Raw genomic sequence first — 144,179 nt, forward strand, 5'->3', positions numbered from 1 at the left:
GTGGGTTTTTGTTTGCCCGCCTCTTGAGGATTGACCACAAGTTCTCAATGGGATTAAGATCTGGGGAGTTTCCAGTTCATGGACCCAAAATTTCAACGTTTTGGTCTCCGAGCCACTTAGTTATCACTTTTGCCTTATGGCACAGTGCTCCATCATGCTGGAAAATGCATTGTTCTTCACCAAACTGGTGTTGGATTGTTGGAAGAAGTTGCTGTTGGAGGGTGTTTTGGTACCATTCTTTATTCATGGCTGTGTTTTTGGGCAAAATTGTGAGTGAGCCCACTCCCTTGGATGAGAAGCAACCCCACACATGAATGGTCTCAGGATGCTTTACTGTTGGCATGACACAGGACTGATGGTAGCGCTCACCTTTTCTTCTCCAGACAAGCCTTTTTCCAGATGCCCCAAACAATCGGAAAGTGGCTTCATCGGAGAATATGACCTCAGCAGTCTATTCGTCATACTTTTTGCAGAAGATCAATCTGTCCCTGATGTTTTTTTTGGAGAGAAGTGGCTTCTTTGCTGCCCTTCTTGACACCAGGCCATCTTCCAAAAGTCTTGGCCTCACTGTGTGTGCAGATGCGCTCACACCTGCCTGCTGCCATTCCTGAGCAAGCTCTGCACTGGTGGCACTCCGATCCCGCAGCTGAATCCTCTTTAGGAGACGATCCTGGCGCTTGCTGGACTTTCTTGGACGCCCTGAAGCCTTCTTAACAATGCAGTGGAAAGTTTTTTTCGGGATTAAGTTAATTTTCATGGCAAAGAAGGACTATGCAATTCATCTGATCACTCTTCATTACACTCTGGAGTATATGCAAATTGCTATTATAAAAACTTAAGCAGCAACTTTTCCAATTTCCAATATTTATGTAATTCTCAAAACTTTTGGCCACAACTGTATTCAAAGAAGATCAAACACCCTTAACAAAAAAAAAGTTAAAACAGCAATGTAGGATGATTTTGAAGTTGAGAGAGAAAATGAGATGGGAGTTTTTCAACATTCCCTAACTGTCTTAAACTGGAAAAAGTTCAGGCAGAGCTAGACAGGACAAGCATTTGAGGTTAAAAAGTATATAAATTGTAATTTTAAAAAAATAACCGATCTTTTCGCTAGATAAGACCATTTTTCCTCGGCTGGGATCATTTGCAACTGCATTTGGGATCGTTTGAAGCTGCATTTAAACTGCATTTTGGAAGTTCAAACTCGGGGCACCATAGAAGTCCACTATATGGAGAAAAATTCTGAAATGTTTTCCTCAAAAAACAATTTCTTTACGACTTAAGAAAGAAAGAGATGAATATCTTGGATTACAAATGGGTGAGTACATTATCGGTACATTTTTGAACTTCTTCTTTAAAGAGAGTTGAGGTAAAAATTTAACTTCTGTCATCATTTACTCAACACTCATGTTGTTCCAAACCTGCAAACACAAAAGAGGACATTTTGAAATATGTTGGTAACCAAACAGTTTTAGTTCCCATTGACTTCCATTAAATAAACAAATATGCCGGCTCCTGCGTCAGAAATTTGATCATATCTTTATCAAATTTAGGTTGAACCACTGATGTTAGATGGACTATTTTAACCATGTCCTTACTACCTTTCAGCACCTTGAACATGTCAGTTGTGTTGCTGTCTATGCAGGGTCAGAAAGCTGTTGGATTTCATCAAAATATCTTAATTTATGTTCTAAAGATAAACAAAGGTCTTACAGGTTTGGAACGACATGAGGTCAGTAATAAATGACAGAATTTTCATTTTTGGATGCACACCACCATTGTACTAGAGAGTTGTGGGTGGTTTCCCGAATATTTGTTCAATAGCCCAAGTCAAAATATCCTACCTGCTGTTCAACACTCGCATCTCTCTGCTTCATCTTCATCTTTCAAGCACATTGTCTAAATAGAGTAACAAGAAAGGTAATGAACATAACTCTGCCTAACAAGCTGCGTGGAAACATGAATAACTTCAGTTTGGGCTAGTAATTATGAAACACAGTCCAACGTTACCTTGCGGTTATCCACGGGATGTTAAAATCACAATGTTGACCTTGCTCCGAGAGGAACGTGTGATTAATATACCAGCTCTACTGAAACCAGAGTAGGTCTGCAGCCAGACAGAGTGGGAAGCAATTTGAACACAATGCTTTGAAGAACTGAACCCGATACAGTTGAAGTATAAGGGCACCCTGAGCCTGCATCTGTGGACAAATCAAATCAGAAGTGAGTGACAGGCTGCAGTACTGCAGAAGCAGACCATTATAGTGTCTTGTTACCCTTCAGTCTGATCAGCAGAGCGGGTTAAATGGGCTGCAGTTTCTCCATACTCTCAAAAGCAAACACATCTCAAACCTCCAGGTAGCTGCCGTGTATGAATAAGGCTTTTCGCACAGAGAGGCTGATGGTTATTTAGGGGTAAATGACCATTCCAATGAGCTATCTGTTGATGAATTCTGATGAGCCACAGGCAAAGCCCATCGCATTCGTCTGACCACAGGCTCATAAAAAATCTATATCATTAGCCATTACAGTACTCACAAATAAAAAACGGTTTTGTATGTTTCGGCTTATGCGGTTCTTGAATGCTCAGATGATAGACATTAAGCTCAGTTCTTCTAATGAAATTCGGGAAGCACTGATGAATCGAAGTCTTAAACCACCTTGACCATGACTCCTGAACAAATCTGATTTAAGACATTAGCAATTGTATCGTAGATGTGTGGCATGTGGGAAGTAAGTCTGTGTAGATGTGTAACATGCTGTGGTTTGCCAAGCTGGGGTTTGTGAGGGAACTGCACTAATAATTAAATAAATCATAGCAATGACAATAAATAAACTATTTTAAAATACAAAATCTAATTTTTTGCTTGATGAAAAGATGAAATGTTTTATTGGTTTACCTGCATTAGTAATTGTTCAATCGAGGGTTTGCATCCCATACTCAAATGTAAACAACAGCATGGATTGCACGGTTAATGTCAGGCTTGTGCACAATCCAGAATTGAATTGAGAATGACTCCTAAATTCCAATTCAATTCTTGAATTTGAACTGATGTCAAAAACAGGATCTAGAATTACAATTCGAATTTGAATTAAAGGAAGCAGAATTGCAATTCAATGCAAATTCAAAGAAATTCATATACATAAGTGAAGTGTTTAACAATGAAGCTTTACAATATATGTCAGATATGATTTCATTACGTATTCTATAAATGATATTAGTTTGAACTACTTGTACAGATTACATTAACAGGAAATGTTCCTCCCAGCAATGAATGTTAAAAGCTCTAGTCACAGAACACATAATTAAGTTTGATTTATTGGAATTGGAATTTTGTGGAACAAAATGTATGCAGGGTTGAGGAGTGACTAGTTATGTGTAATGAAATTATGCTATTAAATTACACAATTAATGTAATTGTATGTGAGATTCAACACATTCTTTCTGTTGTATGACTGTGTGGAATGTCTTTGAATTGCCATGAATTTAATTCCACTTCCTGTCATCCCAACTCCAATTCAAATTCAACTTCCTGTGGGTCGGAGTCAATTCAATTCAAATTCCAACTCATGAATTGAATGGCGGCCAATTCTGAAATTCTGAATTGTGCACAAGCCTGGTTAATGTACAACTTAATATGTTGTTCTGCTAATTTATGCTGTCTAAACCACTGAAAAAACGTATGGAAGCTGCTAAATCATATAGAGAAGGACTAGAAGGAGCAATATTTTGACAAAATAAAGTTAATAGGTGGTAAAGACACGTACAAGCAGTATTAATTTAGATATAAGCCTATTTCACCTACCTGACCGGAAATGATAAGAATAAACACGAATGTTGTTAAGATTCTTACCCTGAAATCCTAGTTCCGTTCGGTTCAATGGCATTGTTTACGTTCAGTGCCGCCAAGAAAGGATTCTATAATCCAGCGTCAGCGCCATTTTGGAGAGTTAAACTCTCACGTGTGATTTGTTTCATTCATACTTGACACTGGAGGGCGTATTGGAGTAATAAAACAAATTACTTTCCAGGAAATCCCTTATATGGGCATAGGCAGCTGAATAAAATGCAGAAAGAAATGTTCAGTATTGAGGAAACCTAATGAGAATCAGCACACGATTATAACAGTATATGGTTTATCTGTGTTCTTCAAGCCATCTCTGGTATTTTCATATGAATAATGTAGATTTATATTGCAGTGCTAATCGACATAGCCTTCATCACTGTATAGCACACTATAAAATAAGAATTAGTTAACAGAAGGAAGTTATTTCAAACACTATATATGTCATTATATGTCATTGACACAGCTAAACTAAAAAAAATAGTAAGCATTTTAGTCTCTTCTGTTCAGTGTAATTGTTCCTTTTGTGTGCAATGATGTGATTCATTGGTCAATTTTTTTAAAAGAAATAAATATTAATTTAACTGATAGCATTGTTTACACTACCAGTCAAAAGTTTTTGAACAGTAGGATTTTTAATGTTTTTAAATAAGTCTCTACTGCTCACCAAGCCTGCATTTATTTGATCCAAAGTACAGCAAAAACAGTCAAATTTTGAAATATTTTCTACTATTTAAAATAACTGTTTTCTATTTGAATAGATATATATTCCTGTGATTTCAAAGCTGAATTTTTAGTATTACTCCAGTCATATGATCCTTCAGAAATCATTCTAATATTCTGATTTGCTGCTCAAAAACATTTATTATTATTATTATGTTGAAAACAGCTGAGTAGAATTTTTCCAGGTGTCTTTGATGAATAAAAAGTTCAGAAAAACAGCATTTATCTGAAATATAAATAATAATATTATTAATAATATTATAAATGCCTTTATCACCACTTTTTCAATTTAGAGCATCCTTGCTAAATAAAAATACTAAGTTGTATCATTTCTTTCCCCCCAAAAAAAGAAAGAGTCCCACTGACTCCAAGCTTTTGAATGGTATAGTATATAATACAAAAGCTTTTTATTTCAGATGCTGATCTTTTGATCTTTCAATTAACCAAAGAATCATAAACAAAATGTACTCAACTGTTTTAAATATTGATACTAATAAAAAAATTTGTTTCTTGAACAGTAAATCAGCATATTAGAATGATTTCTGAAAGATTATGTGACACTGAAGACTAGAGTAATGATGCTAATTTTTTTTTAGCTTTGATCACAGGAATAAATTACATTTTAAAATATATTTAAATAGAAAGCAGTTATTTTAAATAGTAAAAATATTTCACAATTGTACTGCTTTTGCTGTATTTTGGATCAAATAAATGCAGGCATAGTTAGAAGAGACTTCTTTAAAAAAACTTTGTGTTCAAAAACTTTTGACTGGTAGTGTATGTATTATTATTATTATTATTTAACTTTTCAAGATATCATTATCGGGAATTTGTGAGGCCACGATGATCGTGTACTGAAAAATCTGATATCATGACAGCTCTATTTTCCATTCAGTTACAATGGGGACAGGGGGTTTTTAAACATCAAAAAGAATGCAAAAGCACCATAAAATCATGATAAAACTGAACAGGTGTCAGTTTATTAACTTACAATACAATATTGTAATGTATTCTGAAACCTACACCTGATGATAATATTTAATGAAAAAAGATGAGGGTCATAACATTGATGTACAATACATTATTACTTACAATCCAACATTTGCTTTTCCATGGAATTAAGAAATATAACAGTGCACCTAACAAAATACTACTATATTTACATATATACAGACATAAAATAGCTAAAAATATTAAGTTAAAACACTAAAAGTGACAAAATCACAGCTTCCTATGACATATGTACAATCATCAAGTGTAAATGTACAGCAAATGGCTATTACATTGTCTCACAATGCATTTAATATTATTAGCAAGCTGAGCAGACATCAATATCCTTTCCAACAAGTTCAAAACCTGCACCTGTAAAACAAATTCTCTAAGACACTCAGGAAACTACTTCAGAGCTTCCTGTCTCTTGAACTTTTAGTGGAACTTCGGCAAAGTGCTAAAATAGTTTTATGTTCTTCAGTCTAAAGCTGCCAGCCACCTTCTACTATTGGAGCTCATTCATCACACAGATGCTGCAGTTTAACCAGTCATATAACGCACTGTGAGGGGGAATGACCTTTCGTAAACGCCTGGCATATTACAGGTGTCTCAAATGTGCCTTAAATTCTCCTCTCCTCACTATACGGAGGAATAGAAGAGGACAGGAGGATGAGAAGACGCTCAGGGAATAGGGTTCAGTCTAAAATACCTCCTCTTCTTCAGCTTCACATCCGTAGTCTGTAAAGAGAAATGTTTTAATGAATTCTGTTGTTTCAGGATAAATGTTGAAAACGGTGAAGAATAGATCAAATTATATTGGTAGACTGCTACTAGGACACTGCTGTGATAAGCAACTATTTGTAGATGCATGACTTGCAGAGGTGAAGCGATAAGAGCAGTTTATCAAGATGATAAACACTTCAAATGCAGTCTGCCACGAATGCTAGAGAGTTACAGCCCACTTAGCATTACGCAATTTGTCAAAATGAAGAGCCAGACCTTGGAACTAATCTAGGAAACTCTTGATCATTGAACACTTGAGCCGTGACTTCATTATCCTTGTCAGCGACTCGGCTACAATCGGCTGTGACATACTGACCGTTTCCTCCTATCAGCTCCATGGCGCTAATGCAAGACTCCTCTGCCTCCGCCTCTTCCTCGTTCTCCTCTTCCTCCTCAGCGGGTTCATCATATGCCACAGGCCCGCTTTCCAACACAGGGGGAGGGGTGGGGGCTGGAAGGGGCTCTGGGGCTGCAGGCGGCAACATGGTGATGCTGGGAGGGACCTGAAAAAAATAATATTTTTGAACAATAAAAGACAACAGACTGTTAGATATAAATCATTGTGCTTATGTTGGTGATGCTGATTCAAATCATAATGTATCTCCATATGTCCATAATGTTAAATACTGAAGTGTAGTAGCTGAGTGTGCATCTAACACATCTTGAATTGTGGTGCTCATGTGGGTAATATAGATTTGAATCTGGCCTGCAACAAGTCCTGATCCTATTTGGCCTATAATATTTTCTACTATACTAATTGACTTAATTAACTTAGCACCATAGTGTAGTGGCTAGCATACTTGCATCTGGCATGTTGAAACATGGTGCTCATGTGGAAAAATGTGGAGTTGAATCTGGCCCGCAACAAGTTCCAACCCCATTATTTGTTTCTCCCAAATAGTTTCCACAATAATGTTAAAAAAAAAACTGATTCCTAGTCAGCACCATAGTGCAGTGACTAAAATATGTGCACCTGGCATAATAAACCATGCTGCTCATATGGGTAATGTAGGTTTGAATCTGGACTGCAACAAGTCTCAATCCTACTGCCTTGCTTTATCCTGAATAATTTTCATATTAATTAGAATGCTATTTTGTAGTTAGCACCATAGTGTAGTGGCTAGCAGGTTTGAATCTGGCCTGCAACAAGTGCCAATCCTGTTTGGCCCATAATATTTTTTACTATACTAATTCTTAGCACCATAGTGTAGTGGCATACTTGCATCTGACATGTTGAAACATGGTGCTCATGTGGGAAATACAGGTTTGAATCTGGCCTGCAACAAGTTCCGAGACCATTTCCTGTTTCTTCCAAATAATTTACACAAATTAAATTTATTAAATTATGCTCCTCTTATAAGAAAAGCAGGTTTGAGGCTAGCCTGCAACAAGTCCTGATCCTGTTTTCCTACTTTACACTGAATAATTTCCTTATTAATTAATGAAGTGTGTAGAATATGTTTATCTGACATGCTGAATCATGGTGCTAATGTGGGAAATGCAGGTTTGAATCTGGCCTGCAACAAGTTCTGAGCCCATTTCTTGTTTCTCCCAAATAATTTCCACAATAATATTCAACAAACTGTTTCTTAGTCAGCATCATACTGTAGTGGCTAAAATATGTGCATCCAACATATTAAATCTGCTTACATGGGTAATGCAGGTTTGAATCTGGCCTGCAACAAGTCCCAATCCTGCTTCCCTACTGTATTCTGAATAATTTCAATATTAATTAAAATTATATTTTTTAGTCAGCACCACAGTGTAGTGGCTAACATATGTACATTTGACATATTGAATCGTGTGAAATGCAGGATTGAATCTGGCCTGCAACAAACCCTGATCCCTTTTCACAAATATTTTCCATAATAATACTCAATATGGATTTTTACTCTGCACCATAGTGCAATGGATATCATTAGTGTATCTAACATGTTGAGTCATGGTGCTCATGTGGGCAATTCAGGCTTGAATCTGGCCTGCAACATATCCAGATGCCTTTTTCACAAATATTTACAATAATAATGCTTAACACTAATTCTTACTCTGCACCATAGTTTAATGGCTAGCATTAGTGCATCTGACATGTTGAGTCATGGTACTCATGTTAGAAACGTAGGCTTGAATCTGGCCTGCAACAAATCCCAATCCCCTTGTCATAAATATGTTTCATTATAATGCTCAATACTGATTCATAATCTGCACGATAGTGTAGTTGCTATCATTAATTTGACATGTTGCTCGTGTGCTCCAGGTTTGACTCGCTTGCAATGTGCACTGATTCCCTTCCCCTTTCTCCCCCTTTCTCCCCTTTTCTCTCCCTCTTCTCTATAATAATTTCCTTTCATTCTCTACTATCTGTCCAATAAAAAGAAAAAAAAAAAAACTAAAAATATTCGTTCTACACAGTCGAGGAAAAAACAGATTAAATCCAAAAGAACGAGCCCAAGTGAATCAGGGCTACATTTCCCAGCAGGCATCTGTGTAAGGAAGTACAGCTCAGGGGAAAGCAGAGGCCTAAATCAATTATCATGTTGTGAAAAACGGAAAAGAAGAGCATGAAAGTCTCAGTGGTAATTATAGCACAGACTTGCCGCTGTACCGTGAGGCCGCTCTTCAGGCAGTGGCAGTTAAGGGAAACAGCAGCAGCGGGGTTCTTGTAATAAGGGTTGCCAAGCTTGGCAAACGCCTAGAAGACACCCTGCAGCTCACCTGTGGGTTACACCCAGAGTGAGTAACCCAGACTGGGATCACAGAGACAAGCAAAGGCCTACTGGCTAGAAAGTCTGGGCTGGGGCATTAATGAGCTCATTAGGAAGAGGAAAATTAAGAAAAAGATAAAAGATAATATTCCAGTACTTATACTTTTACAATTCCTTACGACATCTGAACTAAGATCCCTTATGCATTTCTCAAGCACTGCATGAATGCTCTGCTTGTTCTTGTTTTGTGGGAAAAAGGGCAGAATAACTACTGTTTCTTTGTTAAGAATGACTCTCCTCTGAATCTCACTGAGAAAGGCACAATACATTATATAACACTGATTTATTTCACTGGCTGGCAACCTGGATGAGACAGCGGAGGGCTTCATTGCGAGAGCAAGTTGACCTCTGCAATCATTTTGTGCGTGATTTTTCCCCCACAACAGCTATTTTGTCTATTTGTACATGCACATCAGTATATGGTTGACTTCAGGCCACATTGCTGCTTATTCAAGCCTGACTATTATGAAGACCCAACAAGCATAGAGGCAATCCATCAAATTTTGTGGCTTGGAAAATATCACAAATATTGACTTTCAATTAAATGTATATGCCATATTTACCCTGTATTGTGAAATATGCTGGTTCGCTATTTACTGCCGTGACATTTAGCTATGAAGTATTTGATTATCGTGATGGATTTACCACTGAAGTCAAGTAGGGTTAGTCAAGTGAATTTGATTCGACCTCTGCTAAGCTGATATTCATAAAATATTGTTCATTAGGTCAACAAGAAAACAGACCACAAACAGTTCTGCACTGAGATGCCATTCAGTAATCACATTAGATCTTGGGTTATGAAATGAAGTGCATAGTTCAAAATCAGAAGAGAAAGTTCCTGCCATATTAATGTCCAGGGCAGAAATTGGTTTTGTGTGAATTATTGGCTGAAAATTTTGGATTGTCAAAGGATTAATTTACAAAACTTAATTTTGTATATTGTTGGGCACATTAACATTTGAAACTTTTTTTAGCATAAAAATACATTTTAGTAATGTTCGATTACCACATGAAGTCCAATAACAATTTTCAACCTACCGGTGTGTTTGCTGTCCTCTTCTTCTTAGGAGTGGATGATATTAAGGGGCGGAGTCTGGAGAAAGCAAGACAGAAAGGATAAAATAAGTGTTTAGTGAATCTTCAGTGGCCTCAGCCTTCTTCAGAGCAGCTTACACGTTGGCATAAGAGCTGAAGAGCTCATAACCGGCCTAATTTTCCTTCTAAAAATATGAAAATATGAAGCATATTTCCTGCCCCCTCTTTACTCCCACCCCACAGCAGATTACTGAGGCATATCTAAAGCAATAGATTCACACTGAGACCTGCACTACTGGGGCTAAAGAAGCCCTGTGGTGCTGATGAAATGCTTAGTTTACACTTCCCGGCGACTGGATTTAAACATCAAACACCAGCACTATTTTGGGCTAATATTAAAGAGACCAGTATAAAACATTAATTAGCTTGATGGGGGAAGGGGAGAGGGGAAGAAGGGAACTTTCTGAAATGAGAATGACCTTGATCTGGCTTCATGTTAGTCTGGAGTAAACAGTGAAGAAAGTTATTTGAAGGGATAGATCACTTTAAAATGAAAATTCTGTCATGAATTACTCACCCTCATGTCATTCCAAAGCTTTGTGTATCTTCGGAACACACATTAAGATATTTTTGGTGAAATCTAAGAGCTTTCTGACCCTGCATAGCCAGCCACGCAACTGACACATTCAAGGCCCCGAAAGGTAGTTTAGGACATTGTTAAAATAGTCCATGTGAATTTTTTTGATGACTTTATTCAACAATTCTTTCACTTCCATGTCAGTCTTGAAACCACTGATCACCAGTTGAACCACTGATGTCACATGTGACTATTTTAACATTGTCCTTACTACCTTTCTGGGCCTTGAACATGTCAGTTGTGTTGCTGCCTCCCAGAAAGATCTCGGATTTCATCAAAAATATCTTAATTTGTGTTCCGAAGATGAATAAAGGTCTTATTTAATTATTGACAGAATTTTCATTTTTGGGTGAACTATCCCTTTAATTTAATTATATAATACATTTAATTTCTTTCATAATTAAAACCTGCTCCACATGCAAAAATAAATACATAAATACAGCAAGAGGAAATGATAACAACAATGATTTTAATTCTATTATATATTTAATGTGTATAGATCATTTTACACATAAAATACAACTCAAAGTGGTAGCAATAAATATAATTATTATCATTCTTAATAATTAATAATAACCATTTAAATGTCCATTTTTACCAGATTTTTGAAAATCTGAACGCTTGGAGCTTGTCTCATTTCAATTTGGAAAAGTTTGCAGATTTTTACCTGAATTTTAGTTTTAATTGATCTCATATGGTACTGTTCACATTACAAACAAATAGTGTGTGGTTTGTTGCCCAAAGCTTCACCTGAATATGCCAGAATAACTGTACACAAAACAGCATTATAACTGGGCACTAGGGATGTGACGTTATTATCAATATCGTGGTCCCATGATGGTATGAAACGATAGGTCTTTTGGGCAAAAAGTGTAGTTTTTAAAATATATTCAAACCTCTTATTTAACATAAAAGGTCTTTAAAGTTGTGTTTTGGGCCATTATGCTTTGGCACAGTATCTGTCAAACAAACTAAAACCGATATGGCTTAATCCCTTAATCAGTTCTGTTTTTGCTGTGAATTTCCAAACAAAGCATGCACTTCATTCAGGCAATCAGCTCGTGATCCGGTGTTTTCTGTGCCTCAGAACGGCTCCATTCACTGTAAATGCAGTGAACTTGTTTATTGCATGTGCTGTGAGTTTAGTGCGCATTTGGGAATGCAACAGCCACTTTTTGCTTTTTTCGCGGCAGATGATTACAGCATTTCACTAGATTTGTAGTGAGACACGTTTTTGTAAGCCTGTTTTCACTGAAGCTGGAGTTTTCTGTCAAAATAAAAGCTCTAGTGCAGTTTCCGTCAAAATAAAAGCTTAAAAGTGCAGTATGAATTGCTGACAGTCCAAATTCAAAATATTTCAAAAGTGTAGAAATTAGGAAGGAAGTATTGTCATTTTTCTACTGTAGTGTAATGCAAAAATGATATACCTATGAAATATTAATTGTTTTACAATATATGGCTATTACTATCATATGAACAGCAATAATATAAATTGTTATTATTATATTCTAATTTGTTTGGCTTCCTAAAACACCAGTGTGAATGTAGACTTTTTTCTTAGTTTTTCAAAGTTTTCTTAGTTAAGAACATGGGTTGGAGCTAAAATGTACAAAATGTTTTTTCCAAGTCTTCATTTGTCTTTTTTTTTTGAATGTCAAATCTTGGACTTCATATTGAGATATCACATTGTGGGATTTTGATATCGTTACATCCCCACTGGCCACGCATTTACACAATAATGTGCAAAACAGCACTGACTGCCGATAGAAAGTTGTCTCTAAAAGATTTAGGGTGCTTCACAGTAAATACCACTAAAGATGCAAACCAAAAAAATCCACAAATTTAGGAAAGCTGTGCCAAGACAGACATGAATGGTGGAAACTGTTCATTCTGTTATGTTGCATGTACATTCTGATGTCTTAATTTATTGTATACTTGCAAAAGTATTGTTGAACAGTGCAAAGTCTCAATATTGTCTAAATACACAGAACACCCACACAAACACAAAGTCTCACACAGGCATACAGACACAAAGTAAAGTGCCGAAAAGCTGGGCAGCGACTGCGCCTCCCTGGTGAGATCTCCCCAAGGACTTAGTGAGAGCACTTTCTTGGCCGATAAGCGAAAGTGCTGCTAATTAATCTGCTTAAGGAAGAGAGGAGGACGAGGAGAGAAAGAGTGAGCGAGAGCGAGAAAGTACATGCTGAGAAAGGGGCTTCCTTTGTGGTAACTCATTAGGAGTGGCGGCCTACATTAGCCATCTGCAGCATGCGGGCCAGACAGAGCCCAGTCGAGTCTGTCCTGGCCAGATCTGCTCCATGCACCAGTGTCCTGGCCCTGGCACACATCCTCAACATAACTCCAGCATTAGGATTATCCAACACATTACTGGAAAACACAATCACCCCCGAGCGGCCTCGCAGAGTGAATAGTCTTGGGAAGAGGCGAAGATCTACAACCAGAGTGTGACTAATACACTTACAAATCTGCAGCCATGGAAGTGAAATGGCCTCCAGTTAAATCTAGAGCACATATTGTGTATCGGATGCCTCCGCTTGCAGGGATAGGGAAACGTAGATAATCTTACAATACCAAATGCACAAGCTCAGCTGAAGTCAGTGAGGATGCTGCTGAAAATGAGGCAGGCGGAAGACCTAAGCAGAAGGTTCAGAAAGGTTGTTTTTCCTCCTTCAAGGGGAAATCAAGAAGCCAAAAAAGCACTTTCTTATTTAAAGTTCTCTTTTGCCAGTAAAAAACATCTAGATATCTATAAAACAAGAAATTTGCAGCACCATTTTATTGATGTCCTTACTACCTTTCTGGGCCTTGAACGTGTCAGTTGCGTTGCTGTCTTTGCAGGATCAGAAAGTTCTCAGATTTCATCAAAAATATTTTAATTATCTAAAACATCTAAACTAAATCTTACAGATTTGGAACAACATGAGGGTAAGTAATTAATGATAGAATTTTCATTTTTGGGTGAACTATCCCTTTAAGCAAATTTATATATATATATATATATATATATATATTAGTGGTGGGCCGTTATCGGCGTTAACGTGCTGCGTTAACGTGAGACTCATATCGCGCGATAAAAAAAATATCGCCGTTAATCTATTCTCAAAGTTGGGTTGGGAGCTGGGTCTAAACTACGCAAGATATGATGACTTTCACCTTGATAGTTTAGCGCGGATGACGTATATCTAGTTGAATTGCAATGTAGGGGGCGAGAACGAGTCTTCAACTTCTGTGAAATTACCACATCAAATGAGACGCGCAGACATGGATGCAGTTATGAAGCCGCTTCAGGGCAGGTGCGTGCGTTGCTAGACCCTTTTTACTGGGGCACGTGCCCCAGTGAAAATCTGCTGTGCCTGTGCCCCAGTAAAATCTCAAGTTTGAGTTATAATTTACTTTGATAATCCCGAAATAAAGACATTAAACTATATGCAACAACTGAATTGACGCTTCTAAAAGCAACGCAGTTTATTGGAAGACTATGCACGCAGATAGGCTATCCATACCCGCGCGCCTGTATATTTTACGGGAACGCGCACGTCGTACAGCCTTTTGCGCAGAAGTACTTGGTTACACAAGTTTGTATAGTTAATTGTGTTGTAAATGCAATTGTCAAGCAGTTTGTAATGCATTTTGGAAACAGGAGATGAGCGCCTGGTCTAATGCGCCACCTGGCTTGAGAAACCCGTTCTCAAAGACTTACTTTTAGTCATTATTTGGGTAGCACACATATTCTGAATGCCTTCAGAAGAATTCAAATTAGCCATTTTAATCTAGATTAATCTAGATTAATTTCAAGATTTAATCTAGATTAATCTAGATTAAAAAAATTAATCTATGCCCACCACTAATATATATATATATATATATATATATTTTTTTTTTTTTTTTTTTTTTTTTTTAATGCTTAAATGCTAAAAACAAGGGGAGGAAAAGCTGTTTACCACAAGAGTAAGGAAAACAAAACTAATTCAAGATATGTTCTATGTAAGCAAATCTCTATGTCTTATATGTGATCCTGGACCACAAAACCAGTCATAAGCGTCAATATTTTCAGATTAAAATTTATACATAATCTGAAAGCTGAATAAATAAGCTTTCTATGGCTAGGATTGTTAGGCTGAGATACAACTGCTTGAAAATCTGGAATTTGAGGGTACAAAATTTAATTTGCCTTTAAAGTTGTTCAAATTAAGTTTTTAGCAATGCATATTACTAATCAAAATGTAAGTTTTGATATACTTGTGGTAGGAAATTGACAAAATATCTTCATGGAACACAATCTTTAATTAATAACCTAATGATTTTTGGCATAAAACAAAAATCGATAATTATGACACATACAATGTATTGTTGCCTATTGCTACAAATATACAGTACTTGTGCTACTTAAGACTGGTTTTGTGGTCCAAGGTCATATAATTTTGCTGTGTGGAGTCGACTGAGCTGTAAGTGGGTCCTCAAAACACCACTGTAAAGAGCATCTGCTATAAAGTAAACTAATTACTGTTATTTACCTTGTTTTCAGGTACTAAAAGGGATGTTAGCTGCTTCACTAACTTTCGCCACTGAATTAGACCGCCTCTACAAATTCCTGTCCTCCAAACACAATGTCAGCTAACCTGGCTGCTCAAAATGACTGACAGGTAGAGAACGCCTGAAAGTGTTCAGACTAAAATAGCCGCCTGTGGTAAGATTCATCTCATGTCACTGAGAATATCAGGCAGATTTCGCTAATATCTGTCAGATAGTAGTGTGTGCCCATGTTGCATGTTAGTCTATACAGCAAGATTCACTTTTCTAAATGCCTTTTCAAAGCTGATAACCTGGTATAATAAGAATGGGTGGCAATTTATATGAATATTATATTATTTATATTATATGTGGCCTTAACCACAATTAAATACAGATACAATGCCACATTGTGCTGCGTTTGGCTGTAATTTTCAGTCAAAGGGCAACAAGAGAAGCAATGCACGTCTTCACTGCTTTCCTAGCGATAGGAAGAGGAGAAAAGAATGGGAGGATGCCTGTGGACGAATACAATTTATTAAAGACCAGTGTCTTTGTTCTCTCCAAGTTAGCCCTGATGCCCTTTGAGGCTTTTAGTAGACCACAGCTACTGAAAGAGCTAACAACTGGCAGAGACAAGAAATGCTAGATGCCATCCTGACAGGATGTAAACATGCCAACGCTTGTCATGACGCCGCAGCCAATAAATGAGTTACTCATTGACAATTTTGCTCAATATTCAGGAGCGCTTAGAATCCTTGTGTGGAAAAGCCGATGGTATGGTATTTGGTTCAGGTCTACGCTTATATCCATCACCACCTGTAGGCTCTTTTAGTAGCTGTGGTCATAGAATCAGTATTTTATTTTCTGGGTTGTTTTGTGGTAAAAATAGCAACAGATAGCACTAGTAGCTCACTGAGTGCAACCATTTTAAATCATCAAAATAAAGTCACCCCCACATAGTCCAAAACATGTACAAAGCATTGAGTAAGAGACATAATTTACATTATATTAAGCCATACAAGTCTTAATACGCAAAAAAAAAGCTTGCCACAGCACACAGGCAGACATAATAATTATGAATGTGTTAGGGAACAACAGCAAGGAGACTGCATTAATGTTTTAATTATTTATAATCATTTATTTTATGGATTACACAATCTGAGAGTATTTGTTTGAATTGGTCTATTAAAAGTAGACATTTTACTTTCTATAGATATATTTTTCATGTCTGTAAGGCAAGTATACACTAAGTTTCAGAGTTTCGCGTTTAACTTCACAGAGACTGAGACGGCAGAAAGTGCATCCTGTTAGCTTTAATTATTTTACAAACGCACAATGTTTTGTTGCTATGCTGAGTGCACACAAATAAACATAGAGTCTTTACAGATTCGAAAGATGTATTACTTTTATCTGTATGACCAAAAATGACGGAGTATTTTAAAAGCAAATGATCACACCGGCGCCTCCATCTGTCATGCAGTGAGCGTGCTACTATTCAGCTTCCACACTCCACACAGACACTTGAATAGCGTACATTTTTCTAGGTTAACATTATAATTGAGGTCGATAAATGATAGGTGAATGCTTGGATGTCTTGCCTGATGTACTATATTACCACATAGATGTTAATAGGAAGTTGGATCTGTCCATCCCACTTCCTGTTTGCATCTTTAGTGGTATCACTACACTATCGACAATGCAACTACTTTGTCTACAAAATTTCACTGAAGTTTTGCTAATGTGATCAGGCTATTATGTGAAAAAGATTAGAACACAGTGTTTTCGAAGGCTGTAGCCTATGAAGACAGCAGACAGCCAGGCAGCTTGTCAAGATTTGGATCAGAGCCATTAGCTCTCAATCTGATGCAGATGTCAGACATTCTCGCTCGAACACAGACGTACAGCGGCTCCTGAGTACAGTGAACACTGACCCTCTCATGGCCGCCTCTATAAATCACTGATGCAATTTATGACAGACCGTCTGCTCGTCTCTAAACACATTACAATCAGCCGGCTCGGCACACGGGCGGCACCACAGCCCTTAACCCGGGCTGAATTAACAGCCTAAACTCCAGTGTCAGATGGGCAAAACACTGTAAACACATCCAATTATTCTTCAAGAGCTCTTTTGTGTGTTTAATAGCGGGCATCTGCAGCCCAGAGATGTGAGATCAGTGAGCAGCAGAGAAAAAGAGAGAAAATACGAGATGCTGACAGAGAACAAGACCTTACGTGTATCTCGAGGACAAGCTCTAAATATGACTGTTGAACTCTGGTCTTCTCCGTCTTTGTTTCCACAGCACTGCCCCTTCATGCCCGGCAGGAGCTGACCACATCACAACCCAATCCCCAATAAGCCTCCCGGGTGCCACACTCACATATTACACACATGACTGCGAGTGACACTGAGCTGAACAGCCTCTGGCATGTGACCTGGGCCGCTGGGAACCCGAGGGTCCTGTACGTGTTTGGAGGTTAGATGTCAAAATGGGTGCAGTGTAACCACACATTGAGTATTGTGTGTGCATACTCTGAAAAGTGAAGGGTAAGTGACTGATGATGTCAGTAGGTGTGTGTTTGCACTGTGAGCTAAGTGTGAATTACAGTCCAGTGTGATGCGGTGGCGTTTGCTAATGCACCTTTGCTGGGCAACTGGCCTGCCAAAGACAGGGGTTATGTTAAGGCCACAAACTAAATATGTAAGACACGAGATTATAAACAAAGGTTGATTGAACTTACACAGTTTTTTTATTAAATTAAATCCAGTTTGTGTGTGCTGTGACTCATAATTTCCTTTGAATTAGTGTATCGTGAATACAAATCTGGGTAGAGGCAAGGGTCTTGATTCCCTGAACATTGAGAAACTGATGACTTAAAGGAGAATTTCACTTCCAGAACAAAAATTTACAGATTATTTACTCACCACCTTGTCATTCAAGATGTTCAACTCTTTCTTTCTTCAGTCGTAAAGAAATTATGTTTTTTTTTAAGAAAAACATTTCAGGATTTCTCTCCGTATAGTGGACTTCAATGGTGCCCGTGAGTTTGAACTTCCTAAATGCAGTTTCAGTGCAGCTTTAAAGGGCTCTAAACAATCCCAGCCGAGGAAGAATGGTCTTATTTAGCGTAACGATTAGTCAACGACCTCAAATGCTCGTCTTGTCTCTGTGTAATCTAGGTCCATACAGTTAGGGTATGTCGAAAAACTCATATCATTTTCTCCTCCAACTTCAAAATCGTCCTACATCGCTGTTTTATTTTTATTTTTTTGTAAAGGGCATTTGACTTTCTTTGCACATTAACTTTGTAAACACTGAGTCAGTACTTCTGTAGCAATATAGGATGATTTTGAAGTTGAAGGAGAAAATGAGATGGCAGTTTTTCGACATACCCTAACTGTATTGAACCGGAGTACATGGAGTAAGCATGCACATCGCAGAGCCATTTGAGGTTAAAATTTATATAAATTGTAAGTTCTTTTAGAAAATAACCATTCGATTCGCTAGATAAGGCCCTTCTTCCTCACGTGGGATCATTTAGAGCCCTTTGAAGCTGCATTTAAACTGCTTTTTGGAAGTTCAAATTTGCGTGCACAATAGAAGCCCACAACATACAGTAGAGAACTTTCCTGAAATGTGTTCCTTAAGAAACATGATTTCTTTACAACTGAAGAAAGAAAGACATGAACATCTTGGATGAAAAGGGGGTGAGCAAATTATCTGTAAATTTCTGTTCTGGAAGTGAAATTCTCATTTAAGGGGATAGTTCACCCACAAATGAAAATTCTGTCATTAATTACTCAAGTCATTCCAAACCATAAGACCTTCGTTCATCTTCAGAACACAAATGAAGATATTTTTGATGAAAAACAAGAGCTTTCTGACCTTGCATAGACAGCAATGCAACTGACAGGTTTAAAGCCCAGAAAAGTAGTAAGGACATCATTAAAATAGTCCATGTGACATCAGTGGTTCAACCTTAATTATATGAAAAATGATGACTTTATTCAACACCATAGTGTCAAAACATTATCTTCAGATATACTGTACACAGGAGGTACAACATCAGGTAGCATCTTTGCATTGCCTCCCCCTCACAGGATTTTCACAGGTGCCTGGCAAAAATCGGTACATCTGCAGAAAAGAACTGTGACATCTTAACTGAAAATAAATCACCAGAACCAGATGGACGACCTGCATTATTGAACAGAGTGCTACATTTTGGGTGTCCCTCTTGTGACCCTTAGGAGGAGGTATAAATGGGCCAATCCACAGGTCAGACGGGGATGCCCTCAGGGCTGAATGGGTGAAGCTGGTGAGGACGCCCAGTCCTTATGCCAGGCTTCACACGCCCCCCGGCAGCCCGCTCCCACCCTGGGCCAGATGGTGAATGAGCTGGCTAATGGAGCGAATTCATGCAAGACAAATTTGCCCACTTAACAATCAATCCCAACACTGCTCTGTCATCAATAATTTCCTAGGATCTCCCAGGACTCTTTCAAAGGCAGAATGAAGCACTGATGTAAACACCATCAGGTCTATGAGAGATAAAGCTTTGAATAAACTAGCAAGCAAACAAAAGCTGACACAAATGTTTAGTATGCAGTCCAAAGCAACCACAAATTTAAAACTATAAGCATGCATTATATTACAGTGCTCGCTTGGAAACCATAAACAGCCTACAGTGAAGCTGACAAACTATTTTATTTGGTGGAACATTGTTTATGATTATTAATACAATACATATAAGGGCTCCACACAGATGAGGAATAAGAATCTTATCTAGTGAAACGATAGGTCATTTTCAAAAAAAAAAAAAGACAATTTATATACTTTTTATCCACAAATGTTCATCTTGCACCGGCTCTGCGATGCGTCTACAACTTCACACGTGGTTAGTTCTTCATCTGTGTACTTTGGTTCAAAAAAATAGGGCAAAAACTCCATCTCATTTTCTCCTCCAACTTCCAAATTGTCCAACATCATTGTTCTACCTTTTTTTTGGAAATAGTGATTGACTTTGCATGTTTGTAAACACTTCTGTCTATATCATGCGTGACCTTTCCAATGTCCCATTGGTCATTTCCAAAATGATCAATCGTTTCGCTAGATAAGACTCTTATTCCTTGGCTGTGACCGTGTAGAGAGCTTTGAATATGCATTACAACTGCAATTTGGACCTTCAGCCCATTGACTCCCATTGAAGTACACTATACGTTTTCTTCAAAGACCCTAATTTCTTTTTGACTGAAGAAAGAAAGACAAACATCTTGGATGACATGGGGGTGAGTAAATTATCAGGAAATTTTTAATCTGGAAGTGAACTAATCCTTTAATACAAGTATTTACTGAAAACTGATGGCCACCCTACTTAAGCTAAAATCAATTTAATGCACAGCCTCTCATGGCTTTTTGCTTTAATAACATAGGATAAAAGCTTTGGTACTTCTAGTCTAAATTTACACAGTTGTTTCCTCATCCTCCAGCTACATATATGTAATATTAGCAGCAAAGTATGTATGAATATTTGAGCGGCAAAGCTAACAGTCTATTCACATATGGGTTATATATAACACGTTGAAGGCTGTAGGGCGGAAATCAAACACTTCCACTATTACTGATGTGTTCTTATGGGCTTTGTAGCTAGGCAACAATTTAAACGGCTCTTAGTGTGATCTCATTTTAAAAAAAGAAGAAAAAAAGCTGGCCCAGACTCAGCCATTTCAGAGGGAGCACTTCTGCTCCGCCGGGCCCATATGCCAGTCTGTCAATAATGCATGTCGATGAAATCTGACAGGGGGGAAGTAATATTTCTGTTGAGCCAATATCACACGGCAGCTGGCTTTGTGTAAATAAATCTAAGAGGGGAAAGGAGCGTAATGGGTGGAGGCTCACCACCAGCTTTGGGTGCCACTACGCAGCTGTAATCCCTGCTCTCCAGCTGGGGGTATAAGCGTTTAAGTTGTAGGGGCAGTTGGACAGCAGATTAAGGGGCAGGGCTAAACATAAAATTCAAATATTCATAAATAATTCAAAATTAATTAGCTAAAATATATATTTGTCAGGATTTAGTCTGTTCTGTTCTGTCTTCCCAGTGTTTTTCCCCCTCTGTTTCTAGTCATTATGGTTTAGTCCTTGTCTCCCCCTTCTGGTTTTGTCTGAATTGGTTTAGTCTTGCCCATATTTGTATTTCCCCCTCGTCATCCTGTTATCTCATTTGTAGCCACGCCCCGTTTATAGTGTTTAAAGAGTCTGTGTTTGCTCACTCCCTTTGTCCGTCAATGTATTGTTACTTCCGTCAGTTTTGCTCCATGTTCTTCGTTTTATTTTCTAATAAATATCAGTATTTACTTTACTCCGGTTCCTGCCTGTTCATCTCCACTCCTCAACCCGCTAATTTGTGACAATATTTACCAGGGTTCCAGAATATAACTAAAATGATTACAAAAAAGGGACTACTAAAATTTGTTAACTAAGAGTAATTTGGCTCCTAAATGTTTCATTTAAATGACAAAAATCCAAATGTTCATCATTATATGACTGATAGACTGCAACGGTTTGAGTTAAAAATCTTCGTTTGTGCTCTACTGAAGAAACAAAGTCATCTACATCTTGGATGCCCTGGGGCTCAGCAGATAAACATCACATTTTTATTTTTGGGTGAACTACCCTTTAAGACTAATTAAATATGAATCCTGCATGTTCTGCATGTCTCCCGGCCTGAATGAATGAATGAACGGCAGAGAGGCTCAGTTTTGTTTACTACATGTACTGTAGCGCTTGACGCTCGCAGTGAATTTAGCGTCTACCATCACATTAAATAGGACATAAATACATGAACAACATCTCCAGAACTGCTCTGAAAGAAATCTAAGGGAATTCACGACAACCCGTCAAAATAAAAGTTTGGTTTAAAGACATTGTGCCAGAAATACGCCTATATTATAATTAATAATTTAATTTTTGTTTTTAAAATAATTAAATTTTTTAAGAAATAATCACACAATATTTCTTCCATGTTTAAATTTGAATAGTAAATCAAATATATTTGCCAAAAAATAAGTTGTGCTTAATTTTACTTAATTAAAAGATCAATTCAATCAATGCCTTCATTTGATGCAACAGAGAATTTCTGAGGGGGAAAAACATTTCATAAGGCTATTGTAAGAATAAATAAAAGTTGTTAAATGCATTCAAATAATTAAACATACTAAAAAATGATAAACATAAGGTGAGAAAAAATAAAACATTTAATTGAGCTCTAAACATGTAATTTTTGTTAAACGTTTAATAACTTTTAAGTTTCATGATTTTAATTTTTGATGAATAAAAATTTATTTAACCATTAAAAAGGAGTCCAGAAAAACTAAAATAAAGGCAGAAAAAAAAAACGGACTCCAGAAAAATGAAAAATGAATTTGGGAAAAAATAAAATGGAATTTGAGAAAAAAAAAAAAAACGGATTTCATAGGGCCCTACTTGAGTTTTAAGTTTTAGCAAAACCAGCCTTGAACTGTCCCTTGTTCAGAAAGCAGTCATGAGTAAAATGATTTGCGCAGACATAAACTAATTTAGGTGTATTTTTGGCGCCATGTTACCATCAAAAACAAAACTAATCCACTGCGTTCTCAGTGGCTCTGATGTCGGAAGAAAATGAAGACTCTTATATTCACTTTTACATCCAAATACAAAACACCTGCATTGTTTACGAGACATTGTTGAAGATAAAGCGGTTTGGGTGCTGAGAAAATGGCAGACAGCGGAGAACTGGCGGAGGACAGAAATACACTAATATGGGACAGTCCGTCAGCAGCAATATGACATCACACTGCTAAGAAAATCAAAACGGCTTGATAATTGAGACTGGTTAGGTTTTTCAGGGATGAAAAAAATGTGAATAGATTTTTATCATTGTAGGGAGATACAAACACCATGCAAAAGTGAATTTTGCATCTGATGTCCATGCTCAAAAGCAAAACTTAAACCTTCATTTGAAAAATAGCTTCTAGCAAAATCACAAAAAAATATTCCAACCAAAGGGGTGAAAAAGTGAAGGATAGAAAGCATGTAAACAGACCTAAAACATCAGGCAGCAGGGTTCAAACCAGTGTCTAAACTACTTTACCGCTAGTCTCCAATGACCTATAATAGCCGGACCCACTATTACCCCTTTACGAGTGAACCTCATTCCTCCTCAAAGTGGTTGCACAGCTAGAAAAATGTCAATAATAACCATCAAATATCACTGAACTCATATAAAACAGTGGGGAAGCCTACACAGAGTCTGTCTGAACTGCGAAAGGGAGCAAGCTTCCCCATCCTCTTCCTGAAGGACAAAGCCATTATGCATTCAGCTCCTTCTCTCGGATCTAGCATGATGGAGGAGATACAGAGGAAAGACATGCAATCTGACCCTGGAGGAGACAACAATTAGAGCCCAGTGGTTTCTACACCTCGTGGTGACAAGGCATCTTATCACACTTCCTGCAGGCCACTGAGGAAGGCCCCCAGGGGTCTGACTCGGGGACAAGGCTTCGAGAGAAATAAAGATCCATGGAGGAGAAGAAAGGTGTGATTATCCTACTTATATCTCACCCTCCAACAGTCTAGAGCAACAGAGGGGAGATGGGATTTGTCACTGATTTCACTATTGTGACTTTGTTCAATATTGTGACTGATTTCATCAATACTTCACTTCAGATGGACATATGGCAGCTTGTGACGAAAGTGTGTCAGCCATGTCATATACAGGCACAGAATATGAAAGACTTCTGACTCTAAACTTTTCAACAGTAGTGTATACATTTTGAACAGACACCAAAATGATATATACAATGCATGCACACACAAATGTGCAATACACTAAACTGCCTCCAACACTCATATTATTCACAGTCACCAACCATGGCGCTGCTGAAGCGACTTCTAGATCATTGCCTACCACCAAACAAAACAGTGTGTGGGAGTGAGAACGCCCTGAACCGATCACACACGACGAATTTGACATGCCGTGAAGCCTCCATGGAGCAAGTAGCAATTTTCTTCTCATCAAAGGGACCGCTGCTTAGTAACAGCTTTTGCCCAAAACCTGTAGTGCATTGTGTACGACAAAGCGATCAAAACCTCGCAGTGGCAAGGAAGGTGCACAGGAGGTTCTATCACCTGCAATCACAATAACATCTGTACATACATATCTGCCCCGTGCCACCAGGAGAGAGAAGTTTCCATTAACGGCTTCGAGTCAGTCAGGGATGATGAGTGGGAGAAGACTCCTGCTGACACAGCTTGAGAAGTGTGCTGTGACTGAGTCAACCTCCCTCTGTGACTCTAGTGCAGATGGAAGGGAAGGGTAGGTGAACTCGCAAGGTTTTCGAGATGGCCTCTCGGCATCACCTGCGGATCTCTGGGCTTGTAACATCTGCTGAGGTGAGTGACGGGTGTGGAGGAGAGTCGGCAGGGAGGCCTATAGAGCACAACAGGCATGTTTTGGAGGTAGAAATCTCATTAATTTTTTCCATTTTTCAGTAGTAACATTTTAAGATGAGACATGAGACATGAGGTTAATTGCACATCACTGATATCTAACTGATGTCTATCTCATTTATTAGACTTTAAAAATCAACAATTTATAATTTAAGCGAACTTACAAAAATCTTAACATAAACCCATTATTTTCCTGTGCCCTTCAGCAAGTAGAAAATATACAGAAATTGAATAAAGTTATCAAAAACTAAATACTAAGTTATATATAGATGAATCCTTAAAGCTACAAAAGTTATAAATTTCGGCTTTTGTTCTTTGATTAACAGACATCACAGCAGCTGAGTTATTAGATTATTTGGCTGCTATTACTTTAAGAGCTGCCGCTGCTGAATGTGAAGCGGATCTGACACGCATGCTCGTAGTTTAATTTGCACTTTAATATCAAATGATACAGGCTACAGCATGCTCCGCTGCATTTGTGTGAGTACAGTATAACGACTGACAGGAAAATTTGTTTTTACTGACATGTGACCCTGGACCACAAAACCACTCATAAGGGTCAGTTTTTTAAAATTGAGATGTATATATCATCTGAAAGCTGAATAAATAAGCTTCCCATTGATATTTGGTTTGATGTATGGTTTGTTGTTATTTGGCTGAGATACAACTGAAAATCTGGAATCTGAGGGTGCAAAAAAATCTAAATATTAAGTTTAACTGAAGTTTAAATGAAGTTCTAAGCAATGCATCCTACTAATCAAAAATTAAGTTTTGGTATATTTACGATAGGAAATTTACAAAATATCTTCATGGAACATGATCTTTACTTAATATTCTAAGAATTTTTGCTTAATAGAAAAATCAATAATTTTGACCCATTCAATGTATTTTTGGCTATTGCTACAAACATACCTGCGCTACTTAAGACTACTGAAGGTTTTGTGGTCCAGGGTCACTAAAGTCTGGAGTAATGGATGCTAAAATTCAGCTTTGTGCCACAGGAATAATTTACATTTTAAAATATATTAAAATAGAACAAAGTTATTTTCAATTCTAATATTTTACAATATTACTGGTTTGACTGTATTTTCAACCCCAAACTTTTGAACAATAGTTTACATCTAGCGGTAGAGTACAGATAGGGTTTTTTTATTTTATTTTTATTTTACCAATCACAGAAGTTGATGTTGCTTAAGAACAATGCCCATAAATGCAAAATCAAATCAGTTAATTAACTTGTGATAGACATAAATGCATTTGTGCTTGCTGATTTTGAAATATTTTTTTGTTTCAAAACAGAGCAATTTTTGATCTTTTTTTAATCCCTATTGAGAAAATGAATGGAAAAATGCTTATAGATTCAAGAATGCTAAAAAAAAGAAGGTTTGATGTCATTGATTTCAGCAAAAATGTTCTCAGCAAAATTATCAACTATGCTACTACATGCAGAAGCTACGCTTAAATTTGGGTTGTCTTGTAGATCTATCAACTGTGGATTTCCTTTCCTTATTATTGTGATTTCATCCACTCTAAAATCCAAAGTTATTTCCAGTGACCTCACTATATTAAATGAAACAATCCAGCTGCTTTGTCTCAACCAAACGTGATTCCCATCAGCAGGATGTGGCTCCCATACTCCCACCACCAGACATCCTCTGGACAAACAGATCTCAGCCTACTGATAAATGGCATCCTTGAACAATAGAGCCCTCCATGCTGAGAGACCAGGCCTAAAACCTTTTCACCGAGCGTAGAGGTCGAGAACCAGGCACAAGATGATTCCAAGAGGTCCTTCCTACTGCCTTATCTCACTTAGGCCTATGAGTACAACCACAAGAGATTTTCTGTGACAAAAGTCGACTTTGCTATACAGCCAGACGTTTCCACGCTGGTCCTGGGTCAACGTGACCATGCTAGAAACAAACAAAATGACTCATTCTGCTGCTCTTGTTGCTAGGAGGTGGTAAAGGGTTTTTGGCGACAAGGAGCTCCATTGAGACGGACCGAATGACACACTCTACGTAAGGTTGCCTTGGTTTCCTGGCCTCTAGAATGCTAGTCGATGGGGTCTAACAGTATGGACATTGAAAACCAGCTGTAATAATGAGCGAAAAGCCATACTGCTGGAAGTGGACTAACGTTAGGGTGGAAACAATGACATTTTAGTGTGGGAAACCAAGTCAAGAGAAAGAGAGGATCTGCGAAACACATCAGGGCACCCGGGCTCATTGGCTATTTCCACATGTGCCAGGCAAAATAAATGAGAGTGTACTCAGTGTAGGCCTGGTGAAAAGCACATCTCAAGAACTCATACCATCTGACCTTAAGCTAACATTTACAAATCAATCTCCGCTCACATTGTCACAGAGCTAAAAAAAAAACAGACTGGATCTGGGAGAGAGCAGAAATACATATACTTCTCCTCTCCCAAGTCCCCAGGATCGATGCAGCTCCTCAAATTGTGAGTCTGATTTCAAAGCGGTAGCTGTTACTGTAAAACGAGGATCAGAAACAGGATCAGGCAGCACGCTGGAGCTGGGAGGTGAAGCGTTCTGTCGGGCTGTCACTTTTTCTGAGGTGCGCCGAGAAGAGAGGCATAGACAGGTCATCCTCATGCAACGAGATCAGATTTACACTTCAAAAAGCAAATCCCAGCAGTTTTAAGAACGGTAAGCCTTTGCTAAAAGATGGGTAGAAAAGGAAGAAGGTTTGAAGGAGGAAAGAAATTAAAGAAAAGAAAATGGATGGCAATTATCTTCTTATCTTTTAGGAGTGGTTCCCGTTGCTGTTAGTTTGGAGGTCATGCAGAGGTTCAATCTGGCAGCTGGTGTGTGAGGCTGGTAAAGGGGGAGGGAAGTTACCAATTCTACCTGGTTAGCGGAGCGTCTAGAAGGGGTCTGTTAGCTACTTAAGGCAGTGAAGAAGAGTAACAGAATAGAACCTACAGTTGAGCTCAAAAGTGTACATCCCCCTTTCAGAATCTGCAAAAAGTTTATTATTTTACCAAAATGAGTGGAATCATACTAAATACATGTTACTGTTTATTTAGTACTGACCTGAATAAGACATTTTACATGAAAGATATTTATATAGTCCACTAGAGACAAAAAAAAAACTCTGTTCAAAAGTTTACATTTTTAATACTGTGTTGCTACCTGAATGATCCGCAGCTGTTTTTTGTTTAGTGATAGTTGTTCATGATTGTCCTGAACAGTTAAACTACCTGCTGCTTTTTAGAAAAAAAAACTTCAGATCCCACAAATTCTTTGGTTTTCCAGCATTTTTGTGTATTTGAACCCTTTCCAACAATGACTGTATGATTTTGAGATCCATCTTTTCAAACTGAGGGACTCATATGCAACTATTACAGAAAGTTCAAACGCTCACCGATGCTTTAGAAGGAAACACAATGCATTAAGAGCTGGGGGGTGAAAACTTTTGAACAAAATAGAGATGTGTACGTTTTTCTTATTTTGCCTAAACATCATATTTTTTCATTTAGTACTGCCCTTCAGAGGCTACAAAAGATAGTTACATGTTTCCCAGAAGACAAGATTAGTTAAATTTACCTTGATCTTCAAATTTAGTTCTTAATGTATGGTTTTTCCTTCTGGAGCATCAGTGAGCGTTTGAACCTTCTGTAATAGTTGCATATGAGTCCCTCAGTTGTCCTCAGTGTGAAAAGATGGATCTCAAAATCATACAGTCATTGTTGGAAAGGGTTTAAATACACAAAAATGTTGGAAAACCAAAAAATATGTGGTACCTGATGAATTTTTTGAAGAACCGCAGGCAGTCACTAAAATAAAACAGCTGTGGATCATTCAGGTAAGAACACAGTATTAGGAATCAATGGGTCATTTTTTATAAATTAAACTATTATTTTCTCTTGTGGACTATATGTAAACATATTTTATGTGAAATATCTTATTCAGGTCAGTACTAAATAAAACAATAACATGCATTTTGTATGATCCCTCTTTGTTTTGGTAAAATAATTGACATTTTGCAGATTCTGAAAGGGAGTTTAAACTTTTTATCTCAACTGTATATACAGTATATTCAGGCCCCAAAATTACTAATTTAGCAGCTTATATAAGAAAATATCTTTGAATAAATGTGCTTTGATCAGTTAGATTGAGTTTTCTGACAGAGAGCACTGTATGCATTGTGAACAATGAGCAATCGGGCAATCGTAGACATTTATTTCTGCAGATTTAGTCAATCCCAAAGAGAAAAGTGGCTACTGGTTCTTTTGAACTGTTTATCTCTTAAAGTACTGCGTGAAATGTCTTAGACAGTTGGTACTTGCAAGTCGTGGCAACAAAACTAAAACTCTTTGCCCTCCCATGACAGCTCATTACAAATGTTCCCATGTTTCAACAGGAGTGGGAACAAGCTCTCTCAACTGGAGCTGGAACTAAATTCAAGTTTATCATCCAATTTGTTCCAGTGTCATCAGCCTATGATGATTCAATATTTTCAAACTGGCCACTGCTTTTCTGCCAGCTGATGGGTCAAATTAACAATTAACAAATATAAAATTAACAAATGGAGAAAATGAATTTAAAAATGCCATTTAGAACTTAATGTACTCTTTATTACAAAATTCCTGAAAATTCCTGAAAAAAACTTAGGGGGAGACACTGCAACAGAATTGTGAAAATATATTGTTTTCTGCCTGTTCTAAGTATTTTCTGAATTATGGATTGACAAAAATAAGATACTCAAAATTCCCTCTGAAAAAAACATGTGACTCTAATATGACAAAAAAAAATGTAACAAGAATTTTGAAACTGACTTCATCCAGTGTTTAGATTTCAGTACTAGAAATGTATGCAAATTAGCGCATATTTCATTAAATAATACATCATTTGCATATTTAAACCTAACATTTTAGAAAACTTGTAATACAAAAAATGTTTGCAATAATCAATGCAACTGGGTGTAAGGCGATAACTATTAGTTAATTTTTTACCCTATCAACCTGCAGTGTCTCGCCTTAAGGAAAAGAAATAAAATAGACATAAACTACGTTGAAACTATGTTGAAAACTTATTACATTTTGATTCGTTTTTAGCATTGATAATAAGAAATCAGCTTTACTTAAGAATTATTTCTGGAGTAGTGTTTCTGAAAATTCAGCTTTGCCATCAAAGGAATTAATGACAATTTAAAATATAATTAAATTAAAAACAATTATTTTCAATTGTAAATAAAATGTAATAAACTCTGCACATTAGACACTTCTCTAAAAAAAAAAAAAAAATCAACCTATCAGTCCTATCAACCTCTAAAAATACACTGCATTTCCACCAGACAAAGAGAGTGATAACACTAGTCGACTATGTTTTTATGTCTTCAGAATATCCACTAAATGTATATTTTTTAAAAATCTAAAAGGTATTAAAAGTAATGTAAGAGTTGTATAGTTTGTTTCAAAGAGGCTCATGAATATAAGAAAAGAAAAGGGTCAGTAAATTGTCTTTTCGAAGCTTCAGGATATGAGGTCTCCGACAGCGTTCATATGTCTGATTCATCATCATCTCACCATTCAGTATGAAATTAGTAATTATCATTAACGAAATGGACTGGAGGAAAGACATCACACAATGAGAAATTATCTTTCAACGCCAAAGTGTAGAAGTCATGATCTTGCGCTCCGTCTGTCGTATATTCATTACTTCTCTCACAGGGACGTTTGGAGCCCTGGAGGACTATTAATTGGAGAAGGGGCAGGCTCCCAGCATGCACCACAGGGTGCCAGGTGATGGCAGACAGACAGTCCTGGCACTGAATTGATGACAAGCTTTCTCCTGGTGGAAATGACTGTGAAGGTCAGCCAAAGGAGCAAAGCAAAGACAAAATGTTGGAGGCCGACAAGAAGAAAAATGTAGTCCTTCAAGGGCAAAGAAACTGCGTTTTTGATCATGCTCCTTTGTCTGAGGAACAAAAGAGTCTCCTTGGCACCAGGAGCAGGTCCCTGTTACTACATAAAGACAGACTTAGTGGTTTCTGGGAGCGAAAAAGCTGCACTGTGAGCCAACAGTAACCAAATAAATAAATAAACAAATAACAGATTCGCTCTTCATTAAATCCTCACCTCTTGCCCATGAGGCTTGCAGGTTTCGCGAGGCCAAGATTGCTCTTGTTCGGCTGCTTCTTGCGGCGGGTCAACTTTTTGCGGCCAGAACCATCAGCAGGCACTTCCTCGGCTTGCTGGGTGGTGTTGCTCCCGCTGCCCTTGCTGTTGAGGTCCCGCAAAACATCATAATTGATCTTACTGGAGATCTTTTTCTGCTCCAGCATCTTCTCTATGGCCTCTCCCGCAGTGCTGGCCAGGATCGGTTCCCGCTTCTTGGACGGCTTCTTTGGCTAGACGAATTGGAATACGAGTTGTTAACAGTGAAAAACAAACATTGGAGTCAGTGATGGCTCGTATTTATAGAGAGTCCTTTGGCTTTCTAAGAAACACTTCTGAAGGCTAAAAGCACACTGGTAATTTAACTAACCGACCATTTCTGTTCTTTGGGCAACTGGGTATCATTTAAACAGTGCATTTTCCCCATAAGGCCTTGCTATAATGATGTCAGGCTAACAGCTGTCAACAACAAAGTGACAGAATCCCATTAGTAGCCTGGAAAAGCTATCAAGCCCGTCTGATCTGGTCACCGCTGACCGTGGAACAAGTCTCTTCACAGTCAGCAAGTGGACTACTGTACCTGAAATTGCTATTAGGCTCAAGGCACCTCATTAGAGGTGCAGAGCAGGGCCGGCTAATCCAACCCCGACTGGGAGGCACGGTGCAGATGTCAGAGCAGACAGGTTAAGGAGAGGCGACAGTGAGAGCCCGGGGTGAAACCAGAGGAGCAAGTGAAGTTAAAATGGAAAGTATGCAGTCTCCCAGGACCTGCAGCTGCTGAGTGTCTGAAGACCCCAGCATGTGAGGGAAGCCCACGTCGACACCATAAGAAAAAGGCAGACGTGCTCACACACGACTTACTCACCTTCTCTTTATATGTCCCTTGTTCCTTCTCTTTGGCTATTCTCTCCTCTTTTTCTGAAACAAAGAGAGTACAATGCCTTTATTAAAGGAGTCATATGATGTGGCTTCTTGTTTTCCTTTGTCTTTGGAGTATTCCAAGCTGTTTGTGCATAGATTAGATCTGTAAAGTTTCAAATCTTAAGGCCCATTCACACCAAGCATGATAACAATAACTATAACTATAAAGATATCATTCTAAAAATCGCTTCAAATTTAAGAGAATAGCAACTATAACGATAACGATACAGGGCAACGATATCGTTGGGATCACTTTCAGAAAGATTTTTTTTTTTACAGCTGATGAACGATAAAATACTGACAGCTAATCAGACTTCATTCAAATTTAAAAGGCTTGTGCATTTGAAATAGCAGGCGACATTGTAGAGAAGCAAACAGACATTGCACAGCAAACAGAGAAACATTAAAAAAAATTACCTCAGGAATTCAGCGCTAGTTTGGACAACATTGTCTTGCCTCCTTTGAAGGTGCAGTAGAAAAGAGTCCTTATTGTTTTTATTTCCATTACATTGACTAAACGCTAGATGCACTGTTTAGATGTGCTCGAAACGTGCAACAAAAATAGACAGTTATTGTTCACTAGTGTGGATGCAAATACAGTTATCGTTGCATTTATAGTTATCGTTATCGTTCTTGGTGTGAAGGGGCCTTTAAAGTCTTAAACCCAAAGAGATATTTATTATAAAATGAAAGACTCAGCCACGCCTTCCTAAAACAGCTTGTTTAAACGCGCCCCCACATGTCAACGTCACGGGGTGAGTAGATTAGCATAACACCGCCCAAATGTATATGGAAAGAAAGAAGGCGTAACTTTTACTGACTGTAGTATTGTTGCAGCCGTCATGTTGTGGAGACGCAGTGTGTTTCATTGCGAAAACAAAAGTACTTTGTTTAGCCTTCCAAATGAGGACATAACCAGAAATCAGTGGTTAAGTTATATTTACAACAATGTTCCGGAACAGTACAATGCAAATATTCAAGTGGGTGCTGCACATTTCACGGAGGACTGTTTCCTGAACCTGGGAGAGCAGCTTACAATGCCAGCTGTGCACAAAGGGTTAAGGCTATAAAGTGGGGCAATTCCAATGTTGCAAGGACAGTCTGCGCTTCTGACTGATGGCCTGTAAGTACGTTTTCATATTTAAAGAATTTGCTACTGACTATTCAAAACGTGAGTTTTGAGCAGTGTAGAGTAGTGCTTGTTGTTTCTCGTTCTATGATTGCAAATGCAGACATGGTGTTATGTTTATGTGGTGCAACGCAACTCGTAAAAAGACCTTGTGAGTCATTATAATCTGTTCATATGTCACTACTGGATGCAACAAATGCATCATTTATAATGGGTTTTACTGTTTCTGTTAGTTGCGCTGAGAAACGGCATCACAACATGGTTAGGGGCGTAACATTTCCTTCACATGCTTGAGGTATTCGGCCAATCACAACACATCGGATAGCTAGCCAATTAGAGAACAACTCGTTTTTCATCAACGATGAGTTTTGTAAAAATCCAAGCATTTCAGAAAGGCGGGGCAGAGAGGAGCAACAATAATGTACAGTATGTGGAAAATAATGTTTTTTTTAAACCTCAACCACATAAACACATTGCATTACACCAAATACACAAAATAATGTTCTTTTTAGCAACATCATATGACCCCTTTTAATGGAGTGTTTTTTATAGACAAAAAGCAAATAAAGAACAAACGCTGAGCAGATTAACTTTAGGAGGTCAATCTTTTAGTTATCACCAGTATTTTTCTTTTTTTTTTTTTAAATCAAACTTAATCTCACATGGTTCAATCGTGGGATGGAAGTAGTTCACTGTGCCAGTATTTAAAAAAAAACAAAATCCTTCTTTTCACTGAATTTTTATCTTTCTGGCTGAGCAGTCCTCTGATGTCGGCACAGATCTGGTGTATGAGCTTGTGTTAATAAATGCATTAAGCTTTCCTTCTCCTATTTGCTTACCTTTCTGTTCCCTCAAATACTCCTCGTTCTGTTTCATCCACAGCTCTGTCTTGGCCTCCACCTCTATCTCGTTCAAAATGTACTGCAGAGAAGATAACAGGCCTGATAAGTAATGCTAAGAGGTGATAATTTGTAAATCCGGGATGCAGAACATCAGACAGTTTTTTGAACTACACATGACCTGCTAAAGTTCAACAGAAGTTTCAAGCTCCATTTTCAGAGAGCAACACAGTAATGTGTTAGACTTTTTTTCTCTAAGTTAGTATTTTGTCCACAAAAAAAGACTTACTTGAAAAGCAAAGCTGTGTAAGACTATTATATAAGCACATTTTTAGGCATAAATCCAACAACTTTGTGTGAGATTTATGTCTTATCTTTTTACCAGAAAAAAAGTAGAAAGAAATACTGATTAAAGAGAAAGTTCACCCAAAAATGAAAATTCTATAATTAATTGCCACCCTCATGTCATTCCAAACCTGTTAGACTTTCGTTCATCTTCAGAACACAATTGAAGATATTTTTTATGAAATCAAAGAGCTTTCTGACCCTGAAAAGACAGCAATGCAACTGACACATTTAAGGCCCAAAAAGGTAGTAAGGACATTGTTAAAATAGTCTATGTGACATCAGTGGTTGAACCTTAATTTTATGAAGCTATGAGAATACTTTTTGTGTGCAAAGAAAACAAAAATACCACCTCTATCAACAATTGTCCTTACTACCTTTCTCTCGGATTTCATCAAAATACGATTAACAAAATCTTACGGTTTTGGAACAACATAAGGTTGAATAATTAATGACAGAATTTTCATTTTTGGGTAACCTATCCCTTTAAGAATTTTTTTTTTTTTTTTTTGCAGTCTAAGTGAAATAAATAAATCCATTAATAACAAACTACATACCTTTTCAATCTCTTCTTCATCAATCCCATTAAGGTCTAGTTCCCCATTAACTGATTTATCTTCCACTATAGAAAGAATAAGACACAAAAATAATAAAGTGAGAAAAACATGACAACAAAGGACTGTGATTATGTGATTTTGGGGAAGCAATTCCCATCAGATTGCATGCAGGCTATTCAGGTGGATTTCCCATTTCAGAATAAAACTGAAGAAAACCGTCCTGCTTGATGTCTTGGAGTCTGCAGCTGTCAGAGATGGTACACTACACAGGAAGTACTTTGGTGGCGTTCTCTCAATAATGCACGCACTGCCAGCTCTTTGTTGTGTAATTGCCATTAATAGGCTTAGCGGTGATGCGAAAGGATTTTGTGTTCCTCAAATACTTTCCCAAATTGTCTTAAAATCCACAGTGTCACATTTATTAATCCCTAAATTAAAATCTTATATTGAGGCAAGTATGAACAGCGGTGTTACTGTATGCTAATACAATGCCCTGATGTAACCTTAGATTCACATAAATATGTGTTATAAACACCACCTGAATACAATTAGCATGTGTCTGTAGGAATACATAAATATAAATGAGATCAGGGTAAGACGAGAGATAGACATGATGAAAGAAAACAATCACAAAATAAAGCAGCATCTCTGCCTGTAAATGGGAATCTAATGGGTGCAGAAATAAAAACATCTGAACATTTGGAATCCGATAATCAATAATGTTTACTCAAGATGGATCAAGTATAAACTATCTAGATAACACAAAAGAAACACTCTGTTTCTGATTACAATTAGTATTCAGTTTTGCGTGATCTATTCAAACTAACCTTTTTAAAAACCTAGCCAAAGGACTGAACTAAAGCAAACAATATGCAACACACATGCAAACCTTTTTGACGAAAATGCTAAAGAGCTGCAAAAGTTGGCCTGGGAAAAGTGTGATTGGATTGGTGGAGTCTCTGTGGATCAAGACCAGATGTTTATTAATTGAACATAGAGATCTGAACGTGGCCATCCGACTCACATTCACACGCTCTGGCGTTCTAACAGCGAGACCGGCCAGGGAGAACAGATTTAAATATCTGAACTGAGACAAAAGAAAATAGGTCACAATCTGTCCCCATCTCAGATTCTTACACTTGCATGTGTGAGCTTTAAGACACATTAAACTACTTCAAAGGCTGTGGAGTCCAGTATCATTTGACTGAGTACCATTTGAGATGCAAACATCACAGGCACCTTCTAAAAAATGGATTCTAACTCCAGTTTAACAGCCAAGGAAAGAAAAACAAGGCACATTATATAATCTGGGGTCTGCGTTGGAATGCGGGTCCACAGAAAATTAGAAAAAAAAGATTAAATCATTAAATTAAAAGATTAGTTCACTCCAGAATTAAAATTACCTGTTAATTTACTTATCAACAATCCAAGATGTTGATGTCTTTCTTTCTTCAGTCGAAAAGAAATTAATGTTCTTGAGGAAAACATTCCAAGATTTTTCTTAATATAGTAGACTTTAATGGACATCAATGGGTTAAAGGTCGAAATTGCAGTTTCAATGCAGCTTCAAAGGGCTCTACATGATCCCAGATGAGGAATAAGGGTCTTATCTAGCAAAACAATCTGCCAAATGCTCGTCTTGCGCGAGCTGAACTTCACACATTACGTAGTAATCTTGAAAAGGTCACGTTGTTTACGAAGCAAACGTGCAAAGAAAGTCAAACGCCCTTTATAAAAAAAGGTACAATGATGGCAGGCGCTTTTAAAGTTGGAGGATAAAATGAGATGGAGTTTTTTGCCCTACCCTACCTTTTTGAACCAAAGTACACAGACGAAGAACTAACAACGCGTGACCTTTCCAACATAATTATGTAATGCGTGAAGTCATAGATACGAAGAGCTAGTGCAGGATAAGCATTTTTGGTTAAAAAGTATATACATTTAATTTTTTTTAGGAAATGACCAATCGTTTCGCTATACAAGACCCTTATTTTTTGTCTAGGATTGTGTAGATCTCTTTGAAGCTGCATTGAAACTGCAATTTCAGACCTTCAGCCTGTTGATCCCCATTGAAGTCCACTATATGGAGAAAAATCTTGGAATGTTCTTCTCAAAAACCTTGTTTTTTTGTGACTGAAGAAAGAAAGAAATAAAGAAAAAAAAAGATTTATAGTTAGCTTCCTGAATACCAACACATCCAGTTTAATAGCACAGACATCTGAAGATAAAACACTGAGGTTTGTTACCAGCAGTAATGCAAAGACACAAGTCAAGTATGTGCAAGAGAACTGAGTGCTTCCAAAGTTCTGGTCAAGCAATTGTGTATCAATGTACTTGCGAAGATTGCAATTTCTCTGTCACATGGTTTCAGTCAAAAACCAGTCTCTCACATGAAATGTTTGTGGTTGTTCTTACTGCCTTCTTCACACAGTGTGTCACATCTTCTACTATCTCCAATTGCCTGCTCTAACACCTGCTTTTCATCGGCGAAGTGAATTCTAAATCTTTAGCAGGACTGTAATTGAATCCAGGCATCTCGTCCATGAGACGGAGATAGGATACTTGCTCAGGCATGGACCAACATGGGCACACTGGTCTATGAGGGAATTGGGCTTGTTTGCAGGCAGCTTGGAGTGGCTGTCACATATCAAACCCAGTGGAGCAAATCACAGCGTTTCCCTAGAGCGATTGCACGGCCGGATTGGATAGAAGAGAGAAAAAAAACAACATGGCGCGATCAGGTTTCTGCTCTTTAGAAGGTTGGCGTGTGGCTGATTGGGGTTGGATAGATGATGGTAGCCTCTCACAAAGAGCTCTGGTTTCGAAGGGGGTTGGAAAATGTCAAAGAAGTCACCCAAAGGTCACACAGGGTAAGCTATGCAACCAGCAGGGATGGTATACAGCCTCAAGTCACCAATTTTAGCAACATTTTGTAGCTAAAAAAAAGAACACTTTTCTAAAAAATTGTCAAACAGAATTAGGACTGTCACAATGTACTCAATTAAAAAAAAAATCTTGATTGCATTTTGTATGTTGAGTAACCGGCAAAATACCAGAAGTGGTGATTTCCACGGACGAGAATCAACACCAACTGTTATCATTTCATGCGTGGAGTGTAACAAACTTAATCTCTGCATATTGTTGTGAGTTTGGGATTATTATAACATTCATCTGGGAACAATGCGTGCACCATTTCATCAGATATACAAGATAAATCTTGTATAACCTATACAAACACAGAGAATACATCAATATCTTTCTTAATATGCTAATCGCTCATCGTGATTTCAGAAAAAAAAAGTCCACATATTTGAGAAATGTACATTAGCTCTGTTCATAATACATCATGTATTTTAACAGTTTTGTTTATAAAACAATATTATTACTTGCTTTTGATACTTTACCTGAAGTATACATTACTGCCTCATTGCTATTATATCTGAACCTGGACCACAAAACCTGGGTCATTTTTTAGAAATTGAGATTTATACACCTTGAAGCTAAATAAATAAGCTTTCCATTGATATGTGGTTTGTTAGGATAGGACAATTATTTGGTTGAGATACAACTATTTGAAAACCTGGAATATCTAAACATTGAGAAAATCGCCTTTAAAGTTGTCCAAATGAAGTTATTAGTAATGAATATTACTAATTAAAAATTATGTTTTGATATATTTACTTTAGGAAATTTACAACATATATTCACGGAACAAGATCTTTACTTAATATCCTAATGATTTTTGGCATAAAAGAAAAATGTATAATTTGGACCCATACAAAGAAATTTTTAGCTTTTGTTACAAATATACAGTCCTACTTAAAACTGCTTTTGTGGTCCAGGGTCACATATATGTAGTTTAAGTAATTTTAAAGGCTATTGCTTGCTTAGGTCTTTTTTTATTGCCTCAATTTAATTATATTTATCTGATTACTTGATTAATTGTCTAAATAATCGACAGATTACTTGATTACCAAAATAATCATTAGTGACAGCCCTGAACAGAATACAGATATGTGAAGCACTGCTCACACAGAAGTCACTTTCAAACTAAGCACCTTTTTGTTAGTCAGTGTGTTGAATTAACATGGACTTCTTTGCTCTCCCATTAAACTCCTTCCTATTGGAATGACTGGATTTTGCCAGTGACATTTCAAATGAGCAATGGTCTATGAGACTGCACCTTTAGGGGGTGTAGCACAATGCAGCTTTTGTTGAACAATAAACATTCAATTTATCTCAAAATGTCTTCTCATGTTCATGGCAACCATTCATTCTAAACGTGCACAACAGTACAAAGCAATGTGTCAAACTCATTTTTGGGTGAACTATTCCTTTAAAAGTAGTCTAAATGAATTTAAAAAGTATATTTCAAAAAATGTGATGAATAAACTGAAATTAAAGTCCAATCGAATTATTTGATATTATTGACATCTGACATGTGGCAACATATTTGATTTGAAATCTGGCTTCAGAAATGTTAAAAACTATTTGTCATTTTGGATCATTACTAATTAGTAAACAAAAAATCTCTGTGACAATTCCTCAAAATTCTCCCTTTGCGTTCCACAGAGAGAGGAACAGGGTTAGAAACATGAAGCTGAGAAAAGACTGCTAAATTGTGGGCAAACTGTCCCTTTCCCTTCTTTAAAAACATGGCATGTTGTTTGTGTGATGACATTAAGTATGCAAAACAAGATTAAACGCTCATAATGCAATATGCCCCAACATATTTCAATGAGGAACGAGCCTCTAATATGAGTATGCACTTGACTGAACATAATCCAGATTACATAATGAATCATATGAATCATTATGCAAATAAACAGATCAGCTTGATGCTCAACTGTGAAATGCCACAGAGATGAATGAATATTAGGAGCAACATTCACATTTTGAGATTGAAAAGACTTTTAGTGTTTGTACACTAAAAGTCATTATACAGTTGATTTCAAAAGTTTACACACACCTTGTAGAATCTGCAAAATGTTATTTGACCAAAATAAGAGGGATCATACAAAATGCATGCTTTTTTTTATTTAGTACTGACCTGAATAAGGTATTTTACATAAAAGACATTCCCATATAGTCCACAAGAGAACAAAATAGTTGAATTTATAAAAATGACCACATTCAAAAATTAAGACTGTGTGATTTTAAGATCCATCTTTGCATGCATTAACTTTTTGAATTTGAAGATATTTAAATTGAACATATTTAGTTTTCTGGGAAACTATCTTTTGTAGCTTCTGAAGGGAAGTACTATCTGAAAAAAAATTATATTTAGGCAAAATAAGAAAAATGTACACATCTTCAATCTGTTCAAAAGTTTTCACCCCTTGCTCTTAATGCATGGTTTTTCCTTCTGGAGCATTTTTGAGCGTTTAAACCTTCTGTATTAATTGCACATGAGGCCCTCAGTTGTCCTCAGTGTGAAAAGATGGACCTCAAAATTATACATGAAGAGGGTTCAAATACACAAAAATGCTAAAAGACTAAAGAGTATAATGCTTTATTTTGAACATAAAACAAGTAACAAAGCAAGTAACTGAGGGAAAAGAAAAAAAAATAAGACAAACAAACCAAACAATTTATAATAATAATATGAAACCAACTGTGGATCATTCAGGTAACAACACAGTATTAAGAATCATGTGGAAACTTTTGAACAGGGGCATTTTTATAAATTCAACTATTATTTTCTCTTGGGGACTATATGTAATCATCTTTTATGTAAAATATCTCATTCAGGTCAGTACCAAATAAAAAACAACATGCATTTATTTTGGTAAAATAATTTTGCAGATACTGCAAGATGTATGTAAACCTTTGACTTCAACTGTATTATAAACTATAACCTGTGATTCGCGAGAACAGGTAATAATACCACAATCTTTGTTTTTTCATTTAATCAAATCAATTTATAGATCAACTGGTGTTTTCCTTTGAGGATGAATTATTAGATTTGTCATAACGTTAACAAGAGAAGCCTACATTATAAAGATTACTATAGATGTAAACTAACTGATTTTGCTCAAAGCTAGAAAAAGAATCAAAAGATCTTGCAGACCGAGAGTGTTTCACGCTCATACAAAAACGAGGACAAGGTGGAAAAAAAAAAAACCTCTTGCAATATGGCACGATAACCTCTGAGGGCCTTTTCCAACCTCGCCACCTGCTCACACTGTCTGTGCCATGGGCAAGCAGGCCAAGACGTGAAGAATATATGTGTGTATGTGTGTGTATTCTTGTCTGTGGGTCAGCTACAGTAGGCAGCTACAGTATCTTTTAAATCAGACTCTGTATCTGCCCTAACACATTGACATTCTGCACATGCAGTTGACTATAGATGCGTACAGACTATAAAATAGCCTTTTGCTCTGTGCTATCCCTCAGCATGTTTTGATCAGTCAAACACATCCACTTGAAAGGTTAAATGCTGTATTTGCCTGCAGACGCTGCTTTCCCATGCGTCATTCAGCGCATGTCCTCCTAGACTAACTGTCATCTCCATCTACACGCTGTCTCCTGTCTATCTCTCGTTCCCTGAGCCATTGGTCAGTCGCTTAGAATCAAGCACAGCTGTCTGACTGCATGCAGGCCATTAGATCGATACTTTACACATGCAAGCAGAAGTGGCATTAACAGCAGAGAGAGGGAGGGATGGCGCTCAGAGCGCACTGGACCATGAGGCAGCATCACCACAGCCGAAGCTCAGCGCACAACAGGAAATCAGTGCAGCAATGCAGTATGGGAGGAGTTGCAAGCAGGTGTAATCAATCAGCATCCCTGCTGCAGGAAACCCATGACATGCCCTCTCAACACATACAGACAGGACAATTTCACTTTTTTATCCCTGGGATAGATGCTTAAAACTGTAAGCTTTAGGGTTTGTTTACAAGGGACATGTTGTTTATCTGTTGGTGCTGTTTTTATTGTTTCTATGTAAACAAACTCTACCTCACTGGTTTTTCAAGGACTCACAGCACGAGAGCTGCATTTTTAAAATGCTGTGTCTATTTAAAGATGTTAAAATTTATCACAGCATTACAATGTACAGTATGAAAAATGTTATTCACATTGAATAAGACTTTGCATTTAACAGTTAAAGGGGTCATCGGGTGCCCATTTTCCACAAGTTCATATGATACTTTAGGGTCTTGATGAAAAGTCTCTAATATACTTTGGCTAAAAAGTTTACCTTGTCAAAATCAGCTCTGCAAATATCAGCTCATTTTATTGCATGGGCCCTTTAAATGCAAATGTGCTCTGCTCGCTCCGCCCCTCTCTGCTGAGGGATTAATGCTGCCTACATGTGATATGGGAAAGATGATGCTCTCCACTTGTGAAGTGGAAATTACCAGTGTGTCGTTTTCAGGTGCTTTTGTTGTCGTAGTGAAGAGAAACATGGCGGACTCGGAATTTGTCCTCACATGCTACTTTGGTAAAACAGACCAAATAAAATTGCCTCCTTCAGAACACTGTACCGCACAGCATCCTACTGGAGGCGAGCCACGACAAGCTAGCATCTTCTCTTAACGGTATTTTTAAAGACAACACTACGTTTAAATGGCAACGTTTTTAAAATCCTTTATGCCCCAGCATTATGGGCGCTACAAACTAACCAACTAAACAGCAGAGAACTTTTAACATCATGCAATGCTTATCATTCAGTATAGTTTCGTTGCTGTCCGCCATGTTGAAAGGTCAAAGTTTATCCCATCTCGGCAGCTTGGGTATCATAAAAAATTTCGAGCTTTCCAGTGGAAATTACAACGTGAGTGGGTGTTCATATGCAATTTCGATGTAGGATTTTGGTATTTACCATAATTACGATAGCACATGAAGGCATGAAATTCGCAATGACCTTTATTAAAATATTAGCGTTCATAAAGATTAACTAATGGGTGGTTTAGACTACACAATATTTTTGTGTTTTCTTGGTGGTTAAGTTATATTTACAACACCGTTCCGGAACAGTACAACGCAAATATTTGAGTGGGTGATGTGCATTTCACAGAGGACTGTTTCCTGAACCTGGGAGAGCAGCTTACAATGCCAGCTGTACACAAAGGGTTAAGGCTATAAAGTGGGGCAATTCCAATGTTGCAAGGACAGTCTGCGCTTCTGACTGACGGCCTGTAAATACGTTTTTATATTTAAAGAATTTGCTTCTGACTATTCAAACACGAGTTTTAAGCAGTGTAGAGTAGTGCTTGTTGTTTCTCGTTCTATGATCAAAAATGCAGACATGGTGTTATGTTTATGCGGCGCGGCACAACGCAACATGTAAAAAAACAGTATGAGTCATTATAATCAGTAGTTATCTACCCACTGGATGCAACAAATGCCTCGTCTATAATGGGTTTTATTGTTTCTGTCTTGTCGCACCGACAAACAGCATCACAACATGATAAGGGGCGTAACATTTCCGTCACAGGCTTGAGGTATTCGGCCAACCGCAATGCACCAAATAGCTGGCCAATCAGAGAACACCTCGGTATCCATCAACGATGAGTTTTAAAAAAGATCAAAGTGTTTCAGAAAGGCAGGGCATAGAGGAGCAAAAATAATGTACAGTATGTGGAAAATAATGTTTTTTGAACCTCAAACTGCATAAACACATTGCAATACAACAAATACACAAAATAATGCTCTTTTTAGCAACATCATATGACCCCTTTAAAAATCAATATCATTTCGCAAAAAAAAAAAAAAAAGATTAAAATCAAGAAATGTATATTTTTTACCCAGCCCTAGTTACCGTTAACAACACTACAAGTAAAAGGCCATCTAAATGTACAGGTTCTACACTGTACAGATATGAACCGATATAGGAAAAAAAAAATTCTAATATGTGACCCTGGACCACAAAACCAGTCATAAGGTTAATTTTACAAAACTGAGATATATACATCCTATGAAAGCTCAATAAATAAGCTTTCAATTGATGTATGGTTTGTTAGGATAGGACAATATTTGGCCGAGATACATTTATTTGAAAATCTGAAATCTAAGGGTGCAAAAAATCAAAATACTGAGAAAATCACCTTTAAAGTTGTCCAAATTAAGTTCTTAACAATGCATATTACTAATCAAAAATTACATTTTGATAGGTTTACAGTAGGAATTTTACAAAAAATCTTCATGGAACATGATCTTTACTTAATTTCCTAACGATTTTTGACATAAAAGAAAAATCAATAATTTTGACCCATACAATGTATTTTTGGCTATTGCTACAATTATACCCCAGCGACTTAAGACTGGTTTTGTGGTCCAGGGTCACATATTGACTGATAACTGCTACGGAACCAATATATTATTCACCCCTTGTAAGAACGGATTGTGTGTGAAAAGCCCGTTATAGGTCCACGAGGGGATGAGGAAACTCATTAGTATGCTCATTATAAAATCATTAGTGTGCCACATACTGTACTAATTGGATTTAAACCTATAGAGTCACATAACCGTCTTCAATAAGATCAATATGCGTTTTTTTATTTTATATTAGGCCTTTTTCCACTTACATAGAAAAGAAATGGGAAATGGGATTGGTAAATGTCACAAGCTGGATACAAATGTTTCGCTCACATGACCGCCATAGGTCAACGTATGAGAGCATGTGTGCTAACTGCGCAGTAACAGTAACAGTAACAGTATTCGCTGAGGATTCAGAGTCATTCGGAAAATTTGATGAGAAACACGTGTTGTCCATGTTGGGGAAATTGAGATTCGTTTGAAGGCCGAGCGTTCAACTCTCTCTGTGACAACGGTACTGAGGTTCTTAATGCTGCAAGCTGCTGATCACACCAGAGCATCAAAATACCCTGGTTTCAACGAGATCCAGGAAAGGGAGGGTCACAGGAAGCTTTGTAAGAACAGGCAGGCCTCTCCTTTGAGGAAAGTTCCTCTCTCCTCTCAGTCGTGGACATGTTGGCTAATGCCTGGCATTTGAAATGGCAAAGTTCAAACAGGGTTCATAAAACCACAGCAAGCCCAAGGGAAAATCCTTCCCATATTTTTATCTTTTCATTCGCTCTCTGTCTCTCACGCACACACAGAGTCAATCCGAAATGCATTACCCAAGATTTGGTGGCCAGCTCTGGATGGGGTTGGAATATATTGAATAGTGAAGAACAAAAATTGATAATGGACTCCTTTTATCATCATCAGATAAAATTCATATTTCGCCGCACTTGCTGCTGTGGAAAATATCTATTGATTAAATAAGCGGGACTCCTTTGGATGCCTTGCGAGGGAGATTTCTGGGTTAAAACTGGTGTGGCGATGGGAAGTGAACCTGCGTGGAACAGATGCTGTGGATGGAAAGAACGCTGTGGAATTGGCCAGTCGCTCTCTTCACTGCAGTGAAAGTGAGAGAGTGAATCTCACGTATCCCCAGAGAACTGAAGAGACAGACAGTCTGAAAGAGTGAGACACTTCAGTACCGACAGCCTGTCAGAGTGAGAGAGGCATCTGCCAGACCTCACACATACACACACACAAATACACACTCATTCTTGGTCACTTGCTTTTCTATCTCTCTCTCTCACTCACTCACTCTCACTTTGTCTCTGTCTGTCTCATGTGTTCCCTATTTAGAGAACACAAAATTTATGCAGACCTGCATACTGCAGCAGTTTAAAAATGCAGCTTTTTGCACTTTCGGTGGCTGCGTTTCAGTCTCTGCTACACTGAAATATGCCTATAATACAATTATAAATACTTATATATAAATACTATAAATATAGTGACTCATATAGTAAAATAAAATAAAATACAAAATAAATAGCACTAGCCAACTATCCAAGGTTTCCCTGCCTGAGGCCCCAGATGCTAAAACAGGCTCCAGCATACTTGTGACAATACAAAATAAAATAAATCAATTCTAATTTACATTTTGTTTGTAGCATTTATTCATTAATATTTATTTTATTCCCTTGCAAAACAAAACAAAATAAAATAACTGCCATCTATCCAGGCTGTTTTCCCTGCCTGAGGCCCCAGATGCTACATGTGGCTCCAGCATCCTACACAACAAAACAAAATAAAATAAAATAAAACGTATTTTTAAGGACCAATTCTAATTTACATTTTGTTTATAGCATTTAATGGAAAATATTTATTTGTATTTATTTAATTTTTTATTTACTCGCAAAATATTTATTTTATTTTTTGCAAAATAAATTTTAAGGACCAATTGTAATGTACATTTTATTAATAGCATTTAAAATAAATAAATAAATAAATATTATATATATTTATATATTTTAAATATTTAAAAATTGTTTTTGTTTTTTTGCTAAATAAATAAAATAAAATAAAATAAAAGATGCTAACCAATTCTAATGTTCATTATCTTCATAGCATTTAATGGATTTTATTTTCTTGCAAAATAAAATAAAATAAGATCAAATAAAATTTTAAGGACCAAATCTAATGTACATTTTCTTCATAGCATTTAATGGAAAATATTTATTTTATTGACTTGCAAAAAAAATAAAAAATAAAGATGCTAACCAATTCTAATGCTCATTTTCTTCATAGCATTTAATGGAAAATATTTATTTTATTTCCTTGCAAAATAAAGTAAAAAAAATTCAAGAACCAATTCTAATGTACATTTTCCTCATAGCATTAAATAGAAAGTATTTATTTTTATTTATTTGCAAAAGATGCTAAGATAGGGTGCATTTTTTCACAGCATTTAATGGAAAATATTTATTTTATTTCCTTGCAAAATAAAATATATATTTTTTTATTATCCTAGCATTAAATGTAAAAGTATTTATTTTTATTTCTTTGCAAAATAAAATAAAATAAAATAAATAAAGATGTTAAAATAGGGTTAATTTTCTTCATAGCATTTAATGGAAAATATATTTTTCTTTGCAAAATAAAATAAAATAAAAAATCTTTTTACTATTTTTCTTCCTCTTTCAGTATGCACACAAAAAACACATTCACAACCCAACATTGAGAGTAACCAGCAGTGCATGTTTGGCCTTATAGTCAGCTGTATGTATTGTTGTGAGCAATGAGAGTCATCCATGCTGAGTGGAACCCCATAAAGCCGTCTTTATGAGTGACTCTAAGAGGCTTTCACTCCTGCAGAATCATCACCTTGTCCTGCAAAAGGACAATGATGACGAGGGAAATGTATCAGCAAACTGCCATAGCAGAAATAGTCCACGGAAAGCCGCTCAGACAGCAAATCACAGTCTGCACTGCTTTAAAATACAGCAGCTCGGCTCCGATCTCCTAGACTGGCCTCAGGAGACACATGCTGCGTCCAGATAAACCGCTGCTGCATGTCACTCAGAGCTGCAGGGAACACCTAGGTCGAGGAGTCGTCGGGGTCAGGGTCAAAGGTTAAAAGGGAATGGCCTGAGTTCAGCTAGCGAGCAGGTGCTGAGGTCAGAGAAGTGTTGCCGGACTGATATTCTGACATTTTAGTCGTCTTTTAGTAAGCTCTTGGTAAATAAAATCACCAAATCAGCATATTAGAATGACTTCTGAAGGATCATGTGACATTGGAGACTGGAATAATGATGCTGAAAATTCAGCTTTGCCATTACAGGAATAAATTACATTTGAAAATATATTAATATAGAAAATAGTTGTTTAAAACTTTGCAATATTACTGTTTTAACTGCATTTTTTTTAATCAAATAAAAGCAGCCTTAGAATAAGAAACATTTAAACACTAGTGTATTGTTTGTGTTTCACTGAACCCATGTTGAACGACAGTCAAATAACAAATACAGTCATCTGTGCAAGTAAAACAGGACAGCATTTAATAACCTCGGAGTAAAGCTCCATACGTTTCCCGTCTCTGAAATCATATGCTCTCTATAAACTGAAATGAGATCAGCATAAAAACACTATAATGAGAAAGTACATCTGTGGCTTTTGCTTCTGCTGTACAGCATGAAGCAGACAGATTGGAGCAGCTCTTATTAAAAGTCTTAAAAGGATTTCAAAAAGCTCTAAGTGATTATGTCTGGCAGACCCTCTATCGGAGCGCTGACTTTCACAATAGCAAAGGGTTAAAGCTTTCCTAAAGATTAAACATTCACCACACTTCCTACAGTCATCCATCTTATAACAAAGAAACCCAGTGGCTTTGAAGAACAAATTCTGCTTGATATAGTCAGGAAATATTTCGTTTCAACACACAAATGGACCACAAGAGTTTGGACCCAAATAAAAATGAGATAAAATATTGTTAATAATATAATTGTTTTATATAATAGTTCATTGAGCAATTCAAGGGATAGTTCATCCAAAAATGAAAATCATGAAGAAATTATGTTTTTTGAGGAAAACATTTCAGGATTTTTTTTTCCATATTGTGGACTTCAACAGTGCCTGTGAGATTGAACTTCCAAAATGCAGTTTAAATGCAGCTTCAAAGGGCTCTAAACGATCCCAGCCGAGGAATAAAGGTCTTATCTAGCAAAACGAAATGTCATTTTCTTCTAAAAAAATTATAATTATATACCACAAATGCTTGTCCAGATCTGCAATCTCATTTTCTCCTCCAACTTCAAAATTGTCCTACATTGCTGTTTTACCTTTTTTTGTAAAGGGTGTTTGACCTTCTTAGCAACTCATACTTCTGCAGCGATGTAGGACAATTTTGAAGTTGGAGGAGAAAATAAGGTGGGAATTTTTCTGTATTGAACCCAGAGTACGCATGTGCATCGCAGAGCTAGACAAGACGAACATTTGACCTTAAAAAGTATATAAATTGTAAAAAAAAAATTTGAAAATAACATTGTTTCACTAGATAAGACCCTTCTTCCTCGGCTGAGATCGTTTAGAGCCATTTGAAGGTGCATTTAAACTCCATTTTGGAAGCTGACCATTGAAGTCAACTATATGGAGAAAATTCCTGAATTGTTTCCCTTTAAAAAACATAATTTCTTTGCGACTGAAAAAAAAAAAAAGACATGAACACTCTGGGGTGAGTAAATTATCTGTACATTTTTGTTCTGGAAGTGAACTAATCCTTTACGGTGTGTTCACACGGGGCGTCAGCGTCAACGCTTCCCATTGACTTTGAATGGGTGATGTCAAGCGTTGCCGAAAAGAATTGTGGATCCGTCGGCGGCGCTTCACTGGCGTTGCTCGCAGCAGAAGTTGAGAAGTGAAGCACCGCCGACGGAAAGCGTCAGCCAATCAGGACCGCTCTATGCAAATACAGTAGCCAGGCGGCAGCCAATCACGTTCCTGTCTAATTTCATTGGCTGGCGCTGCTATGACCATGGCGCCCCGTGTGAATACACCGTTAATAAAGGATTCAATGCAATTTTGTAAGAAAAATATCCATATTTAGAACTTTAAAAACTGTCATCTCTTGCTTCTGACAACTGTTATACGCATGTTCATGAGAGAGTGGCGTTCCAGTGGATGACATATAGGACGTAGGCGAACATGAAAGTGACAAATGTGGAAGCACAGAGGATAGAGCAAAACAAACAATGGTCATAATTTAGAAGTACAAAATGAAGATTTTTAAAGAAAAATGTCAAATTTCAATATAAGCTAAGAGGAGACTGGTTTTTCTTTGCTGTGAACTTATGCTTATGCTATGCCTACGTCCTACGTTATGTGCTATAAAACTTTAAAAAATTATAATTTTTTTCACAAACGCATTGATTTGCTTTAGAAGGCCTTTATTAACCCTGGATAGCCATGTGGAGCACTTTTTGGCCACTTCAAGTTTCAAAAGTGACAACCACATTTAAATGCAGTTTTGCACAGAGTATGCCACACATCGCAGAGCTAGACAAGAATAGACAAGCATTTGTGTTTTTTTTTTTTTTAAGAAAATGACCCTTATTCCTTGGCTGGGATCATTTAGAGCCCTTTGAAGCTGCATTGAAACTGCATTTTTAACCTTCATTACGTTGAGCACCACTGAAGTCCAGTATAAGGAGGCAAATCCTAGAATGTTTTCCTTAAAAAAACGGAATTTATTTGTGACTGAAGAAAGAAAGATGAATATCTTGAATGACATGGGGGGTAAGTAAATTATCAGGATATTTGTGATCTGGAAGTGAAATAAACCTTTAATATAACTCAGATTTAATTCGTCTGAAAGAATAAAGTCATATACATCTAGGATGGCTTGAGGGTGAGTAAATCATGGGGTAATTTTAATTTTTGTTAACTTTCCCTTTAATTGCTCATCAATATTTTATCCCATTTTTAATGGGTCCAAACTCTTTTTGTTTTTATAAGAAAAGGCATCATCACTAGTAAAAAAGGGAACGCTGAATGCTGAGCGTCTACAGTACAAGGCCACGATTCATCACATAAAACAGCAAAGAAATATGCAGTGTGTTGTAATGAAAGCCCTATTTGGCCAAAGTGAACATATTGTGCTGAGGAAGTGGCACACTCACCGTTTGTTGTGTCTTCCTCTGTGATGCATTCCCGAATGGAGTCTGTTAGACCAAGACTGGCTGCACTGGGCAGAGGGCCGAGGAGAGCTGTCAGTGGCACATGTGTGGTTTGACTGGAGAGCGGTACTGTATCCCTACTTCCCTCCTGATCCTCCATTCCTCCCTGGTCTCCCTGTTCAAGCACCTGACTGATGAACTCCTGGTTGAGATGTTGAGCTGCTGCCTCCATTTCTTCATCCTCTGGCTCTTCGTCTCCAGTCATCCCAGAAGCCAAAGACACAGAGTCGTCATCTGAAAGCGTGTTACAGCACGAATCAAAAACCAATACATGCACGTGAATCAGCATAAAACCACACAATAATCTCTATTAAGGGCAAATATCATCAGCGAACTGTGCTCAGATGAGCCTAGGTGTACTAAATAAACATGCAGAGCACTTGATTTGATCTACCTTCTCTTGCGTAGGAGGCATAAATCCCTCTCAGTTTGGTTCTGCTGCTCGCTGCCAGCTGTGTCTCAATCTCTTCACGGTATGAGTTGATCTCACCTGCAGACAACGTACGCACAACATACACACAAGCCTAATGTCTCTGATTGACAGTTCGATTTTTTGTCTTAAAAATATTCAGCATGCAACATAGATTCCTTGGTAGAGTGTGTTCAGTGTTCAGATTATGTATGCTAACTGCATGTCAAGTAATGATGTATAGTCCTAATATATGGAGACATTTATGGAAACGGTAAGGTGTGCACTCCAAACCACAAGGGAGTTTGTCATTCATAATCGTTGAAAAAACTTGAAATGCTTAGTGTAGTCGAGATAACACACCGCAGAGAGCATTCAGATGCCATGTTGAGTCAATAGAGAGAATCAATACCTTATTCCAGGAGGACAGACTAACCTTGATATTCCTCAAGTTTCTTGACCAACTCGTGCTCCAGCTGAAACAATGACATTTCAATTAAGAGGACCATTTATATAGAGTCTCATATGGCTGAATCTTATATTAATAAGTTCATAACTGGTCACACACACATATTGGGTTTACATGTTTTATGGGGACATTCCATAGGCGTAATGGTTTTTATACTGTACAAACCGTACTTTCTATCGCCCTACACCTACCCTACACCTAAACCTAGCCCTCACAGGAGATTGTGCACACTTTTACTTCCTCAAAAAAACTCATTGTGCATGATTTATAAGCCTGTTTCCTCATGGGGACCTGAGAAATGTCTCCACAAGGTCAAAATCTACTGGTATTCCTATCCTTGTGGGGACATTTGGTTCCCACAACGTGATGAATACCAGGTACACACACACACACACACACACACACACACACACACTATTGTATTGGGTCAATTAGATTTTGTAATGTTTTTGAAAGAAGTATCTTATGTTTACTAAGGCTGCATTTATTTGATCAAAAATATAGTTAAAACAGGTATAAGAAATATTATTACAATTTAAAATAACTATTTTAACTGTTTTCTAGTCTTCAGTATCACATGATCATTCAGAAATCATTTTAATATGTGACCCTGGACCACAAAACCAGTCATAAGTGGGTATATTTGTAGCAATAGCCATGATTTTTATGCTAAAAATCATTAGGATATTAAGTAAAGATCATGTTCCATGAAATTATTTTAGATCTTTTTTTTTTAAATATATACTGTAAATATATTAAAACTTAATTTTTAATTAGTAATATGCATTGCTAAAACTTCATTTGGACAACTTTAAAGGCGATTTTCTCAATATTTTGATTTTTTTGCACCCTCAGATTTCAGTTTTTCAAATAGTTGTATATCAGCCCAATATTGTCCTATCCTAACAAACCATATATATATTCATGGAAAGCTTATTTATACAGCTTTCAGATGAGGTATAAATGAAAAAAATGACCCTTATGACTGGTTTTGTAGTCCAGGGTCACATATGCTGATATATTTATTATTAACATGCTGAAAACAGTTGCTGCTTAATATTTTTGTGGAAGCTGATACATTTTTTTCAGGATCTTTAAATAGAAAGTATAGGGAGAGCATTTATTTGAAATAGAAGCCTTTAGTAAATGTATTTATAAATGTCTTAACTGTAATTTTTGATCAATTTAATGCCTCTTTGCTCTTAACGGTAATGTATCCCCCATATGAGTACCTGCTGCATTTTGACTTTTTTCTGTCCTGCAACAAAAGACGGAGGATCACATTCTTTTTCAAGGTCCACTCGCATGAACTCATCGATGGTCAGGGCGCTGGTGGGGGTCTCCTCAAACTCTGTTAGCCTGGACGATACAGTAATTTAATTAGATTTAATACTATTGACAATATATACCACCCTAGTTTTACCCTAAGTACAGTTGAGGTCAAAAGTTTACAGACACCTTGCAGTATTTGCAAAATGTTAATTATTTTACCAAAATAAGAGGGATCATAGAAAATGCATGTTATTTTTTGTTTAGTACTGACCTGAATAAGACACTTTACATAAAAGATGTTTACATATAGTCCACAAGAGAAAATAATAGCTGAATTTATAAAAATGACCCAGTCCAAAAGTTTACATACACTTAAATCTCTTGTTTGTCCTGAACAGTTAAATTGTCCGCTGTTCTTCAGAAAAATCCTTCAGGTCCCACAAACTCTTTGATTTTTAACCTTTTTTTGTATTTGAACCATTTCCAACAATGACTGTATGGTTTTGAGATCCATTTTTTCACACTAAGGGCAACTGAGAGACTCATATGCAACTATTACAGAAAGTTCAAACGCTCACTGATGCTTCAGAAGGAAAAAACGATGCATTAAGAGCTGGGGAGTGAAAACTTTTTGAATTTGAAGATCAGGGTAAATTTTAATTATTTTGTATTCTGGGAAACATGCAAGTGTCTTCTGTAGTTTCTGAAGGGCAGTACTAAATGAAAAAAATATATATATTTAATCAAAATAAGAAAAATGTACACATCTTTATTCTGTTCAAAAGTTTTCACCCCCTGGCTCTTAATACATCGTTTTATTTCTGGAGCATCATTGCGTGTTTGAACCTTCTGTAATAGTTGCATATGAGTCCCTCAGTTGCCCTTAGTGTGAAAAGATGCATCTTAAAATCATTCAGTCATTGTTGGAAAGGGTTCAAATACACAAAAACGCTAAAAAACAAACAAACAAAGAATTCGTGGTACCTGGAGGATTTTTCTGAAGAACAGCGGGTAGTTCAGTTGTTCAGGACAAACAAGGGACTCATGAACAACTATCACTAAACAAAAAAAATGCTGTGGATTATTCAGGTAATCACACAATATTAAGAATCAAGCGTATGAAAACTTGTGAATAGGGTCATTTTTATAAATTCAACTAATATTTACTCTTGTGAACTATATGTAAATGTCTTTTATGTGAAATATCTTATTGTATGATCCCTCTTATTTTGGTCAAATAATTAACATTTTGCAGATTAAACTGTAAACTTTTGACTTCAACTGTATATGTCAGGTATTTAAACATTATGTATAAAACATTTGTTGTTTTTGGGTGACAACAGCAGACAATTTTCTCAAAAATCAGCTTTGATTAGCCATGACATTCACCTTTTTCTCAGCGTGGCCTCGCACACCTTGACGACAGATATCACCTCCTTCACTGTTCGACGGAATTCATGCATACGAGCTGCTACGAGCAGAGCTGGGGGGACATGGGAGAGAAAATGAGGATAAATGTTTTGTCCCAAACCGCATTGTTCTCAATTTGTATGACATTTCACCACCGTGCAAATATACAATGTATGTACCATACAAAATTGTTGAGAGTGCATTTTTTATAGTAATGGGGCATTCGTAAAAAGAATTTCTGCAGATCCTGAGGTGTGTTGTGTGATATAGTAACCTGGTTAGTAGGCATTATGCAATTTGTGCTGCAGAGATGTGTTTAAGACAACCACGACAAAACAAGCCTATACAATACCCTTTTATCCACTGTTACATACAAGCAAATGCTCATCCAATATATTTAGACAATATATTCACTAACACTTGTGTAGGAATTTTTTATTTAATTTTGCTGTCAGACCAATTTTGATCTGTATAAAAACACAAATAAATACAGTTTTACATTTTTTTTTTTTCAAATTAATTAAATGTTAATTAAACATGCAATCAAATGTTAGTAAGATGTAAACACAATATATTCTTCACTATATTTATATTTATTATAAATCTTTATTGCTGGGACACACATCTTTTTGTTATATTTAGACAATATTTCCATAAGCGAACAATATATTTATTTACTAACACTTGTGTAAGATTTTTGTTGTCTTAAAAGCACAAAAAAAGAATTTCAGACCAGTTTTGTTCTGTATAAAAACAAAAAAATTACAGTTCACTAAATGTTAATTAAAAAAAAAACATTTGTAGAATGTAAACATAATATCATAATTGTCAATAACAATATGATCTTTAATATATTTATATTTATTATATATGTTTATTGCTTGGACACACGTTATTTTTTATATTTAGACAACATTTAGAATATACTTAGACAATATTTCCATAAGTGAACAATATATTTATTCACTAAGACTTAGGAATTTCTGTTGTCTAAAAAGCACAAAAACAGAAATTCAGATCAATTTTGATCTGTATAAAAACACAGATGAAGACAAATTACAGTTAAATTACAGAAAATTAATAAATATTAAAAAAAAATTGTAAAATGTAAACATAATGTTATAATTTTCAAAAACAATATGATCTTTAATATACTTATATTTATTATAGATGTTTATTGTTTGGACACACATTATTTTGTCATAATTAGACAATATTTCCATAAGAGAACAATATATTTATTCACTAACACTTGTGTAGGATTTTGTTGTCTACAAAGCACAAAAAAGCATTTCAGACTCATTTTGACCTGTATAAAAACACAAAAGAATTACAGTTAACAAAAATTAAATGTAAAGTGTAAAATTGTAAATAAATGTAAAAATACAATTTTCAAACACAATATTATCTTTAATAAATTTATATATGTTATATACATATTTATTGCTTGTACCTCATTATTTTGTTACTTTGAAATAAGTAAAACTTATTGTATGTCCACTTAGTTGTTCAGTTTCTCATGAAAATGTTAATACATAAATAATATTTTAAGTTAAAGCGGTAATACTGTACAAACATTATTACAATTTTAAATGCAATTTTATTTCAATAGATTTTTTTTATCTATTTCTACGATGCAAAGCTGTATTTTTAGCATCATTACCCCAGTGTTCAATATCACATGACCCTTGCAAAATAATTATAATTTGTTAATTTGCTGCTAAAAGAAACATTATTATATTACAATTTTTTCAAACAGTTATGCTGCTTATTAGTTCTTTGAAAACTGTGATACATTTTCAGGATTTTTGATGAACAGAAAGAGAACAGCATTTATTTTAAATGTAATTTTTTTCTAAAAATGTACAATTATGCACTTTCATTTTTACCAATGATGGCAACTAGTTTAATGCATCATTGCTAAATAGTAGTAATGATTAAAAAAAAAGTATATTGCAAATTGTATCCTAAATTCAGCTAAAATCTAAGTGCAATCATACTGAAGAATCATTATTTCTTGGTGAAAGCGTTCGCACAAACACACTTTTTTGCTTTTATCTTGATCCTCGTTTTTGCAGCGCTCACACTCTGAGCCAGAAGGTGAAGTGTAGTTGTGTTGTGTTTACTCCCCTCGCTCTAAAACAATCAACCTCAATACAGAAAACTGACATTTACACTTACCATATTCCCCTGAATACTGTGAATGATTAATGATGAATTATTAATTATTCAGATATTGCAGCAGCGGATGTTAGATGGGAAAAGTGAGACAGCGAGAGCGGGCTAAACTAGAGATGCAGGCAGGAAGTCTGCCTTCTATTCCTGAGCAGTCAAAGCATCATGCTGACGACAAGAGTGCAGGGACCAATGCGTTCCGCTTCAGATCGAGGGCACCAAGATCTGTGCAGAGGCAAAGCACTCGCCGTGATCTTGTTTTTATCCTTGTTATGGAACTCGCTGCTCCAGTTCCCATGTCAAACTTTTAGCACATTAAGGGATTTGCTTTAAGATCTGACAGATGCGCAGAACTGAAGACTGACTATTTTTATTTCGAGCTGACAAAGGAGGCGTCTAGTGAATCTTTTAACAACTTGGAGGTTAATCCAAAACAAAAAATGACTGAGGTTTAAAGGAACAGTTTACATAAAAATTTAAATTATGGTTTATTTTGTTCCAAACATGTACAGTTGAGGTCAAAAGTTTACATCCTCCTTTCAGAATCTGCGAAATGTTAATTATTTGACCAAAATAAGAGGTATCATACAAAATGCATGTTATTGTTTATTTATTACTGACCTGAATAAGATATTTCACATAAAAGATGTCTACATATAGTCCACAAGAGAAAATAATAGTTGATTTTCAAGCACTTTTGTGTATTTAAACCCTTTCCAACAATGACTGTATGATTTGGAGGTCCATCTTTTCACACTGAGGACAACTGAGAGACTCATATGCAACTATTACAGAAGGTTCAAATGCTCACTGATGCTTTAACAAGGAAAAACATGCATTAAGAGCCGGGGCTGAAAACTTTCGAACAGAATGGAGATGTGTCAATTTAGTACTGCGCTTCAGAGGCTGATCTTCAAATTCAAAAGATTTTCATTCCAAGCTCTTAATGCATGTTTTTTCCATCTAGAGCATCAGTGAGTGTTTGAACCTTCTGTAATAGTTGCATATGAGTCTCTCAGTTGTCCTCAGTGTGAAAAGATGGACCTCAAAATCATACAGTCATTGTTGGAAAGATTCCAAATTCCAAAAAATGCTGGAAAACCAAAACATTTTTTAGACACAAAGGATTTTTCTGAAGAATAGCAGGCAGTTTAACTATTCAGGACAAACAAGGGACTCATAAACAACTTTTACAAAAAAAAAACAACAAAAAAAAAAACAACAACGCTGTGGATCATTCAGGTAACAACACAGTATTAAGAATCAAGGGGATGTAAACTTTTGAACAGAGTCATTTTTATAAATTCAACTATTATTTTCTCTTGTGGACTATATAAACATCTTTAATGTGAAATATCTTATTCAGGTCAGAACTAAATAAACAATAACATGCATTTTGTAAGATCCCTCTTATTTTGGTAAAATAATTAACCTTTTGCAGATTCTGAAATGGGGGATATTTGACCTCAATTGTATGATTTGTTCTTCTGTTGAACACACACACACAATAAAAAAAAAAAAAAAAAAAAAAAAAAAAAACCATTTTGAAGAATGTTTCAGATTTCCAAGCAGTAATAACCAATGGAGTCCAAAAGTTTACAACTCCAAAATAGACAGAGAGGTAGCATAAAAGTAATCCATACAAATTATGTAGTTTGATTCAAGTCTTTTCAACTGGATTTAGATTCTGAGTTCATCATGAGATGATCAAACATTTATTTTGTGTTCACCAGATAAAAAAGAAAATCACACAGGTTTGCAACAACATAAGGGTGAGTAAACAAAGACAGAATTTTCATTTTTGGGTGAATATAACCTTCAAGAGACCGTCAAATACAGCAGAGTGTTTATTATTTGAACATTAGACAATCTACCTGCACCACACAAGCCTGATGGTCGCCGTCCCGTGTGCATCCAGTCTCTTTTCATCCTCTGCAGCAGCCTGAGAGCAGTCATCGAAACCTCGTGAGTCTTTTCACCGAACTCCAACATGTGGGCGAATCGTGGAATGTACAGACATGGATCTATAGATAGAAATAAACAGATCTGTAATCAGCGTCTGGACACAAACCAGAGAACACAACCTAAATATGTTACTTGAGACTGAAAACTGAGTTGGAGTTTATTACAATCATGACTGCACGTCTCTGTGCATCTCATTTAGCTGACGCCCTTTCAGAAAAGATTAAAAAAAGCATTTTTTTTTGTTGTTGTTATCCATGACTCCATGTTGAATCTAGAACACGGTCCTCCTATGGGAACCTTTAAAAGAGGCTTGGCTTAAGAGTCACTCCGTGGGAGCAAATATCCCTCACTTCCACCTACTTCTAAGTCCTTGGGTAAACTCATTCCGCTGGCCCAATAAAGCCTAAACATCACTGCTGTCCTAATAAAAAGGAAATGAGCTCAGCTAAGAAAGGCGGCCATCTATGATCCTATCTAAAGCTACACTATAGGGACTGCACCTGCATTTTCAAGACATAGTACATTCATTGAAATATTCCTAGACTGTCTGTCACTGGGCTTTTTATACATCTAGGTAATTTTATATTAAATTATCATATTAATGCAGTCGAGCGGAGCGGTTGACGGAACACATATTCAGTGCCATCTGTGAAACAGGAATAGTTTAAGTCTTTTAAGTAAAATTTAATTTTCTCATGTAACATTCTTTAGAATGATCCATACTGCTCTGAAAAATAAATTGATTTTCAGACTTCTATTTCAGTCATGGCTGTAAAATGATCTGATTTGTGAAAGTGTGCCTGTCAGAGTTTGATTAAGGGAAACGTGATAAATGAATACAGGGAGAAATAATCAAATAGAGATCTGTGAGAATTGTTGGTAGCGACGGGAAACTTGGCTTTGCAGAAAAATAGGCCTCTTGGAGAGATTTGTGGACAGTAGTACAGGTAGGGGGAATTCTTTACCCACTTTATTTTTCCCATTTGTAGATTGTATGGTTCTAGCTTCTGGTCTCATTTGTGTCCAGCTATTTTTTAGCTTAACAAAATTGCAAATTTTGTTGCTTCATATTGCAAATTGGTGTGTCTTACCATATTCTTTTAATTATGAACACACTGGTTTGTAGTGCAAACCGTTTTACCGTCTCATTATTTCCCTACACTCTTAAAAATAAAGGTGCTTCACGATGCCATAGAAGAAGCTTTTTGCCTAAATGGCTCCATAAAGAACCTTTAACATCTGAAGAACCTTTCTGTTTCACAAAAGGTTCTTTGTGGTGAACAAAGTTCTTCAGATTAAAAAAAGGTATAAAAGAGATGGTTCTTTAAAGAACTTTTGACTTAATGGTTCTTTGTGGAACCAAAAATGGTTCTTCTATGGCATCGCTGTGAAGAACCTTTTGAAGCACCTTTATTTATTTATTTATTTTTTAATGTCTCAGCCATAGACTTACTTCCCCGTTGAAAAATAAGGTGGATAAGAAAGCCATATGCTACATACTCCAACAACAGAGATCCTACTAAAGCAATATTACAGACAATGCTCTTCATTTTGGTGCTAAAATTGGTTCTGATGTAGGTTGAACAAAGACATCCCTTAGAAGACGCACTGAGGGATCAGACATCTCAAACTCAGTCTCTGACCTTGTCTTTTACTTGTCTGATGTGTCTGTAATTGTTAAAATCATCATTTGCTTGAGGGGAGGCTTGATTTTGACACAGCGGGATTGCTAAATTGAAAGCACTAATCAAGACATTCTGCAATTAGCAGATGGTACAAGTGACAACTGTATTTTCATTTTACAGTTAATTCTGCAGTCCAACAAAGTGAAAATGTATAAAAATCCACATAAAACTATAGAAATGCATAACTAAGAGAAACAAAACAGCTGAATGAAAACAGCTTTGTTCATCTTCGGAACCCAAATTAAGATATTTTTGATGAAATCTGAAAGCTTTCTGACCCTGCATAGACAGCAACACAAGGCCCAGAAAAGGTAGTAAGGAAATTGTTAAAATAGTTCATGTGACATCAGTGGTTCTACCTTAATGTTATGAAGCTATATGTGTGCAACGAAAACAAAATAAACAACTTTATTCAACAATTCTTCTCAGCCTTCGATGCGCATTCACAAAAGTACCCCAGCGCATGCCAGTGTGACGTAATGGCCATCATTTATGCTTTATTTTCGCAGCAGATGATTTGTAGTGAGATGCATTTTTGTAAGCATGTTTTCACTGAAGCAGGAGTTTTCCTTCAAAATGAAAGCTCTACTGTTGTTTACATCAAAATAAAAGCTTAAAAGTGCAGTATGAATTGCTGACAGTAAGCGGTTTAAATGGGTAACATTACTGCAGTCGTGTATTGCAGTAATGTAAACCATTAGTAAATTGAATGTGCGAGGCTTCCGTTGTCTGCTTTACAAAAAAGCTCTTAATGGTGCTTGATAATGCAAACTGGTATGATTTATCATATTATTTTAATTATTATCGTAAACGTTGTTTTTTTTCTGCAAATAGTTTTACTATTTAACAACACTTTGTTATTCTAGTTAATTACCTATAGCATGACTACTTCATGTTGAATAAACACAGCTTTTTCTAAAAGATGGATATGACAGGAGCTGTCATATTAGGTGCGTTTGATCATAATTTCTTAGAACTCTTAAAGGAGTAGCTCACTTTCAGAACAAAAATTGACAGATAATGTACTCACCCCCTTTGTCATTCAAGATATTTATGTCTTTCTTTCTTCGGTTATAAAGAAATTATATTTTTTTGAGGAAAACATTTCAGGATTTCTCTCCATATAATGGACTTCTATGGTGCCCCCGAGTTTGAACTTCCAAAATGTAGTTTAAATGCAGCTTTAATGTGCTCTAAATGATCCCAGCCGAGGAAGATGGGTCTTATCTAGCGAAACGATTGGTTATTTTCTAAAAACATTTACAATTTATATACTTTTTAATCTCTAAACAGAGTACACACAGAGCTAGACAACACGAGCATTTGAGGGTAAAAAGTATATAAATTGGATTTTTTTTTTTTTTTAGAAAATAACTGATCGTTTTGCTAGACAAGACCCTTCTTTCCTCGGCTGTGATCGTTTAGAGACCTTTGAAGCTGCATTTTGGAAGTTCAAACTCGGGGGCACCATAGAAGTCCATTATATGAAGAGAAATTCTGAAATGTTTGCCTCAAAAAACATAATTTCCTTACGACTGAAGAAAGAAAAAAAAATTAACATCTTGGATGATGGGGGTGAATACATTATCTGTACATTTTTGTTCTGAAAGTGAACTACTCCTTTAATGTACAGGTCCTTCTCAAAAAATTTGCATATTGTGATAAAGTTCATTATTTTCTGTAATGTACTGATAAACATTAGACTTTCATATATTTTAGATTCATTACACACAACTGAAGTAGTTCAAGCCTTTTATTGTTTTAATATTGATGATTTTGGCATACAGCTCATGAAAACCCAAAATTCCTATCTCAAAAAATTAGCATATTTCATCCGACCAATAAAAGAAAAGTGTTTTTAATACAAAAAAAGTCAACCTTCAAATAATTATGTTCATTTATGCACTCAATACTTGGTCGGGAATCCTTTTGCAGAAATGACTGCTTCAATGCGGCGTGGCATGGAGGCAATCAGCCTGTGGCACTGCTTAGGTGATATGGAGGCCCAGGATGCTTCGATCGCGGGCTTAAGCTCATCCAGAGTGTTGGGTCTTGCGTCTCTCAACTTTCTCTTCACAATATCCCACAGATTCTCTATGGGGTTCAGGTCAGGAGAGTTGGCAGGCCAATTGAGCACAGTAATACCACGGTCAGTAAACCATTTACCAGTGGTTTTGGCACTGTGAGCAGGTGCCAGGTCGTGATGAAAAATTAAATCTTCATCTCCATAAAGCTTTTCAGCAAATGGAAGCATGAAGTGCTCCAAAATCTCCTGATAGCTAGCTGCATTGACCTTGATAAAACACAGTAGACCAACACCAGCAGCTGACATGGCACCCCAGACCATCACTGACTGTGGGTACTTGACACTGGACTTCAGGCATTTTGGCATTTCCCTCTCCCCAGTCTTCCTCCAGACTCTGGCACCTTGATTTCCGAATGACATGCAAAATTTGAGCAACAGTCCAGTGCTGCTTCTCTGTAGCCCAGGTCAGGCGCTTCTGCCGCTGTTTCTGGTTCAAAAGTGGCTTGACCTGGGGAATGCGGCACCTGTAGCCCATTTCCTGCACACGCCTGTACACGGTGGCTCTGGATGTTTCTACTCCAGACTCAGTCCACTGCTTCCGCAGGTCCCCCAAGGTCTGGAATCGGTCCTTCTCCACAATCTTCCTCAGGGTCCGGTCACCTCTTCTCGTTGTGCAGCGTTTTCTGCCACACTTTTCCCTTCCCACAGACTTCCCACTGAGGTGCCTTGATACAGCACTCTGGGAACAGCCTATTTCTTTCTGTGTCTTACCCTCTTGCTTGAGGGTGTCAATGATGGCCTTCTGGACAGCAGTCAGGTCGGCAGTCTTACCCATGATTGCGGTTTTGAGTAATGAACCAGGCTGGGAGTTTTTAAAAGCCTCAGGAATCTTTTGCAGGTGTTTAGAGTTAATTAGTTGATTCAGATGATTAGGCTAATAGCTCGTTTAGAGAACCTTTTCATGATATGCTAATTTTTTGAGATAGGAATTTTGGGTTTTCATGAGCTGTATGCCAAAATCATCAATATTAAAACAATAAAAGTTTTGAACTACTTCAGTTGTGTGTAATGAATCTAAAATATATGAAAGTCTAATGTTTACAGTACATTACAGAAAATGATGAACTTTATCACAATATGCTATTTTTTTTAGAAGGACCTGTATATAACTTTTTAATTAGCAAAACATTACTCAGTGCACCTTTAGGACCTAAACCAGCTACTTTGAGAGTCACTTACTGAAAGTGCTGTACATTTAGAATATTTCACTCTCTGTGTGCATGTTTCACACACTCTGGCTGGCAAAAAACATCATTGTCTAAATTGTGTGCGATAGATAAGCCGCTTATCGTAGGCGAAGGATCCAGTTTCCAGCGCCGGAGCCCTCTGTTGGAGATCCGGGAAAGCTGTGCAAGCCCAACCCCCTCTCTCTCTCATAGCACACTGTAGATTTAACATGGCTCCTGGCTGCCAGCGAGCCTTCAAACATCAAACCTGAATGTATTTTCCTGGCAGCTGCGCTTCGGTCGGCTCAATAAGGTAAAGAACGACTAATGATGTGCTATTTAAGTTCCTCTGCGGTTATTGCTTTATTGAATCGCGAATAATGATTCATAATACTTCGACTAAAGAGTCCGTTTTGGTGGACAAGTCTATGCTGACGGTAGCTGTGTCCTGCTGCTACTTTATCTCTTTAAAACCGGTTTGTTAAAACGCTTGCGTTGTAATCAGTGATCGGACATGTTAATCGTAAACGCGGACGACATTTCCACCGAGCACATCAAAGATTTGCTTAGTAGGTTGAGCACTTCGTTGCAGATGTTTATCCCCTTATGAGACATTTAAGGCTGCATCAGCAAATTGTCTGATCCTTTGAAGTTGAAACACTGCAAACTGGAGCTCGGTGATGGTTGTAATGCGCGTTGGTGGAAAAAGTTACTTTATGAAACAATAAAAACAAATCCCTTCAAAGCTTCGCGCGGATTTCATACAACGCTGATCAAATCTGGCCTCAGGTGACAATGACATGAATAATACTAGTGTAAGATGAGATTCATTTTGTGTTTTGTTTTTATTATTGTATTGCTGGAAGTGAATGCATTGTCAACAGAGATGGGAATTGTAAATGTAAACGATTCTGGTTCCGATGCCGATTTTTGTTAACGATTCAGGTTGCTTAACCGTTCCATTATTTCTTTAGCAGCCTAACGTTACATTTTAAGAAAGAAATCTATAAGTTAATTTATAATTTAATGCCCTCAAATTGTAAATAATAAAATGTTGGATTCAACAGAACAAATAAACGCAGTAGCCTACATTTGTTTTTGTTTTCATTTATGTGCATACAGACTTCTAAATGACTGTTCACAAGCTTTTCAGAAGCATTTACTTTTGTTTGCAGCATTTCAAATTGTAAAATAAGTCTTTCTGTAGCATATTTAATCCAATTTATATTTTCTAAATAAAATATCTCACTGTGTATGTATCTTGAGCTGCACGTTGTCATGTAAAACAACAAGTCTGTGTACAAATATTTGCCTTAAACACAAAGCATTAGCAGTTCTTGCTTCATAGCATGAAATTAATAGCTAGTCAGGTTATTTAGCAACCCTGCGTTTGATTCTTAAATGTTTTGATGCATAAGAGTCGATTCTTAAGAATCGTTTTTGATTCACTAAAATAGAATCGACTCGTACGAGTCCTTCGTTTGTGAATTAACAACACTGTCAGAGTATTTTGTAATGCGTTCAATAAAATTAATTCTATTTGTTTCTTTTTAACGGAATGATTCTCGGTTCCCAACCCTAATCAACAATCAGCAAAGGGTTAATTCGTGCTCGTGTGAGCGGCTAGAGAGGGGCTGGCGGTTCGGCTGTGGGAGGCGCCTCTGGGCTACTGACGTCCGATTCACTCGTAGTTTGATTTGTCAACAGAGAGCTGGGCGTCCTCGACCGTCACACAAAACGGGCTTTACAATAGAGCAGAGACGCTGAGAGCGAATACACCACAGATATGTAGGATGACAAGGACCACGTAGCAATTTCCTTGGTCTGTTCAGATCTCTTGATTTATTTAACCGAACGTAGTGGTTTGCTTTAACTGTTACTTGCATCGTAGTACTTTCACAAGTCCGAGATCGAGGATGGTGAGGATGCGATGAGAAAGAGGAAAAAGTCTTCGAGCTGGAATATTTCCGCTGGACGGATACGTTGATGTTGTTGCAAATGCCCAAATGAAAGAAAAATGTATTTAGAGTGACTCAGGCTGGTTTTTAATTATATAAACGGAGTTGTTTTTCCCCGCTACACCTGCCTTTTAATTACTCCGCAGACTGGTGGATAGACTTGCTGATGCCAACAACGCCAGATTGCCTATATGGCAGGATCATGAAGTTTTTGACGTTTTTCCTTTTGCTTCCAGAAACCTTAAAAAGGACTAGAAAGAGTGGGAAACAGCTGAGCAAGCTGCCAGTATGCTATGAAATTGTGACTTTGTCCTTGAGGAAGAAGATGGCTGCAGAACTCTATCCTGCCAGCATAAACACCAACCTTCCAAACACTAACAGCACAGCAGTCACAACTGCCAGCAAAAAGACCATCGTCCAAGTCACTCAAACGGTGACAACGCCGACTACAACTGCCACTCAGCAGAACATCAACAATAATAACGTCGAGACTGCCAGCTGGCAGTCCACCCACCCGACGCTGCGAGAAAGGTAAGCACGCAATCGGCTTGCTTTTCGAATCGTCTGCGCTGTGTTATGGGTGCGTAAGCAAAATATTCTCTTGCGTTTTGTTTCCTTCAGGAATGCTTTGATGTTTAATAACGAACTCATGGCAGATGTTCATTTTGTTGTGGGTCCTCCTGGCGCGTCCCAAAAAGTTCCAGCACACAAGGTGAGCGCATCTTCCCGTGTCAAAACGCATCTCAAGTGTCTGTTTCATCAAGCGTCTGTTTAACCGCTTTTGTGCTTCCAGTATGTGCTGGCAGTGGGGAGCTCTGTTTTCGGTGCCATGTTTTACGGAGATCTAGCGGAAGGAGAATCTGAGATTCATATTCCTGACGTGGAGCCTGCTGCTTTTTTAATTCTTTTGAAGTAAGTTCAGAACTTAATTTTGATGATAATGTGTCAAAGACGTGACACTCGTTTTCTTAGTCCACAACTATTAATATTTTTACAAACACATAATGCAAACCATATATAGAATGACTTAAGGTAGTGCTGTCAAACGATTAATCTTAATCGCATCCAAAAGAAAAGTTTGTGTTTACATAATATATATGTACTGTGTATATTTATTATGTATATATAAATACACACATTCATGTATATACTTAAGAAAAATGTTGTTTATATATTAAATATATTTTATATATAATATGTGACCCCGGGCCCCAAAACCTTAGCACATATATATGTAGCAATAGCCAAAATTACATTGTATGGGTCAAAATTATAGATTTTTCTTTTATGCCAAAAATCATTAGGATATTAAGTAAAGATCATGTTCCATAAAGATTTCCTACCGTAAATATCAAAACTTAATTTTTGATTAGTAATATGCATTGCTAGGAACTTTATTTAGACAATTTTAAAGGTGATTTTCTCAATATTTAGTTTTTTTTTTGCACCCTTAGATTCCAGATTTTCAAATAGCTGTATCCTATCCCAACAAACCATACATCAATCGAGCTTATTTATTCAGCTTTCAGATAAAAAAAAAAAGACCCTTATGACTGGTTTTGTGGTCCAGGGTCACATATCATATCAAATGTAAATACATTTTTAAAATATATACTGTATGTGTGTTTACTTACATATACATAATAAACATACACAGTAGACATATATCATGTAAACAAAAACATTTTTGGATTTTGGATGTGATTAATTGTTTGACAGCACTATTTCCAAATAAATAAAATAAAAAACTACTTATTAATATTGGAAAACTTTTGAAGTCATTTGGTAAAACCAGTGTCGAGAAGAAAAAAATTAAATAGTCCCTCATGATTATCAAGGTGAATAAATCTGTTAAAATACCAGAAAACTATACTTTTTTTTTTTTTGACAAGGTTAGTTCAGGTTTTGAATGTCATGTGGTGCAACTATCTTAAAATTTAACAATTAAGATGATTTTTTTTTTCCATATGTATACAAGGCTTAAGAAAAATGTTATAATTTTTACTTGGTTGCACTAAATGACCTTTTTAAGAATCTTCACATTAAAAAAATTCTTTAATGTTGGAGTATTCCTTTGTATTCCTTAATATGAATACAAAAACAGTTATCTAATATGCATTTTTTACTTTTGTCTTTTTATGTATTTTAATTATTTGTTGTTGACCCTTCCATATAACTCTAAACTCAATCACTGCAGAGCAGCTTTTAGAAAGACATTATTGTTGGTTTCTAAGTATTTTTTTTTTATTCCCTTCCAGGTACATGTACAGCGATGAGATTGAACTTGAAGCGGACACAGTGCTGGCCACTCTGTACGCTGCCAAAAAGTATATAGTGCCTGCACTGGCTAAGGCCTGTGTTACCTTTCTGGAGACGAGCCTGGAGGCCAAAAATGCCTGTGTGTTGTTGTCCCAGAGTCGACTGTTTGAGGAGCCTGAGCTGACCCAGCGGTGTTGGGAGGTCATTGATGCTCAGGCCGAACTGGCGCTTCACTCTGAGGGCTTCTGTGAGATTGATCTTCAAACGTTGGAGATCATACTAAAGCGAGAGACTCTAAACACTCGGGAGGCGGTGGTCTTCCAGGCAGCTCTCGATTGGGCTGTGGCTGAATGCAAAAGGCAGGGAATGGGACCGACCTCTCGTAATAAAAGGGCAGTGCTGGGCAAAGCTCTCTACTTGGTTCGCATCCCAACCATGACCCTGGAGGAATTCGCCAACGGAGCTGCACAGTCAGACGTTTTAACACTGGAAGAGACTCACGATGTCTTCCTGTGGTACACGGCAGCCAATAAGCCCAAGCTGGAATTCCCACTGCAGAAACGAAAGGGGCTGACGCCACAGCGCTGCCATCGTTTCCAGTCCTCGGCGTACCGTAGTAACCAGTGGCGTTATCGCGGACGTTGCGATAGCATCCAGTTCGCGGTGGACAAGAGGATCTTCATTGCAGGGCTTGGCCTGTACGGTTCCAGTGGTGGAAAGGCAGAGTACAGCGTCAAGATCGAACTCAAGCGCCAAGGAGTCACCCTAGCCCAGAATCTAACAAAATTTGTCTCAGACGGATCCAGCAACACCTTCTCCGTATGGTTTGAACACCCGGTCCAAGTGGAGCAGGACACCTTCTACACAGTCACTGCCATCTTGGATGGGAATGAACTTAGTTACTTTGGACAGGAGGGTATGACGGAAGTGCAATGTGGAAAGGTGACCTTCCAGTTCCAGTGTTCTTCGGACAGTACCAACGGAACTGGAGTACAGGGGGGTCAGATCCCAGAGCTGGTCTTCTATGCCTAAAATGGTCAGGATGTCCATGTTGCAGTGCATTCCGCTCACTGGAATTGAATACAGGGTCTCGTGAGGCTCTTGCCTTTATTATGTAGCAGCGGTGAACTTGATGGTAATGGCACTTCAGAACCACAGTGGACTCAGATGGAAGGAATGTTCTTCAGCTTTATTTATTGCAAAAATTATATATATTTGATTTAATTATTGACGCTGCTGCAAGCAGATCTATATATATATATAAATGAAGATAGTTGTACTGCTCTAATAGTGGACGGAAGCCACTAGTGTGTCATGTTTTGTACATAACTTATTTGTTTTCAGCTTGATGCTGACTGACAAATAAAATGTCTTGTATTAGTGATCAGCTTCCTGAATTGCAGATTATAAACGTTTTTGTGACGAGTCCAAAGTTGTTTTCACTTCTTATTCATATTCAGCTCAATCTTTACTTTATCAATCAGGGAGGTTGAACTCAATCTATATTTTAAATGCTCTAAAAGTACATACATGTTAAAATAAAATCATTCAAATGAGGTAATACAAGCTTTTTCTAATGATATGCATTGCATTCAAACTGAAATCCCCAAAAATGAACCCACACACCACAACAGCAGTGGGTTTGTGTAAATGAGACAGTGATTGTTAAGTGTGGATGAAATATTCATCTTGAAAGGCCACATAAAGAACCTATTATCCCAAGCAGGCTGCATGAGGAACTGAAAGGGAGTCTGTTTGAATTGAGCCCATAGAATCTGCTGCTCCACCGTTTGCATTCTAATTGAGGGTTTAGTAAACATAGAGCAGATGCAGCTTGGTAAAACAGCAGATTTTTGCCCCACACAAAAACAGATGAATATGGAATTATGACACATGGAGAGCTGCTAATCAGACTGCATTCTTGGATTATGCCCAATACTTTAGTATGGGATGTTCTCTAGTGCATACTTGAATCATTTTGTCTCCGCTTCCTCTAATCTGATGAGTCTGTTTAAAAAAACCCGCAGACCTGTTCTGTCCTCACAGTGTGCACAGAAGGTGGAAAAAGGGTTGTGGTGAATATGATGGAGCGTAATGGATTTTTTGACATGACGCAGTGCCCCCTAGTTACATCTGGCTAGACTGCAACTTGCTATGAATATGATTTCCAGATGGGTAAAATATTTTCAACCTGTTTCTGACATAGCTTGAATTACAGAATACTGCAGTATGTGTGGATGAGAGTACAACAACAGCAAATCTTCTCTCTTTTGATGCAACCAGGAATCCATAGGCCAAATCAGATGAACAGATTAAGTATACTTGTATTGATCCACCCGTGGCGTATTATTGATAACCAATTTAGCAAATGAATTGTTTGGAGAGATGCTGCCTGCTTTATTAATGAGGTTCATTCAAAAGCACTGTTCCGGTCAGCTGAATTACATTAGAGATGTACAGAGAGGTCATTACAGGGAGACTTACCGACGGCCGGAGCGTTGATGCAGAGCTCTCTAGCCAACAGAAGGAAGGTCTTTCCCAGAATGTAAACATTAACCTACAGCAACAAAGAAATAGTTTAACTTTAACAGTTAAAGAATATATGAGCTATTCTTTTTAATAGTTAAAAAATTCGGATCATCTGTCATTAAAGCTTGGTAAACATTGGTCACAGACACGAAGATTACTTTAAATTTCACCAAGCTGATCACTGAATAAAAACTCCCTCAGATCATGTTTTCAGGCCATTTTAAGTCTTATTTTGATGTAACAAAGTAGTTATATCTAAGTGTGTGAGTTTTTTACTTACTTTTTAAAATTAGTCTTTCAATAAACGCCATTGTTTTGTTCTTTCAAAATGATCTGCGAATGTGGAACGCGCGCAAACACAAGAGGCGGGATATAGCGCATGAACCAATCACAGCCAAATATAACCAGTCATATCCAGTCATATTGCAATGGAGGCCCCATTCATTCTCAATTATCCCCCACCAAACTCATGGCATGCTTTAGGGGGTCTGTTAAAATTCAAAGGGCTCAAGAAAGGCAAAAGAGGGCTCCCGCTGTAACTTTACCTGCTGGTGCCACTGTTTCTGGTGGACAGTGTTTTTTTTTTTTTTTTTTTAAATGAGTGATTTATACCCCTGTTATATTTGATATATGTATAAAAGGGTTACGACCTGAGCACCAGGTCCCTAGTTAGCCTGGCATCCAGGCAGGATAAATTGGGGTCCTGTCAGATTCGGGTGTGGCTACACTTGCTAAAGATTCATGGCATATTTGAGCCTCCGCCCCAACTGTGCAGTGTCTGTCCAATAGCAGATACAGCTCAGTGGACAGCTGGGGAGTAAAAATAACTATTAGACCAGTGCTTAAGCACAGAAATGTCTGGCCCTAAAATAACTACAGAGTATATTGTCATAAAGACAGTACTGTGTATTGTTTCACAAACAAAATGTAGCCTCATATTACCTACTTGCTTTTTAATACATCAATACGGCATTAAATGACATGCGCTGGATATTTTTTATGCTCTTATTGTAAAATCGCTGTACCATCGTCTTGAATGTCTTAGTGGTTTATTAAATAATACATACAGTTGCAATCGAAATTATTCAACCCCCTTGAACTGCAAGACATATTGCTGCAAAGAACAAAATTTTGTGGTAAACAATTCAACAAAGGCGTCTAAGGCAAAATGTCTTGCTGGTCAAGGGGGTTGACTAATTAGAGATCTAACGTTCATGTTCAAAATTATTCAAACCCCAAAATTCAAATTTGGTGCAGAATCTTTTATTTTTTAAAACCACAAATAAACGCTGCTTGGAAGTGCTAAAAAGCTTCTGTCACCTCTCTACTGCAATCTTGGCCCATTTCTCACCTGAAAAAGCTTTGAGTTCACTGATAATCTTTGGTTTTCCCTTTGCCACTCCTTTCTTCAAATTCAACCAACTATTTTCAGTGAGAATTAAATCTGCAGACTGAACACACCACTCGAGAACATTCTATGACAGATCCCTTTTTTGCACCAGACATACCGCTAATCCATGGGTCCAAAATGTTCCAGTTTGGTCACATCATTCCATAAAACATTCTTCCAGAACTCCACAGGTCAATCTTTTTCTGGTAAAACACATTTTAAACTAAGGAATCTAAGCCAGCTGTGTCTCTAGGAACTTTTAATGTCTTGGATATCTTCATACAGCCTTAGACTTTCTAAAGTAATAACATTTTGTCTCTCTGTAGCTTCTTTATAGTTTTTTAATGAGAGCACTGTTGACTTTGTCATATTACCTACTTAAACTTCTTTTTTTAATAGTTTTTAAAGATTTAATTGTGTTTTATGACAAGTTTGTTTACCACCATACAAATAAGTGACTAAAAAAACGCAATGTTGAATAGGGGTTGAATAATTATGACATAGTTGTGTTATGAAAAAATCCTATAACTCAAAAATATTACATTATATATTGACATTATCACTTTAATATGCCAGTAATATTTATAAACTCCTGGATATTCAGAAAAGCTTGCATTTGTTAAATAATTTTGATTGCAACTGATTAATCCTATATGCAGTCACGTGTGTGAGCATAATAGCTTCGTACATGAATTATCCAATCAGATTTTAAAGTTACAACATTTTTCATAGAGTCACAAATGTTGCATTTATATCTGTGCAAATCATTTAAATTCTAACAAGTTTGGCCTAATAAATAAAGAGAAACTTAGCTAATATATTAGATGAACTTAAGCTGGAAATATAACAGAATTTTTCACATTACTGCCCGACACTGGCATCTGCTTACCTGTTATGTCACTATTACATTCATATGGTTATATGAAGAGCACATTGGCACATTGCATCATGTTATTCATTGAGGAAAGAAACTGAAATGAAAATAACAAACCTGTAAAAGATCACTGAGATCCAGGAGCATGTCTGCACATCAGTTAAGGGAAGAAGAATACAAACATCTAGATTATATCATACAAAAGTGTTGGAAGTGTGATAAAGATCTAAACATCTTTGTCCAACCACAGCTAAAAATAAGAAATCAATCCTGCTTCTAAATTAATCCTGGTCGCAGTGATTAATTAACCATCGGACAGCTCAGTAATTGTCACTGGGGGAGTTTTGACTTTACTGATCATCTCTACATCAACGGGCTTCGGGCAGAATCTCCTTATCTCAGCAAGAGATTCACCCTGACCATCTGTTACTGCTCACCTGAGCGGCACACACACACACCTGAGGCACATGTCTCTATAGTGACTAATGCCCCCTTTAGCAAAGAGATTAGCATCACTACAAGACAAGCTAATCCCACTTTATCAGGAGTCTGACGGCCTTAATTACGGCCTGCCGTCAAAGACAGAGAGTATTTATTTAGTTCTATGACTGACATCAGTGATATTGATAACTGTCTTATCTCTTAAATGCGACAAGACCAGATATGAACCATTCACAATAAACTGTCAAAATTACATAATAATTCTGTATGTCATATCACAGTGATGCATCAGGTAATGCACTGAGGCAAAGCAAAACATTACACGTTTAAAAACAATATTTGGAATGGGTTTGGCGGTCTGTAAAGTACTAAACAACTTCTTTTTGTGTCTGCTCTTTAGCGTGAAGTACCATATCTTAGCACGCAACTGAAAGAGCCCCACCTAGGTGGTAACAATTCTCTTTTGGCAACTCTAAATGGCACACTGAGTAGCCAGTCAGGCCTGACTCTACACAAAAGCGGAGTGGAGATCTGGGTGTGACCCAAGCAGACAAATAGGATGGTGCTTGTTGGCGTGAGTAAGTAAGAGTCTGTCTGTTTGTGAGGCAGGGAGTGAAAGCAGAGTGATGTAACACTATCCAGACGTGCGGTGTTGTAACACAGGTGTGGCGAGTCTCAAACACACATCATCTGAAAAGAGAATTATGACAGGTTGGGGGGAAAACAAAAATGTGGAACAGGGGAATGATATTTCCCTCAACTCTAACATCTCTTTGACTGAGTTTCACAATTTCACAGCATTATTCAGAATGAATTCAACCAGGAGAGAGATTAAAAATCTATTGAACAAAATGAGGGAGGAGTGACTCAAAAAGCGACTTGCTGGGCTGTTTTCCATGATTTACTCTGGGGAACATCCTCTGAGATCCGAAAGGTGCAATAAACACTCTTCCTCTTCTTCTGTTTCCTCTCTGACAGCATATTGCAGCACTATTGTTTTCACATCCTGAAAAGTCCTTTTAGACCCTAAACTGGGTTTTCCCTTGGTAAAGTGTGGACTGATAAAAGACACTATCTTAGACCAGCATGAATTTCTTTGCTGGTCCAGGTAGCGGTGGGTGATATGACCAAAATCTTATATCACGATATGTGGCCCGTGCTGGCAAAATAAGCAATAAGCAAATTTGCAAAAATATTTTTTTTAATTTTCACATTCTCGATTAAAAAACCTTCAAAATTATATATGACTTGTTGGAAGAGTTGATTTAGAGAAAACTCAAGTTAAGAGTTTTCTGAAGATTCCAAAGCAAAATCACCAAGCAATGTTGCTGTTTTCTTCCAAATCTTTTCAAAATAATAATTACCAATATTTTAATATTCACAATAAAGCATTTTTTTTTATATTATTTTATCTTTGTTATTAAAAATAAGAACAAAGATACAAATAAACTAGTTAAATCAAGAGCAGCGAGTAAGTTTATCTTTTAATGTTTGATTAACATTGAGACATATCTATATTAAGACCTACTGTAATGCATGGATCTAATATAATGTTACGTATCAGACTTTTCCCCAACCATTAACTAAACGTTCATGTAAGACATAACAGATTATGTTTGTGTGAATCTCGCCGAGACATATTTCTTCATAGGGAGATTGCGTGCTCTCGAAGAGGCGTGTCTTATGCATGCGCTTTGCAAATGTCAGCGCAATTGTTTTGTTTTTATCAGCATGGGTTTAAAAATCATATTTCACTAACTTTGGACTCATGTCACAGAGAATTCGATATGAATATTCACAAAGCTGGAATGCTGCACTTTGCAACAATAGACCTATAACTTGTGGTGAGAAGCAACAGCTGTTGTCCAGAAGTGATATAATTACTATTTGGAGCATTGTGATCGCTAGAAGAGGGCTTAATGAACTAATTTTTGTCAAAACCACAAATTGGACCAAAACTGATTTTTTTTTTTTCACTTCTTTTCCCTGTAGCTTAAAATTAGACTGTGCACATTCACATCTTGTTTTGCCAGCATGGGTCACATATTAGTAATTTTATTTCACAGTAATGACATATCACAATATAGTTACTTTTTGATTAAAATGAGGTTTTTATGATATCAAAACGTTTGAAACCATAGAAATTTCGTAATTCTTGTCACCAGTGTAAATATCACAAAAAAAACTAATACTAGCCTAAATTAAAAACAAAACAAAAATAACAAAAAAGTAGCTGACTGAAGACAAATCAGCGATTAAAGAATAAGAAACTAATTACAAGCAATAGGACAAAAAAACTACAGTAGGACAAATAAGAAATGAGCCATACATTGTATAAAGCAATCAAATGTATAACAACACTGCATATTCTTTACTGTGTAAATTAAATATATATTGCTTCTTATTAAAGTTGCAAAAGTGATTTAGTCAAGAGCAATGAGAGATTTTCTCACTATTGTTGTTTGATTAACATGAATGACAGACAGCAGGAATATTAGACTGCTGTCACTTTAAGAGCTGCCTAAATCCAATACACTGTTACACATGTTTTCTTCCTCAGCTGTTTGCTTTCACTTAAAACCTAAATTACTGTGTTTACAAGGATACTTGTGAAGACAGGCACATACTTTGACACATATAGGTGTGTGTGTTTAACCATTCAAAGCCTATAAAGCAGCAAAAATAAGCAATACTTCCACGCTTTATGAACACTATCCTCATGTGTACATGCCTCTCTGACAGCCCTCAGAAACAGACTGCATGCACATATGGTGAAATGAGTTCTCTTTTGCTGCTGATTGCCTTTCAACGGCTTAAAATCACTTATTTGTAAACCACAATGCTTAAAAACACGTGCAAACAATACATTTTAACAACCACATAGCACAGCAATGTCACGTGAACATGTAACCATGATAGAGACGATAGTCTAAAATGTCTACCTGTTGACAAGTTTTTACCGGTTAATCATGTCTACTGGTATTTCGCCCACCCCAGCTTGGTTTATGCTATATAGGTTTATATATAGAACCCAGGACTACAGGACTGAGCTATAGGATTCTTGCTATTAAAGACCTGAGATTTACTCTTCTTGCTGTAGCCTGATGTGGATAATGTGCCTAACCTAATTTTAATTGTGCACACTTTTCTCCATGGATTACCAGTTACAAAGGGTTTTACTTGGGTTTCACAGCCTAGGGATCATTGTGAGAAGGATACGTGGCGTTCCCTCTGTCCTGCAGACCAGGTAGAGGCAGGCGGCTATGACGTGTGTCATCTTGCGCCCTCGTGTCAAGTGCTTGCTCACCACCATCTTGAAGAAATTAAAGGCCGTATCCAGGCAGTGCTGGTTCAGCTGCAGCTGGCTGCCGAGGTTGTGTATCTGTCGTTTCCCTAGAGACAAGACACACATATGCATCAGATTGAGCAAACATACACAGATCCACACATGCACGCTTGCGCACCAGGGCATGACTTCACACGCAGGTGTTTGGTTTTCCAGTAGCACTGATGTCATGAGAACGGTGCACAGCCAGACAGGCTTTTAATGGAGCCTGGAAGTGAAAACGGGCAGAAAGACAGCTGTTTAACGTCCCATATGAGTCCCTCTTTCCCCTTCTTCCACAGTCGCTCATCCTTTTACTCTTTCACAGACGATCTCAAAACAGGCCAAGTTGTAATTCATTGGACACATAGAATAAATCAGTCTGCCGTGAAATCCCACGCCGGGCTAAGATGTGTTTAACATATTCAAATCACATTAAAAAACACAGTCCAGTGGGCTATCTGGCAGGTTTCTGTTTTTATAACACATCATTTAGCAAAACACAGTGTTCACCCAGACAGTGAAAGTCTCCCACATTGTAAACAATGAGAATGATTTAGGCTGCTTCACCATGTCACACATGCAAAGCTGTTTTGCTGGGCAGAAAGGCTACAGATGTGATGGAGATGATGAGTTTGACATGTGAAACTCCACATGTAGATGTGTATAAGAAACAAATGCTTTCATCACTCTGTCCTCTAAATGTGCAAATATGTGATAATGAGTTCAGCAGATGTATGGATGCATCAGACTTTTTATTTAGTCCAGGGATGCTTTTTGGAGAAATAAAACTTTTTAGCAGGTATTTTTGTAGCAATAGCCAAAAATACATTGTTCGGGTCAAAATTTAAGTAAGGAATAATTGACGACGGGACGTAGAATTCTTAGAAAATAATGCACACCCGAGGAGGTGATGCGGTCACAACGCGAAGCGGAGTGGCCATTAAACCTCGGGTGTGCATTATTTTCATAAAATTCTACGGACCAAAGTAAATTATTCTGCTTATACTACGGTTACCACACTTCAAGACATCGATCAGATGATATATTTCAAGACATTCTTGCCTTTTTATCCTTAAAATGCTACTGTGAGTAAGATTCATTTCTTACGCAGCTCATCCAACCCTTCGTTGGAGAAATAGAGTTTGTGCTTTCTGTACATAATAAAACGAAATATTGTGGAAAAAAACATGGAAATAATCTGTTGTTTTTATCCTGTTGTTTACTGTATGTATTTGTTTGGCCAGTGTCATTGTGGATTTTGGTAATTTTGCTGTTTTTGGGCTGTAAGGACCTTTAAAACAACTGAAATCGCGTGGTGAAGTGATATAGACATGTAATGCAGTCAAAAGCGTTCGTCAGCCAGTCAGATTCAAGCATTCAATGGCCCCGTAGTATAATTTTTTTTATTTTATACCAAAAATGATTAGGATATTAAGTAAAGATCATGTTCCATGAATTTACTTGGATTTATTGTCTTGTTTCCTTCCAACATATCAAAAAAATTCTTAAATCAAGAAGGATTTTCTAGACAAGTAAAAAATATTTTCTTGTTTTAAGAAAAAACATGGCAAAATTAATTGAGTTTTTGCTTAGAACAAGCAAAATAATCTGCCAATGGGTAAACAAAAAATCTTATTTCGAACAGAAAACAAGATTATATTTCTTACCCCACTGGCAGATTATTTAGCTCGTTTCCAGCAAAAACGCACTTAATTTTGAGTAGTTTTTTCTGAAAACAAGACAATACTTTTATTAGTCTAGAAAATCCTTCTTGATTTAAGAATTTTAGATATTCTGTCTAGAAACTACACAAAAAATCTAAGTAAGCAAAGCCGTTTTTGCAATTCCTATTGTAAATATATTAAAACTTAATTTCTGATTAGTAATATGCATTGCTAATAACTTCATTTGGACAACTTTAAAGGTGATTTTCTTAATATTTTGATTTGTTGCACCCTCAGATTACAGATTTTCAAATAGTTGTATCTCAGCCAAATATTGTCCTATCCTAACAAACCATACCTCAATGGAAAGCTTATTTATTCAGCTCAATTTTTTAAAATTGACAACAAAAATTGACCCTTTTTCACTGAGATTGCAAGATGGTGGGCCGCTCTAATGACTGAAATTCTGTGACAGGAGGTTGTGCAGACGAAGGCCATAAGGACACTTTCAGCCAAGTTGATCATTCCAAATCTGTGATTTCTCAAATATTGCAGGTTTAGAATTACACTAATTCATTAAATTCCCCCCAAAAGGCTGGTTGTCACCGTAAAACAAATGCACGAGATGACAGGATAATGCAGATAGTCTCAAAAGGGAATGGGTTCAACACTGCAGCTGGAATTGCTTACCAGTTCAGCACAAGTGAACAAGGTAAGGATCTGTCTCAGGATGTTTAAGAGATGTTGGACTGAAAGTGCACTCTCCAGTGACCAAACCTCTCATCAGCAGAAAGAATCAAAAGGTTAGGCTCATCTTTGCTGAGGAGAGGAGAACTGGTCCAAAGTTCACTAGTGATGAGAGCAAGTTTAATTTATTTGGGTCTGTCAAACTAAGGAAAATACAGAAGTCCAAGTGTGTAAAGAAGTCAGTGAAAGGAGGAGGAGAAAGTGTCATGGTTTGGGTGCAAGACAATGTCTCTGTCAGACTGCAAAACCCAAATCTAAACCCAAATCAACATCCTTGCAGACAAAGTTATGGTTAAGAAACCCACTAGAGTTATCAAACTTCGGAAGAGAGTGGAAAAAGAGTGGACCAAGATCATACCAGAACAGTGTGAGAAACTAGTATTGTCCTGCAGCCGCAGATGTGCTGAAGTCATTCAAAGCAAGGGCCTCTACATGTCTTACCAATTTCTGACAGCTGTAGCCCTCCAAAATTTTTTGAAGTTGTAATCTTCTTTCATGTTACAGTGGTTACTTTTGTCTAAATTCGATTTTTTTTAGACACCTTGATATTTTGTCAACAGCGGTATACCTACTGCTAATATTCATTAATATTCCTGTTCTCTAAATCTGATCTCCACTGTATATGTTTTTAGTTTACACAGACTTTATACATTAAAATATATAGCTGGTGGGAAGTTGATCCTTTGCATCATATATGAGGGACCGGGGCATTCATAACTATGAAAACTTTTGCTTTGCTTTTTTCCAGTGATATAGACAGAGCCACAGATGTTAAAGTGGATGTTTGACTTTTTGTTCCCCAACTGTGGAGCCCAGAAGCTGCAGTGTCAAGTGTCATGCTGGCAGACCAAGGCCAAAAATAACTCTAAAAGCTTTTAAGAGCGTAATCCTTCTATTCTGGAAGCACCGTGTGCCAACTCTCCAAACACACTCCGGACCTGTCTAATCCCACAGTATTTTTCACGCTGCACATGCCATTGGATTATCAGCCAGGTCTGCGGTGACCTCTCTGAATGACAGCAGAATTACGTAACACTGCAGGGACACGGGACACCTTTATTTCATAAATTAAATCTTGTTTTTGTAGCCACAAGGACACTTTCATAAATCAGAAATGTTTACCTGAATCTTTCATACAGTATAAACTAAAGCTACCTGCCAGACATATTCATATGCACTGTTATGCATCACTCATTTAAAAAGTTTTTGATCTTTTAAAAATTGAATCATGTGTTTATGCAGCTGGTGTCCTTGATTCTCAAAGTATTTTGCTCCCAGTTCTTGAAGCTCTGAAAACACACAGGACAGACAGCTGTAACTGAGCATTGTATAAATATAATGCCACAGAAATTTCTTAGAGGCTCTCTGATTCATACACAATGCCATACCTTGTATTTGCCAAATCAACACACACCTGGAACCCAAAGAATTTTTTTAGGGAGCTCTATGAAACACATCACCAGTTAATTATGTCTTGTGTTTTTCAGAAAAGCGCAGATGCAAACGATGTAAATTTAATTAGCACTTGAGATGTAACTGGGTCAGAAATTAATGTAGATGAAACCTAATACTAAAGGGATATTCATCCACTGCATCTAATGGCACCATATTGGATTTGAATTTAAATTAAAGTCTATCATATGGCTTACTCCAGAAGAGCCATATGTGTTGCTTTTATTTTACACTTATGGTCCTTCATTCATTTTTGGAGCTTGCCAGCACCCATCCTCATTCACTTTTATTATACAGAAGAAAGTGGCCAAGACATTTTTTAAAAACTCATCTTTTGTGCTTAAAAACATCAGATTTAATCAGATGCAGATTTAGAACGGCAAAAATTTTATTATATAATGGCAGATCTTTCAATTTAGGATGAACTATCCCTTTAAGCCTTCATGTTTTTATCCACTGACTGCACCTACACACCAGTGTTGATAAATATAAAGGTGTGCCTACCGTTCTGGAGCGTCTGAGCTCGCGATTCTTTTCCCAGACTTGTGTGAAACCCGCTTCCCAAGACCGGTGCTTTGGAAGTACCTGTAAAAAACAAACAAAAAACACAAATTATTGTGTTAAAGATGTAGGCCAAACTCAAAAAAGACAATTACAATACATAAAAATAATTTTGGTTCATAGTGTATAAACAGGTGTACATTTAAGGCTTTACATAAAGCTCTAGCGCACTCAAGTGGCTGTCTGTGTAAAAACAGAGATATCATTGTATGGTTACTACAGTGACACCTACAGGTGCCAATGTTTTTACACAAGTGTTCCTATAGCAACCAAAAGAGATTGATTGACACACCTGAGACTGATAACCAAGTCAGTGGAGCTCGGAAGACATTGACAGGAAGATACAAATCAACCACAACACTATTTGGCTTTGCTTCTCAATAGCATATTGCTCAATTATATACATATTTTTTTGTCTAGCAAGTGTTTTTGTCAAATCATGGATGTTAGTATCTGCTTTGGGTAAGTTTTTATGAGAAATTTACAACACATCTGATACAAATCATATACAAAGTTGCAACATATTGAATCACAAAACTGACATGCAAAACTGATATATCGCAGACTTCTCTTTTTGTGCTTTCAACTGTGCGAGGTGAATGGAAGTTATGGCATGGATCCACAAGGTCAGTTTAAAGTGACAAACAACAACATGTCTGCATATAGGAGTGCATTTGTTAAATTAAAAGCTGTAATTTTAATGCTTCAGGTGCCATTGAGACTGAATGTCGTGATCGGTATTTCTGGGTGTCTGTTAATGTGGGCTGTGCAAGCCCTGTCCGATTTGAGGCTGTAGGTATGGTGCTAAGGTTTGACAATATTCTGTAGCACAAATTATCACATTATGTTTTAATTCTTATATCAGTGTGTATTTTTAAGTTGAAAACGGAGTGCATATTATTAGTGAGGACCATGCATCCATGTGTGGCTACACGTTGAGCAACTTGAATGGACAGGTGTCTCTGAGGGCTTCCTATTTCTCCTGCCACACAGAAAACCAGGCAAGGGTTTAATTTAAAAAGTAATAGTCACCAGAACTATCAGATCTATGAGTCTTGATTATGTCTTTTTGATAACATTGTTTTCTGATGTCTTGTAGAATGACAACAACTTCCTTTTCAAGCTGAATGTTGTTCTGACTGACCATTCGGGAAAAGAGAATAAATATTCTCTCTCAGAGACCTGCACACTACCGGTTGACTGGTCTGCAAAAGAGATCCTCTGTGAGGAAAACTACATAGAGGTAGGAATGTATAAGGAAGGCAGTGTAAATATTGTGTGGTATGCAGAATAAACTTAAAGGAATAGATGAAAAACTTGTAAGTTCAATTTAAAATACTAAAAATACTAAAACTGAAATAAAGCTAAACATGGGTATGCTTTGTCTATAGCCATTACCGGGGAAACCTCGTTTCTCGTGCTTAAAGCACCTCCTACTGGGAAGTAATGAGTTTGCATTTTTAATAAATCAGTCTAATTTACGCAGCCAACATATTTCGCTTGTTATTAAAAAAAATAATCTACTCAAGAAGGACTTAGCTGTTGTTATTGATTCTATTTGGATGTCTACCGGAAGTTAAGTTTGGGCCACAAAAGCGCTCATGCGCAGTAACGTTTGTTTATGTTGTTGCCGTTGAAACCGTCTATAGGTTAAAAATAAAAGCCCATAATTGAATTATTGAAACATAAACTAAAATTAAAACTGAAAATGTATAAAAGTGAATTTAAAATATTTATAAGGCAGAGGCTATTTACACTAATTCTGCCTACCAATGTGTGATTGGAGTAGTCTAACACTACAAAAGACGTCTTTCTAACATCAGCTCCAGTGTTTTTTAGGTAGCAAAGTGCTTTGCAATTGTTTTTGATGCTATCAACCCAAGTTCGAATCCGTTTTTTGCCAAACTCATTCTTTCTTCCTTTTCACATCATGTATCACAATGGAAAGTCATTTATTTTCTATAAAAAAATTAAGGAAATAATCAAAAAGTGGAAAATAAAGTGCCTCACAGGCAGTATCAATTAGGGTTAGAGTTGTTCCAACGCGGCCATTTCATACTTTTAATCAAAATGATCATTTGCACTCAATACATTATTTTTGCATACTGTTTTATATTGTTTTCCATATTGGTTTCACTGAATGTAAATAAAGCCGCTAAACTGAACATAACTTGCATATTTAGCTGATTATTGCTGCTGAAAATGGTCAATTATTGTCATGTTTTAGGCTATACTAACCGGTCGGACCGGGAAAAACATTTGAAGTACTAATTATAACAGATCAAGGGGAAAAAAGCAAAATTAATTAATACTGCTTGTACGTATCTTTACCACCTAACAACTTTAGTTTGTCAAAATATTGGGCCCTTTCCTGCTTCTCTATATGATTTAGCAGCTTCAACATATTCAGTAGTTCATTAACTGTGCAATCCATGCTGTTGTTTACATTAGAGTATTGCCAATATGATCAATGATCAAATCATGACAGAATTCAAAACCCTGTATAATGTACTGCAATACTGAAGTGCAGATATCTGACACTTTTTTTACTGTGTAGTATAAATCATCGCTAACTACTATTATTGAAAAGAAAATATTGGTATTCTTACATAGTGTAAATAGAATCTGTCTCTATTTGCACTTAGAGTAAATGGCACATTGCTAAAAATACTGCTATTTTTACTGAGTGTAAATGGAATCCACTGATATTTGGACTTAATGCAAATAGTATCTATCGCCAAGAAAATATGCTATTTTCACTTAGTGTAAATCTCATCCATTGCTATATGCTCTTAGTGCAAATAGCTACTGCCTATTAATAAATACTACAGTTGTATAGAAATAATACCTAAACAATATCTGTTTTTCCCTGAACTAGGTGACGGTGGCGAGAGATAAACCCTGCACATCTGATAAACGCACCACTAAAGAAGTCTGGCTGGCTGCTCTTGCTTTTGTAAGAAATACTGAAGCATTAATGGCATTTGTGAACTTCTATGGTTCTACGGAATTTCTCAGTGTCAGCTATGTGCTTCCTCTTGTAGGCCCAGAAATCTGCCATCTCAGAATGGCAGATAATGTTCCTGAATCAGGACCGCTTGGATGCGATGTCTACCTCTGATGCCAGGCGAATGGGATACATGGTGGATTCCACTCCAAACAGGGTGGTCTTTCGCTCTGCCTACAATAAGCCACATTCAGCAATCACAGAGGCAGGTGAAACTAAAATTAAAGGGATAGCTCATGTTAAAATAATAAAATTGGTTATTATTTACTAGTGGTGGGCCGTTATCGGCGTTAACGTGCTGCGTTAACGTGAGACTCTTATCGGGCGATTAAAAAAATATCGCCGTTAATCTATTCTCAAAGTTGGGTTGGGAGCTGGGTCTAAACTACGCAAGATATGATGACTTTCACCTTGATATTTTAGCGCGGATGACGTATACCTAGTCGAATTGCACTGTAGGGGGCGAGAACGAGTCTTCAACTTCTGTGAAATTACCACATTAAATGAGACGTGCAAACATGGATGCAGCTATGAAACCGCTTCAGGGCAGGTGCGTTGCTAGACCCTTTTTACTGAAAATCTGCTGTGCCCCAGTAAAATCTCAAGTTTGAGTTATAATTTACTTTGATAATCCCGAAATAAAGACATTAAACTATATGCAACAACTGAATTGACGCTTCTAAAAGCAACGCAGTTTAATCGAAGACTATGCACGCAGAAATCCATGCCCATGCACGTCTGTGTATTTAACGGCAACGCGCACGTCGTGCAGCCTTTTGCGCAGAAGTACTTGGTTACACAAGTTTGTATAGGTAATTATGTTGTAAATGCAATTGTCAAGCAGTTTGTGATGCATTTTGGAAACAGGAGATGAGCGCCTGATCTAATGCGCCACCTGGCCCGTTCTCGAAGACTTACTTTTAGTCATTATTTGGGTAGCACACATATTCTGAATGCCTTCATCAGAATTCAAATTAGCCATTTTAATCTAGATTAATTCCAAGATTTAATCTAGATTAATCTAGATTAAAAAAATTAATCTATGCCCACCCCTATTATTTACACACCTTTAGTCATTCCAAACTTGTATGATTGACATTCTGCAGTGGAACACAAAAGATATTTTGAAAAACTGCTCAGTGTGTTTTGTACAGTTCCGTTCAAAAGTTTAGGATCAGTACAATTTTAAATTTTAAGGTTTAAAGTCTTGTCTGCTCATCAAGGCTTTATTTGATTAAAAACAGTAAAACTGTGAAATATTATTGCAATTTAAAATAATTTTGCTATTTTAATATACTTTAAAAATGTATTTCTGTGATGCAAAGATGAATTTTCAGCATCATTAATCCAGTCTTTAGTGTGATATGATCCTTCAGATCATATCTAATAAATATAATATGCTGATTTATTAATATTGGAAACAGTTGTGCTGCTTAATATTTTTTGGAACCTGTGTTACTTTTTTCAGGATTCTTTGATGAATAAAATGTTTAAAAGAACAGCATTTACACTACTGTTTAAAGTTTGGGGTCAGTAATTTTTTCTTTCTTACTTAATACTTTATACTTAATACTTAATACTAAATGAATACTTTTATTCAGCAAGGATGTGTTAAATTGATGAGTTGTATTGTTAAAAAAGATTTCTATTTGTAATAAATCCTGTTCTTTTAAACTTTTTATTCATCAAAGAATCCCAAAAAACATATCACAGGATCCAAAAAAATATTAAGCAGCACAACTGTTTCAAACATTGACAATAAATCAGCATATTACAATGTTTTCTTGAAACCATGTGACAATGAAGACTGGAGTAATGATGCTGAAAATTCAGCTTTGCAACACAGGAATAAATTATATAAAATAAATTTTGTTTAAATAACTGAAACTTTGATTAGCATAAGAGACTTCTTAAAAAAAACTTTTTAACGGCAGTGTACATGTACTGCTGTTCAAAAGTTTGGGGCTGGTAAGATTTATACATGTTTAAATAATCACTTTTATTCATGAACTATCCCTTTTAATGTTAATTGTGCATATTCATGATAGTATTTCAGGATTTTTAACATGAAGGCCTTGATTCCTCAGATTGAAGGCATTGCTGTAGAGGTGATTCAAGCAACAGTATTTTTCAGGCAAAAATGGGCGGTAGTGATGCTTGACACGTCTGCAGCATGTACGATAGGTACCTAACTGGTTATGTTCAATTTCTGAAACATCATATAACTGATTATATTCACTGTTATTAAACTAAACATGCAATTCTTCATTGTAAATAACAATTCAAGCTGTCATAGCCTGTACTTCTCTCTCAGTGTTTTATATTTATCAGCCCCTAGCTTATTTGATGGAGTGACTTTGCACTGGAGAACTCCTAAAGTCATGACCCCGCTGGTGCAGGACCCCTCTAGGTTTGTAAGCAGGAGTATTGAGCTGGGTGTGGATGCTCAGCTCTTAGACGAGGCCACCAGGAACGCCATAGGTTACATACTGGCAGAAGATGGGTATGTGGTGCACGTATCAGTGCCATTTGGTGCACCAGGAGGTTACAGAATGGTATGCATAGGACAAACCAGTAACCAATATTGTGTATTTTTGCAAAAGTAGAAGGAAAACCAATATTTTTGTTCCATTTGTTGCAGAGCATAGTCGAAAATAACATGTATAAAGAGAGTTACATGGCTTTCTTGTGCTATGAGCACATCTACTCTCATATGTTTATGGATGATACTGAAATGGAAACCAGACATCGCCAGCTACGAGTTATGGAGACACCACTAGTTTCTCGGATTCCTTTTGCTATAGATGGTGAGATAATTACCATACCATTATACAATAGACTGATACTGATTTATGACTAATACAAATGATTTTTTTGATAACCGCTTACCGACATAACTAAAATGTCATGTGCCTAATAATTATTACTTACTAATTTTTTATCAACTAGTTTATTTGGTCAGCACTGTTAAAAAAAAGGTGCTTTACAATGCCATAGAAGAACCTTTTTTGTCTAAATGGTTCCATAAAGAACCATAAACATCTGAAGAACCTTTCTGTTTCACAAAAGGTTCTTTGTGGCAAAAGAAGGTTCCTCAGATTATAAAAAGGTAAGAAAGAAATGGTTTGACTGAATAGTTCTTTGTGGAACCAAAACTGGTCTTTTAAAGCACCTTTATTCCTCTTAAGAGTGCAGATGATGGCAAATTTATTTTAGTCACTTTATACTGAGCTTTTTTCCCCCTCTCTAACAGAAACTTTGGCTAATGAAGAAGTGTTCACCATATATCTTGGTAGTTTTGCTTCAGATGTGGAGCTCATTGCAATCAAGCTGAATGAGAACTATCTGTCAGTAACAGATGCCATTCAACAGCATTACTTCATTACAAAAATTGCCCACATCAACGGGACCCACGGCTACATCATCAAGTTTCCTTTTGAAGACAAATCTGTTAACAGAGTGGTGAGGGTTTTTCTCTTATGTATCATTCCCACAGTATTGTCTTATATGATTAAAAATAAAATCTCTTTTTCTAATCCACAGTATTTGGGTGAAGGACTTCTCCAGTACTCTGTGGAAATAATTTACACCCTAAATATCATCTGGCGCAATGACACATTTTTCCACCACGTCTCTGTTGTGGCACATGTTAATAATGCTTGTAAGTCTTAAAAGAAAAATGAAAATTTCATCATTAATTACTCACCCTCGTATCCTTCCAAAACTCTAAGACCTTCATTTATCTTCAAAAGACAAATTAAGAAATTTTTGCGGAAATTCGAGAGCTTTCTGATCCTGCATAGACAGCGATGTAATTCCTCAATAAGGTAGTAAGGACATCATTAAAATAGTCCATGTGACATCAGTGGTATTGAAGGTATTAGAATATGTATGCTTTGTGTACTTTCGTGAACACATTGGCAGAGACTGACGTGGAAGAGAAGCAATTGTTGAATGAAATATTTTTAGTTTCTTGTATTCTAACAGCTTCATTAATTCAATGTTGAATCACTGATGCCTCATGGGCTATTTTAACAATGTCCTTAGTAACTTTCTGTGCCTTGAAAGTGTCAGTTGCATTGCTTTTTTATTTATTCAACTTTTAGATAATGTATAAATCTCAATTTAAAAAATGGACCCTTATGACCGGTTTTGTGGTCTTGAATCACATATATTACTTTGTGTTTCGAATATTAACAAAGGTCTTACAGGTTTGGATCAACATGATGGTGAGTAATTAATGACGCAATTTTCATTTTAGGGTGAACTATCCCTTTAATTACATAACATGCAAGTGACAGAATCTAAGTGTTATTCGTTTCCCTCTTATTCAGTCCCTCCGGATGTCACTGCTTTCTGTACAGGACAGAGTATAATATTCAGAATGAATCATCCAAGGCAAGCTGGACTTTGGGAGGTCTGTGTGGGGCATCAAGCTCTCACATCTGAATTATCCAGGCAGAAGGGATACATACTGAATGATGACAGTGACAGTATGACACTGGAGGTCCCACTTTTCACATCAGGCTACATTTATGAGGCAAAGAAAAACATTTGTCAGTCAAATCTATCTATATAGCACAGGTCTATTTGTAGCAATATCCAGATATTTTATTGATTTCCTACCATAAATATATCACAACTTAATTTTTAATTAGTAAAATGCATTGCTAAGAACTTCATTTGGACAACTTTTAAAGGCGATTTTCTCAATATTTTAATCTTTTTTGCACGCATAGATTCCAAATTTTCAAATAGTTGTATCTCAGCCAAATATTGTCTTATCCTAACAAACCATGTATCAAAGTTTCTTTTAACTGACTCTCATGACTGGTTTTGCGGTCCAGGGTCACATGTTGATTTTCATAATGTCAATGCAGTCTCGATTCAGATCTCCTTTTGTTCTTAACATTAGAATAATAAATTAAATGCAATTTGAGCTCTACTGACTATTAAAATAATTTCTAAAGAAACAAACTTAAATGCACTATGTAATAGGGTTATTTACTTCTTGTGCAGCAAAAAAAATATATATAAAATGTTAATAAATAAAAAAAGTGCTTCAAAAAAGTTATTTTAAACCTAGAATATATTTTTACTCTTAACATTTTAGGTTTCTGTTTTTCCAGGACATCACATTGACAAACTTTGTTGGCGCTTTTGAGATTCTTTTAAGAGACTCCAAGACTCTGGAGATTCACAAGAGAACAACTAAGCGCTGTTACTTTCAGACTGAGGAGCTAACAGGCAAGACACTATAATGCTAACAGTGTTTTTAAGCTTTAAAATATGACCTCTCCTAATAACCAATCATTTTTATTGTTCTAGTGTGTTCCAAAGATGGAATGATGACTGTGGTCGCGACCACTACAAAAACCTGGCCAACAGTGCCACCTAGCAGCACAACCCTTCTAGACAGAAGATGCAGACCAAAGGCAACTGATGAGACAAGGGTCATGTTTTCTTTTGGTGTGGATACATGTGGGACTAGATTCATGGTAAATGCATTCATTGACTTAACTGATACAGGCCTATGCAACAGACAAAAGTCTGTTTTTAAAAGAAGTGTCTTATGATCATCAAGGTGGCTAAATTTATTTGATCAAAAATAAAGTAAAATAATGGTTTCTATTTTAATATACTTTAAAATGTAATTCATTCCAGTGATGCAAAGCTGAATTTTTATCAGTCGTTACAGTATTAAGTGTCACATGATTCTTCAGAAATCATTCTAAAATGCTGATTTATTATTAGAATTATTTATTTTGGCAACAGTTGTGCTGCCAAGTTTTTTTTTTGTTTTTTTTTTTTTGAACCTGTGATGCTGCTTTTCAGGATTCTTTGATAAATAAAATGTTAAAAACATTTATTCAAAATATATATATTTTTTCTAACAATTTAGGTATTTGCTACTTTTTTTTTTTTCTTTCAAAAAAAGAAAGAATAAAAATGTACTGACCCCAAACATTTAAACGGTAGTGTATATTGTTATAAAAGATTTCTATATTAAATAAATGCTGTTCTTTTCAACTTTTTATTCATCAAAGTAGGGATGCTCATATTGACCGTTTAACCGTTAACCGTAAGAATTTTAACCGATTATTACTATCAGTTAAACGGTTTAAAATGTTTTATATATATATATATATATATGTTTTTTTTACGTTTGCTGCATGGTGAAAGAAAAAGTAATGCTATATGTAAGTTATCTGTTTACTCACGGGCGCGTGTGGACACGTGCAGTGTGTGGCTGTACAGACATATTTCGCTTCACCTTCACTTAGTTAACTGATGTAGTACATGCAACTCAATGGCAAGTGGCGATATTGGGTTATCAGAGAGTGTATCCGTGAGTGAACGTATTCAAATTCTGAATGGATTATGGTCTAGATTAGAAAGTGCTTAATAGGCGCTCCCCTTACAGTCACTGGAAAGCTGTCACTCATTTTACTGTAGATCGCAATCCCACAAAGTTAATAAAAAGTAATAAAATAACCTTTACACTGCACAATTAATCTCTTATTCACATCATGTCTACACTTTCTTTGTTTTAATGAGAGAGTTCGTGAACGTGTAGAAATCAGCAGAACTGAAAACCGGCATTTTTGGGTGGTGAGTGTGTTGTAATGTAGCTGCCTCCGATTGGCCAATGTGACCATTAAATCAACAGATATGTCTGTGATTGGCTATTGCTGAACGTTGTAAAAGGCAAACACGTGTCTCCATACCATGTGACCAGTGGATGAGAACTCCCGAACCGCAAATTGAAAGGATTTTGTGATGGTGTTTTTGTCGCGGATCTAACAGTTAACAGACAGTGTTCCAGTCTATCCGTACAGCATGTCCACATGTTAAAAACTAGGCACACTGAGGTATAGGATTTTTTTTTTTCTGTATTTTTAACCAAATAAATGCAGCCTTGATGACCATAAGAACCTTTTTAACAAAAATAAAAATCTTACTGATCCCAAATTTTTTTTGTGGAATATATTTAAAAATGCATTTTATTTCTGTGATGGCTAAGAAAGCTTAATTTTCAGCAGGTTAATTTTTATTCCAGTCTGCAGTGCCACATGATCCTTCAGAGATCATTCTGATATGCTGATTTTCTGCTTAGGACAGCTACTTATCACAGCTGAAAATGGGTTTGCAGCTTAATTTTTTGGGAACTTTTTTTCTTAAAATACTTTGAATAGAAAGTTCAAAAGGACAGCATTTATTTGAAATTGCAAACTTATGAATTCACTTCTGATGAATTCAATATGTCCTTGCTTAATCAAAAAAAAAAGAATAATATTATTATTATTTTAAAAAAATACTGACCTAAACCTTTAAACATTAGTGTATATCAATTAACTGATGGATATGTAATCTGCATCCTTGTGTAGTTGGGCGACGACTACATTGTGTATGAAAACGAGGTCATTTCTGATGAAGGTGCCATAATTGACCAGGGATCAGCCATTACAAGGGAATCAAAATTTAGGTATTTCTCAAAATATGAAAACTGGTCACTATGTGAAAATTGTATTAAATACTATTGAATATTTGCTCACTTATTTCAGGCTCACTGTGAGATGCTTCTATCCACTTGACTTTGTTAAAAAGGTTTTTACATCCAGATTGACTGAAGGATCTGGCTTTGGTACTGTCAAAGTTACAGACACTACAGGTGTAAAAGGTTAGTACGAACACTTTTTGTTACAGGAAAATGTATTTAAAATTGCTTCAATTTTTTTTCTCTTTGCATCTCTGCAAGGACTAGAAGGAAACCTTATCAGCTCTCAAACAGCCTCTGTTTTTGACCCTAAACCATGGCCAAAAAAATTTCCTTATGAGAGACAGTTTCTGCAAAGAGGACTTCCACACTCTGGGTATGCCTCATCGAATCAGGACAAGGAAACATCAGAAGATATTCCTTATCCACAAAGACGTACCCAACCTTTCAAGGAATCTGGTGTGCAATTTACACCTCAAACAGTTATCAAACAAAGCTCTGGTTCATCTATGACACATGCAGGGCAGCAAAACACTTTTGATAGCTTGTTTGACAACTACAGAAACTTTCTTGTTGATGTCCCACAGAAAACTCCTATGAAAAGGAGTGGTCAAAATAAGGACGATTTTGTGATGATTGGTGACGACAGTTCTGCTTTAGCTTTCTACAGTGGATCAAAAAATGGAACACACGTAAATGAAACCTTGCCTTCGATTTTACAATCTGTCATTGCCATCAGTCATCCAACAAACTACAATCCAAACAGCAATGAAGTGAGCGACCAGCTTTTCCTGAGAGAACACAAGGACCATTACAGTCCTGACAGTGGTTTTCAACACTACCCAGATCATTTTAATGAACTGATTAACAATCCGTCTATACAGGATTCTTCTCTCTACACCGAAAATATTATTCGGTCTAACACAGCTGAAGCAAGCAAAAGTGAACATATGGAAAGTTACATACTTCCCACATTCAACATGAAATATCAGAGCAAACTTGCCAGTGAAAGCAGTGCTCAGCCATTTAAAGAGTACGGATTGGAAAAACAAGGCCTTTTACATGTAGCAGACGAGCACAACGGTTTCATGCATGAAGTTGATGAAAAAAAGAAATTCGCCTTTTTGCATACACAACAGCAAAAAGAAGTCGAAGATGAAGATTTTCTTTCTGATCATAAGCTTTTAGTGGTAGAACCATCATATGACAAATTGAGAGGGACCCTGTTCTTCCCTGGGAGCAGAAGCCGTTACGGTTCCAGCATTCATAAAGGAATAATAAGAGGTAATTTTCTATTGCTAAATTATGTACATTTAAGTAACACACCCCTGGTTTCACAGACAAGACTTAAGACTAAAATGCAAGTCTGAGCTGTTTCAACTTTTTTTTAAGCACGTTTATAAAAATTACTTAAATGTCCTAATTGAACTATGGCTTAATGCTGGCTTAGTCTAAGCCCTGTCTGTGAAACATGGGCCATAATGATACAACAGTAAATTTAAGACATTTGTTTACAATTTGTCAAGTTTATCAAGTTAACATATTCTAATACTGAAACCACACATTCTTTTCTAGAATGACCATGAAGGCTGAAGAAAAATTGTGAACTATATTTCTTGTCATGTTGAGGAAAGTGCAATGAGATTTTGCAAAGAACATGTCAGTCCCAGGCGGAAAAATCAAGCCCATTCCAACTGAGGGTGTAATGTATTTGTCTGGTCCTGGCATACTGCTTTTGCAAATAAAATGCATTGTGATCACTAAGTTGCAAGATAAGTTGCAGTTTTTTTTATAGTTAACAAAACAAAAAAAACTGTACACTTCCAGTCAAAGGCTTTTAAACAGTATGATTTTTTTTTAATGTTTTTTAAAGAAGTCTCTTCTGCTCAGCAAGCAAAAACAGTAAAATTCAGTTTTTTTTTTTTTTACTATTTAAAATCACTGTTTTCTATTTGAATATATTTTAAATTATATTTTAAAAATATATTCCTATGATTTCAAAGCTGAATTTTAGCATCATTACTCCAGAAACATGATCCTTCAGAAATCATTCTAATATTACAATTTGATGCTCAAAAAACATTATTATTATTATGTTTGTTTATTATCATGTTGAAAACAGCTAAGTAGAATTTTTTCATGTTTCTTTGATGAACAGGGGTCCGTTCTTCGTACCTCGCTAACTCAGTTAGCTGGATTTGATTGTTGACGATTCCGCGTGATCTTGGATCGCTCGGTTCTTCGAAGCTCATCCTGGACTTGCTGTCATAGCAACAGGTGCGCAAGCTTAAACCTGCTCGGGAGCAGGTTTATTTCATGTAAACAGGATTTAGGCTGCGCTCCTGGCGGGTTATGATTGGTTGAAATGGCGAGGTCACATCTGATTGGTTAAAGAGCACGACTGACGCGGACTGACTCACGTGGGAAAAGAAAAGTATCTTGCAAGAAAGTGTATATATATGACAGGTTCCAAAAAATATTTGGCAGCACAACTGTTGATATTATCCAACATTGATCATTCTAATAATAAATCAGCATATTAGAATGATTCCTGAAGGATCGTGTGACACTTAAGACTGGAGTAACAGCTGATAAAAATTCAGCTTTTCATCACAGGAATAAATTCTATTTCAAAGTATGTTAAAATATATTAAAAAAACAAAAACATTATTTTATTTTGTAAAAACAATTTGCAATATTACTGTTTTTTTCTGTATTTTTAATTAAATAAATGCAGTCTTGATGAGCATAAGAGACTTCTTTAAAGACTATTGCAAGTCTTACTGACCCCAAACTTTTGAACGGTAGTGTATAAAAAAATAAAAAAATAAATAAAATAACATATCAAGGAAAAAACATGTAACATGGGCAGCATTAACGTATTTAATTTGTTCACTACTTTTTGCCAGCCCTCTCTCCTTGCTTTTCCAGCCTTTGCAGTTTTCCCTTGCGTTTTAATTAAACTCTGAAACTCCTGAAATCCCTCAATCAAGAGTTCTTGCTCTGCTGCAGAAAAATACTGAGCGAGCTCCTTCGTCATGTTCGCCGACCAATCAAAGAGTTGCCCATCAATGTTTCTACTATCGATACGTAGCCCCTTTTAAGCCACCCAGTGATCTCAAATAACTTCATCCAGCTATACTGATCATCAACAACAGGTGCGTTCGGAGAACCGGAATAGCGAGCTCATAGTTAGCGCGATGATTTGATCTTGGATGTGTCATTTGATCCTGGATGTAGTAAGCGAGGTACGAAGAACGGACCCCAGAAAATTCAGAAGAACAGCATTTATCTGAAATAGAAATCTTTTGTAACATTAAAAATGTTTTTATCATCACTTTTGATCTATTTAAAGCATCCTTGCTAAATAAAGTATTACTTTCTATAATTGTTTTTCAAAAAATAAAAAAAAGTATACTGACTCCAAGCTTTTGAATGGTATAGTGTTTTAATATAATAAAAATATTTCTTGAACAGCAAATTAGCATATTAGAATGATTTATGAAGGATCATGTGACACTGAAGAGGAGTAATGATGCTGAAAATATAGCTTTGATCACAGAAATAAATTACATTTTTAATATGTTCACATATGAAACATTTATTCTAAACATTAACATTTTGAAAAAAAAAAACAGTTTTCTATTTTAATATATATTTAATGTTTTTGCTGTGCATTGGATCAAGTAAAAATGCTTGCTAAAACAAAATGCTATCTCATCTTAGAACTACTACTAATTGTTATCCAAATAATTTACTGTCCTGGAACTAACTAACCCAGTGCTAACCTGGAAACCTTTTCATGAAAAAATAAAAAATCATATTTTCTCCAGTTGCACTTTTTTTGTTATTCTGATACAGTTGTTTGGATCTTTTTGGATTTGTCTATTTAATAAAAAGAAATATTGAGGAGTGAAATTTATAACACGTGTGCATTGTATTAGAAAGTTGTATTATGTAATAATTAACATGTACGAACAATGAAAAATACATTACATTATTTATTAATCTTTGTTAATGATAGTTAATAAAAATACAGCTGTTCATGTTAGTTCACAGTGCATTAACTAATATTAACAAACATAACGATTTTAATAATGCATTATTAAATGCTGAACTTAACATTAACTAATATTAATAAATGCTGTACAACTATTGTTCATTCTTATTTCTTCATAACTTACTGTATAGTCTTACTGTAAACCTCTAAACGGACTAAAAACAAAAACGATTACACTTTATTTTAGGGTGTCCTTGTTACAGTGTAATTATACATTTAAGTACTGAGTAATATTAATTAAATACATGTACTAACTCTAAGATTAGGGTTAGGATTAGGGGTTTGTCTTTGAGTTACTTGCATATAATTATGCATATTTTAATATAATAGTAAGGTGGTGTAACAAGGACACCTTAGAAATAAAGTTTTACCCAAAAAACTTTACAAATATTGCCATTGTTGCCCCTCAAAAGGCGAAAGATGCTCTTACCATCAGCGGACACGAACTGGCCGACAGCTGAAGACACCCCTCCACTGTTTTCCACAAACTGAATCTCAGATACGATGATATTATCCTCCAAAACCGAACCACAGGCTGTGCAGACCGCACTCCCCCGGGCTGGATCTGTGTCTATATCTGCTCCACCACAGTTTTTACACTGACGACTCATTCTGGCAGGAAGATTCAGACCTGAGGAACAAAACATGAACACCATTACTGAACAAAAAAAAACATCTGAATCAACATATTATCTATTTGGTAAAGTCAGTTTATTATTATTCAGATATTACAATAAAATACTTTATAAAATCCTTCAGAAACATGTCATGAATGACACATTCAAACAATACACCACGTCCAGACCGGGAATTGAACCCGGGTCGCTGGATCACAAACGTCCTTAACTTTCCACTTCGCTACGTAACAAGCGCTTCATGCTTTTCAACACAGCACCTACTTCATCCACTTTCATTGTCCTTCACATATCATTTGTTTCATAATAGGATTACATTAATATGAGAATAATAATATATCTAATGTATATTTCTAGTGTGTATAAACCTTGCTAGGCTAATTTTTTGATAGGTGCACATATGCTACCAAATGACGCTAGCTTGCTTAGGACCTGTGATACAAATGTAAACATAATACAAATAGCCAATTGTATCGGTCTATTCTTTATTTCATATCATAAAGTCGCGCATAAATATTATAAGACACTAACGCTAGCCTTTAATAGCAAACTCACCAGTCAAAGGAAATAAGGACTTCGTTTAAGATTAAACACAGTATCCAGTATCCTCCAGTCCTATTTATTCTTAGGTTTTATAAACTAATTAAACTGCATTCACTGGGCAACATGTTTAAAGGCAGTAAATTCATTTTTAATAGTAACGTTAAATACATTTCATTTGATTCGTAAGACCATTACTGTTGTGACTTTCTACCCAACTGCTATAACATTGCGCGGTTTGCTCTAAAAACTGAATATAGAGGGGTGGCCTCAATGCGAAAGTTCGTATTTTAGTTATTTTGCTTAGTTAATTTAACTGACACTTGTCCTTTAGGGTAGTAAACAAAATTTAGAAAACATTAATGACAAATGTATCTATTACAATCCCAGTTATTCGATTTTACTAAACATTTACATTCAAAACACCCCTATTTTAATAATGCACTGGTCCGGTGGCGGAACCCGGTCTTAAAGCGCTAATTATATGAAGGGAGTGTGTTGTTTAGCCGATACGCTAATGTGCTCTTTCTCTTATTGGCTTGATAAAACGAATATGGTTTGTATGGTTTATATTTGTAATCGCTCGTCTGTTCTGATATAAACACCGCTAGGTTAAAAAAAAAAATAAAGACTTTGATTTTGACAGAGTTTATGACATACTGACCGGGAAGTAAATGTTGTGCTCTTCAAAATGTGTGCAGATAGTTTTAGTGAGTTGAAAGAATAATTAAACGTTATTTTATTAACCTTACACTGTTTAAATGGAGATTCACGAGAGGTGATGGAGTGGGAACAGCTTGATCTGAACCCAAGGATTATTGCTGCTGTTAAAAAAGGTTGGCGAGAAATCCACTTTAAGTACACTTAGATGTCATGTTAGTTCGCGTAATGTTTAATGTCGTTTTATTTTATTGTTCAGCCAATTTTAGGTCAGCCAAAGAGATCCTCTGTGTCTCTGGTCCAGATTTGCAGAGACTGACGCGCTTGTCAAAGACTGATGTTCAGCGCCTGCATAATGCTGTAGCGGCTACTGTCCGCAAATCTAAGCCAGTCACAGGTGGGATAGGGCTTCGTTTATTTTTGAACCACTAAAGTACCATTTTTTCATTCATTTAATCAATTCATCTCAAATTACATCCCCCTTTAATAATCTGCAAAATGTTAATGATCATACAAAATGCATGTTATTTTTTATTTAGTACTGACCTGAAGATATTTAACTTATTTTATTTTCTGGGAAACATGTAAGTATCTTCTGTAGCCTCTGAAGGGAAGTACTAAATGAAAAAATATGATATTTAGGCAAAATAAGAAAAATGTCCACATCTCCATTCTGTTCAAATGATTTCACCCCCAGCTCTTAAAGGAGTAGTTCACTTCCAGAACAAAAATTTACAGATAATGTACTCACCTCCTTGTCATCCAAGATGTTCATGTCTTTCTTTCTTCAGTCGTAAAGAAATGTTTTTTGAGGAAAACATTTCAGGATTTCTCTCCATATAGTGGACTTCTATGGTGCCCCTGAGTTTGAACTTCCAAAATGCAGTATAAATGCAGCTTCGAAGTGCTCTAAATGATCCCAGCCGAGGAAGAAGGGTCTTATCTAGCGAAACGATCAGTTATTTTCTAAAAACATTTACAATTTAAATACTTTTTAACCTCCAATGCTCATCTTGTCTATCAAAGTGTGTACTCTGTTTAGAGTACACACTTTGATAGACAAGATGAGCATTTGAGCTTAAAAAGTATACAAATGGTAACTGTTTTTTAGAAAATAAAAATCTAAATCGTTTTGCTAGATAAGACCTTTCTTTCCTCGGCTGTGATCGTTTAGAGCCCTTTAAAGCTGCATTTTGGAAGTTCAGACACGGGGGACCATAGAAGTCCATTATATAGAGAGAAATCCTAAAATGTTTTCCTCAAAAAACATAATTTCCTTATGACTGAAGAAAGAAAGGCATGAACATCTTGGATGACAAGGGAGTGAGTACATTATCTGTAAATTTCTGTTCTGAAAGTGAACTATTCCTTTAATGCATGGTCTTTCCTTCTGGAGCATCAGTATGCTCACTGAGGCTCCAGAAGGAAAGACCATGCATTAAACCTTGAGTAATAGTTGCATATGAGTCCCTCAGATGTCCTCAGTGTATTTAATTCATTCATCTCAAATAAATGTAATAATCTTGTGAGAATCAGCTACCTTTGAAGCCAAACTAATGTTTTAATAATTCTCAGCTTTACAGCTGATCCGGGGAGAATGTCCTGTTTTGGAGGCCGGACACAGGCTCTCTTTTGCCTGCCCCATTCTGGACGGTCTGATGCGTGGTGGTCTCCCCTTACGAGGAATAACAGAGCTGGCAGGCGAGAGTGCTGCTGGAAAAACTCAGTTCTGTTTGCAGCTTTGCCTGTCTGTCCAGTATCCTCAAGAAAACGGAGGGTTGAATTCAGGTAAAGGGACATGAACTATTGAGGCCCGCTTGGAAATTTTCTGAGGTCCCCAAATGGGCCTCTGCTCCTGGTTGAGGACCACTGCTATAGATTGCTGACATTTCAGCTATCAAAAATGCACTGAGTAGTTTGAAACCTCTTCTGAAACTGGCAACTTGAGATTAATAGTTTAGAAGGAGAGCTTTTGCTGTATTAAATGAATAGTTCACTCAAAAATGAAAATTACCCTATGATTTACTCACTCTCAAGCCATCCTAGGTGTATATGACTTTCAATCGAAGATATAAATAAAGAAAAATGTCCTGGCTCTTTTAAGCTTTATAATGGCAGTGAATGTCCAAAAAAGTGCATCCATCCATCATAAAAAGTAGTCCACACAGCTCCACACAGAGGGTTAATAAAGCCTTCTGAAGTGAATCGTATCGATGCTTTTGTGTACAAACAATATCAGTATTTAGATCTCTAGATTCCGCTAACTGTCGACGCACCTTGATGAGAGAGTGGTGTAATGTAAGGTAACGTAATGCCTATTCACTGCTATTATAAAGCTTGGAAGTGTCAGGACATTTAAAAAAAAAAAAAAAAATTCGTCTGAAAGAAGAAAGTCATACAGTTGAGGTAAAAAGTTTACACCCCCCTTTCATAATCTGCAAAATGTTAATTATTTTACCAAAATAAGAGGGATCATACAAAATGCATGTCATTTTTTATTTAGTACTGACCTGAATAAGATATTTTACTTATTTTGTTTTCTGGGAAACATGTAACTATCTTCTGTAGCCTCTGAAGGGAAGTACTAAATGAAAAAAATATGATATTTAGGCAAAATAAGAAAAATGTCCACATCTCCATTCTGTTCAAAAGTTTTCACCCCCGGCTCTTAATGCATGGTCTTTCCTTCTGGAGCATCAGTGAGCGTTTGAACCTTCTGTAATAGTTGCATATGAGTCCCTCAGTTGTCCTCAGTGTAAAAAGATTGATCTCAAAATCATACAGTCATTGTACAGTCAACCCTGGAGGATTTTTCTGAAGAACAACAGGCAGTTTAACTGTTCAGGACAAACAAGGGACTCATGAACAACTATCACTAAAAAAAAAACAAAAAAAAACAACAACAAAACAACACAGTATTAAGAATCAAGTGGATGTAAACTTTTGAATCGGGTCATTTTTATAAATTCATCTATTGTTTTCTCTTGTGGACTATATGTAAACATCTCTTATGTGAAATATCTTATTCAAGTCAGTACTAAATAAACAATTACATAGCATTTTGTATGATCTCTCTTATTTAGTAAAATAATGAACATTTTGCAGATTCTGAAAGATGTTTGACCTCAACTTTATACACTTCGGATGCCTTAAGGGTGAGTAAATCATGGGGTAATTTTTATTTTGGTATTTTGGTGTGAACTATCCCTTTAAATCCCATTTTATATGATAATTCAACAGGAGCTGTTTATATTTGCACTGAGGATTCTTTCCCTATCAAACGACTACGGCAACTCATTGTCCAGCAGCCCCGGCTCAGACCAGATCTGCCACCAGCTCTGATCCGCAGTCTGCGTTTTAGCGACAACATCTACATTGAGCATGCAGCTGACCTGGTAAGACTGCCAAACATTCCTCTTATAAAGTTAATAACCATCAGAAAGCTCATAACCCTGGTTGATATGTGAGCAGGAGGCTCTGCAGGCGTGCGTGTCTCAGCGTGTGCCCGTGCTGCTGAAGCGAGGGCTGGTCAGACTGCTGGTGGTGGACTCTGTGGCGGCTCTGTTTCGCAGTGAGTTCCAGGCTGATGAGGCTATAGAGAGGTCACGCCACTTGCTGGCCTTTTCCAATATACTTCACCGCCTGAGTCATGAATATGGTGCGCCTGTAGTCTGCGTCAACCAGGTTAGACCACCATCTCATTTCTAACCCCTAATTAGAAATACTATACAATATGCTCTGCGAATGCTATAAATCTTGTAATTTGAATTTAAAGGGATAGTTCAGCCAAAAATGAAAATTCTGTCATTAACTACTCACCCTCATGTCGTTCCAAACCCGTAGACCTTCGTTTATCTTCGGAACACAAATTAAGATATTTTTGATGAAATCCGAGAGCTTTCTGACCCTGCATAGACGGCAACACAACTGACACGTTTAAGGCCCAGAAAGGTAGCAAGGACATTGTTAAAATAATCCATGTGACATCAGTGGCTCAACCATAATTTTATGAAGCTACGAGAACACTTTCTGTGTGCAAAGAAAACAAAAATAACACCTTTATTCAACAATTTTTCAACAATAAATCACTGATTTCACATGGACTATTTTAACGATCTCCTTACTTCCTTTCTGGGCCTTGAACGTTTCGTTGCTGTCTATGCAGGGTCAGAAAGCTCTCGAATTTCATCAAAAATATCTTAATTTGTGTTCTGAAGATGAACAAAGCTCTTATGTGTTTGAAACAACATGAGGATGAGTAAATAATGACAGAATTTATTTTTTTGTGTAAACTATCACTTTAAATAACAAAAATGTTCTTATGTTATTTCTCTGCTCCAGGTTACAGATGTTGTGGACGGACCAAATCCAGGAAGGTGCGACTATGGGTGAGTGGGTTTGTGCCAGTTTAGCCAGCAGCAAAATGGCCCATTATACAGTGGCAAGAAAAAGTATGTGAACCCACTAGAATTGGATGGTTTTCTGCATTATTAAAATGCCATCTGATCAAACTGCTTAGTATAGAAAAACACAATGTGCTTAATCTAATGAATCTTTTATTGAACACATAAAATATAGGGATTAGTTCACTTCCAGAACAAAAATTTACAGATAATTTACTCACCCCCTTGTCATCCAATATGTTCATGTCTTTCTTTTTTCAGTTGTAAAGAAATTATGGTTTTTGAGGAAAACATTTCAGGATTTCTCTCCATATAGTGGACTTCTATGGTGCTCCCGAGTTTGAACTTCCAAAATGCAGTTTAAATGCAGGTTCAAAGGGCTTCAAGCAATCCCAGCCGAGGAAGAAGGGTCTTATCTAGTAAAGGATCGGTTATTTTCTAAAAAAAAAAAAAAAAAAAAAAAAAGGTACAGTTTATACATTTTTTAACCACAAATGCTCGTGTTGTCTAGCTCTGCGATGCGCATGCATACTCTGTGCACTCTGGTTCAAGACAGTTAGGGTATGTCGAAAAACCCCCATCTCATTTTCTCCTCCAACTTCAAAATTGCCCTGCATCGCTGCAGAAAGTAAATGTGCAAAGAAGGTCAGATGCCTTTACAAAAAAGGTAAAACAGCTATGTAGGATGATTTTGAAGTTGGAGGAGAAAATTAGATGGGAGTTTTTCTACAACTGTCTTGAACCAGAATACACAGAGCTAGACAAGATGAGCATTTGTGGTTAAAAAGTATATAAATTGTACATTTGTTTTAGAAAATAACCAATTGTTTCGCTAGATAAGACCCTTCTTCCTTGTCTGGGATAGCTTAAAGCCATTTGAACCTGCATTTAAACTGCATTTTGGAAGTTCAAACTCAGGAGCACCATAGAAGTCCACTATATGGAGAGAAATCCTGAAATGTTTTCCTCAGAAAATATAATTTCTTCACAACTGAAGAAAGAAAGACATAAACATCTTGGATGACAAGAGGGTGAGTAAATCATCTGTAAATTTTTGTTGTGGAAGTGAACAACTTCTTTAAGCATATTGTGTTTTTCTATACTTTTAGATTACATGTTTTAACCAATTAATGCAGAATACTTACTTCCAATACTTAATTCCATTGGGTTCACATACTAGTTCTTGCCTCAGCTCATTTCATATTTTGAGCTTCAGATGCGCTATAATAAGCTGTTTATAATGTATCATACACAGGCTGGTGGGCAGTAAGGTGCTTCCTGCATTGGGCATCGCTTGGGCTAACCAGGTAATGGTGAGACTCATGCTCAGGAGACTGGCAGGGCAAGTACAGTCAGACAGCCAAAGCAGTGCTACTCGAAAATTAGAAGTGGTTTTCGCTCCACACCTCCCTCGAGCGAACTGCCTGTGTGGGGTTTGGGAAGAAGGAGTGAGAGGGATCCCTGATGACCACTCAGACCTGCAGCCACAGGGCTCTTCATGAGGAATTATCTGCAAAAGGAGCAGATGGAGTGCACTACATTTCCCATAAGAAAGCAGTTAACAGCTGCTAATGGACATGAATGATTATAAGGACATCTGAATGTTTTTTGTAAGGAATAGCTCAGTTTTACCATTTGAAATTAATTATCACAAGTATTATGTGCAAATAATTTTGTAAAATTTAATCCTGTTTTATAATTAAATTTTTATTATTATTATTATTATATATAATAAATGTTTTCCTTAGACATACGTTGTCACAGCTTTCAGACACAAATATAGTTCCAAGCAGCGATAACTAAGGTGAATAAAGCCTAATTGTTACCTCACAGCTGCCCATGAAGAGAACAAGTTGTTTTGTTACCCCATATAAGAAAACAAAGCAAATTCAATTTGCACTATAATGGTTTGGAGTCCAGTCACCCCTCGATCGATCTACCAACCCACAACACTCAAAACAAGGACAGATTAGTTACAAGGCTATGACATTTCAAACAGAAATGCGTCTTTTTTCCCCAGAGAAATAGACTGGAATCTACAATGTTTTCATGTCATGGTGTGCCCCAATAGTAAACCCTAACAGTGTGGCAAAATAAATCAAGTGACATTGTTTTCCAATTTTGAAATTTCAGATCATTAATGATTTAAGTGATACTTCTCACAATGTAATCAGGATTTACTATTTAGGAAAGTTAAAACAATAGAATGTATACAGAGAGAGTTAAGGAGCAAAAGAGAAATAAAATAAATAAAAAAGGAAAATGGGTCCAGCCATTTTCAGATCCCCTGTTTCATGGTAATTATCATGCCACCTGTATATCTTGTTTGGAACCTGTTATGAGTCACTTGCATCTATTTATGATGTGTCGAAAGCTATTTTCACCAGCAGAGGGAGATGAAATCCAACAAAACTCACTGTGTACATGCCACATGAGATTGTCCTAATAGATAGGTTAGATCTCACTGACAGTCTGGTTTGCTACTAAAGCTTAGGGGCAGATAGAACAATGATAACAATGACTGATCCACAGTGAACCAGATAAAACTTTTGAATATATAATATGGGCCATTCTACAGAATTGGTTCAAAGTCAAAGTTGGAAACATCTTGAAAAATAGAAAATTTTGTATTTATTTGTAGTACTTGTGCAGTTAATTCTCATATTGTATTTTCAGAAGGTTTGGAATATTTGTCCTCTCTCCAAATTTGTCACTACTGAAACACAATAATATATCATTTAATAAGAAGGGCTATATTGACCTATTAAGATTTTGTCTACATCTACCTTGTGAATATGTTTTTGTTTTTTTTTGTTTTTTTTGCTATTTTATTGAAACGTTTTTAAAGTTTCAATTTTAACAATATCTCAAGTATAATTTATGAGATTTGTTATATTGTAAATCCAATCTTTCTTTAAATAGGAAAAAGTTGATCATACTGATTTCGTCGTTAAGGATTCATTAGTTTAAATATACATTGAACCAATCACTATCATAACATCTAATTTGATAATTCAGTATACTTTATTTTTGACAAAACATCCCATGTTTCGATAGTGAAAGTAATGTTTTGGTAGTAACCACAATAGATTACAGAATTTTAGCTCGCATACTAAAACATACTAAAATAGTAAAGATTTGTGTAACTGTACTAAATATGTGTAAATGATTATGTGTTCCCTTTTGTCACTACCGAAACAATGATGACATGTTTTGGTTTAATGACAATTTTAGATACTTTTGAGCCTAACTCAAATATGCTAATCAGATTTTCAGACTTTTAAAAAACAATTTACCTAAAAAATATAGGGTCTATTTACACATTGTTTCTATGAGATAGAGGGACAAAATGATCGAATATTCTTTTATGCCAAAAATCATTAGGATGTTAAATTAAGATCATGTCCTGTGAAGATATTTAGTAAATTTCTTACTGTAAATATATCAAAACTTAATTTCTGATTAGTAATATGCATTGCTAAGAACTTTATCAATATTTAGATTTTTCTGCACCCTCAGATTCTAGATTTTCAAATAGTTGTATCTCAGCCAAAACTTGTCCTATCATAACAAACCATACATCAATTGAAAGCTTTCAGTTTCGAAACATTTACCCCCTGGTTACATACTGCATGTTTTGTTTTTGGAGCTCCCATTTTTTTCCTCTCGGCTGCCTTTCACATCACATCATCAATTGATTTTTGAGACACACTGGGTCTGATGAGAGTACTGACCTAACACTGCAGTCCAAACCATATTGCAGATCTGTGAAAAACCCTGACTCATCCAACTCTATTTCACACTCTTTTTCACAGCACATTTAAAACAGGATTTTGCAGTGCACATCCTCTTCAGTTCCACATTTCAAGATGTCTCTCCAAATGAAAGTGCAAACAAGCAAAAATGCCTGGCAGTGATTAAAGTCCAGCTCCACAGAAAGGCTTTTTGAATAGGCCTATAATCCTGTGAAGCTACTTAACACACACACACACACACACACACACACTGAGCTGGTCTCTTTATCGACATCAGAAAAATGAATGTTAGTGCACATAAACAAACGCACTCATATGCAACTAAATGCTGTGAGCAACTATGCTCGCCTTTGAGCTCGTCCTGTCTCCATGGCGACGATCACATGGGCTGTCTGTCCCAGATTGTTTGACCACCCCCACCCTCGGCAAGACAAGCACCCTCTCCATCCATCGCACTGCAACCTCAACTCAACCCCCTCCATCCCCTTCTGCAAACACACACACACACACACACACACTTTCCTCCTTCCACTCAGCTGTTTACTGCCGTGCTGATGAAATCCTTGTTATGTAACGGGCTACACACAGACGGGCTTTCAGAATACATGCATAACCGCCCACATCTGCCACCGTCTTCAAAATGACTGCCGGCTTTGAGAGCTCCTCACACATCAAGCAGTCTTAACCCGTACTCAGGTTTGTCAGGCAGGCGCCTGTTAGTATGCAACCCACGTCTTCTCGTCTCAGCCAGGGCATCGGAGAGACGGATGCAGTGACTGCAGGCTACAAGGCTCTCTCTCTCATACAAACATGCATATACGGCCATCTTGGGGAATAGAGGAGGAGAAAAATGGATTCTTGTGTTGAGGCCCGAGGAGAAATGTGAAGCATGTGTATGTGGAAAAATATGCTGAATATTATATCAAAGACAGATGAGGAACACAGCTGCGAAAACATGAGGTTACACACAATGATATCTTTACATACCACCCCTCCTCCTCCTTTAATTATTCTTATTTCAAAATAATAACTCAAGGCAGTAACAATTTAAACTATATATTTTAATTTGTGAACTTATGTTCTTTTTAAGAGGGGTTAGTTAACCAAAAAATGAAAATTAGCCCATAATTTACTCACCCTCCAGGAATCCAAGGAGTATATGACTTCCTTCTTTCAGATGAATCCAATCAGTTATATTTAACATTTTCCTGGCATTTTTTACGCTTTAGAATTGCATAGATGTTTCTCTTCATCAGCCCAAAGCAAGTGTATGAACGTGACCGCGTTCGATATAAACCAAGAGGAGACAGGTTTTCCTTTTTAAGGAAACGTTGCTTCCTTTGCTCCTGTAAAATGCTGGTTTGTTTTTAAATATGGATATTTTTCTAACAAAAACGCATCAGTTTGCTAAAGGAGGCCTTTATTCACCCCTTGGAGCCGTGTGAGGCACTTTTTATTATGGATGGATGCACTGTATTGGACATTGGACTGTTAAAGAGAAATACTTGTCTGTAGTATCGTAGATTTCAGGGTGCCCGCGGACGGCAACAATAATGCGCTCATCCATTTTCAGATACAACCAGACATGTCAATAAGCTCTTCACTGATTGGCTTGCGCGAGAATGCGTCCTGCGAATTTTCCGCTAGAGTTGAAATTTTTGAACTTGTGCGGAAGACGTGATTGAGGTTAATATCACACGTTTGCGGCAAACGTGCCGCCATTCACGTCGCCCAGCGTGAATTCGTTTCTATTCGCGCCTTTGCATTGACTTTGCATGTAATCTAGTCACACTAATAATTAAATTTGCGTTTGGTGTGAACGCACTATAAAGCTTGTAAATGCCAGGATCATTTTTTATATAACTTTTCATATAAATTTGTCTGAAAGAAGCAAGTCATATACACTTGCATGGAGGATGAGTAAATAATGGGCTATTTTACATTTTGGGGTGAACTAACCCTTTAACTTTTAATTTTTTGGATAATCAAGCTCAGTAAATATTGGTCACAGACACATAGATTTACTTTAAATTTCACCAAGTTGATTACTCACTAAGAACTCCTACAGATCATGTTTTCATGTTTTTTTAAAGCACAATATGGACTAAAACCAAAACAATATATATTCAATGTTTAAATCCAGAGAAATAAGCTATTTTAACTAGTGTAATGTCATTGCGTCGCCTGCCAATGACATCATAACACCCTCGGTTTTCCGGTTTAAATTTGTAGGAAACATGGAAACCCCAAAAACACTTTAATATGTTATGAGTTTTATTAGACAGCGGACAAACGCACTACAGTAGCATAATAACTAAACATTCACCATACTCAAATGTATCTAGTATGATAGAACAGCACTGTTTTATCTCACATACGCATGACCGGAAGAAGAAGCAGCAGCCGACTGTGGCATAATAAAAGCTCCGCTGCTTTCCAGCCATGTCGCACTCGTCCTTCATTAGCAATCACACCAGCGTCCTCGTTTCTCTCTTCCACGACTTTCAACCCCACAACAACTCCTATGATTCCACACTCAATCACGGAATCATCAAACTACGCCTTTGTTTCTCTGTTTGTTTTGAATATGCGCCCTCTAGCAAAAACTTACATGTTGTGCCTTTAAGTCTTATTTTGACATAAAGTGGTTATATCTAAGTGTATGAGTTGTTTAGTTACTTTTTAAAATTAGTTTTCTCATTAACGCCATTATATTGTTCAACTGGATGAGTAAAGTTTGAAAACAAACTTTGAAGTTGGCTTGAGAAAGCCTAGCCTGAAAGTTTGAAGCAGTTGTAAAAGCTTAAAGTTTAGATAGATTAGAGAGATGTTGATAACATGTTGTTAGCATAATTTGACACGATTAGCATGTTGTTAGCATGTTTTTAATGCGATTTGCATGTTGTTAGCATGGTTTAACATGTTGTTTACAGCTAAAACCAAGTAAAACCAGCTGATTTAATACAAAAACAGCTTAAAACCAGCTGATTCAGTAAAGAACTAAAAAAGGTACAATTTTAAAAACCAAGCTAAAACCAGATCATTTATAGTAAAAACCAGTTAACAATCTGTTAAAACCTGTTAAAATGTTTCTAAAAATACATGTATCCAAAAAATGCTTTAAGAATAGAGCATTTTTAGAGCCATTTTTCATATTTAGGAAGCTTTTTTTGTCTTTTGTACCAGGTTTTTCAACATAAAAACAAAAATCTAATTGTCAAACACTTCTAAATCAATTACTGGATTTACGTGTTTTAAAGAGTTGATTGTGACATTTGTGACCCCTGACCACAAAACCAGCCTTAAGTAGCACAGGTATATTTGTAACAATAGCATGTAACAATATACATTGTATGGGTCAAAATTATTGATGTTTTTTATTGCTAAAAACCATTAGGATATTAAGGAAATATCATGTTCCATGAAGATATTTTGTGCATTTCCTACCATAAATATACTTAATTTTAGATTAGTAATATGCATTGCTAAGACCAACACCTCTGCTCTGACCAACAGCCACTGAACAAATAATCAGGTCCCAGATGGGTTCGTCACTTTTTGAGGTCCCCCTGAAACATTTCCGTTGTGCTCCGTGCTATTTGCAGCGTTTTTTTTTGTGTGTGTTTGCAGCATTTCCGTATTTGTGTTTGCGTTGCGAGGATTTGCAGCGCATGTGTTGTCAAACTGATGATGTTTTTTTTTTTTTTATTTGTTGTCGTTTTTTTTTCTGTTTGCGTGTGTTTTCTTAAGTTGCAGCGCGTTGAGCTCTCTCGGCCACCGTACTATTCAGACAGCAATTGTTTCTCATGTGGATGTCTGTAAAAATAAATGTACATATCACCTCAGTAAAAAAACTCAGATGGCAATTATTCACAATGGAGAAGTGAGTTCTGTGACCCTATAAACCCAGGAACACGCTGCTCAAGTGGCCAGATGCATGACTGCCTGCTGTAAATAAAATGAATTTTATTTACAAATGTATTCTTATTTCTGAGGGGTTTGGGAAAATCGAACTGAATATTATCACGTCCAGCTCCTATGAAATGAGTCACAGCTGCACTGAGATTAGCTCTCCAAAACCACAGATGTGCTAGAATGAGGGCATTAAGTATATATGTGTGATGAATATGAAAAGACAGTGATTAGTACAAAAGTCAAACAGAAAAATGAGGAGACAGGAGACAGGGAGCAGCTGGCCGGTTGCTAAGACAACCAGGATTAGTCCTGCGCCATTGGCCCTCAGCTGCGCCGCAGACGCTTTCTCCAGGAGGTCTGAACACAGTCCCACCTGGATTACAATACATCTGGCTCGAATCATCATTTACATCACAGCATTTTTTGTCACATTTCATATACAGATTTCAAGTGCATACTATACCTAAAGTCAAATTGTTAACAATATTGATCTACAGAAACGATGATTGCTGGTTTAACATATCAGTCATTTATCTGGAAGCAAATGTAAACAAACAAGGAGAGGGAAGGACAGAAGAGTATGACATCATCAGTAGTGATGCAAAAGGATGCAGTAGCAGAAGGCCACCACAGGGGGAGCAGTGATGCCAATACAAGCTACACTCTTCAAAATAAAGAGGGGTTTCACAGTGTGAAGAACATTTTAGTTGCCAGATCCTTTCTTTCCAAGAGTGTATTTTCACGCTAAACATTTAATCTTTTTATTTTGTTACTTGCTAGAGGCTTTAAAGTGCTGCAAAGAGCAAACTCAAGTAAACTGAGCTGCTTACTATTGCCTGTATGGGAAATTCTGCTGTTCCAAAATATTGTTAATATTTTTAAGCTTAATATATATAAAATCATCATTTAGTGGGTACTTTCAATTGGGAGGTGGCTGTCCCAATCCCTAACCCCTAAATTTCAACTTAAGAAAATGGTATTGAAATAGTTTTTGTGTTTTTTTTAAAGCATCTTTTTCATTCTTTTCAAAAGTGAAGTTCAAAAGTATTTATTTTATATTTTCTTTGTAAATTATGAAATTATGAAATTAGTGGATTTGTATTAAATGTAACAATTTCAAAGAGTTGACATTTGTGACCCTGGACCGCAAAACCAGTCTTAAGTAGCACAGGTATATTTGTAAATATGCCAAAAATACATTGCATCAAAATTATCTTTTTTTTTTCATACTAAAAATCATTAGGGTATTAAGTAATTATATATAATAAAATATTATGTTTCATGTAGATTTTTTGTAAATGTCCCACTGTAAATATACTTAATTTTAGATTAGTAATATGCATTGCTAAGAACTTCATTTTGACAACTTTAAAGACGATTTTCTCAATATTTTTTATTTTTTTTATTTATTTTTTTTGGCACCCTCAGATTCCACATTTTCAAATAGTTGTATCTCAGCCAAATACTTCTATCCTAAGATCTTTAATGCCCTAAACGCTATTTTTGGGGGGGGGGGTCAACATCTTATAAAAACGTAGGTTGACAAGGAGGCAGCGTCCCACAATACAAAGTCAATGGAGAGCGTTGGATTGTTTTTCCTCCTGGTGTGGGCGTGGCCTAAATATGCTCTGTCTCTATTGGCGGAGACTGATTTTAACTAAACCCATACATTTACAGTCAGGAAATATTCCTGTGTCCCTCGCTCTCATAGCTACAAGGTGTGAGTAGATAGGCCCAATCATTTTGAGGTAAATGTGTTCAAAATCTGAAAAATCTGTGTGACTTTTTCCTTCACCTTTTTCCTGCAATTAAGCACACTTTTTTGTGAGTTATTCCATAACATTTAGTTTTCATATGTGTACAACTGTTTAGAACTGTGCTAGCTAATCTTTAAGCAAGGTTCAAAAGTACCTAAAATTATTTTTTGGGTGTTATCCCATAGAACTGTCACTACCGAAACGGGAAAAGGGAAACACATAATTCTCACATTTGGGGGAAATAAACAAAAATGTAGTACAGTTATGCAATTTTAGTGTTTTAGTATGTAAAAATGTTGTAATGTAATGTGTAGTGACGAACGAAACATGGGATGATTTGTCAAAATAAACTATACTGAATTATCAACTAAGATGTTATGATAGTGTTTGGTACAATGTATATTCAAACTAATGAATCCATAACTTTGAAATCAGTATGATCAACTTTTTTGCCTTTTACAAAGGAAAACTAGATTAAAATACAACAAATCTCATGAATTACACTTGAAATATTGTTACAAATTTAATTGTTATGGATTTACCTCTGATTTTTTTTTATAAAATAGCAAAAAAAAAAAATTCAATCTAGATGTAAGCAAAATCTTAAGAGATCTATATAACCCTTCTAATTAAATTATTATTACTGTGTTTCAGTAGTGACAAATTTGGGGAGAGGGTAAATATTCCAAAACTTTCTGAAAATACAATATGAGAATTAACTGCATGATGTTACACTAAAAATGTGTACCTTGGATATTATACAATTTGCATACACACAATGAAATTTTTGTCAAGATGTTCCCAACTCTGACTTTGGACTAATTCTGTAGAATGGCCCATATACAGTATCTATCACTGAAACAGCACAAATAGCATGGCTAAGATTCAAGATTCAAGTGGGCTAAAACAAGTCTGGATTAAAATCAGCTTGTTTTGTTGCTTTCTTTTTTCGTATGAAAAAGCAAACAACTGAACTGCTTCCAGATCAGCTCACATGCCAGCATGTGAATCAGGCATGTGAACCACTGACTGAGAGTATTGTCCAGTGGCAGATGAAACAGTTTCAGATACACAGTAGTTTTATTCAGAAAAGCAGGCTGGGTCGACCCATTATGCAGATTTTGTGGAACGGGGGGTTTGCACTCTGAGACCCTCTTTACTGAACTAGGTCACACTTTTTCAGCAAAGCAAATAATTTCATTGAAACGAAAAGAGCATTTGTGGCCAGCAACGTGTGCATGTTTGAGAAATCATTACCAGCATTGTTCAATAGTATTCAGAATTGATTGAATACTCTCTCCTTTAGCTTAGCTTATCCCTCTATCTTGTTCTCGATCACACACTCACATTGTCAGGCAAGACCAGACATCACTTCCAGGATGTTTGGGAAGAATCCGTAATGAGACAGAGGCATTGTGGCACTGAGGTGTCTCCATGGTGACAGGAAGCCAAGCTGGAAAAAACACACAATAGTCAGCAGCAGTGGGAGGTAAATGTGAGAATGGTGTGTGAACAATAAGCAAAACCGATGCTGAGCTGCAGAATTTCTTACATTACTGTAAATGGCTTCAGGATTATCATTGCTTCTGGGTCAATAACATGATGCTCACTTTGTTGTTCAGATCTATTAAATCATTCATAAATATATTTTAAAAAGCAATTCACACACAATAAGCCTCATGAAACGCATACAGAAAAATTTCTTCTGATGACACTGCATTTTGTTGGACAAATACCAGGACAAATACACCGACCAACCATCGTACTTGTACAATGACAAACAACAACTGATAAATTAATATTGCTGGTTACTTAATTTTTTATATTCAGTAATATACTTTAAAATCAGATACTAGCACTAGCAGTACGTTACTGCTGTGGCTCATACAGTGCCTTGCGAAAGTATTCATTTTCTTCAGGTTTTGTTATGTTGCTGCCATATGTTAAACTGTTTTCAAATACTTTATTTCCACATCAATCCACACTCCATACACCATAATGACAAAGCAAAACAGAATTGTCACAACTTCGTATTTTATCAAAAATTTAAAAACTGTACATTTCACAAGTATTCACACCCTTAACTCAGTACTTAGCTGAAGCACCTTTACAGCCTCATGTCTTTTTGGGTATGATGCAATAAGATTTGCACATCAGCATTTGGCAATCATATGCCATTGTTTTGCCACACCTCTTCACCTCTCAAGCTCTGTCAGTTTGGATGGGGTCTGGCAGACATTTTCAGGTTTCTCCAGAAATGTTTGATTGGGTTCAAGCTCAAGGACATTCACAGAGTTGTCTATAAGTCACTCTTGCTCTGTGCTTAGGGTCATTGTTCTGTTGGAAGGTGAATCTTCTGCCCAGTCATTTAGGTTCTGAATGCTCTGGGTTTTCATTAAGGCTATCTCAATATTTTGGTGCATTCAGCTTTTCTTTTACTCTGACGAGTCCCTCAGTCCCACAGCATGAGGCTGCTACCAGCACAATTTACTTTTGGGAAGGTACTCTGCAGGTGCTTTCCTCCAAACATGATGCTTGGAATTGAGGCTCATCCAACCAGAGAATCTTGTTTCTCAGAGTCTGAGGGTCCTTTAGGTGCTTCTTTGCAAAGTCCAGGTGTGTTTTCATGTGTCTTCACTGAGAAGAGGATTGAGTCTTGCCACTCCATCATAAAGCCCAGATCAGTGGAGTGTTGCAGTGATGTTTGTCCTTCTGCAAGTTTCTCCCATCTGCATGTATGATCATGGAGCTCAACTAGAGTGACCATCAGGTTCATCTAACTAAAGCACTTTTCATTTGCTCAGTTTGGCCAGGAGGTCCTGATTGTTTCAAACTTCTTCCATTAAGGCAAACAAAGACTACATGCTTCTGTGAACCTTCAATGCAGCAGGATTTTTTTTTCTGAACTCTTCCCCAGATCTGTGGCTTGATGCAATCCTGTCTCTGAACTCTACAGGCAGTTTTTTGTTTACCTCAGGGCTTAGTTTTTGCTCTGATATGCATTTTCAGCTGTTAGACCTTTTATTAAGACACGTGCCTTTCCAAATCATACCCATTCAATTGAATTTGCCACTCGAAGTGTAGTAACATCTACAAGCAATATGAATGCTCCTCAGCTAAATTTCAACTGTCCCAGATAAGGGTATGAATACTTATGCAATGGAATCATTTAAGTTTTTTTATTTCTAATAAATTAGCAAAATAGTTTTTTGCTTTGCCATTATGGTGTATGGAGTGTAGATTGATGTGGAAAAATGTAATTTAAAGCAGTTTAACATAAAGCAACAACATAACAAAATGTGGAAAAAAAAATAGAGGGGTATGAATACTTTCGCAAGGCACTGTACTAGCAACCAAAGTTCTAAAGCAATTAAACAAATATTAAAAATATATGGTCTTTATGTTGTTTCTACATTAATTTTAAGATTGAATGTGAAATTATTGCAATATTAAAGTATATTTAAATCTTTAATGTTAGGTGGGATTAATTACGATTAATTTCGGAAAAAAAATTGATTAATTAGTTATTTTTTTAATTGATTGACAGCACTAATATTTAGGCAAGTATCTTGAATGAGATCCAATGACTTTACCTCAAAACACCTCCTTAATAATTTAATTTAACAGAAAGAATGATCTGCATTCTGCACTAAAGACTAGTTCTCATATCAAGAGCATAAAACAAAATGTCAAGGTGATACATTTGTCCTGAAGAAAAAAGCCTGATTAGATATCCTAGTCAAAAAACAAGCTTCATTAAAAGAATGCAATTCCTGAAAATGAACATATTAGCGCTCTAACACTTGTGAAAGTGACACATGCTGCTCATTTGTGGAAACTGGACTATGCAGAGGACAATTAAAGCAGAAGGTGAAAGTACATTTCAGATCAGTGCCTGCTTTTAGCAGCGCCAGCATTGTCCTAGACTGACTGACTCCCTCCTGCCCGTTCCCAATAGTGTTATGTAATCCTCCGAAATGTACCAATTTTGCAATTTTATTAGACTCACATATCAGAGCAGCTTTGGGAGAACAGATGTCAGCGAGTCTGACATTTTAATGTTTGGAGGTACCCACAGGGTAGCCCTCTGAAGGAAGACTGCCTCAGGAACATCAACATTAACCAAAAATAAACAGGTTGGTTTTGGTATTTAATTATCATATATAATTCCACTGACTCTAGCGCACAGAGGCCATTTCAGGGTCACAAAGGTCATTTCATTACTGAAAGACAATCACTAGGGTGCCATATACTACAACATGATGACTGATGTACTGCACATGCTAAAAAGGGCTTAAAATTAAACGGCCAGCGTCCTTTATGTTTTTACTATATTGGGCTGTCCATGATTGATTGCTCTCTGTGGAGCCTGACAAACCCATCATGCTTTATATTAATTTGACCTGAGGTAACCTTGGAGTATCTGCTCCAGTGTTATGTAATTTCTTCTATTTTTTTTATTTTTTTTTAATTCATACCCATTTTGTCCTTCTTCTGTTCTCTCTTTCTTAGATAATACCTTCTGTTCTAAATGACCTTGGGGATGGACACAAAAACTGCAAACACAACAGAGACCATCTGTGATGTCTAAATCATATGCATATTATTATGCATGGTGAAGGTTATACCTGGAGGATGAAGTTGCTGTAAAAATAGTTATCTCCAAAATGAAACGTTTCCTTGTTACATTTTAAAAAAAATAAATGTTCCGAATTTAAAGGGATAGTTCACACAAAAATGAAAATTCGGTCATTAATTACTCACCATCATGTCGTTCCAAACCTGTAAGACATTCGTTCATCTTCAGAACTCAAATTAAGATATTTTTGATGAAATTTGAGAGCTTTCTGACCCAGAAATTTTATTTTTGGGTGAACTATTCCTTTAAGAACCATTTTTGGTTCCTCAAATAAGCTTTCAGTGAACAGAGAACCATTTTTAAAAGATCTTATTGGCACAAAAGCAGCTATTTGGCAGAATGTCCAAGCTGGTCTTTTCCATACAGTGAAACTGAAAGGTGACCACAGCTCAGACATTCTGCTAAACGTTTCTTTTGTGTTCTGTGAAAGTCATGCGTTTGATTATGTAACTCTATGCTGAATTAAAATGCCACCTGCCAGACGAGGAAGAATTACTGCTGCAGTAAAACACTTCCTAACCTAGTCACCACGATTAGACATTGATTCAGGCTTATCCCATCTGCGTAAGAGATTGTCTCAACTCCTCAAATAGAATGACATGCCACCAAACTAACTGCAAAGACTCTAAGTACATCTGACCATGAACCTGATGTTTACAAGCACTGGCCGTCTTCCACATAATTACGCACTAGTTGAGAGTGAGTGTTTCTCATAATGCTAATTACACACTTACAAACACACACATCACTGGAGTCTGTTACAGCATGTGAGAGAGAGGGACACAACGATGATTGCTAGTCCTGACTCAGGAATAGGAATAAAGCACCATACAAAAATTCTCCCCTAGCAGCATTTCTGTTTGCATTAATGGGCTAAACTAATGTTTACGACATACACTCGTATTTGCGATTTTCACACGCAATTGTGAGTTATTAAGTCAGAATTGTGAGATATAAACTGGTAATTCTAAGAAATAAACTTGCAATTCTGAGAAATAAAGTCAAAATTTTCCCTCAAAATTGTACTTTTTAACTCACAACTGTCAGAAAAATTCAGAAATATCAGAATTGTGAGAAAAAAGGACAGAATTACGAGATATAAACTCACAATTCTGACTTTTTCTCAGAAATGCGATATATAAACTCGTAATTGCAAGCTGCAAAGTGAGAATTGTGAGACACAAAGTCAAAATTCTGAGAAATGAAGTCAGAATTGCAAGATAAACTCACTATTCAGACTTTGTTTCTCAGAATTGCGATTTTCTCACCCGATTGTCAGAATTGTGGGATATAAACTCGCAATTCTGAGCGGGCCCGGACATAGGCATGGGCAAGGTGGGGCAATGCCCCCCTAAATGCTGTGACTGCCCCCCCCCCAAACGTGAAGGCATGCAAAATTGCATGTAATGGCAAAATGATTGTTTCGTTTTTTTTATTAAGTTAATTTAGAAAAAACATTTAGAGCATATTTTTGTTCGTTCAATATAAGATTTAGTTTTTTTTTAAGAAACGACCAAGCAGCTAGCGGCAGACAGCCAGTTGATCATAGCCTGTGTTTGATCAGTTTTGCCTTCTCAAATCATCACGACTTGCCTACAATAAAATCTATAAACCTAAAAGAGTTCAGGTATAAAAAAATGTTAATTTCAACATTAAACTAATATAAGTGTTTATATTCACCGCCTGTGTTTTATTGGTAATTAATGTAAAATAAACGCTGAAACGCTTGTGTTTTCTGAGTCAGTGTCTAGCAAGAATGAAGTTTTGTTGATATTGTGATATTGTATTGTTGTTATTTACTCTTACCTTTATGAGCAAAAATGACGGAATATTTTAAATAGTTTCCACTGCAAAAATGCAAGTGATTGCGCTGGCGCCTCCATGTCCTGCAAAGCGGCTCGCTGCACAAAGGACTGCATTTGTGCCTAATACCGCACATTTATATTATTTTTACGTTGAAATGAACGTTGTTTTATACTTTAACTCTTTTAGGCCTAGATCTATATTTATTTTAGTTAAGTCGTGATTATCTGAGGAGGCAAAATTGATCAAACATCAACTCATTGTCTGCCGCCGGCCGCTTGGTCGTTACTTTAAAAATCAAAAACTTATATTTAACGAACAAAAAATGCTCCAAACGTTTTTTTCTAAATTAACTTAACCTGTAAATTATTTGTTTTGTATTGATTTTTACCTTTTCCTCTCCAAACTCTATCGTTTTTTTACAAAATTCAGGCTTTTCTTATATTTTTATCGCTTTCGTTTCGTGCCTTTTTATTTTGCACTGTCTGAAGCCATAATCCGCCGGAGATTAGGTAATGATGCATAGCTTGCGTTCATTGGATAAAATCAGTATAAGTTAATAGTGAAACTATTATAAATATATAAATAAATAAACAACAAGAGGGACCAAATCAGTCTCCAGGTAGAAGCGCCCCTACCCTAAAAATTCAGAAAAAGTGAGAAAAAAAGAATATATGATATGAGATATAAACTCGCAATTGCAAGAAAAAAGTCATAAACCTACAACTCAGATTTTTTTTTTTTTTTTTAGAATTGCGATTTTCTCACACAATTGTGAGTTTTTAAGTCAAAATTGTGAGATATAAGCTCACAATTCTGACTTTTTTCTCAGAACTGCATGATATAAACTTGCAAAGTCAAAATTAGGAGACAAATTTGCAATTCTGAGAAATAAAGTCTTAAAGAAATAAAAGTTTTTCTCAGGAATGCAAATTTCTCATCCAATTCCGAGTTATTAAGTCAGAATTGTGAGATATAAACATATCAGTCTTTTTTTCCCCTCAAAATTGTACTTTTTAACTCACAGAAAATTTCAGAAATATCAGAGTTTTGAGAAAAAAGTCAGAATTGCGAGATACAAACTCACAATTCTGACTTTTTTTCTTAGAATTGAGTGATATAAACTCTTAATTGTGAGTTGCAATTCTCACACAAAACTCACAATTCTGACTTTTTTTTCTCATTGCAATTTTTTTCATTGCAAAAGTCTGAGAACATATCAGTCCTTTTTCCCCTCAAAATTTAACTCACAATTGTCAGAAAAAGAATTGCGAGAAACAAGTCAGAATTGCGAGATAGAACCTTACAGTTTATATCTCGCAATACTGACTTTATAACTCGCAATTGCAAATTTATATCATGCAATTCTGAGATAAATTTGTGAGATAAAAAGTCAGTTACTTTTTTTGCTTTTAAATTAGTGGCAGAAATGGGCTTCCATACTATCAATTCAATGCCATACTATCAGTTGCACCCAATGGGAGTAAACTATTTTTAAGTCTTAAAAACATACCGACCCTTTTAATGTTCAGTCCTAAAACCTTAGTGCCCCTTAAATATGCACTCTTCCATTTAATTGTGTTAATTAGGCCAGGCAGACAAACCAGACAGAGTAACCAGTCACTAGTCAGTCATCCTGGGTCTAATCAATACCAATCCGGGTTGCGATGACAGTATACCAGTCTTATATTGTCACGGCCCATTTAGCAGAAGGTCGAATGAGGATGTTTGCTAACATTAGTGTGTTCGTTTTAGCACTAGTTGTGGGACCAAATGCATGTTAGGAAAAGGAACTATTTTAAAACATCAAAACACAAGCAGTGTTAAGCATCTAGAATAACGATTCTGGCAATAAATTAAAAGCTGCCTTTCATTTACAACCTTTCATTTTTTCCATCACATAGTGTTCACACACTCGCGGGCTTAGAATCTGTTCTTCAGCTCACATCTATCAGTTTATTCATGCGTGTGGAGGGTTATCAAAAAGCTGTTAGAAAAAGTGAGACAAATCCTTTGTGTCTGGAGTGAGAGCCACAGGGGGGAGTGAAGCAGACAGTCTGGACATCCCAATCAGGAACAGACTGGTCTGTATGTTTCTGTGTGGTTTTATAAAACATGTACTGGCTTTGCCAACATACAGTAGGCTCATTGGAAATATTTGCCTCCATACATTTCTGCAAAATGGGAATATATGTAGCAATAGCCAAAAATGCATCAGAATTATAGTTTTTTTTTCTTTTATGCCAAAAATCATTATATTAAGTGAAGATCATGTTCCATTAAAAAAAAATGTGTAAAGTTTCTACTGCAAATCGGTCAAAACTTAATTTTTGATTAGAAATATGCATGTCTAAGAACTTTATTTGGACAACTTTAAAGGCGATTATCTCAATATTTAGGTTTTTTGCACTCTCAGATTCCAGATTTTCAAATAGCTGTATCTTGGCCAAACATGTAACTATCTTCTGTAGCCTCTGAAGGGAAAAACGCATGGTTTTTCCTTCTGGAGCATCAGTGAGCATTTAAACCTTTTGTAATAGAGTCCCTCAGTTGTCCTCAGTGTGAAAAGTTGGATCTCAAAATCATACAGTCATTGTTGAAATCGGTTCAAATACACAAAAATGCTTGAGCACCAAAGAATTTCTGGGACCTGAAGGATTTTTCTAAAGAACAGCAGACAGTTTAACTGTTCAGGACTCATGAACTCATGAACAACTATCACTAAAAAAACTTTTGAATGGGGTAATTTTTATAAATTCAACTTTTATTTTCGCTTTTGGATTGTATGTAAACATCTTTTATGTGAAATATCATATTCAGGTCAGTACTAAACAAACAATAACATGCATTTTGCTAAATTAATTAACATTTTGCAGATTTTGAAAGGGGGATGTAAACTTTTGACACCAACTGTATAGAGGCACTTATTTTCATGAGCCTGGGTTGTTTTGAAAATATTCATAAGACTGGCTCATAAGAACACAGACTTGATTGAGTTAGATGGCTTTTACACTCTTAAAAAATGTTCTTTATTGGCATCAATGCTTTTATGAAGAATCGTGCACATCCATGGAACCTTTCAAATGCAGAAAAGATTCTTTATAGTTAAAAGGGGTGCTTTTGAATGTTCTATAAAATGGTTCTTTTCATTGAAAGGTTCGTTGGGGGACCAAAAATGGTTCTTCTATGACATCACTTCAAAAACACCCTCGGAACCTTTATTTTTAAGAGTGTACTGTACACTTTCCCTGAATTGCTTTAAAGAGTTAATCGAATCAGTGGTTTATTTTTTACCACACTGCAGTGGGATTAAGAAATGTCAGAGACATTTAGGTGAGGTAGACGGGGAGAGTAAACGGGAAGGGAACGGACAGAAGAAAACGGATGTTGAGGAACTGTGTGTGTATTTTTAACTCAAGTGCATTTGTGAACATTATAGTGTTGATAAGGGGTGTGTGGGTCTGACTAAACCTCTGACCTCTGATATTATGCAACTGTGTCTGACTCACTGTCTCGTCTCAAGTGCTTAACATCCCAGCAAAGCTCTGCTATAGGACACTGAACAAAATACAAATGTATATGCTCAGATGAAGTCCATAAACAGCGAATAAAAAAAATCTGTGAGCAGTATAAAATGGAGAAGATAAAATGTGTCGAAAACCGACAGAAAAGAAGAAATTGTTAAATAAAATCATTATTTTTGTTCTCTCATAGATTTGTAACATTATGGTTGAACCACTGATGTCACATGGACTATTTTAACAATGTCCTTGCTACTTTTCTGAGCCTTGAACATTTCAGCTATGTTGCTGTCTATGCATGGTCAAAAGCTTTTGGATTTCATAAAAAAATATTTTAATTTGTGTTCCAAAGATTAACAAAGGTCTTACGGGTTTGGAACAACATGAGGATGAGTAATTAATGACAGAATTTTCATTTTTGGGTGATAGATAGAGTACAGAAACAAGTTTAAAGAATAATTCTGATGTCTAGATGGACAATGTGCTCAGTCCCTGATGCTGGCGTCTCACCTCTATCTTCAAGAATAGAAAGGTGTTTGTAGAAGAACTGTGACTCTATGTACTGACCCCTGAGACTGATAAACACAGTCCAGATGGGGACAAAGGGGCCGACAGAGGGAGCCCAGCAGGCTTCATCCTTCCCCCTACAGATACCTCTCCAGTGTCCTCTATAACCTCTCTCCACTTTCCTTCACAGTCCATATGCATAAAGGTTTGTGAAGATTAAAAACATTAAAATATTATATATATGTTAATTTCTCAAAAAGAGAAGGTTCTGGAGGTTTCAAAGGAAAAGCAGCAGCTATCAGCTTTGTCACGATAAAGGCTATACACAGAGACAGGCGAGAATTGATAAGAGCTCTTTAGGAAGGTGATAAAATGCTCTCTTTGTTCGATAAGTATGTGATGAGTGCTAATTGTGTGCGGCCATCAAAGCATTCAAAGTCAAGTGTACAGTTTAACCTTTCATTTACATTCATTTTCTTAGCAATTCTACTTCAATTACAAATAATTAAAGTGAGAGTTTGAATAAAAAAGTGCTTTTCATTTTCATCTCTTTTTATGGATATTAGGCTTAAGAAATGTATTAAATGGTATACTCAAACTAGAATAATAATAGACCTTGGAAGTGTTTGCACTGGTGCATCCTGGTGAGATGATTTATGAATAATGTCATGCCAAACTGACAAACCACCCCACTGCCAGTCCATCTGTACACACAATCACAGACACACATTCACATTAAATGTGATCTTTAGACATACACCGACCATCTGTCCATCATATACAGCCCGTTTTTAATCTGCTTTCCTCCCAAGACATTTAAAGGACTACAAACATGCATATTATGTGTGGAAGAGAGCTATAGTGTTCTATAAGCACTTTGATGGCTTGAAAAGCGTGTGGAGTTTCCATCAGTAGCATTAAAGAGAGTCCTCTCACTCTCTGTGGATGAATGTGCTGTTTCAGCTGGCTTGAAACTAACGCTGCATCCAGGGAGCTATTTCTGGCATGCCTTGCTAATGTGCATTGCTGATGACTCTTTAATAATATCCTGTCACTAAGACCTTTCCAGAAAGCTTTGCGAATCTTAGTCTTTAAAGGGAGAAAAGGCAGGTGTCACTAGTACTACTATTCTATTCATATATGTGACCCTGGAACACAAAACCAGTCATAAGGTTATATTTTTTAAAATTGGGATTTATAGACTGATTTAGTGTAGACGTGACAGTTACATCACCTGCAGTTGCGTGCACATAGTGGTTGCAGAAAAACACTGGTAACAAGTGGAGGTAAACGGGTAAAATCTATGGAATAAGAGAAAAAAAATATTTTTGTGCATTTTGATGTCAAAAAGATGCCATTTGAAGTCAATTGCAGATGGACATACTATGGATGAAAACTCCTATAATTACTCTACTTTTAAAGCATACATTTGATTTAAATAATAGGTCTACATAATATTCACATATGCAGTTCATTGGAGACAAATTGTATTAGCCCTACAGTTACAGCATGAAATATTACTTAAACCTATTACTGTTAACATTTTTACATAACATTTATTTTATCTCACAATTCTGACTTTTTCTCACAAATTGCAAGTTTATATTTCCTTACTCTGACTTTATAACTTGATTTAACTCAAAAATATGTTTTTTTTTGCCACCAGATAGGCTTTGTCCATAAAAACGTCATCCCTGTTTTGGTTCTGTAAGACTATCCCACTATATAACGTCAATTTTGTTGAATAACAGTGCTTATGACTGGGTGACAAGCTCTTGTAATAAGCAGAGAACTTCTTGAAAATTACATCTAATTAATATAATCTACAATTTTTTAAATCAAACAATTTTGTAGCGTATCCGTGTAATTCTCTAGCCATAAAGGCTATCTCTCCTGGGTTTTCTGCAACCATGATTTGCATGACATAAACTGATGATTAATGATTTCCCATAATGTATGGTTTGTTATGATATGACAATGTTTGAAGATACAACTATTTTAAAATCTGTAATCTGAGGGTGCAAAAATCAAAAGGAGAAAATCACCTTTAAAGTTGTCCAAATGAAGTTCTTGGCAATGCATATTACTAATAAAAAAGGTACATGCAAAAAAAAAAAAAAAAAAAAAAATCTCATAATTCTGAGTTTCTATCTCGCAATTCTGACTTTTTTATTTAAAAATTGCATGATACAAACTCAAAAGATAATTGAATCGTGAATTTATATCACAATTCTGAAAAAAAATCAGAATTGTGAGTTTTTATCTCACGATTTTAACTACCTCTCACAATTGCAAGTTTATATAACAAAATTCCAAAAAAAAAGGAATTCTGAGTTATCTCGCAATTCTTACTATTTCTCACAATAGCGAGTTTATGCCATGCAATTCTGACTTTTTAACTCACAATTGTGAATTTATATATCTACCAAGCTTTGATGACTGATGATCCAAAAAATTCAAAATTGGTTAAAAGTTAACTGTTAAAAAATATAGCTGAACACATGTTCACAAATAAAATATATTGTTTAAATTGATACTGTCTTTAGTTATTTTAAAATAAATGTAAAATTCTTAAAAGCACACTAAACATTTGTTGACAAACTGCACTCGTCAAGCAATTTCACAGGGTGTTTAAGCAGGAAGAGCAAAAGAAAAAGAGAGAGAAGATGCATGAATAAAGCATGAATAAAATCAATACATAATTAAAGATGATATTTCCAGCCAAGCTCATACATTAACCTGAACAGAGTGCAGAGTCACCTTTCATCGCGTGCCTGACGGCAAGCCACGTTTGTGCCAACAGTCGAATCCCTGTACCTCCCCCTCTACCCTCCAGAAAAGCAGCTTATGGATTAAAGCAAAAGCTGTACACTGTCATGTGACATGAACTCTGTGTGACAAAACACTGTGTGTCTTAAACAAAAACACTGGAGGCCAGAAAACAATCACAGTGATCATATCATCAATCGGTGTGCATCTGAAATACATTCAGTTTTCATATACAGCATGTTGTGCTATTTTAGCGTGTGTGTGTGTGTGTGTGTGTGTGTGTGCGTCCACTGATGCAGCAAGGCTTTATGTAAGAAGATAAGGCAGGGTGAGCGGGTACAGGGCGGCCTGACAGACCAGTGTTTTGTCTCCTGGCTGCACTGCAGACATCCCAATCCACTTTACTCTCACCTGAACACTACCGTGTCACATATCAAAGAGACTAAGATCAGGTGTGCCCAACTTGCCACACGCTATCCATGGATAAGCCATGATGTGTTAGCGAGAAGTTGTTTACGTCGTTGTGAGTGAGTGTGTAGGAAAGAGATTGCATTGCAGCGTGATTGCATTGCTTCTAATGCCATGATTCAACAGCTTGGTGCACGCTAATAGACAATTAAATACTAACGGCATAAGTTTGAAGAGATGCTTTCATTTTATTTAACCCGGATTCAGGCAATCAATTAAAAAAAATGTTTTTAGAATCAGTAAGCATCAGTCCTAAAGTCATCATTAAATGAAAATGAAAATCTGTTTTCTAAATGCATATTATAGTTCTTAATGTACACATTTCATTTGTGAATAAATCAGTCAGCACTCTGTTTTTCCTTGTATGTGTACACAAATCTATGGAAGCCTGTTTACACAACGCAATTTTTTAATCACAATTCAGACTTTTTTTCTCACAATTGCGACCTTTTTCTAAGAATTGCGTGATACAAACTCGTGAGATGAATTGATTATTAAATATAATTAGAATCTAAGTCAGAATTCTGTGAAATAAAATCAACAAGATGAAAACTAGCTAGACTAACTAGACTTTTTTCTCGCAAATATGAGTTTTTTCTCAGAATTGTGAGATATAAACTAGCAATTGTGAGTTATAAAGTCAGAAATGTGAGATATAAACTTGCAATTCTGAGAAATGAAGTCTGAATTAAGTGATATAAAGTCAGGATTTTGTTATTTAAACTCACAATTCTAAGAACATATTAGTCTTTTTTTATTTCTCGCAATTGTCAGTTTATGTCACACAATTCTAAGAAAATTCAGAATTGTGAGGTTTTATCTTGCAGTTATGACTATTTTTCGTAATTGCAAGTTTATATCTCACAGTTCTGACTTGATTTCTCTTTATAACTCACAATTGCGAGTATATACAGATCACGTAATTCTGAAAAAAAGTCAGAATTGTACGTTTTTATCTTGCATTTCTTACTATTTCTCGTAATTGTGAGTTTATATCTCACAATTCTGACTTCATTTCTTTTTTTAACTCGCAATTGCGACTTTATATCTTGCAATTCTAACTTTATAACTCTCAATTGCGACTATATATCACAATTTTGACTTTAATTTATGTCACGCAATTCTGAAAAAAAATCAGAATTTTAAGTTTTTATCTTGCAATCCTAACTATTTATTGTAATTGCGAATTTATGTATTGTAACTTAATTTGTCTTTATAACTTACAATTGTGAGTTTATAACGAGCAATTCTGACTTTATGCAATTGTGAGTTTCTATCACACAGTTTTCACCTAATTTCTCTTTATATCTCACAATTCTGAGAAAAAAAGTCATAATTGTGAGTTTTTATCATGCAATTCTGAGTTTATAACTCACAATTGTAAGTTCATATCTCACAATTTTGAGAAAAAAGTCAGAATTGTAAGATAAAAAGTTGCAAAAACATTGTTTTAATGTATTAGCAAAAATGGGCTTCTGTACAAATCAGATAAACTTAGTAACTTAATAAATATTTTAAATACTATAATAGTATATAAATAATACTAAAATAACTCTGCATGTTTATTGTAATAATTTCCCTTAAAAAATTTTAAAGAATAAATGCATTATATAGTGCATTTCCACAATGACATTAGTAGCAAAAAAGTTTGCATGATGCTGCATTCACAACTCTAGCTAATGTTTTTTTTTTTTTTTTTTTTGGCAGCACAATGCAGTTAAAGATTCTATGTGCAGCTTTAAGCTCCTGATCAATTGTTATGTCCATTTAGACAGGAAGTGTCTCTCAGACAGGGAAGTGAAAAAGGCATGTGCTGAGTGAGGCTAAGAGTCAGTACTGGACAGATGTAACACATTCATTCCCAGACCCTTAATCCCATTACTGCAACATGAGCTCAGATCTCTGTTCCTTTGGTATGAAACATAAACGCCTGAAAGCACTAATAAATATGTTAAGAGATAGATATATGTCAAAATACATTCTGTCACAAGCATGCATATATCTGCATATCCTTTTCTGAAATAAATGTTGTCGCATGACAATTGCAATGCTATTGATGATCTTACTCGTCTAATGGATTGTACGCCCGCTAAGTTGGAAACATGCACACAACAGTCAATAAATCAAAGTCTCTGACAAAGCACTTTGAAGGACTAGAAAGGAAACGAGTAGGCTGAAAATAAAACTGCAGGAGCCTTGATGAGAAGATGTGAACATACCGGTGTTTACAGTGATGAAATAAGTACATAATTACTGATTCATCTTCATAGGGCTATTTTTTCAGGCTTCACCTAGTACGAGCACATTTGCTCTTATTAGATCATTCATATTGAATATTAATGTGGCATTTAATTATGTTTTACAGTAAAATCGCCTCAGGATGAAATTGTGTTGGTGAGATCGGTTTATAGACCAGCAGGTGGAGGGCAGCCAGAGGACTGTGACATCAGATTATCGATTAGATTCCGACCAGAAATGATGGTTTAAAGTTTTTCATTACAGTCAGCTTTTTGCTTCATAAGATGTTGATTGATAGACTGGAGTGGTGTGGATTACTTGTGGATTATTGTGATGTTTTTATTAGCTGTTTGCACCCATTCACTGCAGAGGATCCATTGGTGAGCAAGTGATGCAATGCTACATTTTAGCCAAATCTGATCTGATGAAAAAACAAACTCATCTACATCTTGGATTAACTAGTTCTTTAAAGTATGTGTATGCAAATTAGTGCCTATTTTATTAAATAATGCCTCATTTGCATATTTAGACCTAAAATTTTAGAAAACTTCTCATACAAAAAATGTTTGCAACTATCAATGTAATCAATCAACTGGGTAAGTAAGATGATAACTATTAGGTTTTTTTTTTACCCTGTTCTGCTGCAGTGTCTAGCCCTAACAAATAATTTTATACATGAGTCATATCTGATGTCTTTATGCTTTAAAACAATAAAAGACACAAAATGAACTAAACAGGCTTACAGCAGAGGAAACAAAGCAGTTTAACTGCAGTACGACCCACACAAACACTGGCCCGTGAGTCGTCTCAGCACAACACAACCTGTCAGGTGTTAAAGGCTAGAAGATGAGAAATGACGCTCGTGTGGGACCTGCTTCCGCTGTTTTCAGAGGCTGTGAAATCCTGAATGGCAGTGATGGAGACACTGAGCCTGTTGCTGCGGTAACAGGGCAGCTTTTGAAAAGGGGACTGACAGCTTACTCAATGCAGGCATAGCCATGGGCTGCACGTCGCTTTGCAACGGGCCCCAAAGTATGGGGAGACCTGGTGAGACCCTGTGTTTTCTTCAGATACACCAGCGTCTCAGCCAGGAGAGAGCAAAGCAAAAGTAATTAACGTACAGAAGTGGAAAACATTCCCTTGGCATTCAGATCAAGGCAGAAACCTATTTGAAGGGATAGTTCACCTACAAATAAAAATTACCCCATGATTTACTCACCCTCAAGACATCCGAGGTGTATATGACTTTCTTCTTTCAGACGAATACAATCAGAGTTATATTAAAAAATGTCCTGGCTCTTCCAAGCTTTATAATGGCAGTGAATGGGTTTTGAGATTCTAAAGTCCAATAAAGTGCATCCATCTATCATAAAAAAAACTTGACACGGCTCCGGGAGTTAATAAAGGCCTTCTAAAGTGAATCGATGCATTTGTGTAAGACAAATATCCACAACCGCTAACCGTTGTGCATGCATTGAGAAGTGACGAACATGGAAGTGCAGTGAAGAGAGCAAAACAAAACAATAGTAATGAATTAGAAGTGCAAAACGAGGATTTGTAAAGAAAAATATCGGAGGAGTTCAATATAAGCCAAGAGGAGACTGGTTTTCCTTTACTGTAAACAAAACTTGGTTCTCGCAAGATTAGCATATTCTTACGAACGAAAACAAATGAAAGCACCAAACCTATACTAATATATATTTGTGACCCTGGACCACAAAACCAGTCTTAAGTCGCACGGGTATATTTGTAGCAATTGTAATGGTCAAAATTATCGATTTGTCTTAAATGCCAAAATCATTATGATATTAAGTAAAGATCTTGTTTCATAAATATATTTCATAAATTTCTTACTATTAATATATATCAAAACTTTCAGAACTATATTTGGACAACTTTAAACACAATTTCTTCAATATTTAGATTTTTTTTTTTGCACCATCAGATTTTCAAATGGTTGTATCTCGGTCAAATATTGTCCTATCCTAAGCATACCTCAATGGAAAGCTTATTTATTTAGCTTATTTAAAAGAAATTCATGTGCAGAAGCTGTCAAAATTCACATGGATCTGAAAATGGAAAACATGCTGTGTTATGCATGCCAGGCCAGAAGTTAGCATTGTCACTTTGTAAAAAATTATTCGCCTGTGCACATTTCCTTTCTTTAAAGGGTTAGCTCACGCAAAAAAAATGAAAATTAGCCCATTATTTACTCACCCTCACGGCATCCTAGGTGTATACGACTTCTTTCTTTCAGATGAATCCATTCGTTATATTACAAATTATCCTGGCAATTCCAAGCTTTATTACAGCATGGGTGTTTCTCTTCATCAGTCCAATCTGCTCCAGGTGGATGACGTATGACGACAAAACAATGGTCACGAATTAGAAGTACAAAATGAGAATTTGTAAAAAATGTCGGAGAATTTCAATATAAACCAAGAAGAGACTTGTTTTTTCTTTGCTAAAGTAAGGAAACACCGCTTCCTTTGCTCCTGTAAACAAACATGCAAATGGTTATTAGATTAAAGTGATTATTATGTTCAAAACATGGATATTTTTCTAACAAAAACACATCGATTCGCTACAGGAGGCCTTTATTCACCACTTGGAGCCGTGTGAGGCACTTTTTATTATGGATGGATGCACTTTATTGGTCTTGTTTTGGACTGATGAAAAGAAACACCCACCTATTGCCATTATAGAGCTTGGAAGTTCCACTTGTATCAAATAAATATTTTAAATGTATAGACTTCTTCTTCTAGGGGAAAAAATGAATGACTCATCCTGCAATACATGTTTGTCCAATCAGATGCTCTCTACAACGAGTCTGCCCCACCCCCAACATGAGGAAATATAAAAATACAAACTTGTACTCTGTACTTTGACTTAATATGTGTAACACAAAATACATTTTGTATTTTAAAAACTAGCATACACATATGTCGTACTAACAATATTATCACAGTCTGTTTTTACAAGGCTAGTAATGCTCTTCTGAGCACAAGCCGTTCCTGTTTTTTTTTTTTTTTTTTTCTGTATGTGAGGTAATAATTCAGAGCGGCGGGTGACCCCTCGACTGAGGTGAGGCAGTGTGGAGCGCACACCCCTCCCGCTCTGGATGTGCTGCTCCATCCACATGCCTCCATTTTGCTGCTGAGGCTGTTCTCATGAATTAATGAGCCTTGCAGTGCGGCAGCGAGGCCACAATGTGCTGCAATGACTCTCAGAGTCCTGCCGCAACCTGACAGCAATTCCATTACGCTGTATACTAAATCCTACATTTCAATTAACAAACAAACCTCTCCTCCAACATCACTGTAAGGGCTGAATCTAACCTTTGTCATTAAAAACACTTATGCTATGTTACATGAAAGGAAGGTCAAGGAAGATAATGTCTTGTCAAGCTTATTTTCAGTGCTTATTTGTGCAAGAGAATTAAAAAGTATCCTGAGGGTCATTCCTGTGATTTGGTAATATTTAATTCCCCTAGAGTTTCTAAAATGGTGATTCACCAAAATTAATTCTTCTTAGCTTTGGTATGCCCATTATAAATGTATTGCATTTTAATGGTTTTTTTTTAGCATTAAATAATGTCTTATATTTATCTTAAACCAAGCATTTGGACAAGTCCCTAAGACACTTTACTAAGTTTGTACAAAATGTGCATAATGTCTGTGATTTTATTTTGGCAATACCATAAGCATTTATTTGTGTTCCTTTCTTGTGAAGAATATTTTTCTAAAAAAACGGCAAGATATTTTATAAAAAAAAAACAGACTTTAAAGTTATGTCCCTCAGTCTGAACTCAACCCTGTCACACTAACCATTCTATGCTCATAATAATTTAGACTCTGCTCATATGTGTCATTATTTACCAGAAATATTCAGTAGTGCTGCAGAAAATGATCAGTAGTATCATACTCTTTATTCATATTTTTGAGGAATATTATAGTTAGAGAGGGTACTGTCCAGCTTAACAACTCAACCCTGTCACATAAAATTAAGATGGAAAAATAACTATTTTTCAACATCTTATTTTAATCCATAAGTAAATACAATCTACCTGTTTTATTGCTGCCATATATGGTCTACTCTTTTAACTACATGAGGAACAGTGGCAATTTTGAGTGAATAACCTCAACCACGGGGTTGTAAACTTGTGACGGTGTTGAGTTATTTACTTCATATATTAATAATGAAAAATGGAAAAAAATAGTCATGGTTTCAGCAAATATACACTTACCCAAATCATGACAACTTAAACTTTGACAAGCATCCTACATCAAAAATTGCACCAACATTTGCAGGAGAAAGACAGTGTTGGGCATGCATACACAATATGTTGACTCAGATATTAGGGGACAATATGAGAGAGAAACAAAACCAAAAATTAAAACTGAAGGCAATCTTCAAATATCAGACTTCAACCCCGTCTCACCTTGTCAAATTAATATTTTTCACTTTAATAAAAAAATATAAGGAAGACAAATATGAAAGCATTTCTTGCTGATTACTATCTGACAAGTTAAGGACTAAAACAATAAAACTGTGGTTTTAGTTAAACTTCTAAATTAAATATATTCTGTACAGAAATAAAGACACACAATTTGTGTATTTTTAGCTTCGGTCTTGTTAAAATGTTAAAAATATGATAAATGTTATGTTTTTTATCATTAAATTGTTATCAGGGACACCTGAGCAGTAGGTAGATGTTTGTTTTATAAGAATCCTTTTTAAATCAATCCCATTTTGTCCATCACAGGGTTGAGAAAAAATCTCAATCTGAAAAAAAAATGAAAATAATAAAAGGTCATTAATGCCTGAGGAAAGAAAATACAGTATGATGTGCCTAATTACAGTATGTGGGGTATTTAGAAAATTAATCAAATGTAGTTGAAAAAATGCATATTCCAAACTGAAATGTTACCGAATCCCAGGAATGACTCATGAGCTTTAGGGGGTAGATTTGCCAACGTTGTAAACATAGGTTTAATGTATTGTAACGCCACAGAAAATGCACTTATTTACTCACCTTCATGTCTTTCCAAACCTTTCTGACATTTGTTCTGCATGAACAAAAACAAAGATACGTTGGTAAACAGTTTCAGTTCCCACTGACTTCCATTGTATGGACAAAAACACAATAGCACTCAATGGGAACCAACATTCTTTAAAATATCTAATGTTCAGTAGAAGATAGAAATCCATACAGATTTGAAATGACATGAGGGTGAGTAAACAAGGACAGAATTTATCTTCAAAGAAATAGACCACCTAAAAATGCAAATAGGGAGACAATTTAAGACAGAGCAAAAGATGTAGAGCAGATGGAGAGGATGGTGGAGGAGGGGATGTATGTGTAACGGGATAGCAGCTGCAGTACTTCACTTGCTTGTCACATTGCTGTTAAACTTTAATGTAATCAGAGTGGCACGGCTGGAAGTGAATGGCCTTAGACCCAGGCATGCATCCGAGATGAGACTGATAAAATGGAGTAATACAGGAAAAGGTATGGCAGAAGAAAAATGACACCGTGTCTCCTCTTACACTCTCTCTGTTCCTCTTTAATGCTGACTTACGTCCAGTGTCTCCTTTGAATGTTACAAGGTTGTTTTGACCCTGGACTATTCAGACTGGAACAAGCTTTCCACTGCCTATTTCCTGAGAAATGTGTGACCCTGGATCACAAAACCAGTCATAGGAGTCAATTTAAAAAAAAAAAAGAGATTTACACATTAAAACTATTTAATAAATTTCTGGAATCTGAGGGTGCAAAAAAAAATCAAAATATTGAGAAAATCAATTCTAAAGTTGTCCAAATGAAGATCTTAGCAATGCATATTACTAATCAAAAATTAAGTTTTGATATATTTATGGTAGGAAATTGACAAAATATCTTCATGGAACATGATCTTTACTTAATATCCTAATGATTTTTGGCCTAAAAGAAAAATTCATGTTTTTTTGGCTATTGCTACAAATATACCTGTGCTACTTAAGACCAAAGCATGTCATTTTAACCAGATTGGTGGCAAGGTTATATAAGGACGCTTCACAGCACCCAGCATCTTCCTTCATCTGCAGTGGAACATTTTGTGGAGTGAGAGAAAAACAGTTTGAAGAAAGGACAAGAGGATAAAGGACAGGTAAATAAAAGTCATAACAGGAGTGTGTGAGATGCCCAGGTGCATCATGGGAGACTGCAGCACTGCAGTGGTTACTGCAGTGACTCCTCCTCCTAGTGTTTTACACACACAAAAAGATTCACATGCACATTCACAAGGAGAACATCACAGAAGGAGGAGTCTCGAAGGCACGTGGAGCAGGCATGAGTGGACAGCGACACTCTCTTAACGTACAAATCCCACATGCAGCCTGGTAGATGAGATGTTAAATCATTCATAACTCAAGGCAGACTGCGCCTAATTGCTGTTTCTATCTTCTGCTCTGAAGAAAAAAAGTCTTCTGTGTCCTGCAGTGCCTCAACCCATTCAGCAAATAGAGATATCAGACATAAAACTGAATGAAAAAGAGCCTTTAGCTCGGTTCCAAAACCTAATTAACATTTAGGACAGCGCTCTGACATGCTCAGTGACTAAACAAAACCAAAAACTATCCAAGATGATGGACAGAGTTATTGGAAATGTAGACTAATAGGGCCTAATTGATTAAAAAAAAACAGTTAAATCTAAATATATATATTTATATATGTTTTTTTTATCAATTAGGCCCTATTAGTCTACATTTCCAATAACTCTGTCCATCATTTTATTTTATATATTATATCATTTTATAAATATACATTTATGTTTGTTTGTTATTTCCTTGGATCAGTATTTTTACCCTGTCGGTGTCTTGAAAACTTGACAGTTTAAGCTGTGAGAGATTGAAAATGAGAAACGACTCTATCTTTCAGACACTCAGGTGGGCTGCAACCTCTGTCCCAGTTCCTCAATTCCCTCCATCCTCATGGCCTCTTATCCATGAGAGAGAGGTGAGAATGTGTAGGTTTGAGCCCAAGCACCAGACCAAGCAAGACCAAACTATCATGCAAGAGGATAATTACAGTTACTCCCTATGTCCCTGAAACACTTTGGCAAGCCTTTGAGAATGCATCTTGTCAAGGGCGCTTTGAAATCCTCTGCATTTCCCACAGCTCTGTGGCAGACACAGGTGTCAGATAAGAGAGGTTTGATGTGCATCTTGCTTTGAGAAGAACACAGAATGGCATTGTCACAAAGACTGTTGATGTGGTCATGAAAGCCATGCTACTTTGTTCCCGTGTGTTAAGCAATGCCAACAGGAGCAGCAGGAGATCCAACTAAAGGCAGGTGCCAAGCCAAACAATTACACTTGATCAGCACTTGATTGTTTGAATGGATGCCCAACGGACATGGCTTTATTCATTAACTTTTCCATAAATCATGCTCATAACCCCATTAAGATGCTGCATTGCAATGAATTAAGCTATGGATAAGTTGACTGGGATGAAAAGTTAAGTGCAGATGTTAAATAATAGTTGCAGGGTCTGGAAAAGAGCCAACTGTACGACGGCGTTTTAGTGCCACTTTAAAAAATAAAAAAAATCTAAGATTACGAGATTAAAGTCAGTATATTTTGAGAATGAAGTTGAAATATTATGAGAATAAAGTCGAACTATTACGAGAATAAAGTCAAAATACTAAGAGAAAAAAGTCAAAATTATAAGAATAGTTTTGACTTTATTCTCAAAACATTTCAACTTCTCATAATTTTGACTTTATTCTCAAAACATTTCGACTTTATTCTCGAAACATTTCAACTTCATGCTTGAACAATTTCAACTTTATTCTCAAAACATTTTGACTTTATGCTTGAAAAATTTAAACTTTATTCTCAAAACATTTTGACTTTATTCTCAAAATATTTCGAATTTATTCCCTAAACATTTCGTCTTTATTTTCTAAACATTTCAACTTTATTTTTGAAATATTTCAACTTTATTCTTGAAATATTTTGACTTTATTCTCATAATACTTTGACTTTATTCTCGAAACATTTCAACTTTATTTTTTAAATATTCTATCTTAATTCTCGTAATATTTTGACTTTATTCTCAAAATATTTAGACTTTATGCTCGTAATATTTTGACTTTTTTCTCGAAATATTTTAACTTTATTCTCAAAATGTTTTGACTATGCTTGAAACATTTTGACTTATCGTAATATTGACTTTATTCTCTTAATATTTTGACTTTATTATCGAAACATTTCGACTTTATTTTCTAAATATTTTGATTTTATTCTTGTAATATTTTGACTTTATGCTCGAAACATTACGACTTTATTTTCTAAATATTTTGACTTTAGTCTCGTAATATTTCGACTTTATTCTCAAAATATTTTAATTTTATTCTTGAAATATTTTGTCTTTAATCTCAATTTTTTTTTGACAATTTTCAAAACATTTTGACTTTATTCTCTTGACATTTAGACTTTATTCCTGAAACATTTTAACTTTATTCTCCAAACATTTCAACTTGCTTAAAACATTTCAACTTCATTCTCGAAACATTTAGACTTTAAGCTCAAAACATTTAGACTTTATTCATAATTTTTTTTTTATTTGTTAGCGTGGCACCAAAATGCCATTGTACAACTGAAACCATCTGAACACAGATTATGATTTCTGAAGGATCATGTGACACTGAAGACTGGAATAATGATGCTGAAAACTAGCTTTGATCACAGAAATAAATTACATTTTAAAATATAGGATAGAAAACAGCTTTTTTACATTGCAATAAAATTTCACATTATTACAGTTTTACTGTATTTCTAATAAGATTTTAACTTTATTTTTGAGCGTAAGAGACTTACTGACCCCAAACTTTTGAACAATAGTTTAAGTGAACTTGTGTAGCTTTTAATTTGATTTTCACAGAGACAAGACACATCATTTACACAAGCTGTGAAAATAAATGAAGGTTCACAGGAGAGCCAATCGACTTGTGCTTTTTAATAGGTGGATGTTTAGGAGAAGGATGCTTCTGACAGTGATGGATTCTGGGTAATAAATGTCTTAGACGTTATCAGACAAGAAGAGATAGATTGAAGACATGCAGGGAATGAAACTGGAGGGTGGTGGAGGTGATGGTGGGGGTTATGACATATTGCTCTGCCCTTCAAAAGATACACAGAGAAACACTTTAGAGCATAAAGAATGATGTTTTTATCTTTTAAACAACCTTCTGTAAACCAATGTATCATAAAATAGATGAAAATCAACATTTTGGTTTGCATGTTATGCTCAAGCAGATTATCTGTTGTTAGCATTTTAGCATTGGGTTGGTTGTTTGGCAAAGAGTTCTGAGCTCTGAAGGACACTGGCATTAAACATGATTATATAACACTCTTATGGATGTGAAAATCCTGAGAGTTTTGCTCTCATGTTTTCTTCATCTATAAATGCACCAATATCAAGATTCAGTCTGATTTATATTTAATGTCTAGTCAGTAACCAATAATTGGCCAATATTAACATTCCACATACTACTCAGTCTAAATCAGGAGTTTCCTAACCTTTTTTGTCAGCCAAGTCCCTTAGACCATTCTCTGATGCCAGATAACGGCTTTATGATATACAAAAAAAACCTGATAAAATATTTCATATTTTTTAGTGTTATTTTATTTTATTTTTTTTATAAAAAAAATATTTAATTTATTATTATTATTTTATTTTAATTTTTTAAATATTATTTTTATCATATTTTTAACTAATTATAAAAAATGAAGACATTACTGTTGAACATTCCTGAAATACCTTTCCTTTTAAATATTCAAACCCTTGATCTTATACCATTTCAAATCCTTTTTCGAGCTTTTTTTGTCGAATATTGGTGAAACCCTGTAATCTTCTGTCTTCAAAAATTTTGGAAATTATGCAAATGTTAATTTCAGTGTTTATTTATTTTAATTTTACATTCAGCAACTCACTAATGCCCTCACAGACCTCCAGAGTTTCATCTAAATAAATAAAACATTTTAATCTAAATCTAAAATTAAAACTTAAATCTACTAAAACCAGTATGAAAAACAGATATTCTTTTTGAGATTTGCTAAAGATTTACCAGTGTTAATAAATTATTAGTTTTGAGACTAATTTAAGAGAGTGTTAGCTGACAACAAAGATAATATGAATGCAAAAATAGTTAACACAGACATGACAAAATAATATCAGAACCAATACACAAAAAATACACTCTTAAAAATAAAGGTGCTTTAAAAGGTTTTTCACAGCGATGCCATAGAAGAACCATTTTTGGTTCGACAAAGAACCATTCAGTCAAAGGTTCTTCAAAGAACAATGACTTTTTTCTTTCTTTTTATAATCTGAAGAACCTTCTTTCACCACAAAGAACATTTTGTGAAACAGAAAGGTAAATTGCATAAATTAAAATATATACTATTTTGTCTAAATTAATTTACAGCCATTAGAATAGAATTGAAATAAGGAATAAAAAAGATAAAATCATAATTATTTTCATGTTATTCATGTTAGTAACCTGATAAATCGCACAAATTAAATTCTATTTTGTCTGAATGAATTTACAGCCATTAGAATAGAATAGAATAGAATAGAATAGAATAGAATAGAATAGAACAATAAAGATAAACTCAGAATCATTTTAATGGTATAATAATTGAATTATAATAATTCATGTTAATAATCTGATAAACTGCAGAAATTAAAATTATATAATATTTTGTCTGAATGAATTTACAGGCAGTAGAAAAGAAAAGAATTTGATAGAATAGAATAGAATAGAATAGAATAGAATAGAATAGAATAGAATAGAATACTGTAAGGAACAATGAAGAAAAACTCATAGTTATTTTAATGTGATTTGTGTTAATAATCTGATAAACTGCAGAAATTAAAATTATATACTATTTTGTCTGAAAGAATTTATTGCCATTAGAATAGAATAAAATAGAATAGAATAGAAATAAGGAATGATAAAGATAAACTTATATTTATTTTTATGGTTATTCATGTTAATATTCTGATAAACTGAATAAATTAAAATTCCATACTATTTTGTTTGAATTAATTTACAGCCATTAGAATAGAAGAGAATAGAAATAGAATAGAAATAGAATAGAAAAGAAAAGAAATAAGGAACGATAAAGATAAACTTGTTATTATTATTTTTTATGTTATTCATAGTAATCTGATAAATTGCATTAAAATTCTGCACTATTTTGGTTCCAAAAAGAACCATTCAGTCAAAGGTTCTATCTCTGTCTCTTTCTTTTTATAATCTGAAGAACCTTCTTTCACCATAAAGAACATTTTGTAAAACAGAAAGGTTCTTCAGATGTTAAAGGTCCTTTATGGAACCATTTAGACAAAAAAGTTTCTTCTATGTCATCGTGAAGTACCTTTTTTTTTTTTTAAGAGTGTACTACTAACTACTACTAAAAAAATAAATCAAATAAAATAAAACTTTCATATCAGCCGATAACCAATTTGGTACCAATTATTGTGCATCTTGCCTTAAATAATAATATATAAAGTTCAACTTCCATCAACATTCACCTTTTTTTTTTTACAACTATAAGAAAAATCAATGCAGAAATGAATCCATCTAAGCAGGGCAATCAACAGGGCAACCAAGGCAAAAAGATTCTATATCGCATGCCTTTTCAAGACCTTTTGAACAATGAAATGAATCGGTTTAATGTGGCATTTTGCACCATTATGCAGTTGGGTTGGCAGGGAGACTGCGTGGGCATCCAGTCTGTGCAGAGGCTGGGAACCATGCCTTTACTCATAATGAGCCACTCCACACAGCCTGCTGTGTCCTCTCAGCTAATCTTCCAGTGTGGAGAGGTGAAAGGAGCGCATGACATCATCGCCGCTTTTGTTCTCATGGCAACAATGGAGGCGATGTTTCATTAATACAGTAGCCATGGCGTTCATATGCAAATGGGCGTCTGTGAATGAACGTCCAGCAGGTGGAAGATGGAGGAGAGAGCTATTCTGCTCTGCTCTGGTCTAATGATAGCTTGTCTGCAGGAGACAGCGAGAACCGCAATGACATGTAGGCCGCAGGCACAAGGTCCAATTTTGTCTCCTAGCCTAGAAATCAATTACACCGTAAAGAACGGAGGAAAAAAAGTAACTCTGCGGTCTTGAAGGAGCCACACAGCCGTGGGACAATCCAAACGAGGAGCAGACATATGAAGGTGACTGGGTTTCTTCCTCTCCATCATTGTCTCTAATACGTGGTTTTAGGGAACAGGAGTTGAAGGCATAAACACTGCTGTAGACAGTGTTTAAAGATGCATTAAAGGAGAAACAAATCTTTCCCTTTTACCCACTCCAGATTAGACAAAGCCGCTGGAGCTGGAGGAGGGGAAAGAGAGAGACGAGTAAGAGAAGGATAGAGAAAAATAGAGGAGAGGTCAGTGGTAGACATGCTCTATCACAATCATGAGTGAACTGAAAAATGCCAGAATGAAAACATTACAGCCATTAACATAGAATAGAATAGAATATTCTGTATTCTATTCTATATGAATAACATGTTTCATGTTATTCATGTTAGTAATCTAATAAACTGCACAAATTAAAATGCTATACTATTCGTCTGACTGAATTTACAGCCTTTGGAATAGAATAGAATAGAAATAAGGAACATGTTTCATGTTATTCATGTTATTAATCTAATCAACTGTGTCTGAATGAATTCACAGCCATTAGAACAGAATAGAAATAAGGAATGAATTTACAGCCAGTAGAACAGAATAGAATAGAATAAAATAAAGAATGATAAAGAAAAACTTTATCATTATTTTTATGTGATTTATGTTAATAATCTGATAACTCCCATAAATTAAAATCTATACTATTTTGTCTGTTTTTGTTCACAGCCATTAAAATAGAATTGAATAGAATAGAAATAAAAAACAATGAAGATAAACTATTTTTATGTTATTCGTGTTAATAATTTATGAAATTAAAATTCTATACTATTTTGTCTGAATGAATTTACAGCCAGTTGAACAGAATAGAATAGAATTTAATAGAATAGAATAGAATACTGTAAGGAACGATAAAGATAAACTCATAGTTATTTTTTATGTGATTTGTGTTAATAATCTGATAAACTGCAGAAATTAAAATTCTATACTATTTTGTTTGAATTAATTTACAGCCATTAGAATAAAATAGAATAGAAATAGAATAGAAATAAGGAATGATAAAGATAAACTTGTAATTATTTTTTATGTTATTCATGTTAGTAATCTGATAAATTGCATAAATTAAAATTCTGCACTATTTTGTCTGAATGAATGTACAGCTATTAAAATAAAAAGAGTAGAAATAAGGAATGATAAAGATAAACTTATTATTATTTTCATGTTATTCATGTTAATAATCTGATAAACTGCAAAAAATTTAAATTCTATACTATTTTGTCTGAATGAATTTATAGCCATTAGAATAGAATAAAAAAGAACAGAATAGAATATAATAGAAACGAATAGAAATAAGAAATGATAAAGATAAACTCATAATTATTTTCATGTTAGCATGTTAATGATCTGATGAACTGCATAAATTAAAATTTGATACTATTTTGTCTGAATGAATTTACAGCCATTAGAATAGAATAAAAGAATAAAATAGAAATGAAAAACTATATAGATCAATTCAATTATATTCATGTTTTTCATGGTAATAATCTGATAAATTGCATAAATTTAAATTCTATACTATTTTGTCTGAATGAATTCACAACCATTAGAATAGAATAAAAGAATAGAACAGAAATAAGGTACGATAAAAAAACTCATAATTATTTTATAAATAAAATTCAATACTATTTTGTCTAAATGAATTTACAGCTATTAGAATAGAATAGAATAGAATAGAATAGAATAGAATAGAATAGAATAGAAATAAGGAATGATGAAGATAAACTCATAATTATTTTCATTTTATTCCTGTTAATAATCTGATAAACTGCATTAATTAAAATTCTATACTATTTTGTCTGAAGGAATTTACAGCAATTAGAATAGAGATAGAATAGAAATAAGCAACGATAAAGATAGCATTCAAATGAACATAAAAAATGTTAGTTCAATTGTTAAATAATCAGACTTTATTGTAAAGTGTTACCAATTTATTTTTCATTGAGTGTTAGATGACAGCAAAAATGATCTAAATGTAAAAATGTACAACATTTACAAAAATGTACAAAAAGTGGAAAAATTACACAAAAAATTGACAAAAATGTATGAAAAAACTATTTAAATTCAATATAACAGAAATTAAAACTATTTTTCAAATACAATTTTAAAATAGCAAAAAAAAAAAACCTGAACATTACAAAACAATAAAATTTAACACTCACTCTAAAAAAATATCATCCAAAGTATTATAATTAAATACAAAAATTTTATTTAAAATGCCTATTTTATTTTTGTTAAAGATTAGTGTTTTTATCATAGCCACAACTCTATTGATCTCACTTGAGCCAAGTCTCTAACACCTATTTGTGATGGACACAGTCACACAAAATGCAGATTGTTCCAAACAGTCACAGCTTGAGACGAGGCCTGCTGTATATAATGGCAGAACTAAATGCTACACAATCGAGCAAGTCAGCTGAGCTGTCATACAGCATCATATGCATGCCTCCACACGTGACCTGCACAGACATCAGCAGACCCCACCCACTCCACTTCATCTGAAATTCAGATAATATTTTGTATCTCACAGCAAAACATGATCACTGTGATCGATATGGATTTAGAGGAGAGCGGCTGTTCCCTTTCATCTGCTACAGCCATGATATTCTCTGATACACTCAGCAATCTGCATTCCCCTATGCACATCACTGTGACGTTGCATGCTGTGTGACTCAGTGAGAAACTGTGTGTGTGTGTGTGTGTGTGTGTGTGTGTGTGTGTGTGTGTGTGTGTGTGTGTGTGTGTGTGTGTGTGATGTGAATTAGACAATAAAAGAGTGTGTTATGTAATGAAGTGTGTTTGTTGCAAGCTCCATCCCATCTGCAGCTAAGAGCTGTTTTTCAGTGAGTCAGCTAAGTGCACTACATCAAGCAAAACATGTCTTTCTATAACTCTAAACAATGTACATGTTATGGATTCGGGAACAGGATACATTTACCGCAGAGCTCTTCACAAGCACTAAGCATAATCCCTCTCAAGCATGATACAGAAAGTCTGAAAGTCTTACATTCACTTGAGATCCATTATAAGGGGGCTTCTGAGTACTTAATGGTTTAATATGCAAGTCTGGTACTAAAGAGACCAACACCCAGCAAAGCATGTTGTTGCACAGTGATTTAATCTGCGAGGAATATTCTGGGTTTTTCATCTTAAATGATTTTATCTGTAAAGAAACTAACAGTATTTTTAAAACTATGCAGCAGGGATGCACAAATTACAAAAAAATAAAATAAAATAGAGTTGAAATTAAGTGGAATTAGAAAGTAAAAAAAGTCTTAATTATGAGACGCAAAATTACAATTATAAATGCTAAAACATTAACTAAATAATGACTAAAGAAAATCATAACTATGACATAAAAATCTAAATAATAAGATACAGAGTCATGAATATGAGATAAAAATTAAAAAGTATGATTCAAAAATCATCATGACATAGAAAGTTCAAATTATGAGATGCAAAATTACAATTATGAGCTAAAACAATAACTAAATAATAACTAAATTAATCATAAAATCATAACATGTCAACATTATAAGACAATGAGTCATAATTATTAGATAAAAATTCTAAATTATGATTTTAAAAAATCATAATTGCGATATACAAAGTTAAAATTATGAGACACAAAATTACAAACATTAACTAAAACATATAAATAAATTGTAATTATGACATTAACTAAATAATGACAAAAAAATCATAATTATGACATACAAATCTAAATGATAAGATACTGAATCATGAATATAAGATAAAAATTCAAAAGTATGATTCAAAAATGATAATTATGACATAGAAAGTTCAAATTATGAGATGCAAAATTACAATTATGAGCTAAAACATAAACTAAATAATAACTAAATTAATCATAAAATCATAAAACTCAAAATTATGAGATACCAAGTCATAATTATGACACAAAGCTGAAATTGAAACGCAAAATCACAATTATAAATGAAATAATGACTAAATAAATCATAATTACGACATAAAATTCTAAATTATGAGATACTGTCATGATTATGAGATGAAAATGTAAAATTATAATAAAACAAAATCATAATTATGACATAGAAAGTTGAAATTATGATCTGCAAAATTACAATTATGAGCTAAAACGTAAAGTAAATAATAACTAAACAAATCATAATTACGGCATAAAAGTTAATATTATGAGATACCAAGTCATAATTATGAGATAAAAATTATAAATTATTATATAAAATCTTAATTATGACAGAAATTTGAAATTGAGAGACAAAATTACAATTATGAGCTAAAACATAAATTAAATAATGACTAATTAAATCATAATTATGACATAAAAGTTAAAATTATGAGATATTAAGTGAAAAGTATGAGATAAAAATTCTAAATTATAATAAAAAAATCACAATTATGACATAGAAAGTTGAAATTACAATTATGAGCTAAAACATAAACTAAATAATGACTAACTAAATCATAATTATGACATAAAAGTCAAAATTATGAGATACTAAGTTAAAATTAGGGTCAAAAGTCATAATTATGACATAAAATGTAGATATCATAACAACAAATGGATATAAGATCAAATATAGAAATTATGACAAAAATAATAATAATTTTATCGAGACAAAACAGTCAAAATTCTGGGATAAAAAGTCTAATTTTCAACTTATACTTCTATTCCTAACTTTTAAATAATGTCATTAGAGCTTAACTTGCATATTCCTTCAAGATCACACCAACAAATGTGTTAACCAGCATACAAAGCCTTTGAACAGCCCATAAAATATACCTACAGTTCTGAAACAACCCCCATTAGGCAGTTTGAAGCAACCCCATAAACAGTTAAGTGCTGAACTCTACAGTGTGCTCTTGTCCAGCTTCAGTCTCTCAGCTGAATACACTGTTGTCTGGAGCAGCCTCTCCACTCATGGATGAGCTCTGTCACTGCAGGAGGGACAGCAGTCTAGATTTATTATTCAAGATAATTGAGCTCTTATGAAAGCTGATGCTGACCTAAATTCATTTGACTAGTTAAAATTTAAATGGCCTCTACCACTGCCAGCCTCTGGGACCACAATAGGTCGAGAGCAAAGGCAAAGCCAATCTTTACTGGGCACTGAATGGACGAGCTGGAAAATTGGTTGCGTCAAGCTGTTGCGTACAATAGCGCCTGCCATTTTGCTCGAAAGATTTGGGCAATCTGCCACGGTTGTAGAGTTGTTCTCCAGTATTACATTACGTCATGCAATAGTTTTGCTTATCTTCATTATCTTAGCTATTTATTATTCCATATAAACTGTCTTTTTATTTGAAAGTATTAGAAAGCTCTCGGATTTCTTTTTTTAAAATATCTTAATTTGTGTTTTGAAGATGAACAAAGGTCTTACGGGTTTGAAACAACATGAGGGTGAGTAATTATTGGCAGATTTAATTTTTTTTTTTCCTTTTTATTCCGACTAATAACTATAATATGAATGAACTTTCTATTCATTCTAGTGCAGTTTTTCCATATGTATGACTCTGAATCAACCTCTTGACATTTAAAGATAATTTACTCACCCCTTTGTCATCCAAGATGTTCATGGCTTTCTTTCTTCAGTCAGAAAGAAATTATGTTTCTTGATGAAACCATTTCAGGATTTCTCTCCATATAGTGGACTTCTGAGGTGCCCCCAAGTTTGAACTTCCAAAATGCATTTTAAATGCGGCTTCAAAGGACCTA

The 144,179-nt window shown here is 35.8% G+C and overlaps 3 protein-coding genes across 4 annotated transcripts; 2 read left to right on the forward strand and 1 right to left on the reverse strand.

Moving 5' to 3' along the window:
• Positions 1 to 5,526: 5,526 nt before the first annotated feature.
• On the reverse strand, positions 5,527 to 95,978 carry brf1b (BRF1 general transcription factor IIIB subunit b). The gene is made up of 19 exons (XM_073816450.1): positions 95,792 to 95,978; positions 95,032 to 95,232; positions 79,980 to 80,060; positions 75,504 to 75,677; positions 71,961 to 71,992; positions 69,535 to 69,607; positions 57,806 to 57,955; positions 53,736 to 53,829; positions 52,307 to 52,433; positions 51,042 to 51,081; positions 50,591 to 50,686; positions 50,140 to 50,430; positions 34,724 to 34,788; positions 33,822 to 33,903; positions 31,798 to 31,850; positions 30,894 to 31,165; positions 10,142 to 10,196; positions 6,658 to 6,844; positions 5,527 to 6,296 (listed from the first exon to the last, which is right to left on the reverse strand). Exons 2-19 carry the CDS (start codon positions 95,210 to 95,212, stop codon positions 6,259 to 6,261), a joined length of 2,091 nt encoding a protein of 696 aa, XP_073672551.1. The 5' UTR covers positions 95,213 to 95,232; positions 95,792 to 95,978; the 3' UTR covers positions 5,527 to 6,258.
• Positions 63,004 to 68,475, forward strand: btbd6b (BTB (POZ) domain containing 6b). 2 transcript variants are annotated; one of them, XM_073816452.1, is made up of 5 exons: positions 63,004 to 63,146; positions 65,028 to 65,322; positions 65,413 to 65,503; positions 65,585 to 65,703; positions 67,050 to 68,475. In XM_073816452.1, the coding sequence occupies exons 2-5, from the start codon at positions 65,117 to 65,119 to the stop codon at positions 68,080 to 68,082; spliced, it is 1,449 nt and encodes a 482-aa protein (XP_073672553.1). In that variant the 5' UTR covers positions 63,004 to 63,146; positions 65,028 to 65,116; the 3' UTR covers positions 68,083 to 68,475. The 2 variants fall into 2 exon arrangements, with proteins under 2 accessions (XP_073672553.1, XP_073672552.1); XM_073816451.1 differs by lacking the exon at positions 63,004 to 63,146 and having other exon boundaries at positions 64,581 to 65,322.
• Positions 95,979 to 96,284: 306 nt separating the features above from the next.
• On the forward strand, positions 96,285 to 102,562 carry xrcc3 (X-ray repair complementing defective repair in Chinese hamster cells 3). The gene is made up of 7 exons (XM_073816994.1): positions 96,285 to 96,612; positions 96,696 to 96,833; positions 98,012 to 98,224; positions 99,677 to 99,831; positions 99,908 to 100,120; positions 100,778 to 100,824; positions 102,095 to 102,562. Exons 1-7 carry the CDS (start codon positions 96,558 to 96,560, stop codon positions 102,339 to 102,341), a joined length of 1,068 nt encoding a protein of 355 aa, XP_073673095.1. The 5' UTR covers positions 96,285 to 96,557; the 3' UTR covers positions 102,342 to 102,562.
• The last annotated feature ends 41,617 nt before the right edge of the window (positions 102,563 to 144,179 follow it).

The sequence above is a fragment of the Garra rufa genome, chromosome 13 (genome assembly GCF_049309525.1).
Source record: "Garra rufa chromosome 13, GarRuf1.0, whole genome shotgun sequence".
NCBI classification, from domain to species: domain Eukaryota; kingdom Metazoa; phylum Chordata; class Actinopteri; order Cypriniformes; family Cyprinidae; genus Garra; species Garra rufa.

What these genes read in the sequence shown, in the direction of transcription:
- btbd6b (XM_073816451.1), top strand. Translation starts at nt 64,958, where the DNA reads ATGCCAACAACGCCAGATTGCCTATATGGCAGGATCATGAAGTTTTTG. An exon ending in AAAAAGTTCCAGCACACAAG is followed by an intron (nt 65,504 to 65,584) that starts GTGAGCGCATCT and finishes TTGTGCTTCCAG; the next exon opens with TATGTGCTGGCAGTGGGGAG. An exon ending in GCTTTTTTAATTCTTTTGAA is followed by an intron (nt 65,704 to 67,049) that starts GTAAGTTCAGAA and finishes ATTCCCTTCCAG; the next exon opens with GTACATGTACAGCGATGAGA.
- brf1b (XM_073816450.1), bottom strand. Translation starts at nt 95,212, where the DNA reads ATGAGTCGTCAGTGTAAAAACTGTGGTGGAGCAGATATAGACACAGAT. An exon ending in ATCAGGCTTGTGTGGTGCAG is followed by an intron (nt 53,830 to 57,805) that starts GTAGATTGTCTA and finishes ATGTCCCCCCAG; the next exon opens with CTCTGCTCGTAGCAGCTCGT. An exon ending in AAAAAGTCAAAATGCAGCAG is followed by an intron (nt 51,082 to 52,306) that starts GTACTCATATGG and finishes TCATTGTTTCAG; the next exon opens with CTGGAGCACGAGTTGGTCAA.
- xrcc3 (XM_073816994.1), top strand. Translation starts at nt 96,558, where the DNA reads ATGGAGTGGGAACAGCTTGATCTGAACCCAAGGATTATTGCTGCTGTT. An exon ending in TATTGCTGCTGTTAAAAAAG is followed by an intron (nt 96,613 to 96,695) that starts GTTGGCGAGAAA and finishes TTTATTGTTCAG; the next exon opens with CCAATTTTAGGTCAGCCAAA. An exon ending in CCAGGAAGGTGCGACTATGG is followed by an intron (nt 100,825 to 102,094) that starts GTGAGTGGGTTT and finishes TATCATACACAG; the next exon opens with GCTGGTGGGCAGTAAGGTGC.